Source organism: Odocoileus virginianus, chromosome 17 (assembly GCF_023699985.2).
Source record: "Odocoileus virginianus isolate 20LAN1187 ecotype Illinois chromosome 17, Ovbor_1.2, whole genome shotgun sequence".
NCBI classification, from domain to species: domain Eukaryota; kingdom Metazoa; phylum Chordata; class Mammalia; order Artiodactyla; family Cervidae; genus Odocoileus; species Odocoileus virginianus.
Window position 1 is genome coordinate 57,744,667 of NC_069690.1, and position 144,179 is coordinate 57,888,845.

The window sequence follows — 144,179 nt, forward strand, 5'->3', positions numbered from 1 at the left end:
TTGTAGAAAAAATATCTAAAGATATGGAATGTCCTAAATGACAAAGGCTACAAACAAATAGCATATTTACCCATATTTTATAAAGAATATTTTAAAAGGAAAGGTGGGTATTTTTTATCTTCTCTGTCTTCCAGCTTTTCTTCAGCACAGTTTGGGTGCTGTGACACATATTACATATACACATACATGTACATATACATATCACATACAACATGTGATACAGTTACAATGATACCAACATTGTTTCCAGAAGAACCTTCTTCTTCAGCTTGATACCAAGCAGAAAGAGCTACAGCCTCTCCAGGCCATACGGAGAAGCATGAGCTCATCTCCTGGGACATGGCCAGCCTTGGAGTCTTCTCATTTTCCCCACTATCAGTAGAGCCTATGACAGTTCATGAAGATGGAACACTTCAAGGGGCCAGGAAAACATAACAGAAAGGGAAAGGGCTTGGATTGATGATCTAAATTGGAAAGGCAGCGCCACTATTTATGGCCTGTGTGATCTCGGACACCGCGCTGAACTTATCAGAGCTGTGGCTCGTCATCAGTAAAGCGGTGCTGCTGATACTTACCTCCCAGGATTCCGTGAAGAATAAGATGAAATCATTAAGTGTGACGCACACAGGTGCTTTGGGGTCAGGAGGCTGGGAACTCGAGCCTGGGCTGTTCCTTCTCCGACTGTGTGACTGAGGCCAGAACACTCTGACCTTATATGTGTCAGCTTCCTCCATCACAGGATACTGGAGTGAATAGTGCCTGAAATTTAATGCTATAAAGCACTCTAATTATAGTTTTCTCTGAGTATAAGCTCAGCAGTGGGCTTTCTGTGTCGCAGGAATGTGAAAGTGTTAGTCACATCTGACTCTTAGTGACGCCGTGGACCACAGGCTCCTCTGTCCACGGGATTCTCCAGGCAAGCACACTGGAGGGGGTGCCATTCCCTTCTCCAGGGGATCTTCCCGACCCAGGGATCAAACCCAGGTCTCCTGCACTGCAGGCAGATTCTTTACCACTGAGCCACGGGGGAAGCCCTCTGAATCCTATGGTGGCTCTATATTTAGAATTTTAGGGACCTCTACACTGTCCTCAACCAGTCCATCCAAAGGAGATCAGTCCTGGGTGTTCATTGGAAGGACTGATGCTGAAGCTGAAACTCCAGTACTTTGGCCACCTCATGCAAAGAGTTGACTCATTGGAAAAGACCCTGGTGCTGGGAGGGATTGGGGGCAGGAGGAGAAGGGGACGACAGAGGATGAGACAGCTGCATGGCATCACCAACTCGATGGGCATGAGTTTGAGTAAACTCCAGGAGTTGGTGATGGACAGGGAGGCCTGGCGTGCTGCAATTCATGGGGTCACAAAGAGTCGGACACGACTGAGCGACTGAACTGCACTGAACTGACACTGTTCTCTGTAGCAGCTGCATTGATTTACAATTACCACCAGCAGTGCCGGAGGGTTTCCTTTTCTCCACGCCTTCTCTAGAGTTTATTATTTGTAGATTTTTTGATGACATCCATTCTGACTGGTGTGAGGGATGCCTAACTGTATTTTTGATTGGCACTTCTCTAATAGTGATGTTGAGCACCTTTTCATGTGCCTCTTGGGCATCTGTACGTCTTTTTTGGAGAAGTGTCTATTTAGGGGCACCACCATGTGCAAACACACACTGGCGGGAAGCTGCCGTGTGACAGGGAGCTCGGCCCGGTGCTCTGGGATGACCCGGCGGGGGGGGGGTGGGGGGGGGACGGGGGGGGGTGCGGAGTTGGGGGGGGCTCAAGAGAGAGGGGATACTTGCGGACGGACGGCGAGGTCACGCCGCCGTGACGTGTGGACGGACGGCGAGGTCACGCCGCCGCGTGGCGGAAACTAGCGCAACACCGCAAAGCAATGACACCCCAATAAAATCAATTAATTAGAGAAGTTTCACAGCGCTGTGGAGTCTAGCACAGGGCCTGGCCTCCCAAACACTGTGAGTAAATGATAGCTAACAGCACAGGCACTCAGTAAATCATGAAGCTTTGTTATTTCTCATGATTCTATTACATAAGCACATGCTGGTAGTCTTTGGTTATCATCATGATGACAAAAATCAGGTTACTCTTCTCTTTATCACTCCAATTGGGAAAAGTCAAATGAACAAACCTTTGTACTGGCCAGATTCACAGCTTGAGAAAAAATACATCTTTCAAACTCTGTCTCTGACACTTCTCTCTCTGTCACTGAGAATGTGCTTGTTTGGAATTAACATGCCCAAACTGATGATCCATGGAAATGAGCTTTAAAAAAAAATGTTTCTGGAGATATTTCAGAAATAGGTTCTTTTTTTAAAAAAGTCTCAAAACTTCTTATCTAGAACACCTACTATGCAAGATTCTTTGACTGAATATTGGGTTGCAATTTTCAAAAAGGAGAGATAAAACATGTGATTGAAATCCTTCAGAAGCAGTAAGTCTACTGAAGGAGAAAAAAAATCCATACAAATGCAAACTACTTAGGAACATAAAATAGAAGACCAAAACCCAGAGGTTTTTAATATGAACACAGTGTACGCTTTAGGAAAGCGGGAATAAGAAAACTGACAATTCTATGTACACTGAACTGATGAACACTTTCAACATCCGTGGTTAAAAAAAAAAATACAATCTACCTGAAGACCTGGCAAAAGCCCCCTTGCCTGGCAAGGGACCTCAGTCTCTGAAACATCGGCCCTTGAGATTCTGTCAATGGGATTCTGCCAGCTGCATCTGTCTGTGGGGTCTTCCTCTGCCCTTGCTGCTGTTCAGTAGCTAGGTCACGTCCCACCCCTGCGACCCCATGAACTGCAGCTGTCAGACTTCCCTGCTCTTCAGCATATCCCTGAGTTTGCGCAAACTCATGTCCACTGAGTCAGCGATGCTATCCAACCATCTCGGCCTCTGTCTTCCCCTTCCCTCGTCCTCAATCTTTCCTACTTTCTTTTTCTACAAAACCTCCACTTCCGTGGATTCTGTAACTGTTAACGCGTCTCTCACTGCTGTGCTGCTAGAGACCTCTTTTTCTCATGGCGCTCATTGTGAAGCTGCCAGGGTTAACACCATGACAGGCAGCCCGGACCTAAGTTTAGATTTCCCCCGAAATGGTAAGATTCCCTACCCCATCAGGCCACCTGGAGCCAGCCAATCAACATGCGCCCAGTAAGAAAAAGGGAACCTGTCAGGGGAAAGCTGAAAAAAGCCCGAGAACACCCAAGTTTGAAAAAAGCCCGCAAAAGTTTGGACCAATAAAATTGATTTGCAAACATGTAACCAATCCACTTAAGCCAGCTACCAGCTGCTTATGCTCACCCTATAAATTTGTGTAACAGCTTGGGCTCGGGGCTCTCTGACCCCACACCACTGCGTTGGATGCGGCAGGAGCCCTGACTCGAGTCAGCAATAAACTTCCCTTTTTGCGAGTTGCATTGTCTTGGAGGCTTTCTCTTTTTCCGCTTGGGGATTCAGACATCGGGCATAATACTCATAATTCTCTGCTTATTCCCTAAGTGCTGCTATTCCTCAAGGCTTCATCCTTGACAGCGATCTGTAGTCAAACAAACGAGATCATTCTGTCATTTTTGAGACTGCACCCCGGTACTGCAAGAAACCTATATGCAGGTGAAGAAGCAACAGTTAGAACTGGACATGGAGCAATGGACTGGTTCCAAATTGGAAAAGGAGTACGTCAAGGCTGTACATTGTCACCGTGCTTATTTAACTTATATGCAGAGTACATCATGCAAAATGCCAGAATGGATAAAGCATAAGCTGGAATCAAGATTGCTGGGAGAATTATCAACAACCTCAGATATGCAGATGACACCACCATTATGGCAGAAAGCAAAGAGGAGCTAAAGAGACTTTAGATGAAAGTGAAAGAGGAGAAAGAAAAAGCTGACTTAAAACTCAACATTCAGAAAACAAAGATCATGGCATCTGGTCCCATTACTTCATGGCAAATAGATGGAGAAACAACAGAAACAGTGACAGACTTTATTTTCTTGGGCTGCAAAATCAATGCAGATGGTGACCGCAGCCTTGAAATTAAAAGACGCTTACTCCTTGGAAGAAAAGCTATGACAGACCTAGACAGCATATTAAAAAGCAGAGATGTTTCTTTGCCAACAAAGGTCCGTCTAGTCAAAGCTATGTTTTTTTTTCCAGTAGTCCTGTATGGATGTGAGAGTTGGACTATAAAGAAAGCTGAGCACCGAAGCATTAATGCTTTTGAACTGTGGTGTTGGAGGAGACTCTTGAGAGTCCCTTGGACTGTAAGGAGATCCAATCAGTCAATCCTAAAGGAAATCAGTGCTGAATATTCAGTGGAAGGACTGATGCTGAAGTTCCAATACTTTGGCCACTTGATGTAAAGAACTGACTTATCAGAAAAGACCCTGATGCTGGTAAAGACTGAAGGCAGGGAGAAAAGCAGATGACAGAGGAAGAGATGGTTGGATGGCATCGCTGACTCAATGGACATGAGTTTGAGCAATCTCCGGGAGCTGGTGATGGAAGCCTGGAGTGCTGCAGTCCATGGGGTCACAGCTGGACACAACTGAGCGACTGAACTGAACTGATGGCAGAAATTAAGACAACATTGCAAATCAATTACACCTCAAAAACATTAAAGAAAAAGCTCTCCTCTAAACCATGAACATTTTCAAAGACTCTAGTTTCTGCAGGACACTTCATACAGAACAGCCCCTTTGAGGTGACGGTAAATCCCATCCACACTTCTTCCAGCATTTACCATTCTCTGCATTCTCCACATAACCCAGATATGCAGACTGCAAACTTGCAGTCCAACTTGCTGGCTATCCCTCGAAGGAACAGGGGCATTTACAAAATCGGGACAAACCTTGCAGAAGCGCTCCAGAGTGGCCACACACCTCATCCTCCCAGGAGGTCTGGGTCAATGGCTGGCTTCCTGTAGCCTAAAGTTATAAGTCATGGTGAGCTTCCACATGTAATTCTTTTCCTGAATGACATGTAATATTACACTCAAGAATAAGACCCAGTTCATACCCACAAGGCAGAAGAGTGTGATGTCTGTCTCACTTGACTCCAGAAGACAGCAGAAACAGGATGCACTAGAGAGTCGGAGGGTGCAGAGGACCAATCCGGAAAGCCCCCTATAATAGTGGTAGGAGCTCCCTTACTGCGACCCTAACAAGGCAAAGAGCAGGAAACCATCCAAACCCAGGCTGCAGGTCTCTCTGTTTATCTCTCATGACTCTCCCAATTGTGTATGGTTTCCCAGCAAAGGAAGATTCTAACAAGCAGAAGCCTAGGACTCTGCAAAGATGAGCCTCATTTCTCCAGCAGGTCAGCTGACAATCCCAAGGGACAGGAAGTCCACAAGAGAACAAGCGCAGACAGCGGGTGGGGTGGTTCGCTGTAGAAGGAGGCAGAGGGCCCTTTGCACCTAGCATCAGCTGTAGAGCCGAGGCTGCCTTCCTATCAAAGATGCTAACCTGCTCCTTTCCAAAGCCTGATGAACACGTTCTCTGGATTGCTGACTTCTGTTGAAGATTTTGCATCCACGGCCTTCCTGACCCTCAACTAGACCACCTGGTCTAGTTGTAACCCAGACCTGCACCGATGACATCCATGGCCTGCCTCCTGCTGGTAAACCTGAACTGAAGAATCATGTCCGATTCTTTGTGACCCCATGGATTGTAGCCCACCAGGATCCTCTGTCCATGGGATTTTCCAGCAAGAATACTGGAGTGGACAGCCATGCCCTCCTCCAGAGGAGCTTCCCAACCCAGGGATGGAACCCGGGTCTCCTGCATCGCATGCGGATTCTTTGCCATCTGAGCCACCCAGGAAGCCCTGAAACCTAACTCCTGCTGGTTTCCACCTCACCCCCAGGCCTCCGTCCGTGTCCAGCAGGCAGCAGGCTCCTGCCTCCTAAACCGAAGTGCTTGCTGTTCTGGAGCCGCCACTCAGCCTGCAAGGTGAACGCTCAAAGCCAACCTTTCCTCTGCCACTGAATCCAGATAAAGCAAAAGGCATTAATTAGATCGTACTCCAAACACCAGCTTTACTCTGGGATAGATTTAGGGCTCCTGGAAATGAGAAGCTAACAATAACAGCAGCTCAGGCCAGGGAAGGGCGGGCCCCAGGGATGGACTCCCGCCCACGGGCGCTGCCTGGACCCACCTCCACCTCTGCTCCCAAGCTGTCCAGCCCCGTCCTGACCCTCAGCACCTCTGGCCAGGATCCGATGGCCCTGAGTTTTCTGCGAACAGCGATGAGGAGAAGGGAACACTCTGTCCGAGCAATCCGTGGCAGGCACAGGTTTTTGCCCTTGGCAACTTCCTTAGATGGGTGAAAGATTTAAAGACTCCAACCGAGTGCACTGCTCTGACTCGCCCCCTTCTCTACAGCCTGGCCTCTGGTTTCCGTCCCCCGCGCTCCAACAACACCGCCCTTTCCAAGGTCATCAGCAATCTCGTTCTGAACAAATCTCAAGACAGGTTCTCTGCTCTCCTCCTCCTTCACCACACACTCTTTCTTTTTTTTTTTCATTTATTTTTATTAGTTGGAGGCTAATTGCTTTACAACATTGTAGTGGGTTTTGTCATACATTGACATGAATCAGCCATAGAGTTACATGTATTCCCCATCCCGATCCCCCCTCCCACCTCCCTCTCCACCCGATCCCTCTGGGTCTTCCCAGTGCACCAGGTCCGAGCACTTGTCTCATGCATCCAACTTGGGCTGGTGATCTGTTTCACCCTTGATAGTATACATGTTTCGATGCTGTTCTCTCTAAACATCCCACCCTCACCTTCTCCCACAAGTCCAAAAGTCTGTTCTATACATCTGAGTCTCTTTTTCTGTTTTGCATATAGGGTTATCGTTACCATCTTTCTAAATTTCATATATATGTGTTAGTATGCTGTAATGTTCTTTATCTTTCTGGCTTACTTCACTCTGTATAATGGGCTCCAGTTTCATCCATCTCATTAGAACTGATTCAAATGAATTCTTTTTAATGGCTGAGTAATATTCCATGGTGTATATGTACCATAGTTTTCTTATCCATTCATCTGCTGATGGACATCTAGGTTGTTTCCATGTCCTGGCTATTATAAACAGTGCTGCAATGAACATTGGGGTGCACGTGTCTCTTTCAGATCTGGTTTCCTTGGTGTGTATGCCCAGGAGTGGGATTGCTGGGTCGTATGGCAGTTCTATTTCCAGTTTTTTAAGAAATCTCCACACTATTCTCCATAGTGGCTGTACTAGTTTGCATTCCCACCAACAGTGTAAGAGGGTTCCCTTTTCTCCACACCCTCTCCAGCATTTATTGCTTGTAGACTTTTGGATAGCAGCCATCCTGACTGGCGTGTAATGGTACCTCACTGTGGTTTTGATTTGCATTTCTCTGATACTGAGTGATGTTGAGCATCTTTTCATGTGTTTGTTAGCCATCTGTATGTCTTCTTTGGACAAATGTCTGTTTAGTTCTTTGACCCATTTTTTGATTGGGTCATTAAATTTTCTGGAATTGAGTTGCAGGAGTTGCTTGTATATTTTTGAGATTAATCCTTTGTCTGTTGCTTCGTTTGCTATTATTTTCTCCCATTCTGAGGGCTGTCTTTTCACCCTGCTTATAGTTTCCTTTGTTGTGCAAAAGCTTTTAAGTTTCATTAGGCTCCATTTGTTTATTTTTGCTTTTATTTCCAATATTCTGGGAGGTGGGTCATAGAGGATCCTGCTGTGATTTATGTTGGAGAGTGTTTTGCCTATGTTTTCCTCTAGGAGTTTTATAGTTTCTGGTCTTATATTTAGATCTTTAATCCATTTTGAGTTTATTTTTGTGTATGGTGTTAGAAAGTGTTCTAGTTTCATTCTTTTACAAGTGGTTGACCAGTTTTCCCAGCACCACTTGTTAAAGAGGTTGTCTTTTTTCCATTGTATATCCTTGCCTCCTTTGTCGAAGATAAGGTGACCATAGGTTCGTGGATTTATCTCTGGGCTTTCTATTCTGTTCCATTGATCTATATTTCTGTCTTTGTGCCAGTACCATACTGTCTTGATGACTGTGGCATTATAGTAGAGACTGAAGTCAGGCAGGTTGATTCCTCCAGTTCCATTCTTCTTTCTCAAGATTGCTTTGGCTATTTGAGATTTTTTTGTATTTCCATACAAATTGTGAAATTATTTGTTCTAGTTCTGTGAAAAATACCATTGGTAGCTTGATAGGGATTGCATTGAATCTATAGATTGCTTTGGGTAGTATAGCCATTTTGACAATATTGATTCTTCCAATCCATGAACGCAATATGTTTCTCCATCTGTTTGTGTTCTCTTTGATTTCTTTCATCAGTGTTCTATAGTTTTCTATGTATAGGTCTTTTGTTTCTTTACGTAGATATACTCCTAAGTATTTTATTCTTTTTGTTGCAATGGTGAATGGTATTGTTTCCTTAATTTCTCTGTTTTCTCATTGTTAGTGTATAGGAATGCAAGGGATTTATGACCACACCCTCTTTCTTAAAAGGCCCTCCTGTCTTCCCTCAAACTGCAGGCTCTTTTCTCCTGACTTGCCGCCTCTCTGCCAACTCTTTCCAATTCGTGTTCTTCTCTGACACTTCCGAGCTGTGGTTGTCCTGCTAACTGTTACCTTTCTCCCCCTCCTCCTCCTCCGTCTCTCCCATCCTTTTCTTCCCCTCCTCCTCCTCCTTCTTCCTCCTCTCTCTTCTTCTCCTTGTTCCTCCTCTGCCTCCTCTTTTTCTACATGCTCACACCCTCAGTGATCGCTTCTGCGGCAGGACCACTCAGAACTCCGCAGAGGAACGTTCATCCTCAGCTGTGACAAGCTCCGGGCACCGCCACAGTCCTCTCCTTTGCCACTGGGCTACAATCCTGACCTGCCCCTGCTCAGGACGGGGCAAATCCTGACAGGGAGAAAATACCTTTTGTTTGGAGCTCAGTGAATCTACATCTCTAACGCTGTCTCTTTGAACCTCAAAATCAATGTTTGGCTTGAAAATAAATTCAGAGCCCTGTTGATGTAAATTCACTTCCTATCCTTTAGTTCCTTCAGGCTAAAATTGACGCTGACCCTGAAGTGTTCCCTTCAAAGCTCCTTCCAAACTGTTTGCCTCAGTCTTAGTCCGGTTGCTTTCTACTTCTTAACTTTAAACTTGGCACCGCCCTCTTGACTTGACAACATTCACAGAATAGTGGATTGCCATTTCTTACTCCAAGAAACCTTCCCGACCCAGGAATCGAACCCGAGTCTCTTGCATCTCCTGCATTGGCAGGGGCATTCTCTACCACGACTGCCACCTGGGAAGTCTCCCTATTACATCATCCAGGGGCAGAAAGATGCCTGCAAGAGAGCCCTTGTTCTCATTGAAGGCATGAGGCAGGCTCAGCTTATGCAGAATTACAGACTATGGTCAGGATTTAGAAAGAGGTTTACAGATGCTACGATGAGGGGGTGACAGGAGAAACTGACCATGTCCCAAGATTCAGGGGAAAGGGTACGTATAAGCTGAGATTTGAAAGATGAGAAGCAGTCCACTGTCACAGAGTCTAGTGGGAAGGACATTCCAGGAAGCAAACGTGGAGTGTGCAGCGGTCCTGTGCCGAGAGGAATCCTGACTCATTTGAGGGTCAGAGGAAAAGGCCAGGACGACTGGACTGCAGAGAGCAGGCTCAGGCTTAGTGATGAGCTGGAGTCGAATCAAGTAGGACATTGTGAACCAAGCTGAGAACATCCATCTTCATCTCCCCTTACAGAGACATTACAAAGGCATCCCAGGTGGCTCAGCAGTAAAGAATCTGCCTGCAATGCAGGAGACACAGGTCCAACCCCTGGGTCAAGAAATCCCCTGGAGAGGGGAATGGCAACCCACTCCAATATTCTTGCCTGGAGAATCTCATGGACAGAGGAGCCTGGCGGGCTGCAGCCTATGGGGTCGCAAAGAGCCTGACACGACTGAGCGACTAAGCCACCACCACCACCAGGATATTTACTCAACCACTTTAATCTTTTTTAGGAATCTTACGGGTGCAGTTGGTTTACAATGTTGTGGCAGTTTCAGGCGTACGGCGGCGATGCAGTTACACATACACACGGATCGCTTCTGTTGCGAGTTCTTTTCCCACTTATTTTACTACAGAACAGTGAGTGGACCTCCCTGTGCTGTCCATTAGGTCAGTTTTGATTATCTTATTTTAAGTTTTACTTTTATTGGAGTACAGCTGTTGTACAATGTTGCACACTGTTTGGCTGTAAAGTGAATCGGTTTGATACACACATGGATCCACTCTCTTTTAGATTCTTCTCCCATTACAGAGTGCTGAGTCATTCCCGGGGCCCTGTGGTGGGTCCTTATTAGCTGCCCGCTTTATATACAGTAGCGTGGACATGTCCATCTCAGTCTCCCAGTTTATCCCTCCCCCGTTACCCCCTAGGGGGTAATGCTTCCTGCATCTTCATTGACTTTAATCTCGACATGACCAGAATCGCCATGAATGCAGAAGAAACGGGGCTGGGTGGGGAGAGACACACAGGAACCAGCCAGGAGGCACAGTGACTCCTTAAAGGAGTGTGGTCAGCGGGAGGAATTGTGACCCGTCTGTCAAGCAAGACTTCGCACCTCTCCCCTGACATGGAAAGATGAAGCCACCTCTAGAAACTGGAATCAAGATTTCCAACTGCATCTCTCCCGCATATTCCCCTGATGATTTTTCCCAAGAACTCCTTCTGTAAGACTCCCATGGAGGGACTTCCCTGGAGGTTCTGTGGTTCAGATTTCACCCTCAAAGCTAGGAGCACAGATGTGATCCCTAATCAAGGAGCTAAGACCCCATGTGTCTCGTGGCCAAAAAAATCAAAACATCAAACAGAAGCAATATGGTAACTAATTCAATAAAGGCTTTTAAAATGATCCACATCAAAAAAAAAAAAAAAAAAAAAAAAACCTCTAAGAAAAAAAATATTCTTATAGAAATACTAAAACATAATTACACAAAAATCCTAAAAAGAAGAGGTTATATGCATACAGGCCATTGCTGCTGCTTGGTTTGACCTTGCAAAGGTCATCCCCACTGGGGAGCGGAACAGATTCAGGAAACCCACGTGAAAAAAGCAGGCTCTTGGGTCCATGTTCTCATATAATGCAAAGGCAACCATAATAAAAAGGGCTGCCACACCTGACAAAGCAATGCGGGAAACAGCCAGACTGGCAAGAAAGCCCCTGGGAGGAAGGGTGGTACAGTCCGCTCACCCCAGGCCGTGCAGACAGGCTTAAGGCTGCCCTCCACCCCAGCTCGGAGGGACGGGTCGTTTCAGGTTCCAGCAAGCCCAGTCTGGTCACAGGCAGCAAATAGCAGTCAGAAGGAGTGAGTGACTCTGCCACCTGTGTGTGTGTTGGCCCTACAGCTGGGTCGACCAGATGCCAGCTGGCAGTCAAGCTGAAACTCCCTTCTTAAAGAGAAACCAGCACCCCCCTTACATAGACCAGAATCCTTCCTTCTGGTTTAAACCACCCCCCACCCTCCAGAAAACCATCCTGGGCTTTGCAAACCTATTTAAAAACACAGCCCCCCCCCCACCCTGCTGACTTCCCTGCCCTCCCCGGCAGGCATCTGCAAAGCCCTCCTGGGCACAAACCCTCCTGGGCTGGTTGTGGGGCAACCAGTCAACTGGCTGCCCACCGGTTATTCACACTAAAGTAGGAAACAAATTTCTTGCTGCAGTTATCCTTCAATGTCGACTGTTTACCCCAGGAACAAACTAACTGCTGCTGTAAAACACCCTTTCCCACACTGTCCAGCACACATCTGTAAACTCCAAGAGGGACGGGGGTGAGCCAGCTGCCAGTTGGCTTCTGGAAGAGAATGGCGATTGGCCAACTGGAAGCCAGTTTATTATTCATGGTGGAAGAGAAGTTGAACTTCTTATTGCAAACACCCTGCATGCTTCAGTGTTTGCCTTTGAAGTACACACAACTTGGACCTTAATTTGTAATAAGTTTGTGTTTACTGCTGGCTGTGAACTGGTTGTAGAGGCATAGGAAAGGGGAGAGAATATCATACATCAAATATTTACTAAATACCTACGAACCGCCAGGTGGCATGTTGAATGCTGACAACTGGACATGAGAGTTTTATTATTCTTACAGGACTTCTCAGAAGTGGGGCAGAATCCATGCTCTCCATTGTTGCCAACTATTAGACCTGTAAGTGCCGTTTTGTTCCAAATGCTCACTGAGCTTCTCTTCCATACACTTCCATCATCAAGGCTGGGGGTCTCACCAAGGTTTTATATGGTGCTCAACAAGAGCACCTTCTGAACTAGCTCACCTGTGAACAAACCATCTGCTGTTGTCATCCTTTGGTCATGAAGTGGGGTCTGACTATTTGCAACCCCATGAACTACAGCCCACCAGGCTCCTCTGTCCATGGGATATCCCAGGCAAGAATACTGGAGTGGGTTGCCAGTTCCTTCTCCAGGGGATCTTCCCAACCCAAGAACTGAACCCACATCTCCTGTACTGGCATGCAGATTGTGCACCAATGAGCCCCGGGGAAGCCCCACGAACAAACCATGGTTTCTGCCTAAAAGCCCTCTCTTCTGTTTCTATGATTACAAAAAGCATAACAAATCTCTGAAGACCCAGACCAAGGCTGTCTACTGTATCCTTACCAGCATCCTCTAAGGGTACAGGAGAAAACCTACAGACAAAGGACCACAGTGAGCCCAGGCTTGTGAAGGTGGAAACCAGGAAGCCCGCAGGGCCCAACACTTTTCACTCTGTCTTTCCAATCCTGAAAGCTACCTTTATCCACTGCTGCTCTCTGCCTCTTTCCTGGCTCTTCTCTGAGGTGACCAGATTCTTCTGATCACTGGGTCCAATGCAAACAGTAGCCTCATGGCTGTGTCACCTTCAAGCTCCGCTGGTCATCACCAGAGATCACGCTCTCTGTGTTGCTTACTCAGCAAAGACTCTAAAACACTCTTGATCTACAGCGGCCTGATCCTCTTTGGGTCAGCTGTCTTAGCCGTGGTTGGAAGCCTGGGTTCCGAGACCCAAACACACACACTGCAATCCGTCATGCTATACACGCCCCTCCAGGCTCACAGGTTAACTTCCTGCCCAGTTACCCACTGGCATAGCCCACTGCAAACAAAGAGGCTTTCAATCAAGGTTTACTGAGTAAGCCTTTTAGAAATATAAACCGGATTGTGGAACTCGCTTGCTTAAACACGTCAGTGGCTTCCTGTTGTCTCTAAAATAAAACCCAAACTTCCTTTCATGACCTCAAAGGCCCAGAGCGGGTGGGACCCTCTGAGGCTCATGTCAGTCTGATGCCTCTCACCTCCTGCTTTCCCAGGGCTCAGCCACACAAGTGTTTTCTTTTATTTCCTCTAACACATCAAAGCCAGGCTCAGGACCCTGACAGGCCTCCTTCCCTCTGTCTGGAATGTTCTCTTGTTCTTCTTGAAACTGGCCTCTGCCCATTCCTGCTTCGGAATCTGGCTGAAATGTTACCTCATCGGCGAAGCCTTTCCTGACAGACCTCCCTGTCCCACAGTCCTCACTCACTCTGCCCTGTGGGGGGGTGTGTGCCCTGTGCATCGCCATTTGGGATTGTTACTGAGCCGGTTTATTTACTTCTCTCCTGTCTTCATCCCAGGAGGACTGTAAGCGCCACAAAGTCACAGACACGTCTCTTCCCTTCTCATCCACAGAGGCGGAGTGCTTGGCACACAATAAATATTTATTGGTGGATGAATATATTGGAGGATGATGATTTGAATTCTGACTTGACCACGGATAGTGACCTTGGACAGGATGTGTCTCCTTTTTAAAAATAATTGCTTTATTTTACTTTTTAAATGTATTTATTATTGAAGAATAGTTGATTTACCACATTGTGTTAATTTCTGCTGTACCCCTAAATGTCAGTTTCCACGTCTACAAAATCAGGAGACTCCAGAGTTGATATAAAGATTATTCTAATTCTGAAAACTACTAACCTGAAAACTACTCAATCCTTCCTCTCTGAGATGATTTCCCTAATTAACTAACCTATCTCATTCTGACATCAAATGCCTATGCTGACATATTATTTTACAGTTATGCTCTTAGTTATCATGAGGTCTCTAGACACAGGATGCTGCAGTTCTTGAAGAAGGAGAGAAATCTGGGTGACCAGAAATTTTTGAGACTCCTGAAATATCTTTTAAGAGGATAGAAGTTCCTAAATGTGTTTATAAAAAGCATGATATTAATAAAATAGCAATGCTTCTATTGAGCACATTCATGTTTTAAACACAGAAATGTACAATGCAATGTAGCTATGCTATGTGCAGAAAACTGTCCATAATTCCTTCAACAAAAGCATTCGTTAGGGTCTTACCGAGTGTCAGTTATGGGCATTAAAGGCCATTGCATGCATGCTCAGTCATATCCAACTCTTTGTGGCCTTATGAACTGCATGCCAGGCCCCTCTGTCCATTAAACATCAGTGTTCACCTGCTCTTTCAATTAATATGACAAACTCTGAGTGACTGACTGCTGTTTGAGGGATCCCAGTGAACCATGCCTCCCAGTATTTACATCTTGTGAGAGACCACCCACACTGAGGCTGAGCTGGGCCACGGGACCAGCTTTGACCAGCAGGACATTTAGGAAGAGTAATGCAATGGAGAAGATGCTTGAGAGTCCCTTGGACAGCAAGAAGGTCAAACCAGTCTATCCTAAAGGAGATCAGTCCTGAATATTCATTGGAAGGACTGACACTGAAGCTGAAGCTCCAATGCTTTGGCCACCTGATGTGAAGAACCAACTCACTGGAAAAGACCCTGATGTTGACAAAGACTGAGGGCAAAAGAAGAAGCAGGCAGCAGAGGATGAGATGGTGGGATGGCATCACTGATGCAATGGACATGAATTTGAGCAAACTCTGGGAAGTAGTGGAGGAAAGAGGAGCCTGGTGAGCCACAGCCCATGAGGTTGCAAAGAGTCAGACACGACCTAGTGACTGAACAACACCAAGACATTCAGGCGCAGAAGGAGACAAAAGAAAACGCGCTGTGTGCTGGCATCTCCATATGACCCTTGGGAGCTGCCTACTTTCCTGACGGTTTTCCAGTTGTGATTTTAGGAGGTTATGGTCTTTTCATAAACAGATCTTTCTTTAGAGTAATCTGAGAAATCTTCTATTCCCTGTAGCCTTGACAGTCACACTGAAACAAATTTCAAACAGGAAATGATTTCCACTATGGAAAGTTTACCTAAGGATGATTATGACTTTTCTAGCTCCTTTTAACAAGGGTTAAATTTCCAATAAGCAGGTTCCCATGATTATTAGGTGGAGGCAATAAAGGGGGAAAAGCATGAGAAAATGTTTTCCAGGACAGTTTTCTACCCAGAACGACCTGATACTGGACCAAATAATTTGAATTAGCTCTATTACTAGACTGTCAAAATGCTGGATTTCGAGTGTAAGGGGCCAGGGTCATCTTCAGATACTTGTTTCCAGGGACTTTCCATTTGATCCAGTTTTCCTGGTGTGTGAGTGTGTGTTGTACACATGATAACTCACCACTAAAAGTGCGCATCACTTGTGAGCAGCCATGTCACACCGTACCAATCTAGAAGGGAAATGATTAAGCTAGTCAAGGGGGGAGGGGAGAGATCAGTGCTGCAAGAGAGATTAATCTGACAAATAAACTTTTATATTGAACCTGACTTTGATTAGACTATTTGAACCCTTAGAATAGTTTACTTTGGTCTCTCTGTCAGATTTATGAAGTTCTCCCCCTTTAAAAAAAATGTGTATATTGCTGAAAGATTGTAAAATTTAATAGCAAACAGATTACACACTTAGGAATAGACTAAGCACAATTAGCGTGCACATTCCTCCCACTCCTATAAATAACTCGGTTTCCTTTCCGTGTCTGCAAATTTCATTAGAGTGGTGGAAAAAAAGCTGGGGAGAGGAAGGAGGAAAAAAGAAAAGCCCTCTCTCTCACCGCAAACTACAGATCCGCTCACTCAATCAGGGGCTTTGTGCTACCCAGGAGCACGCTTGAGGGGCACTCCCTCCCCCATCACGGACCACTAGCTTTGGAAAGAAAATTTTCGACATATGGATTTGAAATTCACCTGCTAAAAAAATCACATAAATCTCAGCTATTCAGCAAGCAACCTGCTTCCTCGGCTTCTCCACAGGGAACTGCAGTGATCTGAGAACAAAGGTTTTGTCCCACATCCCCTCAATTTTAAGCTGTATATACTTTGGACAAGCAACCTAATTTAGCAGTTATGGTTATTTTATACCTGTGAAAAGAAAAAAAAAAAACTCCAGCTTCTCAATTATTAGAAGTCAAAAGCAAATATTAGCAAGAGGACGGTACTTGGGAAGGGTCAAAGTCTGGAAACGTGAGACATGAGCCATCCCCTGCCCCCAGTCCTCTCCAAGAAAATGTCTACACCAAAACATACTTGGAACATGTTGGGAGCTCAGTTCTTGGATGGGGTCTACTTATATAAAGTGAAGGGAAGAATTTGTATCATGTGAAGGAAAAAACACTCTTTTATCATTATCTGGCTATTTCAAACACTTGTTTAAAGTTATTGATCTAAATTTGTGTGAGAACTTGGATTTAATCTTAAAATTCTAATTTGGCTACTAGGGGCACCAAAAACACCACGCCACTCCCTAATAAAATCTGTAGAGCTTGATTTCATGCATTGGCCTTAAAAAAAAAAAAAAAACAGTAAATGTGACACAAAACACTAAGAAGAATTGAGACGAAAAGCAAAGATTTTCTGATGCTTGCATGCAGGGATGCATTAGAGATGTTAGTAGCTCAGTCGCATCTGACTCTTTTCGACCCCATGAACTGTAGCCCATCAGGCTTCTCTGTCCATGGAATTTTCCAGGCAATTCATTAGCGATGTTTGATGACAAAGAACAGAAACCAATTTTAACAAGGTCAACTAAAGAAAGAAGTCACCGCTAACATGTATCTTGTAAGGAGTAAATATCCAGGGTATATAAAGAATTCCTATGAAACAACAATAGTAAAAGAAACAACTTGATTTAAAAATGGGCAAAGGACTCGAATAGACATTTTTCCAAAGAAGATACACAAGCAATGAAACGTTTTCAACATCACTGATCACTGCTGCTGTTGTTGTTTACTGTCTAAGTCATGGACTCTTTTGCAACACCATGGACTGTAACCCTCCAGGCTTCTCTGTCCATGGGGTTTCCCAGGCAAGAATATTGGAGTCGGTTGTGATTTCCTTCTCCAGGGGATCTTCCCAACCCAGCGATGAAACCCACATCTCCTGCATTGGCAGGTAGATTCTTTACCACTGAGCCACCAGGGAAACTCAATATGGTACCTAGAGTAATCAGTCCTAAAGGAAGTAAACCCTGGACATTCGTTGAAAGGACTGATGGTGAAGCTGAAGCTCCAATGCTTTGGCCACCTGATGTGAAGATCCTACTCATTGGAAAAGACCCTGATGCTGGGAAAGATTGACGGCAGGAGAAGGGGATGACAGAGGATGAGATGGTTGGATGGCATCACTGATTCAATGGACATGAGTTTGAGCAAGCTCTGGAGGATTGTGAAGGACAGGGAAGCCTGGCTGCAGTCCATGGGGTCACAAAGAGTTGGACATGACTTAGCAACACAACAACAAAATAAAACAAGAATAATCAAATCCACAGAGACAGAAGTCGAAGGGTGGTTCCAAGAGCTGGTGGAAGGAGAGGATGGAGAGCTGATGTTTAAGGCAGGGATCCTCAACCCTGGGCCACGGACCTGTCCCAGCCCATGGCCTGCGAGAAGCCAGGCTGCACGGCAGAAGGTGAGCGGGGGGCCAAGTGAGCCAAGCTTCATCTGTATTTACAGCCGCTCTTCACTGCCCCCAGATGGGACCATTTAGTTGCAGGAAAATGACCTCAGGGCTCCCACTGAGTCTGACATGTTGTGAGAGACCATAAGTCAAAGAACCCACTTAGCCCATGCCCAGACTCTTAACCCACTGAACATGTGAGATAATCAATGTGCATTATCTTCAGCCATCGAGTTGATGATAATTTGCTATACGGCAATATACAACTGGTGCCGGCCCTACTCTAGTCTACAGAGGAGCCTCCTCCGCCAGGACTGTAGCTTCTATGTTTACCTGAAATGCAATCTGCACCTGGCCACAGCACGGACTACAGATTCCCAACTGCTCCTCACAGGCAACCTCGCTGGTCTCTGGATCTCAGGTCCTTACTTCTAAGACCAACCAACTAGCCAGCTAGGATGAAAGCCACTCATTCAAGCAGATAGGCACCTGCTGCTAACAGGCTGCAACCACCTGTCATCAGGACTGTACTGGAGGACAGTTCAGTTCAGTTCAGTTGCTCCGTCGTGTCCAGCTCTTTGCAATCCCATGGACCACAGCACGCCAGGCCTCCCTGTCCATCACCAACTCCCGGAGCTTACCCAAACTCACGTCTATTGAGTCAGTGATGCCATCCAACCATCACATCCTCTGTCGTCCCCTCCTCCTCCTGCACTCAATCTTTCCCAGCATCAGGGTCTTTTCCAGTGAATCAGCTCTTCACATCAGGTGGCCAAAGTATTGGAGTTTCAGCTTCAGCATCAGTCCTTCCACTGAATATTCAGGACTGATTTCCTTTAGGATGGACTGGTTGGATCTCCTTGCAGGCCAAAGGACTCTCAAGAATCTTCTCCAACACCACAGTTCTAAAGCATCAATTCTTCGGCACTCAGCTTTCTTTATAGTCCAACTCTCACATCCATACATGACTACTGGAAAAGCCATGGCCTTGACTAGATGGATATTCGTTGGTAAAGTAATGTCTCTGCTTTTTAATATGCTATCTAGGTTGGTCATAACTTTCCTTCCAAGGAGTAAATGTATTTTAAGCTGCAATCACCATCTGCATTGACTTTGGAGCCCCCCAAAATAAAGTCAGCCACTGTTTCCACTGTTTCCCCATCTATCTGACATGAAGTGATGGGACCGGATGCCATGATCTTAGTTTTCTGAATGTTGAGCTTTAAGTCACCTTTTTCACTATCCTCTTTTACTTTCATCAAGAGGCTCTTTAGTTCTTCTTTGCTTTCTGCCATAACGGTGATGTCATCTGCATATCTGAGGTTATTGATACTTCTTCTGGCAATCTTGATTCTAGCTTGTGCTTCCTCCAGCCCAGCATTTCTCATGATGTACTCTGTATATAAGTTAAATAAGCAGGGTAACAATATATAGCCTTGACGTACTCCTTTCCCTATTTGGAACCAGTCTGTTGTCCCATGTCCAGTTTTAATTGCTGCTTCCTGATCTGCATACAGATTTCTCAAGAGGCAGGTCAGGTGGTCTGGTATTCCCATCTCTTTCGGAATTTTTCACAGTTTGTGGTGATCCACACAGTCAAAGGCTTTGGCATAGTCAATAAAGCAGAAATAGATGTTTTTCTGGAACTCTCTTGCTTTTTTGATGATCCAGCAGATGTTGGCAATTTGATCTTTGGTTCCTCTGCCTTTTCTAAAACCAGTTTGAACACCTGGAAGTTCATGGTTCATGTATTGTTGAAGCCTGGCTTGGAGAATTTTGAGCATTATTTTACTAGCATGTGAGATAAGTGCAATTGTGCAGCAGTTTGAGCATTCTTTGGTATTGCCTTTCTTTGGGATTGGAATGAAAACTGACCTTTTCTAGTCCTGTGACCACTGCTGAGTTTTCCAAATTTGCTGGCATCTTAAGTATAGTACTTTCACAGCATCATCTTTCAGGATTTGAAATAGCTCAACTGGAATTCCATCACCTCCACTAGCTTTGTTCATAGTGATGCTTCCTAAGGCCCACTTGTCTTCACATTCCAGGATGTCTGGCTCTAGGTGAGGGATCATATCGTCATTATCTGCATCATGAAGATCTTTTTTGTACAGTTCTTCTATGTATTCTTGCCACCTCTTCTTAATATCTTCTGCTTCTGTTAGGTCCTTACAATTTCTGTCCTTTATTGAGCCCAACTTTGCATGAAATGTTCCTTTGGTGTCTCTAATTTTCTTGAAGAGATCTCAAGTCTTTCCTATTCTATTGTTTTCATCTATTTCTTTGCATTGATCACTGAGGAAGGCTTTCTTTCTGAGGAAGGCTTTCTTATAGCTCCTTGCTATTCTTTGGAACTCAGAATTCAAATGGGAATATCTTTCCTGTTTTCCTTTGCTTTTCACTTTTCTTTTCACAGCCATTTGTAAGGCCTCCTCAGACAGCCATTTTGCTTTTTTGCATTTCTTTTTCTTGGGGATGGTCTTGATCCCTGTCTCCTGTACAGTGTCATGAACCTCTGTCCATAGTTCATCAGGCACTCTGTCTATCAGATCCAGTCCCTTAAATCTATTGCTCATTTCCACTGTATAATCATAAGGGATTTGATTTAGATCATAACTGAATGGTCTAGTGGTTTTCCATACTTTCTTCAGTTTAAGTCTGAATTTGGCAACAAGGAGTTCATGATCTGAGCCACAGTCAGCTCCCGGTCTTGTTTTTGCTGACTGTATAGAGCTTCTCCATCTTTGGCTGCAAAGAATACAATGAATCTGATTTTGATGTTACTGCCTGTTTGTGTCCATGTGTAGAGTCTTCTCTTGTGTTGTTGGAAGAGGGTGTTTGCTATGACCAGTGTGTTCTCTTGGCAGATCTCCAGTAGCCTTTGCCCTGCTTCATTCTGTACTCCAAGGCCAAATGTGCCTGTTACTCCAGGTGTCTCTTGACTTCCTACTTTTGCATTCCAGTCCTCTGTAATGAAAAGGACATCTTTTTTGGGTGTTAGTTCTACAAGGTCTTGTAAGTCTTCATAGAACTGTTCAACTTCAGCTTCTTCAGTGTTACTGGTTTGGGGTTGGGGCATAGGCTTGGATTACCGTGATATTGAATGGTTTACCTTGGAAACGAACAGAGATCATTCTGTCGCTGTTGAGATTGCATCCAAGTACTGCATTTCGGACTCTCTTGTTGACTATGATGGCTACTCCATTTCTTCTAAGGGATTCCTGCCCACAGTAGTAGATATAATGGTCATCTGAGTTAAATTCACCCATTCCAGTCCATCTTAGTTCTTTGATTCCTAGAATATCGACATTCACTCTTGCCCTCTCCTGTTTGACCACTTCCAATTTGCCTTGATTCATGGACCTAACATTCCAGGTTCCTATGCAATATTGCTCTTTACAGCATCGGACCTTGCTTCTATCACCAGTCACATCCACAACTGGGTGTTGTTTTTGCTTTGGCTGCATCCCTTCATTCTTTCTGGAGCTATTTCTCCTCTGATCTCCAGTAGCATATTGGGCACCTACTGACCTGGGGAGTTCCTCTTTCAGTATCCTGTCAATCTGCCTTTTCGTACTGTTCATGGGGTTCTCAAGGCAAGTTCTGAAGTGGTTTGCCATCCCCTTCTCCAGTCGTAGTGGACGGTAGAGTCTCTCTTTAAGAGAGAGTAGCCCAGGAGGCCGTGCCCGGTGTCTCGAGCACACCATGCTTGTCGTCTCCCTGCTTTTGCTTCCTGTTGAAATGAAGTTGAGAGGGAGTGGGGATATGTATACCTCTAGCTGATTCAGGCTTCGCAGGCAGCACTGGTGGGAGAGAGCCCATCTGCCCATGCAGAAACATAAGAGACACACGTTTGAGTCCTGCGTCAAGAAGATCCCCTGGAGGAGGGCATGGCAACCCACTCCAGTGTTCCTGCCTGGAGAGTCCCAGGGACAGAGGAGCCTGGCGGGTGCATGGGCTTGCAGAGAGTCCCAGACGACCAAAGGCACTTCGCCTGCAGGCCGTGCTGACTCGCTGCGCTGTGCGGGGGAGCTAACCTCGCGCTGTAAGGCGGCCACGCTCCAGGTCAGAAGAAGAGAGGAGTTCGAGAACAGGATTATTGTCAAGGTTGCCAGGAGACTTCAGGATCCTTCTCCATGAATGAAAGAAACAGTGTAAGTAATAATAACAGTAGTCACATTATCTAAGCTTTGCAATGAACTAAGTAAATAAAACTAAGTAAACTGTATAAGCAATATCCACAATGCCTAATCTTACAATTAAAATCTCACTTTTTTTATAGTTAAATATTACAGTGGACTTCACAGGTGCCTGAAACTAAATTAGTGCCCAAGGTAAGTTTTCTTGTTTAAAAAACTTACCAAATGGCGAAATATTCACAGTATGGTCAGTTCAGCTTCAATTACAATACTTGTTTATAGGGCTTCCCTGGTGGCTGAGATGGTAAAGAAGTCACCTGCAATGCAGGAGACCCAGGTTTGATCCCTGGGTCAGGAAGATCGCCTGGAGAAGAGAATGGCTACCCATTTGGTATTCTTGTCTGGAGAATCCCATGGCGAGAGGAGCCTGGCTACAGGCTGTGGGTTCACAAAGAATCAGATACAACTGAGCGACTAAGCTCACACAAACACACGCACACAAAAATCATGCCATAACCCCCATATTACCACTTTTTTCTTTTGAAAGTATCTTGGCTAGCTGCCTAAAATGCTTTTTCAAAAGAAGTTTTTATAAAATAAAGGGAGAAAACTTGTTCTTTCTTCTAAAGGCCTCTTTATTGAGGTGTTTTGGAAATATAACCAGTGGGGAAGCAGAACTGAAATGCTTGGGACTTTGGGTGTGCCTAAACACCTTTTCCCCCCCATTCTATTGTACTTTTTATTGAAGGATAGTTGACTTACAGTGCTGTGCCAATCTCTGCTGTCAGGAACATGACTCAATTATTCACCTATACACATTCCCTTTTAAGTATTATTTTCCATTATGTTTTTTTTAAGCTGCTCCTAAATAAAACGAGGTAGCAGCCTTCCGCACACAGATGTGTTTTGCTTAAACCAGGAGGTAATGTGTTAAATTCTTTGGTGTTTCCAAACACAGAGCAGACTTCTACCTCTTCTCCAAAAATGTTGCATAATTAATAAAATTCATATCATCAAACCAACTCTTTGCTCCTTTTTGCTTGCAAAAGTCATAGTTTATTTTCCTATTCTTCCTTTGAAGAAAGACACTGGTGATAGATGGTAGATGACAGTCCAGGAATTCCACCGAAACAGCAGCACACGCCCTGTGAACAGCTGGGGCTGGCGGAGGGCCTGTCTTCTGTGCACATCAAGGGCGAGGCGGCCAGCGGAAAGAAGTGGTCACACCCGAGCGTGCCACGGGCCCAGAGGGCATCTGAGCTGGCGTGTCTCACATACAAACCAGCTGCGTGAGGTCAGTCCGGTCTGCACAAACAGGACAACAGGTGGGACACCTTTGACGAGCTGCAGCTGAAAACTCCTCTGCAAACCCCCCGTGTGTGATGTCACCTCTTCAGATACGGTGCAGCAGGCAGGCCCTGGATGGAAGGCATGGGGGGGGAAGGAGGGCAGCCGGTGCAAGGGACGTAGGCCAGAGCCACAGAGGGAGGCACAGAACCGTCACCACTGTCCCCACCTCCTGCGCTCCGGCGGCTGGGCTTGCCTGACCGCCCTGGCCACACCAGCATCCTCACTTGGCCTGCATGTGGCACCACAAGGGCAGTCTCTCACAAGAAAGACAACTGGGTTTGCTTTTTCCTCCCCAGGATGAGTTGTCCCTCACAGTCTGAGAAGAGGGAGAACCTCAAGTTTCAACGTTGCCACCTAGGATTCCGTTATTGGTCATTTATACAGAGCATGACGGCAGGATCCATCCATGCCCATGATCTCGAGCGTCTCATAGACATGCAGCTACATCGCTACATCCATACAACTATCTAGACAGATAACAGATAGGTATCAATAGATAGATGACAGGTAGATGGACGATGGAAAGATAGATAGATGGTAGATAGATGACAGAAAGATTGATAAGACAGATGATAGAAAGACAGACAGATGTTAGAAAGATAGACATCAATACATAGATGATAGACAGATAGGTAGACAGATGACAGAAAGATGATTAATAGATGATAGAAAGATAGATAGACAGATAGATGAAGGACAAACATAATACTCAGCTATGTCCCTGGGTTTTTTTCCCTCTGAAGGACCGATATAACACAGAGCCCTCGGCTCTACCTGCTAGAGAAAAGATGAAATGTCACCTATGACTTCCACAAACTTTCGCAATGCTTCACTCAGCAGCACCCATGCATCCTACCAGACACAGCAGCAGACACTCCAGGAATCCTTGAGCACCTTCGACCAGGGAGTTTGAGGATTTTTTAATTTTCATTGGAGCATAGTTGCTTTCCAATGTTGTGCAGGTTTCTCCCCCAGCAAAGTGAATCAGCCGCATGTATACACACATCCCCTCCCTTTTGGACGCAGTCCCGTTCGGTCACCACAGTGCATTGGGCAGAGGCGCCCGTGCCGTGCAGCATGTTATCAGCACATTCTCTCAGCGTGCCTCTTCTATGTTAATACACACTATCAATAGTTTATATGTGCAATCCCAATCTCCCAGTTCCTCCCACCCCCGCCTTCCTCCCTTGATATCCATACATTCATTCTCTAGGTCTGCGTCTCTATTTCTGCTTTGCAAATGGGATTATCTACACCATTTTTCTAGTTTGCACATATATGCATTTGATGGGTTCCACTAAGACAGGAACCAACCCATGTGATTTTTTGATGACCATATCCCCATCACCTGCAACAGTGTTCTGGAACTCAGGAGGTAGTAAAAAAATACTTCCTGAATGAATGAACAAACATCATAGCAAGATATGATGGGACATCAGGTAGAAAATCGCTCTGTTTCCACACATGATGGGGTCTCAAAACCCAGGACTCAGTTTTCCCAATTCAGTTCACACTCAGTGAGCAAAAATTAGTCAATTAGTAAAACAAAAGCTTAAAATTTGTGAATAAAAATAGGCAAATATCACTGTTCCCTAGTATCATTAGTGCTAACTAGGGCCAGATCCAAGAGAGCTTCATAAAGATCTTATAGAAGATTAACGGGGCATCTCAGAGGAAAGAGATCAGCTAGGAAATAATAAATAAATCAGAAAGTGACAAGTGTCAGTCGCTCAGTCGTGTCCGACTCTTTGAGACCCCATGGACTGTAGCCCACCAGGCTCCTCCGTCCATGGGATTCTCCAGGCAAGAATGCTGGAGTGGGTTGCCATTTCCTTCTCCAGGGGACCTTCCCGACCCAGGGAAGGAACTGTGGTCTCCTGCACTGCAGGTGGATTCTTCATCACCTGAGCCATAGGGAAGCCCCCATCAAAGAGGAAATCTCCAACATATAGTGAAAATTCAGCAAGTCAATTGTAGGGGAGAGAAAGGGTACTATAACTTGCTTTAATGAATCCAGGGGAGAAAAGGTGTTTCAGTATGCTATACGGCTATAATCATACTCATTTTCTTTCTTTCAACATTCTGTATTTCAAATTTGTTACCTGGGTGAGAAAAAAAAACCTGTGTCTTAATAAAAAGGAAGGGAGTGGGGAGGGAGAGGGAGACCTGGGTGGGGAGACGGAACAGGAGAGGGAGGAAAAAGACCTCATAAAATGAAACAAGACAGGCGAGTTCTTCAAAGCTCTAAAACCGCTGACTGAAAATGGATAAAAGTCCTATCAAGGAGCTGTTTTGTTTCCATGACACTAAACACTACTGGTTTTACTTCTTCAGAAAATATCTTGAACCGATTAGCTGTTGTGGCATCCTGGAGACGGGCCGCCATATGAACATGGAAAACAGCACACAGGCAGCGGGGGAACCCCGGGCTGTGGGGGAGACGTCACTGCCTCCAGGAGACCAGGACCCAGAGTTCACGGTGAGCCTCGTCCGGAGACACTGGCAGCCTTCAAAACCCTCTCCGGAGGATCCCTCTGTCCTGCTCAGCGGACTGTATCTGAGACTCAGGAGTGTGGACCCCTGGGTTCTGTTATCCCTCCTTCCAACAAAGAGACCTGCAAACCAAAACAGGTATTTTCAGCGCTGCAACACTCCTGTCTTCTGCAACAACTGGGATAACCATTTCAGTTCCTCTTTTCTCACAGCATAAGAAAGCCTAGGGTAGGAATGTGCATTTTCTAAATTAGTGAAAAGTGGTATTATTGATACTGCCCAACATGATGTCCCTTCAAGAGAAGGCCGAGTGTGGGGGTGCAAAGGCTGGAGGCAGGCCCAGTCAGGGACTGTGGGATGGACATGTGCACACAGCTACACTTAAAGTGGAGAGCCCACGAGGACCCGCCGTGGAGCACAGGGACTCCGCTCGGGTTCCGCGGCAGCCGGGACGTGGGGGGCGTCTGGGGGAGACGGACGCGTGTGCGCACGGCTGAGTCCCTTCACTGTCCACCTGAGAGACCACAGCATGGCTCATCGGCTCTACTGCAACACAAAATTAAAAAAGCTTTTGAGAAAGAGAGAGAAAGAGAAGACAGAGTGGCCTGGTGTGAAAACAAGAATCAGAAGAGTCTTGAGTTTTGGTGAGAACACCGCCTAGTCAGTGTCAGGACTTAAATCAGCTTAAATCCAAGGACAACAGTCACCTAAGGGTCTCTGAACTGAATAATCTGACTACAGTACACAGGCTCTCTGCCAATTCAAGTGTTAATTTCATGGCAAATGCCCACCCTTGAAATCACCAACTACTCTCCATAACAGATCTGGTTTAAAGAGTTGACAGCACATAAGAATGAGTGAAATAGAACTGTTACAAATTATGACGTAACCATATACAATGACTTGAACTTTTTAATGTGCTAGTTTAAATCTTCATCAGGGATAATGTAGAAACTGAAAGTTGCTCAGTCGTATCTGACTGTTTGGTACCCCATGGACTATACAGTCCATGGAATTCTCCAGGCCAAAATACTGGTGTGGGTAGCCTCTCCCTGCTCCAGGGGATCTTCCCAACCCAGGGATCGAACCCAGGTCTCCCACACTGCAGGCAGATTCTTTACCAGCTGAGCCATACTGGAGTGGGTAGCCTATCCCTTCTCCAGCGGATCTTCCCAACCCAGGAACTGAACCAGGGTCTCTGGCATTGCAAGCGGATTCTTTACCAACTGAGCTACCAGGGATAACACAAGCGCCTTAATAATTATGTGTTAAAATTCACCTCACAGAGAGATGCAGTGGGGTCAAGGACAGTAGCTTCTGGGTGTGCATTACATTTAAATGTAGACTATTGTAGGCAAATGTTAACAAAGCCATCACCCAGCATGACTAATTAGTTTCTGGGGCATATGCTCTGCACTTACCCTTGTTTGGACTTAGTAACGTCTTCAAAATAGTAGATACTGACTGTACCTGTATCTAATGAGATTTTAAAGTCTCTCTCTCAAAAAAAAAAAAGTCCCTCTGAGTGGAGTAAACCAGACACAGACAAACATCATATGGTGTCACTGGTGGTGCTAATGGTAAAGAACTGCCAGTGAAGGAGATATAAGAGAGGCGGGTTCTATCCCTAGGCCGGGGAGCTCCCCTGGAGGAGGGCATGGCAACTCACTCCAGTATTTTTGCCTGGAGAATCCCATGGACAGAGGAGCCTAATGGGCTACAATCCATGGGGTCACAGAGAGTCAGACAGGACTTTAGCAACTTAGCACACGTGCACACATTGCTTATATGTGGAAAAAAGATGGAAATGAACTTATTTACAAAACAGAGAGTCACAGATGTGGAAAACAAACTCGTGGTTACCACATGGGACGGGGGGAAGGATCAGGAGGCCGGGACTGATACACACATACCAACGATGTGAAATAGTGACCAGCAAAGGCCCGCCGTGCGGCACAGGGCGCTACTCAGGGCTGTAACGGCCTGCATGGGAGAAGCGGGGCGGGCAAACTCACTCACTGCGCTGCGCACTCGAAACCAACACATCACTGCAAACCAACCATCCGCCAAAAACCTGAAAAAGCAATCTCCCAATGTATCAGAAGGGCTAATGCCCTATGGCAGAAAGCGAAGAACAAAAGAGCCTCTTGATGAGAGTCAAAGAGGAGAGTGAAAAAGTTGGCTTAAAATTCAGCATTCAGAAAACAAAGATCATGGTATCCGATCCCATCACTTTATGGCAAACAGATAGGGAAACATTGGAAACAGTGACAGATTTTACTTTTTTGGGCTCCAAAACCACTGCAGATGGTGACTGCAGCCATGAAATTAAAAGATGCTTACTCCTTGGAAGGAAAGTTATGATCAACCTAGACAACATATTCAAAAGCAGAGACATGACTTTACCAACAAAGATCCATCTAGTCAAGGCTATGGTTTTTCCAGTAGTCATGTATGGATGTAACAGTTGGACTATAAAGAAAGCTGAGTGCCAAAGAATTGATGCTTTAGAACTGTGGTGTTGGAGAAGGCTCTTGAGAGTCCCTTGGACTGCAAGGATATCCAACCAGTCCATCCTAAAGGTAATCAGTCCTGAATATTCACTGGAAGGACTGATGCTAAAGCCAAACCTCCAATACTTTGGCCATTTGATGCAAAGAACTAACTCATCGGAAAAGACCCTGATGTTGGGAAACATTGAAGGCAGGATGGGGGCGGGGCGGGGGGGGGGGCAGGTGACAGATGATGAGATGGTTGGATGGCATCACCGACTCGATGGACATGAGTTTGAATAAACTCTGGGAGTTGGTGATGGACAGGGAGGCCTGGTGTGCTGCAGTCCATGGGGTCTCAAAGAGTCGGACACGACTGAGCAACTGAACTGAATGTAGCTCTACTACATTCTGAACTACATTCTGCAACTGAACTGGTCTCTACTACACATGAGGTTGTCAAAAAGTCTTTCACCTGAGGACTACAGTAATGAAGTTTCTACAGCAACTGAGAAGGACACGCTCCCCCCACCTACCCTCTTCCAGCCGTCCTGGACTCCAGGGTCACAGCCCTGCTTCACAGCACCCCATCCCATCCCCCAAATGTGCTTGCACTTTAAGCCCCTCCATCATCCCACAAAAACGGACGGCCACGACTTCCCAGATGCAGCAGCAAGCAGCAGCCCTGCTCTCCACAGGATCCTATAAAATGCTGATGGAGCAGGAAACAGCTATAAAACGTCCCCCGAAATCCTCAAGGGATGTCCTGTAACATTTTCCATGGAAATGCCATAAAATATTCCATGCAATTAGCTTCGCTTAAAGAAACATTTGTCAACGTGCTTCACCTTCGTATAGGTGACATTTTCTTTTTTCTCAAAATACGTGTCATTTACAAAAGTAGTCTGTTGTTTAACAAAATCCTTAGATGTGGGAGTCTGTGGGAGTCTGACGTATAGAAAGCTATTCAGAGCAAAATTACATTCCACAAAGGTGAAGTCAAATTTATCAGTGAGGAGCAGAGTTGGGTATAGAGTAGAGAATGCGGAGGAAAATTATGAAGATATTTTTGTTTGGGTAAATCAAACTCCTACCCTTTCAGGGGTCCATTTTCCAGCCTCAGAAAATATGAAATTTCCTTCGAAAGACTCACTGTAAACCACGTGACCCCGGAGAATTCACAGGAATTGAAATGAACTCCCAAGGTCCCCATCTGACGCCAAGAAACTAGGCTGCAAATCAACCGCTATTTTCCAAAGCATGGAGGAATGTTACCACGAAGTCACCACATGCTGACGATGAAAAACAGGTGTGTGGGTGAGGCTTCCTGACTGCAGCAACGCCACGCTCAGTCCCCAGGGGGCTCATCTACAGCCCTCCAGACGGTGGTCACTCCCGACTGGTGTGCAGGGATTTTCCTTGGGGATCCCAGGCCTTTCACATGGCTGCTCAAGTGCAGGATTATCCCATCACACTTTCCCTCCCTGGAGCCAAGACACCTTCACCTTCCTGCCCCTTCTTCCAGACATCTCTGCCTCCTGCTGACTCTCAGGACCTTGCCCGCCTCTGCCCAGCGGTCACCTGCGGCAGGAAATGACCTCGTCTGGGTCGGGTTGCCAGGTTTCCGTTTGGACACCTCCCTTTCACCGGTTTCTCAGAATCCTCCTTGCTGCTCTTCGGCTGGACTGAACCGTGGAAGGAGATGATTCGTTCCGTTTTAATGCATCCTTCGTTTACTTATTGCCCTGCTGGATCTTCACTGCTGCAGGGGCGACTGCCCAGCTGCAGGGAGAGGGTGCTTCTGTCTGCTTGTGGTGTGCGGGCCTGTCCTGTTGCCGAGCATGGCCTCTAGCAGTTGTGCCCAGGGGCTCAGCTGCCCCACGACGCGGGATCCTCCCATGCCACGGGCCACAACGGTGTCCCCTCACTGGCAGGCGGATTAAGTCCATTCACCCCGTTTTGAAAGGCTTTTTTTTTAAAGCTTTGGAGAGACTAGGGCAACAGGGATGGTGGGGGGAGTTAGACTATGGGCAGGAGGCTTAGTCGTGAGGAGTCACTGATGAAACAGATGCAGAAAAGGCTAAAAGTACAGACAAGCAGCCGAGGTCAGCTGTAAGAAGACATGAGCGGGAGTCAGGCATCAAAAGCTTGCTTGCTGGGACTTCCCCGGTGGTCCAATGGTTAAGGTTCCTCCTTCCACTGCAGGGGGTGCAGGTTCGATCCTGGATGGGGAGCTAACATCCCACATCCCTTGTGCCCAAAAAGCCAAAACAAAAAACAGAAGCAATATCGCAACACATTCAAGAATGGCTTTAAAAAATGGTCCACATCATTAAATAAAGTAAAAAAAAAAAAATCCTACTTTACCAAGCAAATGCAGATTTGAGAATGTGAGCAACTAGGAAATACCCATCAGAAACAAGCAAAGGCAGTGTCAAGGACACAGCAAAAAAGAAGGTAAAATGCATTATTAAAAGAATGAGCCCGAACCTCATGATGAGTATAGATGATGTTTTCTAGACAGATTATACAAACAGTGAGTTAATTGCATCCAACATGAAAAGCCAGAGGCCTCATTGTGTCACTCCACCCATTTTAGCCTTCAGAGTATCGTTTTATGACATGATCTAAATCAGGGATCAGGAATGATAAACATCTATTTATTTATCAAGGACTAAGATGTGGAAGAGGAGAAACTAAACACCCCCAAACTGCTCCCAGAATGCTCAGCACCCTGAATCCATCAGGATGAAGCTCCCAGAATGCTTAGTGGCCCAAGATCCGTCAGGATGGTGCTCACAGGGGAGCCGTGTGACAATGCTGGGACCTCCCGCCAGCGTCCGTGGTCCAGGTCTTCCTCGTGAGGCTGGCACAGTCCATCGAGTCAGTCATCTTATGTGTAAGGCCAGAACTGTGGTTTATTAATTCACCCTGAGAAACGAGAATTACCTACTTGTGAATGAATAGTGTGAACCATCCCTGTTGGATGTTCAACAGAGTGAGCCAAGACTGGCGTGTGCAGGTTATGACTAAGGACAGTTAACAGGCAGTGTGAGTGTTCCATGCGCTCAGCCTAAGAAAACAACAGAGCCATCCCGACAACCGGGATGCGCTTGCCAGTGAGTCAAGAGTGTTTAGGACTTCCCAGGTGGCGCCAGTGGTAAAGAATCTGCCTGCCAAGGTAGGAGACGCAAAAGATGTGGGTTCAGTCCCTGGGTCAGGAAGATTCCCTGGAGGAGGGCATGGCAACCCACTCCCAGCATTCTTGCCAGGAAAATTCCAGGAGCAGAAGAGCCTGGCAGGCTACAGTCCAAGGGGTCGAAAGAGTCAGGCATGACCGAGCACGCAAGAATGTTTAAGTCCACCTAATAAAGTTCTGGGCCCCACCCCCACCCCGTCTGCTGGCTCGGACAGCTTCTGACAAAACCTGCCAACATCTGCCTTTGTGAATTCTCTGTTTGCATTGCTTACGTGTCTGTCTGACGTCTGTTTTCCTAACACATTTCATCAGGCTGCATGCAGTTCCATCTTTACACATCTCTGTTGTGATCTATGCAATGACAGACTGATTTACAAGTTTGACAAGGGGCTTCCCTGGTGGTTCAGTAGTAAAGAATCTGCCTACCAGTGCAGCAGACACGGGTTCCATCCCTGATCAGGAAGATCCCACGTGCTGCGGAGCAACTAAGCCCGTGCATCACAGCTAGGAGCCTGCGCTCCAGAACCCGGGAGACACACTCCTGAAGCACGTGCGCCTGGAGCCCACGCTCGCAACAAGAGAAGACACTGCAGGGAGGGGCCCTCCCACCGCAACCAGAGAAACGCCCCTTCAGCAAGAGAGACCCAGCACAGCCAAGAGTAATAAACACCGAAACAAAATTATTTAAGAAAAAACTTTGACTCCTAGAGATCAACCTCACGACTCTATTTTCCAGGGCTTAGGGGGAGAGGCTGGCAGAGGTGCGTCACCATTGTTCTCCAGCACCCGAACAGAAGTGCCTTGCTTTCCTTCTCATTTAAAAATTTAATGGGATTTTCTCTAAAGGCCTATTACTGCACTTTCTCATTTATATGTTCCTATCAACAGACCCTGAATCATTTCAGTCCTCCCAGGATGCTGGATTTGGAAAGCTCTTTTTATCAAGGTCGTTAACAAATTCCCAGTAACAAAGGAACTTTATCTGGGTTACATTCACTATTCACAGGGGCAAAACGGTGAGCTTCTCTGGAGAAACCCTGGCAAATGATAATCAGAAGTATCACGGAAACAAATGAGAAAAGAAGATAAGTTGTGCAAAGCACTTTCGTATTTTAGAAAGCCTAAGTTAAAAGCGTGAGACAGATTGAAGGCAAGCTCAAAATTATACAATGGAAAAATACTGTGCTGAAGATTAAAGGCCCGCCTGCCAGAGAGATAATGCCAAACTTGATGAGAAAATACATAACGTTTCCTTTCCTTTGAAACCTTAGTTGATATTTTCCGCTTCGGCTGGAAAGAGAGAAGCTCTGAGATGCCACTCAGCACGTGGAGGGGGGCCTCCCTTCCAGACGCAGAAGCACAGAGGAAGTGCTTCAGTGTTTTTCCTATGAAGGACAAGTGGCTGGGAAGTTCCAGATCGGCTCATAGGCCACGAAGAGGCTGCTTTGGGTCTTTTGTTGTTTGCCTGCGAGCATTTTCCTCTCTACGGGGAACTGGGGAACTCATAAAGGGGGCTGCAGGCAGAGAGAGAAGTGGATAAAGAAAACAGATTTGCCCATTCCCTTTATCACTTTTTTTTTTTAATTGGAGGTACAGTTGCTTTACAATGCTGTGTTAATTTCTTCTGTTCAGCAAAATGAATCAGCTGTATGTTTACATGTGTCCCCTCTGTTTTGGATTTCCCTCCATGGAGGCCAGCCATAAGCACTGACCAGTTGATCAATGCTGGATACAGCACTGTCCACTGACAACACAGCCTGAGCTGTTAGCAGGGCCTCGTTAACCATCTTTGTCACTGTTCAGCACTCAGTCGTGTCCAACTCTTCGCCATCCCAGGGACTGCAGCACGCCAGGCTACTCTGTCCTTCACTGTCTCCCACAGTTTGCTCAAACCCATGTCCCCTGAGTCAATGATGCCATCCAACCTTCTCATCCTCTGTCATCCCCTTCTCCTCCTGCCTTCATCCTAGCACAAGGTCTTTTCCAATGAGCTGGCTCTTCGCATCAGGTGGCCAAAGTATTGGCGTTTCAGCTTCAGCATCAGTCCTTCCAATGAACACCCAGGACTGATCTTTAGGATGGACTGGTTGGATCTCCTTGCAGTCCAAGGGACTCTCAAGAGTCTTCTCCAACACCACAGTTCAAAAGCATCAATTCTTCGGCGCTCAGTCTTCTTCATGGGCCATCTCTCACATCCATACATGACCACTGGGAAAACCATAGCTTTGACTGTAGGGACCTTTGTTGGCAGTGATGTGATTAAACTGCTTTTTAATACACTGTCTAGGTTTGTCTCACCTTTTCTTCCAAGGAGCAGAGTAAGCAGGTCCCGCAAATTATACAGCAAGTGCTGTTCACGACTGTGTTCCCTGCCTGAGACCTAAAAGCACAACTGCATCCCTGCCCTGAGCTGACCAACCCCGGTCTAATGGGGCGAAACAAACACTGTTGGGCGGGACAGGGGCGGAGTTAAAAAGCTGGGCGGGACCAGCTGCAGTGCCAGCCCGCACACGCTGGCCACACTCACTAGATATTCAAGGGCATGCAGTCATTAGCGTGGTCCCTGCTCTGAGCAGGCACCAGGCTTCCAGCCGTGTCACATGCTGACATGCAGGAGAACCCAATACCATGATTTGCATTTAATTGAAAAGTTGTGTCCGAACCTCAGCCCTCACTTCCAAAAGTCCAGGGCAGAACTCATGAATCCCAGGAAAGCACGGCCAGAAGCAGAGTGAGACTGGGTTCCCCTCAGTTTAGAAACCAGTCCACCCACCTGACCTCCCAGCTGAAGCCCTTCACCAGAAACGGCCATAAAGCCTGGTTAATCAGCCAGGTTCCTCTGCATAATCGTTGCATGTTGACAAGAGCTAAGAGCTCATGAATACTATCACTTCCTGGCTCTAAGTAGAGACTTCCTCCTTGTTTCTGCAGGGGACAGACTCCTCCCCCTTCTGTTTTCCTGTTTTACCACCCTCACGTCCACGGATACTCATAATTTGAGGTGAGCTGTTCCTTGTTCTCATTTTTCTTACTTTTTACATCTATAACGCATGTTAATGGAACTACATTGTTGTTCATTATTCAGTCGCTAAGTTGTGTCTGACTCTTTGTGACCCCATGGACTGCAGCACGCCAGGCTTCCCTGTCCTTCACTATCTCCCAGAGTTTGCTCAAACTCATGTACATTGAGTCAATGATGCCATCCAACCATTTCATCCTCTGTCGCCCTGTTCTCCTCCTGCCCTCAGTCTTGCCCAGGATCAGAGTCTTTTCCAATGAGTTGGCTCTTCACATCAGGTGGCCAAAGTACTGGAGCTTCAGCTTCAGCATCAGTCCTTCCAGTGAATATTCAGGGTTCTATTAGTGGAACTAGAATAGCTGCTTGTTTATGGAGGATTCCAGGAAACGATAGGTTTTATTTAAGCATATTTCCCTTTGAAGAATTTAGAGCACATGGATGTTACAGGGCAAGTGTTTCAGACTGGACCAATGAGATCACACAAGTGTAACTAGGATGCCTAGTGTAGACCCAAGTTAAAATTCTAGCCCCACATTCAGGGAAGGTCAGATACCTGCCAATATCAAGTCAGATACTTGATGGAATGAAGGAATTATTATTTTGATTTAGGCACAAGTAGTACTGTGATCATATTTTTAATAAGTATTTATCTTTTAGAAATATCAGGTTGGCCAAAAGGTTTGCATGCATGTGTGCACTGTTGCTTTAGTCTTGTCCGACTCTTTCTGACTCTATGGACTACAGTCCACCAGGTTCTTCTGTCCATAGGCAAGATTACTGGAGCGGGTAGTGATGCTCTTCTACAAGGGATCTGCCCGACCCAGGGACTGAACCCGAATTTCCTGCGTCTCCTGCACTGCGGGCAGATTCTTTACTGCTGAGCCACAGGGGAAGTCCAAAATGTTTGTTCTGTAACATTTTGCAGAAACCTCGAATGAAATTTTTGGCCAACCCAATGAATTACCCAATTGTAGAGGGGGTTGGAGAGACATAAATGAACCAGATTGGGTATGAATTGATCATTTTTGAAGTTAAGTGATGGGTTCAGGACAACAGATTTTAGTACGGTCTCAACTCTTCATGTAAATGACATTTTCCACAAAGAAGCTTTTAAAAATGTGTCTTTCTGTATTCTGTATTTACTGGGGAAATCCACTCTGAATATTCACTGGAAGAACTGATGCTGAAGGTGAAGCTCCAATACTTTGGCCACCAGATTCGAGGAGCTGATTCACTGGAGGATACATTGAAGCCGGGAAAGATTGAAGTCACAAGGAGAAAGGGGTGGCAGAGGATGGGATGGTTGGATGGCATCACTGACTCAGGAGACATAAGTTTGAGCAAACTCGGGGAGACAGAGGAGGACAGAGGAGCCTGGCATGCTGCTGTCCATGATGCTGCTGAGTTGGAGATGACTTAGCGACCAAACAACAACAACAGTCATTTCTTAGCTGTGAACATTGGGCCAATTGCTCTCTCAGCCTGTTAATGCCTGTGGAGCTGTAAGAAATGATGGGGCCAGTGCAGAGAGAGTGACCAGTCACAGGAGAGAGGATGTGGAGGGCTCCCTGACAACGGCCCAAGGACTCTCTCCATCCCAGGGCATTCTTCAGCGGAACCTGCTGCCCGCCCACGGCTGACCGGATTCCTTCTTTTGTCTACATGTCAGCCAGAGTCTAGACTGAGCTCAGACTTCTGCTTACTTTATGAAACCAGATCTGACTTTAAGAATCCAGCTTGCTGTGGAGTCCTAACCTCCTATGCAACCTTCCTTCCAACTGCCACCCCTTTCAAAAGAACACAAATATATATTTGGATTTTCCATAAACAAGAGTGCATGCCAAACAGGTCTGTGCAGATTGCAGAATGTTTCTTTGATTCAGATGCTGAAAATACATCACTGAATGACTGTACTTAAGAAACAGCATCAATGAGAGCTCTTATACCAAACCAGTCGTAGCTACTGCCTGCCTACGAAGAACTAATGAAACACAGTCACGGAGGGAACCAATGAACATCTCAATAGTAGTGACCTTATGAACCCGTTTTAATTACTATGCATTTTTTTACCCAACAAGAAGCTGAATTACTCTGCATATCACTGGTATAAACAAAAAACAACGATGATCTAACCGCATTCTCCTAGAGGGCCTTCTGCTATGCTGAATTTCCTTAGAGGGGTAAGCCAGTGTAAATAAATACCCTGTTCTTCCAAGCAAGTTGACAGACAGGATTGACTGCAAGTGGAAGACTTTCTTAAGTTAGAGAGAGAGAAAAGGTATTTCCTGGTTTCTGTTGTTTTGTTCAGTCACTAACTCGCATCTGACTCTGTATAACCCCACGGATTGCAGCATGTCAGGTTTTCCTGTCCTTCACTATCTCCCAGAGTTTGCTCCAATTCATATCCATTGAGTTGGTGATGTTGTCTAATCATCTCATCCTCTGTCGCCCTGTTCTCCTCCTGCCCTCAGTCTTGCCCAGGATCAGAGTCTTTTCCAATGAGTTGGCTCTTCACATCAGGTGGCCAAAGTACTGGAGCTTCAGCTTCAGCATCAGTCCTTCCAGTGAATATTCAGGGTTCTATTAGTGGAACTAGAATAGCTGCTTGTTTATGGAGGATTCCAGGAAATGATAGGTTGTATTTAAGCATATTTCCCTTTGAAGAATTTAGAGCACATGGATGTTACGGGGCAAGTGTTTCAGACTGGACCAACGAGATCACACAATATTCATGGTCAACTTTCTTTAAGACTTGCTGGTTACAGACCCTTAAACATCACTGTCTCCTCCACTTGCTACAATTCTTGTGGACCTTAACTGCAGCCCCCAGATAATAACTTCTGGGGAGAAAACACATGTCTCTCAAGAATTCTTAGCATCACAAAGAGGCATCTTTGTGAAAATAGTCTTTTACAAATTAGGAATGCTTTGTTTTGTGCAAGAAGTATTAGATTCATGAATTGTAGTGCTGTGTGCAGTCATCAATAGTTAAAACCACAGAGACTGTCCATCAACAAGGGAGAGAGAAATGGAGCACAAATCCTCCAAAAGTGACCTGCAGGAGTTTCTTGAGGTATCACTAAGAAGACGAAAACTGCAAAAGAACATGTCACTGAGCCCCACCCTGAGATCAGTTCAGTTCAGCTCTGTTCAGTCTATCAGTTGCGTTCGATTCTTTGAGACCCCATGGACTGCAGCACTCCAGGCCTCCCTGTCCATTACCAAATCCCAGATTCTGCTCAAACTCATGTCCATCAAGTCAGCGATGCCATCCAACCATCTCATCCTTCTCCTCCTGCCTTCAATCTTTCCCAGCATCAGGGTCTTTTCCAGTGAATCAATTCTTTGCATCAGGCAGCCAAAGTATTGGAGTTTCAGCTTCAGCATCAGTTCTTCCAATGAATATTCAGGACTGATTTCCTTTAGGATTGACTGGATTGATCTCCTTGTAGCCCAAGGGACTCTCAAGAGTCTTCTCCAACATCACAGTTCATAAGCATCAATTCTTCAGTGCTCAGCTTTCTTTATAGTCCAACTCTCACATCCATATATCACTACTGGAAAAACCAAAGCTTTGACTTGATGGATCTTTGTTGGCAAAGTAATGTCTCTGCTTGTTAATATGCTGTCTAGGTTTGTCATAGCTTTGATTCCAAGAAGCGTGTTTTAATTCCATGACTGCAATCACCATCTGCATTGATTTTGGAGCCCCCAAAAATAAAAGTCTGTCATTGTTTCCATTGTTTCCCCATCTATTTGCCATGAAGTGATGGGACCAGATGCCGTGATCTTTGTTTTCTGAATGCTGAATTTTAAGCCAACTTTTCCGCTTTCTTCTTTCACTTTCATCAAGAGGCTCTTTAGTTCTTCTTTGCTTTCTGCCATAAGGGTAGTGTCATCTGCATATGTGAGGTTATTGATATTTCTCCCAGCAATCTTGATTCCAGCTTGTTCTTCATCCAGCCCAGCACTTCACATGATGTACTCTGCATATAAGTTAAATAAGCAGGGTGATAATATACAGCCTTGATGTACTCCTTTTCCTATTTGGAACCAGTCTGCTGTTCCATGTCCAGTCCTAACTGTTGCTTCTTGATCTGCATACAGATTTCTCAGGAGGCAGAACAGATGGTCTGTTATTGCCACCTCTCAAAGAATTTTTCAGTTTGTGGTGATCCACACAGTCAAAGACTTTGGTATAATCAATAATACAAAAGTAGATGTTTTTCTGGAACACTCTTGCTTTTTTGATGATCCAACGGGTGTTGGCAACTTGATCTCCGGTTCCTCTGCCTTTTCTAAATCCAGCATGTACATCTGGAAATTCACAGTTCACATACTGTTGACTTGGAGAATTTTGAGCATTACTTTATTACCATGTGAGATGAGTGCAACTGTGCAGTAGTTTGAGCAGTCTTTGGCATTGCCTTTCTTTGGGATTGGAATGAAAACTGACCTTTTCCAATACTGTGACTACTGCTGAGTTTTCCAAATTTGCTGGCATATTGAGTGCAGCACTTTCACAGCATCATCTTTCAGGATTTGAAATAGCTCAACTGGAATTCCATCACCTCCACTAGCTGCATTCATAGTGATGCTTCCTAAGGTCCACTTGACTTCACATTCCAGGATGTCTGGCTCTAGGTGAGGGATCACACCATCATGGTTATCTGGGTCATGAAGATCTTTTTTATATAGTTCTTCTGTGTATTCTTGCCACCTCTTCTTAATATCTTCTGCTTCTGTTAGGTCCATACCATTTCTGTCCTTTACTGTGCCCATCTTTGCATCAAATGTTCCCTTGGTATCGCTAATATTCTTGAAGAGCTATCTAGTCTCTTCCATCCTATTGTTTTCCTCTATTTCTTTGCACTGATCACTGAGGAAGGCTTTCTTATCTCTCCTTGCTATTCTTTGGAATTCTGCATTCAGATGCTTATATCTTTCCTTTTCTCCTTTGCCTTTAGCTTCTCTTCTTTTCTCAGCTATTTGTAAGGCCTCCTCAGACAACCATTTTGCCTTTTTGCATTTCTTTTTCTTGGGGATAGTCTTGATCACTGACTCCTGTACAATGTTATGAACCTCCATCCAAAGTTCTTCAGGCACTCTGTCTATCAGATCTAATCTCTTGAATCTATTTGTCACTTTCACTGTATAGTCTTAAGGGATTTGATTTAGGTCATACCTGAATGGTCTAGTGGTTTTCCCTACTTTCTTCAATTTAAGACTGAGTTTTGCAATAAAGAGTTCATGATCTGAACCACAGTCAGCTCCTGGTCTTATTTTTGCTGACTGTATAGAGCATGTCCATCTTTGACTGCAAGGAATATAATCAATCTGGTTTCAGTGTTGACCATCTGGTGATACACAAGATGGCAGAGTAGAAGGATGCTCATTCACCTTCTCCTAAGAGAACTCCAAAATTACAACTCACTGATGAACAAACATCGACAAGAGAATGTTGCATAAAGATACCCCATGTCCAAGGGCAAAGGAGAAATTCCAACAAGACAGTAGGAGGGTCGAAATCTCATTAATAATCAAACTCCATACCCACCAAAGATACTCAGAGGGCTCAAACAAAACCTTGTGCACACCAGGAGACCCCGCAGAGACTGAGCCAGACCTGACTCTGAGTGTCTGAGTGTCTCCTGCAGAGGTACGGGTCAGCAGTGGCCTGCTGCAGGGGCAGGGGCTCTGGGTGCAGCAGACCTGGGTATGGCACAAGCACTCCTGGATGAGGTCTCCATTAATCCCACACAGAGCTGCCAGACGTACACAGGACTGGCGAAACAGACTCTTGGAGGGCACAAACAAGACCTTGTGTACACCAAGACTCAGGAGAAAGTAGCAGTGACCCCACGAGAGACTGACCCAGACTTGCCTGTGAGTTGTCCAGGAATCTCTGGCAGAGGCGTGGATCGGTGGTGGCCTGCTGCAGGGTCAGGGGCACTGAGCAGTGCATGCAGGGGACCTTTTGAAGGAGGCTGCCATTATCTTCATCCCCTCCACCATAGCTTGGTCTCAGGTTAAACAACAGAGAGGGAACATAGCCTCACACATCAACATAAAACTGGATTAAAGATTTACTGAGCATAGCCCTGCCCATCAGAACAAGACCCTACAGTCAGTCTCTCCCATCAGGAAACTTCGATAAGCCTCTTAGCCTTATCAGTCAGAGGGCAGAAAGAATGAAAAACACAATCACAGAAAACCAACCAAACAGATCACATGGACCACAGCCTTGTCTAACTCAATGAAACTATGAGCCATGCCGTGCGGGGCCACCCAAGACAGACACGTCATGGTGGAGAGGTCTGACAAAACGTGGTCCACTGGAGAAGGGAATGGCAAACCACTTAAGTATTCTTGCCTTGAGAACCCCCTGAACAGTATAAAAAGGCAAAAAGATAGGACACTGAAAGATGAACTCCCCAGGTCAGTAGGTGCCCAATATGCTACTGGAGATCAGTAGAGAAATAATTCAAGAAAGAATGAAGAGACGGAGCCAAAGAAAAAATAACATTCATCTGTGGATGTGACTGGTGATGGAAGTAAAGTCCAATGCTGTAAAGAGCAACATTGCATAGGAGCCTGGAATGTTAGGTCTATAAATCAAGGTAAATTAGAAGTGGTCAAACAGCAGATGTCAAGAGTGAACATCGACATTCTAGGAATCAGTGAACTAAGATGGACTGGAATGGGTGAATTTAACTCAGATGACCATTATATCTACCACTGTGGGCAGCAATCCCTTAGAAGTGGAGCAGCCATCATGGTCAATGGAAGAGTCCAAAGCACAGTCCTTGGTGCAAATCTCAGAAACAACAGAATGACCTCTGTTTGTTTCCAAGGCAAATCGCTTAATAGCACAGTAAACCAAGTCTATGCCCCGACCAGTAAAGCTGAGGAAGCTGAAGCTGAACAGTTCTATGAAGACCAACAAGACCTTCGAGAACTAACACCCAAAAAAGATGTCCTTTTCATTACAGGGGACTGGAATGCAAAAGTAGGAAGTCAAGAGACACCTGAAGTAACAGGCAAATTTGGCCTTGGAGTACAGAATGAAGCAGGGCAAAGACTAACAGAGTTTTGCAAAGAGCATGCACTGGTCATAGCAAACACCTTCTTTCAACAACACAAGAGAAGACTCTGAGATCACCAAAGTGCAAAAAATATATTGAAGAACACACACTAGGGAGTTATCACACCTTCATGGCTGGATGTGTAGTCAGAGTTGGAATGAGAGGTACCAGGGTTAGGAAGGGTGGGGATGTGTCCATGATAAAAACACAAGCTGCCATACGGGGTATAACCTCACGTAAGGAATGCTGTGTGTGCGTGTATGTGTCTATGTGTGTGCACATTTGCACACACCAGTGCATGCCTATGCATGCATCAAGAGATTCATGAAGCAATAACACCTACCAGTTCATTGTGTTTGTTGTAGGTACCAGGGTCCCACAGGACTCTGATTTTTCCTTATTAAGTTTTTATGTATTGTTAGATTTCTTCACATGAAGCATATCATCAAGTGTTGATATTATGAAGGAAAGATAAAATCTAATTGCCTGTTGAAACAAAAAAGCTTTCCATGCATGCTCAGTTCAATGGACAGTTATTAAGCCTTTAACCATTTTCTGCTGCTGCCCTCACTGCTCGGGTTGAAGTCCCTTCCTCCATGTTCAAGGCCGGCGATGCAGTGTCTTCTCAGACCCACTGAATGTCACGTCACTTTCTCTGAGTCCCTTCTGCCTCTCTCTCCTACTCTGAAGGATTCTTACGACTGCGTTGGACCCAACCAGATAAACTAACATAGTCTTCCTATTTTAAGATCAACTGATTAGCAATCCTAACTCAATCTGCAATCTTAATTCCCCTTTGTCATGTGACTTAACATATTCACAACTCAGGGATGAGGAAGGAGACATCTTTGCAGGACGGTGACATTATTCTGCCCACCACAAGCATCTTCTCTCCATGTGCTAGCCCTGTTCTGGGTATGGAAATCATGAAGGAAACTAACGGAACAGGCACTTCCAAGAAAAATTACATCATCAACCAACATTTATAAAGGATTTCCTGTGTTCCAGGTATTGTTCCAAACACCATATGTATGCATTCATTCAACAAACATGAAGCATGGACATCCATTTGCTGACAAAGTTTCGTCTAGTCAAAGCTATGGTTTTTCCAGTAGTCATGTATGGATGTGAGAGCTGGACCATAAAGAAAGCTGAGAGCCAAAGAATTGATGCTTTCAAACTGTGGTGCTAGAGGAGACTCCTGAGAGTCCCATGAATAGCAAGGAGATCAAAGCAATCAATCCTAAAGGAAATCAACCCTGAATATTCACTGGAAGGACTGATGCTAAAGCTGAAGCTCCAAAACCTTGGCCATCTGATGCAAAGAGCTGACTCATTAGAAAAGACCCTAATGCTGGGAAAGACTGAAGGCAGGAGGAGAAGGGGATGACAGAGGATGAGATGGTTGGACATGACTGAGCAACTGAACAACAATAAGATCTTCAGTTGGCACCGGGGATGCCACAGCCAATAAAGTGTATGCAAATCCTTGCCCTGATGGAGAAGATGGTAAAGAGAAGAAAATGAATGCATCTGTCAAAAGAATCCTATGACATGGGTACATAATTCTCATTTACAGAAAAGGAAACTGAGGCAGAGAATGGTAAACCATTTCCATAATATTCTGGCAAGTGATAAAGCTAAACTCCAAATGTAGGTATTCTCTTTCTAGAGTCCAAACCCTCACCATTATACTATGACACCTTCTTTGATTTTGTCACCTCAAGACAATCCCAACTAGAGTGAGTCCAATCGGACAATGTAACTGGGACGCTCTGATGCACAGTGACACACCTGGACAAACTACTAGATGGACAAACTGCAAGAGGTATTTTGAAGGCAAAACTCGGTCTATCGAAAACCACCCTGGCTGGCTACTTCACTCACCATGCCCGGCCAGACTCCTCAATGTGACCTTCCTTCTGCCTCTGCTCTTGCTTCCAGCCTATCATAATTATCATAAAGGGTAAACCTTTAGCGTGGGAAGGAGTCTGAGATAATTCTAAATCCCCTTTAAACTGAGAATGAGCCAGAGCCTGTGGTTGCCATCTCTGTTCCCGAATCTAAACTGATATCTGTAAAGCCACCTATCACATTTCTAATTCTTTCTCTCCCTAACCTTTCTGCCACTCTAATCCCTTAACCCAAAACTCACAGCTTCCACAACAGCTCTGGGTCTAGAAATTTCAATCCTACAAAACATAGGTTTTGCAGTACCAAGATTGCAAGGGCAATTAACTCTGGCAAAAATAAGGATCGCACCAAATTTCCTGAGAAACTCGTAAAAGTCAAGTGATCCAAAAATAATGTGATGTCTATCAAAGGGGTTCGTATTGTAATTCTCTTGAGAGATCATTATAATTTACTGCTTTAGTTCCCAAGAAATGCAAAGCTCAAGCTGATTGGCTAATTCTGTGCCCTGCTGAGGCAACAAAGCCTGACCTGCTGCCGTACTTTCGAGGCTCTCCTGAGCCCCGCTGGCTCATGGGAAACTCTTTTCACACCTTGGTAGTCTCTTCCACTGACTTATGAATCACAGACTGAATCCTGAAATCTCTAACTTTACTCCCTCTTTCAAGAGACCTCAAGCTTTCCCTTCAACAACACCCCCCTCTTTGGCAGCCCCCATGTTGTGAAAGAAGGCTTCCCAGGTGGTACTAGGGATAAAGAATCTGCCTGCTAGTTAAAGAGACATAAGAGACACAAGTTTGATCCCTGGGTCAGGAAGATCCCCTGGAGGAGGGCATGGCAACTCACTCCAGTATTCTTGCCTGGAGAATCCCACAGACAGCAGAGCCTGGTGGGCTACAGTCCGTGGGGTCGCAGAGTTGGACACAACTAAAGCGACTTAGCAAGCACACACGTTGTGAAAAAGTAGGTGTTGGTATAAAGATGTGGTTCTTCTTGTGCATCTTATTAAAGTCACAGAGAATCATCCACACAACAGTAAAAGCTAATACCTGCCTGTCGCGCACTCTACTGTCAGAAAGAGGAAAAGCAGCTGTGGGTCCAAGGCCGGCAGAGACGTCTAGACACACACTGCACTTTAGCGTCATGCCTGCAGGTCCCTGACGGCCTCCTTCAGCCGCTTCCCAGGACTCCCGCGTCAGCCCTGCACGGTTCGGACACGTCGCTACTGCTCTTCATTCGCTTTCAACCATCCTAGTGCGTAAATGACAGGAACAACCACATTCCAAATTGTCACCAAACAGTCTCAACACGAACCAAGCAATTGGAAACGACCCTCCTATTTCAGTGTGGTTTTATTTGATTATTTGGGTGGCACCGGAAGAAGTCATGTTTTTTTAATCCCTTGTAGCTATTGTACCAGTCGCACTATATTTCTTTATCAAACAATTTGAACCAAATGTTAGGAAACTGCATAGAGTATTTGGGGCCTAAGCAACCTGGGCCACAACTGAGCCTTCAAACGAAAAGTGAAAACTGTCTTATTCCCTCTCTTCCTCGTTTCCCACTCTGTCAAATCATCCATTTGTTGGCATCAGAGGCTATCAGGAATATTTTTCAGTCTTCAAACACAGACCCTTCTTGAAAAGAAGCGATGCCGGTTTCCTGGATACCAGATCTGACATCTGCAAATAGACATTGGTTTTCCACACTATATTTTAAAGAAATTATTATATCATTACCCATGATTTATTTCACTCAAAGGGACCTCCCAGGCATTGTTAAATGAAGCTTGCCTGAGCCAACTTTTAAAAGTCATAACGCCCTTCTAGTATTGACTCAGGGACATTTTATCTGTTCTTTCTCTGAAGAAAGATCACACTGCTTTCCTTTCAAGCTTAAAAGCTCAATACAAATCACTAAGCAGCGTTGAGGCTAACATGCTCAGCAAAGGCCATCCTTTCCAAGGCCAGACTCAGCAAAGGTGCGTCAGCGCCTGCCACGGCAAACAAAGGACCCAGCGTGGAAACATCTGCCACTGTTCATAGTCTGAAATGGATGATTCCAAAGACTTCATCACCTGCAGGGACTGGAGGTGCTATTTTTAGATAATTATCACTTCCATACAGTTGAATGTCTTGATTCCACTGGGGAAGTGCCTAATACACAGAGCACCAATGATGTACCATGATCTTGAGATGGTTATAGCACTGCACGCATGCATGCTAAGTCGCTTCAGTTGTGTCCGACTCTTTGCAACCCCATGCACTGTAGCCCGCCAGGCTCCTCTGTCCATAGGATTCTCCAGGCAAGAATACTGGAGTGGCTTGCCATGCCCTGCTCCAGGGGATCTTCCTGACCCAGGGGTTGAACCCGCGTCTCTTATGTCTCTGCATTGCCAGGTGGGTTCCTTACCACTAGCGCCACCTGGGAAGCCCATTTACAGCACTGCTATCACTCAAAAAAAGTTGAAGCATGTTTTTTCAAAGATGCTTAAGGAGACAGTATGTAACTGTTTAGTGGGGAAGAAAAGAAACTGGGATAGAAGATTACTAGGTATTGATGTCCTGCTTACAAACAAGAACTTTTTTTTTTTTCGGTTTTACAATACACAGATCTGCTGCTCTGGGCATAATTTATGATACTTTAGACAAGTTAATAGCCTGCTTTTTCTGGCGGCTTTGCTTTGACTCACCTCTCAATTGACTCATCGATTTCTGGGCTCCACTGCAGGCAACAACAAGCCAAGAAAATACCAAGGCTGGTAGCATCAGATAAATTAGTGGCTGACTATCGCTGCCACCAGGACTCTGAGCAAAACTGCAAAGTACAGGAGGTTTGAGTGTTTCAATTCAGTCTGTTTCTTCAACCGGTTCTCAGCAGAAGGAAGACACTTGGGACAGGTCCATCCTTCCCACGGCCCTGTCCCCTGCACTTGTAGGACGCTTAGCAGACACAGCTCAAGGCAACAAACGAAGGAAGCGTGCCCCCTCCAGACTGGGACTGACACAAATACACTGATATTGTGTATAAAAGAGGTGACGAGCAACAGCCTACTCTACAACCCCAGAATTCCACTCAGAGCTCTGTGATGACCTTAGTGGGAAGGAAATCCAAACAAGAGGCGGCCTCTTCAGTCGTGTCTGAATCTCTGCGACCCCATGCACTGTAGCCCGCCAGGCTCCTCTGTCCTCGGGACTCTCCAGGCAAAAACACTGGAGTGGGTGGCCATGCCCTCCTCCAGGGGATCTTCCTGACCCAGGGATGGAACCCGTGTCTTTTATGTCCCCTGCACGGCAGGCAGATTCTTCACCGCTGAGCCACTGGGGAAGCCTTATATAGCTGGCTCATTTTGTTGTACGACAGCAACTAACACAATACTGCAAAGCAATGATACTCGAATAAAAATTAATTAAAATAAATGAAGTACTCCCCTTCCTCCACACGTGTGCACACACATACACACCTCACACATATGTACTCAGCAACATCACACACACAGATCCAAAGTGCTCTTAACACTTTCTGCTGCCTTGCAGCTCCACAGAACTCACTCAACGGACTACATTCTCCCAGATTTTCCCTCCCTTATCCACGTCCCTCCTCTCACACCCAAATATCTAAACCCTGGTGAAAAACCTCAGGCAAATAGTCCCACATGACCTATGTTGAATTAAGGACTGATGTGTGTTCTGCTCTTTACTATTTGTATAGAGAAAAGTGATTTAGTGATCCAATTACAATAACTAACAGTAAACACTCAAGGACTAATAAATATCTTTTCAGGCATAATTGCACACGAAAGAGCGCTTCCCAGGTGGTAGAGAATCGCCTGCCAATGCAAGAGATGAGAGGCAAGAGAGGCGGTTTCGATCCCTGGGTGGGGAAGATGCCCTGGAGGAGGGCTTGGCAACCCACTCGAGTATTCTTGCCTGGAGAATTCCATAGACAGAGGAGCCTGGTGGGCTATAGTCCGGGGGGTTGCAAAAAGTTGGACATGACCGAAGGGACTTAGCTCATACACACGCACGTACGTGAAAGAAAAATGTCTGCACCCATAACCTCTCCCGACCCCCAACCTCAAAACAAGATACAGAGTCATGAACTCAGGTCTCCATTTATCAGAGATTGATGGCTCCCCTCACTGGAAAACTGGGGAAACGCTCTTTCAGATTATGAAAAATAAACAACCATACAGCCTCCATCCTCCTGGGTCACTGAGAAAACAAGAGCCAGATTTGTTCTCATTCTCAAAGAGAAAGACAAAAAAGCCAAAACTAGGGGGGGAAGGAATAAGTGGCCCTGAATCTTCAGGTTACACCTAAAGCTCCTGGGTCTGTCTCACCTGCCTTGTGAACAGCTGACCACAAACCCAGGACACGTCTTTCCTGCAAATGTCCTGAGGTTCAGCTTTATTTGGCCGCCAAAGAAAAGTGTCATTTTATTCCAGTTTTATTAAATGCAGTCCCTCCTCCCATAAAAATTATAATAAAATTCAAAGTCCAAGGATATGGCAAGTAATATCGCCCTGGGGAACAAGTCCATAAAATCTGGAGGGATAAAACGGCTTGGATCTCGTTTATACAAAGCAATTTATACTCTCTCCTTGTGAAACTGCAGAGGCTGTCTTCAGAATTACTTCACAAATATTCAGATGAAACATCAGAGCTCTTAAGGTGACTTAAATGTCTTTGTCTTTTTTTTTCCCCCCTTGGAGGATCTCAGTCCTATTGTGAAATGGAATGACTGAGTTGCAAGTTAAGAAACCCAGTATGATTTCTGAGTTCTTTTCCATCTTTCCCTTTGAATGGTACTTGGATGATTCTAAGAGTCAGCGAGAGCAGAGAGGTTATGGTGAATGAAACCACAGCTGAGGGAGACCCACCAATCCTGTTTCTCTCTAGGTGTCATCCCAGCATGGTGAAATTCACCAAGCCCCCTGGGTGAGCAGCCACAGAGAGACTAACGCCCTCCCATGCAGGAACACAGGCGGGTGATGTCGTTATTCCTGGAAAACTCGTGCCCAAAAGAAGTATCACTGCCTGCAATAGAGCAGTCCAACATAAAAACCCATCCATACGATTTAACTGAAGCTCTATGATTCACTCCTTTGAGAAAAAAAAAAAAGTCCATCTTAAAGCTTCCCCGATAGCTCAGTTAATAAAGAATCTGCCTGCAATGCAGGAGACCCCAGTCTGACTCCTGGGTTGGGAAGATCCACTGGAGAAGGGAAAGGCTACCCACTTAAGTATTCTGGCCTAGAGAATTCCATGGATATCCCTGGGGTTGCAAAAAGTCGGACACAACTGAGCAACTTTCACTTTCACTTTTCTTTCACTACAATTCACTCCTTTGAGGGGGAAAAAAAATCCATCTTAAAGCTTACTGCTATTCCTGAAGACACGCTTATAAAAATGCTTCATTCAATCATACGTACGGGCTCAGTCCTCCCACTCTGTGCACCCTCATGCGCCAGAGCCCGCCAGGCTCCCGAGTCCAGGGGAGGCTCCAGGCAAGGATGCTGCAGTGGGGTGCCATGCCCTCCTCCAGGGGATCTTCCCAGCGTAGGGATCGAACCTTGGTCTCCTGCATTGCAGCCAGATTTTCTACCACTGAGCCGCCAGGAAAGCCTTCATTTAATCCTGTGTCTGTGTGTGTTAGTCGCTCAGTCGCGTCTGGCTCTTTGCGACCCCATGGACTGTAGCCCACCAGGCTCCTTTGTCCATGGGATTCTCCAGCTAAGAATACTGGAGTGGGTTGCCATTTAATCATAGATCCCTTCAAACTCAGTGATTTTGGTTTATAATTAGGAGATTTCTATAATTCATCATTTGTAAATGGAAATTACAGGTCACCAGTTAATTAAAATGTTCGCTTATGGGGGCGTCAGCATAGACAGTGAATAACATGTAACAAATTAGAACCGTTTCCTCATTATTGTTTTATGTGAGTATGTACACACATGTGTGGAAACTTTTTTTTTTTAAATCACACTGTAAAAGGCCACGAAGACACAGAATCAACTTGCTTTATTCCCTAAGCCGTCGAGTCCTATGAGTTAAAATGTTTTAAAATATATCTTGTATTTATTTAGAAACACCAGAACAGTAAAATAATTATATAATGAGAGCCCATGTACTCACCACCCAGCTTTAAGAAACAAAGCAATACCACACAGCCGAAACTCCTAGAAACCTCTTTCCAAATATATTTGCTGTTGATCCCCAAACATTAACCACTACCCTCAGAGTGATATTTACTATTCTGATGCATTTCCTTGTACTTCTGGTGTCCATGTTATACATGCGTCTCTCCACTATACGTAAGTGGCATATTTTTACCTTCTCGTGGCATATTATGTTATCTTTGTCTTTTGATGTCCTGTGTGATACTTGTGAGGTGCATCCTGGTTCTGTCTTCCCACAGCATAGTACATAATGTGAAAGGAACAGAAGTGTGGTTGACCTGCCGTCCTTGCTTGTTACCGGGCCTGACTCCCTGCTTCTCTGCATCATCCTTGCGTGACTGTCACAGTTCTCTCACCTGCCTGCCTCTAGCCTCTTCCAGACTAAAATAATTTACATTAAACCTCCAGGAGCGCAATAAAACATGAAGACACTAAAGTGTGAAAAATATTCCGTGAACCCCTGTCCCTCCCCACATCATGGTGGTGCTCCTGTGTCTACCTTCCGAGGCGGCAGGGTCACGCCCAGACGCTGCAGCCCCCGTGGAGGTCTCCTGCAGGCTCACTGGGCAGTTCCCACTCATCCTGATGGTCTCCTGCCTGGTCCATCTGCAGCACTTTCTACCCGAAGGCTCTGGCAACGCGTGCAAGCTCAGCCCACAGTGCATGAGGCCAGAACTGCCAGGAGTTATTGCTCTGGGCAACCAGGAGGGACAGAAGCTGATGGAGAAACATCCTCCATGGAGGGGAGGATGCTGAGATGTGTTCTGTGGATACAAAGCCAGAGACTCCACGTGGAAGCTTTAGCAGGATGGAGCCCAGTGGTCCACGGCATGGCCCCATTTGCTAACAGCTGTTATTGGTTTTCTCTCCCTCCTCTCTCATCTCACCGGCCTCGGCCTGTGTCCACTGGGTTTGGCTCCCATGTGAGCTACTGGTACTGGAAGCCTTGCCTCAATGTCTGCCTTTTAGGCAAGTGGGTAGAGCCCTCGGGAGACACTGGAGTTGGATCGCTCACCAGTCAGACGGCAAGAGGCATCCCATGACTGAAGACGAGTCGGGGAGTGGCAACGCTGGGCAGCGGCCAGGATTACTGAAACGCTCACCTGCGGTGGATCCAGTCCAGGTAGAAGAGGAAGCACTGGTTTTCGCATTTCTTCTCATCCTGGAAACATATAAGAGCAGTGACAATTATAAAGATTATAGAGTTGAATAGCTTTTGCTAAATACCCTGGAAGCCTAGCAGAAAGAGACCTACATGCTGAGACAGCCAGCCTTCACCTCCTGGCACATCACGGGAGCCAGGAAGCCTTCAGGCAGCTTTGCAGAAGCCTACGTGTCCATGTCCTGCAGCCAGCAGGCAAACGGTGCTGAAAATCAGGCACCAGCTTTGACCTTCAGGGTGGTGGAGGTACAAAGGAGCCTGAATTTACAGTTCAAAACCTCTCCAATGAAAAACTCATCACCCTAAAAAGGCAGCAATGGTACTCATCAGAACAGAGATTTTGGAGGGCTGACACTTCTAGAAAATTTGAACTGCGCAAGCCACGTGCATCGTCCAGCTATGGAAAAGCAGTCTCTTGTCATTGCTAGTGAACAAGAGTATCCTGTGGCCTGAAGACCGTTACCGGAGAAAGATGCCTCGATGACGGGCCACTCAAGACTGTCTTTTCTGTCCTCTTATTGTTTCCAGTCCCCAGAACAAGGGGCATTTCTCAGCATAGCCCAGTTGGGACAGCCCACTTGCTGCTATGGGAAGAAAGGGATTAGGATCAAAAACAGTTGAAGGGTATGGCTTCTTTGTACCTGTGGTAACTGGGAGGAAAGGCCTGGAAACTGATGCTGAGGATACAGGACTGGAACATAAGCCTGCATACGAGAGGATGTGGCACTGAAGGGGAACTCTCCCGTGTCTTGGGATTTAACATCCTGGCAGACACACCTGGAGCCCATCCTAATCCAGTGCTGGAATGGCCTCTGAAGGTCAGAGACGATGGCCTATAGAATAAATCAGGTGAATATGCAGCCTGCCTTGGCACAGCGTTAAGAAAGAGATCAAAAGGCCCAGGTTTTCAACAGCTTTCAGCTGATAACCTAAGTGTGATGGGAAGTGAAATGTTAGTCACTAAGTCATGTCCGACTCTCTGTGACCCCATGGACTGTAGCCCACCAGGCTCCTCTGTCCATGGAATTCTCCAGGAAGGAATACTGGAGTGAGTTACCATTTCCTACTCAAAGGGCCATATTCAAAATGTGGTACAGACTTTAATCGAACAGTCCATTCATTATAGAGTCTTATGTATTTATGTATAGCTATACATGGCTTTAGAACCAAAGCTTTTCCTTTTTTTAGATATTGGAAATTAAAGTTGATATATTCATAAAGTTTTTCTTAATCTGTTAAAATATAAACCTATTCCATGTTAACATAAATATTTTATCAATAATAACTGTATTCCCCCTCCCAAAAAAATGTAGTGGAAAGTGTGGACCGCTTTTACATTTTGCACATCTCTTTCAAGTCTGGCCTAATTAAACACTAAGATATCAGGCTCTCCTACCCACACCTGCTTTTACTCTTGTGGTCCACGGTCCTGGCTGCATGCTCGGTTCCTCATTGTGTCTGACTGTGACCCCATGGACTCTAGACCACCAGCCTCCTCTGTCCGTGGGGTTTCCCAGGCAAGAACACTGGAGTGAGTTGCCATTTCCTTCTCCAGGGGGTCTTCCCGACCCGGGGATGGACCTGCATCTTCTGTGCTGGAGGCGGGTTCCTTACAGTGAGCCACCTGGGAAGTCCCTGCTTTGGTTGACGTGGTTTAAAAAACGGAATTCACAGGTGACACAGTTGCAAAAGGGAGGAGTGTTTTGATGACCATTTCATACAATTGTGGAAATTTATCTCCCATGTTACAGCAAAACTTGACAGATGGTAGTTTATTAAAGTTAGTGGCATTGCGATATCTGAAACCAAGCCGGCTGTCCCCTTGGCGATTTCAGGCTTCCCAGGTGGCATTAATGGTAAAGAATCCGCCTGCCAATGCAGGAGACACAGGAGACGGAGGTTCGACCCCTGGGTGGGGAAGATCCCCTGGAGAAGGGAATGGCTACCCTCTCCAGTATCCTTGCCTGAAGAGTCCCATGGACAGAGGAGCCTGGTGGGCTATGGTCCACGAGGTCACACAGAGTCAGACACAACTGAGCACGCACAGCGAAGCATGTTAACCAGAGTTATCGTAGTGATCATTTCACAACATACACAGAGGCAGAACCACTGTTCTTACACTTGAAACTAATGCGTGTCAATTATGCCTCAATTAGACAAAAGAGGCTATTTCTTTTAAAAAGCGGCAGCCCTCCTGGCCAAGGAGCCGATCCTGACTAGCACAAGCCAGCTGCAGGGTTACCACTTTCCAGTGACGTTTAGAGGCGGACTGTGGCCCGTCTCTGATCAGGAAGGGACCAGAAGAGGTCTTCCCCAGAGTGTGCGCAGGGCACATGGCAGGGGGCCTCCCGTCACCTCCGCAGGCGATGCACGGCGCTCCCCTGTCCAGCCGCAAGGGGAGGAAGCTTCAGACAGCAGCCCGCCGCCGCTGGCCAGGACCAGCGTGGAGAGACCGACAGACTCTGCGCTCTAAAATTAGTCATTCTTTCCAGTGGCCATAAACAACTCCAACGTGTTAGTGGCTTAAGGCAACACACATTTGTTTCCCTCTGTCCTGGGAGGGCTGTGGGACTTCTGGGCTCCGGTCCCCCCACCACCACCAAATGCCTGGTCCCATACCCAGACCAGGGCTAAGACTGGGGTAAGCAGCAGCTGCTGAGACCTGCTGCTCAGCCGGCGGAGAGCAGCCCCAAGCGAAGGAGGCGCGAGCCAGCCTCTGAAAGGTTCTGTGTGAAAGCATCCTGTCTGCAGTCTCACCCCCAGGAGAGCTTGTTTGGGGCTGGAGCCCACAGTCCCGGGAGACTGCAGGGGAGCGGGGAGGAGGGGAAAGCGAAGCCTGCTCTTCCCAGAGGGGTGGGGCTCTTGCTGAGTTACTAAGTCGTCTCCAAGTCTTTGTGACCCCACAGACTGCAGCACTCCAGGCTCCTCTGTCCATGGGTTTCTCCAGGCAAGAAGACTGGAGTGGGTTGCCATTTCCTCCTCCAGGGGATCTTCCTGACCCAGGGATCAAACGCGGGTCTCCAGTGCTGGCAGGCAGGTTCTTTCCCACTGAGCCTCAGGGAAGGCCACACCCTCTCTTGTTGTTCAGTCCCCTCATATCCAACTCTGCGACCCCATGAATCGCAGCACGCCAGGCCTCCCTGTCCGTCACCAACTCCCGGAGCTTGCTCAAACTCATGTCCATTGAGTCGATGATGCCATCCAACCATCTCATCCTCTGTCGTCCCCTTCTCCTCCTGGCTTCAATCTGTCCCAGCATCGGTATCTTTTCAAATGAGTCAGCTCTTCGCATCAGGTGGCCAAAGTACTGGAGCTTCAGCTTCAGCATCAGTCCTTCCAACGAATATTCAGGGTTGATTTCCTTTAGGACTGACTGGTTTGATCTCTTCTCGCTGGGCTGGGGTAAGTCATGTGAATGTGGGCAGGGATACTGAACCCTGTTCCAGGGAAAGAAAGGATACATGGGAACAAAACCCAAACCAGCCAAAGTCCTTACTGACATTATTACTGATAAAGGGCTCCTATTTCTGGATCTCCACCTCTGCGAGTCTGCCCGAGAGTGCGTTTTCCATGACTTACACAGTTGAGGGAAGGGCACGCAGAGTCGGACACGCCTGGGCACACAGGCACCACGGTGCTCGCGCCGAGTCGCTCAGGCGCGTCCGACTCTGCGGCCCCGTGGACCGCAGCCCGCCAGGCTTCCTCTGTCCCTGGGATTTCCCGGGCATGAAGACTGGAGTGGCTTGCCATTTCCTTCACTGGGGGATCTTCCCCACCCAGGGATCAAACCCAAGTCTCTTAGGTCTCCTGCATTGGCAGGGACTCTTTGGGACCCCATGGACTATACAGTCCACGGCATCCTCCAGGCCAGAGTACTGGAGTGGGTAGCCTTTCCCTTCTCCAGGGGATCTTCCCAACCCAGGGATCCAACCCAGGTCTCTCACATTACCAGCTAAGCCACAAGGAAAACCCTCTTTACTACTAGAGCCTCCTAAATATATGCTGGTGATGCTCAGTCACTAAGTCGTGTCCAGTTCTTTGTGACCTCAGGGACTGCAGCACGCCAGGCCCCCCTGACCCCACCGTCGAGTCAGTGATGCTACCTGACCATCTGCCTCATCCTCTGCCCGCCTCTCCTCCTTTTGCCTTCAGTCTTCCCCATCAAGGTCTTTTCCAATGAGGCGGCACTTCACATCGTACATACAACTTACATCAGATGGTAGATTTTAGAGTCTATTTGGCGAATAAAATACAACTTGATCAGAGGCCATTTGGGCAATCTGCAGAAGCCACTGCGACAACCTAGGATGACCTTATAAGAACTTTTACTGAACTCGGTGAAAGAAAAAAAAAATTAATGAAAACCTTCAAACTGTCCAAGAGAACAGAGCCGAGGGAGTGGCAACAATCATCTTTTGTTTTGTTTTGTTTTGTTTTTTTCTTTCCTTTCCTTTTTTAAGAACACTGGAGCTGTGACCGCAGAGGTGATTGGAGAATCACAGCCTTCCCCCAGCGATATCCAAACAGAAAGTTTTCCAATACATCTCCTAAAATCGCAGAGCATGTAATTCCACGTTAGCTCCAGGAAGGCAGCGTCTCTGCTTAGGGTATGGAAATTTGGAAGTTCATTGCTATAATCTGTGGTTATGATTTCAACCTCCCTGAGTGATGCCGGGAATAAAACCACAGGCTCCTAGTGCTAGGAGCCTTTATTGTAATCCAATAAAACCTTAACAACCAGTCTTCTTTTTTATGATAAATTAAGGGCCTCATTTGCTTTGAAGCAGCCCCTCTGTCCCGACGTTTACCCCACTGTGGAAACAATGCTAGAGAAGCCCTGAACTCAGATCGGGGAGGGGAATTCCGATGGGGGGAACAACAGCCCAGATTCCCCACCCTGGTTTCACGGATTCAGAATCTACAAAACAAATTAAAACTTTCCCTTCCCAAAGAACTCATCTTCAGGATGAGCCTTTCCTTGGGACTTCTGACAATATTTTACCAACAGACCATGACTTCCAAACCCTGCACCCCAAACACAGAATGTCACCTTAAAATCATAAATGTCATATCTGGGATGGAGGCCATGGGTCCTCTTCCCCACTTTTAATTTTTTTTTGTTTTGGCTAATTTGAAACTTTATTTGGAAGCTCAAATTCTGTCCCAATTGCCAGTAATTTATACTTCCCTGCGGTGTCATCTTTGTGAACCCATTTGTCATGGAATGATTTCCCAGCTCAAAACAAACTTCAGACAGAGGTCAAATTTATTTCACAGCCATAATTCCTTGCTAAGATCCAATGCACTGAGATGGTGACGAACCACCCCAAAACCTACATGTGTCTCTGTGAAGGATTTCAGAGGCCAGTCCAGAAGTTTTTAAAAATAAGCATCTGCTTAACCCTCCTACACTGGCGGTGGGAATGTAAATTGGTAAAGCCACTATGGAGAACAGTATGGAAGTTCCTCAAAAAACTAAAAATAGAGTTATCATATGACCCTTGCAATCTACTCCTGGGCATATATCCAAAGAAAAACATAACTCAAAAAGAAAAAAGTTCATTGCAGCACTGTTTACAATAGCCAAGACATGAAAGCAACCTAAATGTCCATCGACAGAAGAACGGATAAAGGCATGGTACGTATATACAATGGAACATTACTTGGACATAAAAAAGATTGAAATAATGCCATTGGCAGCAACATGGATGGACCCAGACAGTCATACTGAGAGAAGTCAGACAGGCAAGAAACAAAACCTATGACATCCTTTAGATGTGGAATTTACACAGAAATTACACAAATGAACTTACAAACAGAAAGAGAGAATGAACTTACGGTTGCTGGGGGTGTGGGAGGGAAAGATGGGGAGAAAGGATAGTTAGAGCAACATGTAATCACCGCTCTATTTGAAATGGATAACCAACAAGTTCTACCGCAGAGGAGAGGGAACTCTGCTCAAGGTTACCCAGGGGCCTGGATGGGAGGGGAGTTGAAGGGAGAATGGATACAAGTATACGGGTGGCTGAGTCCCTTTGCTATTCATGTGAAACTACCACATTGTTGGCTAACTGGTCATACCCCAGTGCAAAATAAAAAGTTTAAAAAAATAAAATGTGTTTGCTTATCATAAAATCTTGGTTATTTCCAGCTAAATATCAATTTAATTATTTCCATTTTGATTCAATTTACCTCAGGATTCTTTTTTAGTATCTTAAGATCCATGTTATACATAATTATGCTTTGTTATCTTCCAAGATTTATATTATTAACATATTTGATGCATATTTTAATTTAGTTGGGATGGAAAATGTATATTAAAAAAATTATGAAACTGAATAGCATACTGTTAAACTCATTTCACAAAGTTAAAATGAGCTAGTGTCTAGAAAACTGAAGTATATTTTAAAGGATCTTTTTGTTAGTTATTTCACTGTTACCAAACATATTTTGTAGTTTAGTAAACTATTTGTAATTATGTTCCTGTCCAACTTTTCGAGACCCCATGGACTGCAGCATGCCAGGCCTCCCTGTTCCTCACCATCTCCTGAAGTTTGCCCAAGTTCATGTCCATTGAATCGATGCTGCCATCCAACCATCTCATCCTCTGTCGTCCCCTTCTCCTCCTGCCTTCAATCTTTCCCAGCATCAGGGTCTTTTCCAATGAGTCAGTTCTTCGTATCAGGTGACCAAAGTATTGGAGTTTCAGCTTCAGCATCAGTCCTTCCAATGAACACCCAGGATTGATCTCCTTTAGGATGGACTGGTTGGATCTCCTTGCAGTCCAAGGGACTCTCAAGAGTCTTCTCCAACACCACAGTTCAAAAGCATCAATTCTTCAGCGCTCTGACTTCTTTATGGTCCAACTCTCACACCCACACACAACCCCTGGGAAAACCACAGCTCACACTTGCAGCTCACACTTTTTTTTTTGGTTTTAAGTTGCTCAGTGAGTCCACCTCTCTGTGCCCCCATGGACGACACAGCCCATGGAACTACAGGCCAGATACTGGAGTGGGTAACCGTTCCCTTCTCCAGGGCATCTTCCCAACCCAGGGACTGAACCCAGGTCTCTCGCATTGCAAGCAGATTCTTTACCAACTGAGTCACCAGGGAAGCCCATAGCTTGCATTTGTACAGTGTTTATGTCAATTATATCTCAATAAAATTGGAAGAAAAAGAGCTATCAAAATAAAGAAATAAAAAATTAAATAAGCATTCATTCCCAGATCATTCATTTTAATATTTAATATAGATGATGGAGCCAAAATGCTTTGAAAGCAGGAAGAGAGACCACAGGATAGCCTAGCTAGTATAGAACTCATCTCAGCTCCACCTTCTATGCTCAAATATCAGGAAAGACCAGTGATAAATCCAACCCTTGGGACCTCAGATTAGTCCCTCCTGCACTTTTGAGTATACAGAAACTCAATATATGCATTCTAAAACTCAGAACTCTTATACACACACAGTTTTTCCACATCCAGCTCATTTTCAGTTTTATCATGCTTTGCAATAAATGGGAAAAGGAGAATTGAGGGGGAAAATTTATCCAAGCTGCAAAATTTTAGATATAATATGTTTAAAAATTAGTGGTTTGAATGAGGTTTATACTGGTCTATGCTTTTTTCCTTCTCACCATCCCTCCAGGCCCCCAAATCCCAAAGATAATAATGACACTGTGAATTCCAAGGGGGTATCGTTGGAAGGTAACTGACGACCTCAGCCAATGATCCCTGCCCCTCTCCAAAAGAAACAATGGGTTTTGGAATTCTAGATGCTCTCTTTACACATTTCAGCAGTCATATGATTTCCCTGAGAGCAATAAATTGACCATTATTGCTGATTCTTTGGCAAATTGAAGGTGTTAATACATTACCCCAGAGGACAGTATTTTCACTTTTAAGATGTACTCACAGTTCACAGCTCTTCATTCTCTCCCTGGGGTTCTCATTTAATTAGCGGTTGAGAGAAGAAGGTCATTTCATTTAAATAGGAATTCCATTTGGGAATAGCATACATTTTCTTGGTTTTAGGAGCTCATCAATATTTGCTCAATTAAGACACCATTTGACTTGCTATTTATTCTAGTTGGAGTTATACTTCTAACTGTTTCTACTCCCAGTCTCTTTGAAAAAAAATAATTTGTTAATGTTGATAGGTTTCCCTGGAGGCTCAGATGGTAAGGAATCTGCCTGCAATTCAGGAGTGGTAGGTTCAATCCCTGAGTCGGGAAGATCCCCTGGAGAAGGAGACGGCAATGCCCTCCCGTGTTCTTGCCTGGAGAAGCCCGTGGACAGAGGAGCCTGGCAGGCTGCAGAGAGTCGGACACGACTGAGCGGCTCAACAGCAACGTTGCTGACACCAATAACGAACCACGGCGCCGACGGCCACCCTGCCACCACGCAGCCCTTTCCACTTCTGGTTCTTGCCCCCACTCCTCTTTAAGAAAGGTACCGTACCAACGCCATACAGTTAAAGAGTTTCACAGTCAAATGCTTCTATGCAACTTTCTTTGAAAATTGGCACTTTTCTTCCATACACTCTATTCCCATCTCCCTGAAACAGTTACTTTCTACTCTCTTAGATGTTTCTTTGGACATGTCCTCTCCAATACCTAAGCAGCAAATGCTACCACTTCTTAATTGTTCCATTTTAGAATATTACCTGTGGACTTCCTGCTGTAAATCCTAAGCTGTAACTCATTTACCACATCTCTTTTACATCTAGTCTCCATACAGTCTTGCCTTCCAGTCAGACTCCGAACTCATTTATATCAAAATTTGTTAATTAGTACTTAATCATGATATCATTATTTCTAGCCAAATATTATTCCGAACTAAGCCATGACATATAGTTCAGGAATAGTCACTTTCTTGGGACAAGTTTGATTATCATGCAGTTGATATTTGGTTGTTTTTTTTTTGAAAAATTTTTTTCTTGATGTAGACCATTCTGTTAAGTATTGATTTTGTTACAATATTACCTCTGTTTTATGTTTTGGCCATGACGCCTGTGGTGACGTAGTTACTAAACAACAACATAATAAATATATGACAAATATATATGCCTGCTTCTTTTTTTAAAACAACAGTAGAACTGTGTATAGATGAGTTTAGCCTTCCTTGAATCTACATTGTTCTGGATATTTCCTTTTGAAACTATGTAAATGCTTCAGATAATTATAAAACCTAGGTATTATTTTTAAAATGCAGTGCCAAAAACAAAAGTAAATGGTTTTAAATATGTATCTAGGTGGTAGCATCATCACACATAGAGAAATCTAACCATTCTATGCAATTTTAAAGCACAATAATTTGTCTGCATGCTTCTGGAGGGTGTCCTCTAAATATGCTCAAGACAAAGAAAATGACCCAAACAAGTTGTACCGTCTCTTCTGTAATCACAGTTGGCAGTAGTGTGATATTGTTATTCCTAGAATGTTGGCAGGGCATGAAACATAAAACCACGGAGTGTTAACAGGATACGTTTACTCTAAAATTCCTCACTGTAAAGCAACTACATTACAATGAAATTTTTTAAAAGAAAAATAAAAAGTAAATGAAATTCCTAGTGCTGTTGAAAACTGGGATTCTAGGGTAAGAGAAAGAAGATTGAGATCTGATATGAAAATAGGTTTAGTACAAACCTTAAACATCCTTGAATTGGAACTGGAAGCATCAATAAAAACCCATGGTTTTTTTTATTTTTAAAACATATCTACATATTGCCTAGTATTGTCCCACTGAGAAAGCAGTCTCAGTACCAATGATGACCCCTGCAGACTAGACAGTGGTGTCCAAGTATTTTTTCCTTCTTAAAAGAACCAAGGCTTCTCGAAAAAATGACTGATTACAGGTATGAAACTGGAAATGCAGGAGAGGCTGAAACCCCTGGATGACAAGGACCGTAGCAAAGACTACGGGCCTCTTACAAAAGGGCTCAGGAACCAACCTGGAGAAGCTTGGCCCACTGTTCCCATCAAAGTGGGGTACTCTGAGCAATGATAGGAAAAATTACCATAATGCACTGAAAGATTCTAAGGGTGTAGGTCTCGTGTGTGTGCGCATGTGTATATGTATGCATGTATGTAATCTATGAATCACAGTGGCCCTCCCCAAATAAATAATCACACTGACTGATCACAGATGCTTACAAACTCATTATTTAAAGAGTAGTAAATATAGAGGGGGAATGAAGCATTTGCCCTGACTTTCCTACATAAAGTGTACCACTTGGGAGAAAAGTTGTAATTGAGAAGACATTTTTTCAAACAGAAGTTTCTAGCTAATGAAAAAAGTTGCTAGAATTAGACTATAACAATTTTGGAAACACTAATTAATGAGTCTGGGCTTCCCTACTGGCTCAGGGATAAAGAATTTGCCTGCCAATCCAGGTGACACAGGAGATGTGGGTTTGATCCTTGGGTCAGGAAGATCCCCTGGAGAAGGGAATGGCAGCCCACTCCAGTATTCTTGCCTGGAGTAGTCCACGGACAGAGGAGCCTGGTGGGCTACAGTCCATGGGGTTGCAAAGAGTCAGACTCAACTTAGTGACTGAACAACTTAGTTAATGAATCTAGGTTACTACCAACAGTATTTGTAAATATAATAAAAAGAGAGAAAACAAGCCTCCCTGCAAAAGACAACAAAGCATCCACAAGTCTTCCTTGCCCTCCCCACAATTTACTCTCAGGTTGACCTCATCAAGCCTCCACACAGAGCTATCAACTTATAGGAAACTTAGAAGGCAGGGCCACCCTGGGGTGCAACCAGCCAAACCCAGACTCTGGACAAATGATCCAGTCTATTCAATAAATAAATTGCAAGTAAAGAAAGAGAGAGAGAGAGTGAGGAAGAATGGGGCACCTATGAATCACAAGTTATTTGTCATATGTGGAAATCAGTCAGATCCCAATTCAAATAAATAATTTTTTAAAAAATTAAAAATACAAACACACCCATGTTTAACTTTTATGAGATGACTGGAAAGTTGAATGCTGGATATCTGATGACACGAGCAGACCTCATTTCACTGTGCTTTGCAGATACTGCGTGGTTCTACAAATTGAAGATTTATGACAACCCTGCCTTGAGCAAGTCTATCGGCTCCATTGTTCCAGCAGCATTTGGTCACGCCCTGGCTGTGTGTCACATTTTGGTAGTATTCCCAATATGTCCGAATTTTTTATAGGTATTTTATTCACTTTGGTGACATCTTTGATGTCACCACTTCAAATGTTTTGGGACAGCGTGAATTCCACCCATGAAAAACAGAGGACTTCACAGATAAATGCTGTGTGTGTTCCGACTGCCCCATCAGCTGGTCAGACCCGCCTCTCCCCCTCTGCCCAGGCCTCCCTGTTCCCTAATATTGAAATTAGACCAATGAGCAGCCCTACCAGGGCTTCTAAGTATTTAAGAGAAAGAAAGAGTCTCGAGTCTCTCACTTTAAATCAAAAGCTAGTGATGACTGAGCTTAGTGAGAAAAGTATGTCTGAAGCTGAGACGGGCTTTAAGCCAGGCCTCTTGCTCCACGCAGTCAGCCAAGTTGTGAATGCAAAAGAAAAGTCCTTGAAGGAAAACAAAAGTGCTGTTCAAGTGAGCGCACAAATGATAAGAAAGCAAAAGAGCCTTTTTGCCGACACGCAGAAAGCCTTAGTGTCTGGTTAGAAGATCAAACCCGGCCCAAGATTCCCTTAAAGCTAAACCTCAGCCAGAACAAAGCCTTAACTCTCTTCACCTCCTTTAAGGCTGAGAGACAGGAGGAAGCTGCAGAAGAAACGCCTGGCGCTTAGCGAGGCTGGTTCTTGGGGCTGGAGGAAAACAGCCACTTCTGTAACATCCACGTGCCAGGAGAAGCAGCAGATACTCTGTAGAAGGTGCAGCAAGTTATCCAGAAGATCTAGCTAAGATAACTGATTGTCTACTTTTACAAAAAGAGGATCCGATTACACTTTCTGGTTTTTATTTGCTTATTTACTAATTTGTGTTAGCCCCTCAGTCGTGTCTGACTCTGAGACTCCATGGACTGTAGCCCACCAGGCTCCTCTACCCATGGGGTTCTCCAGGCAAGGATACTGGAGTGGGTTGCCATTTCCTTCTCCAGGGGATCTTCCCCACCCAGGGATCAAACCCATGTCTCTTACATCTCCTGCATTGGCAGGCGGATTCTTTACCACTGTGCCACCCGGGAAGCCCACTGAAGGTAGCTACACTAAACAAAGAAACTTCAATGTAGGAGAAACAGCCTTATTTTGGAAGATGCCATCTAGGGTTTTCAATAGAGTGAAGTCAATGCCTGGCTTTAAAGCTTCAAAGGACAGGCTGACTACTTCCATTAGGGGCCAAAGCAGTTGGTGACTTGAACTTGAAGCCAGTGCTCACTTGCCATTCCAGAAATCCCAGGGCCCTTGAGAATTATGCCCAGTCCCCTCTGTGCTCTGCAGGTGGGGCCACGAAGCCGGGATGACAGCACATCCATCAACAGCACAGTTCACGAGTATTTCAAGCCCACTGTTGGGACCTACTACTCAGGAGAAAAAAGAAAAGACTCTCCTTAAAATATTAATGCTCATGGACCATGCACCCAGTCATCCAAGGGTTCTGATGGGGCTGGACAAGGCGATCCTGAGGTTTTCATGCCTGCTCACACAATATCCATTCTGCAGCCCCTGGTTTAAGGAGTAATTTTGACTTTCAAGTCTTACTTTTTTAAGAAATACACTTCACAAGGTCTAGCTGCCATTGACGGTGATTCCTCTGCTGGATCTGGGCAAAGTGAACTGAAAACCTTCTGGCAAGGATGCAGCATTCTAGACACCACTAAGGACACTGTAATTCATGGGGAGAGGTCACAATATCAGCATTAACAGGAGTTTGGAAGAAGTTGACTCCAGCTCTCTCAGGCGACTCTGAGGGTCAAGGCTTCAGGGAAGGAGACACCTGTAGACGTGGGGGAGACAGCAGGGGACCCGGGATTAAAAGTGACGCCAAAGATGTGACTGCGACACTTCAATGTCGTGATAAAACTTTAACAGATGAGGAGGTGCTTCTTATAGACGAGCAAAGAAAGTGTTTTCCTGAGCTGGGATCTACTCCTGGTGAAGAGGCTGTGAAGGTTGTCGAACTGACAATGACGAATGAAGAACACTCCATAATTTAGTTGATACAGCAGCAGCAGGGTTTGAGAGGACTGACTCCAGTTTTGAAAGAAGGGCTCCTGAGGGTAAAATGCGATCAAACGACATTGCCCACTGCAGAGAAACCACGAGCGGAAGGAGAAGTCAGTCAGGGCAGCAGATGTCAGGCTGGCTTCAGCAGCCCCCGTCCTGATGGGCCAGCAGCCATCCAGGTCGCGCTAAAACTCTCCACCAGCAAAACAACCACGGCTCACTGAACGCTCAGATGATGGCTGGCTTTCTTCAGCAATTAAGTATTTTGAATCAAGGTACATTTTTTAAGCAGAATATTGTTGTACACTTATTAGACCACAGTAAAAGTTTGGGGGTTTTGAGCTTTTATGTCTTAAGCCATAGGTGTTTAAACTGAAGCCTATTATACAGAGTGAAGGAAGTCAGAAAGAAAAACACCAATACAGCATACTAACACATATATATGGAAATTAGAAAGATGGTAAGGATAACCCTGTACGCGAGACAGCAAGAGAGACACAGGTGCATAAATCAGCCTTTTGGACTCTGGGAGAGGGCGAGGGCGGGACGATATGGGAGAATGGCATTGAAACATGTAAATTATCATATGTGAAGCGAATCGCCAGTCCAGGTTCCATGCATGATACAGGATGCTCGGGGCTGGTGCACTGGGATGATCCAGAGGGATGAGATGGGGAGGGAGGTGGGAGGGGGGTTCAGGATGGGAACACGTGTACACCCGTGGCAGATTCAAGTCAATGTATGCCAAAACCAGTACAATGTTGTAAAGTAAAATAAATTAATTAATTAATTTTTAAAAAATTAATCAGTAAATCAGAGCCAGATAGCCAAACATAGCTCACCACCTCTCCTGGAACCACCAATGACCTAAGAATGGGTTTTACACTATTAAGTTGAAAAATATTATAAGGGTAATAATATTAGGAAGATGAGAAAATTGTGTGAAATTGAAATATCAGTGTTTATAAATAAATTTTGATTGAAAACAGTCATGCTTGTGTATTTAGCTCCTTTCTATGACTGTTTTTTTGGGGGGAGGTGCTTCCCAGGTGAGGCTCAGTGGTAGAGAATCCAGCTGCCAATGTAGGAGACACAGGTTCAATCCCTGGACTGGGAAGATCCCCTGGAGGAGGAGACGGCAACCCACTCCAGTGTTCTTGCCTGGGAAGCACCACGGACAGAGGGGCCTGGCGGGCTGCAGTCCGCGGGGCCGCAGGAGGCAGACAGGGCCGAGTGCGGCTCAGCGACATGGCTGCTTCTACGCTCGAGGCGGAGTTGAGTGAGTGAGACAGGGACTGTGTGGTGCACAAACCCTAAATGTTCATCATCTATCCCTTTGCAGAAAAAAAATCTACTGACCCTGCTTTCAGGCGAAACCAACAGCAGATCATATTCCAGAAAAATCACAATCAAGTTCATGTTTTAGGATGGGTCAGATCATGCAAAGACAAGTCTCTGAATGAACAGTGTCGCCAAGCTGGTCTTTAGAAAGTTACACAAAAGGCTTCCCTGGCGGCCCAGTGGTTAGAACTTCGCCCTCCAATTCAGGAGGTGCAGGTTCAAAGCTAAGATCCCAGATCCCACGTGCCTCCCAGCCCAAAAGCCAAAACATAAAACAGAAGCAATATTGTAACAAAGTGAATAAAGACTTTTTAAATGGTCCACGTGAAAAGCAATTTTTTTAAAAGAAAATTATAGCAATTTACAAGACCACAGGTTATCATCACAGAATATATTCTTCTCATTTTCACTTGCTACTTTCAGAGGTTTAAAAATAATGCTGTTGTAAAGTTATTTTCATTTAAAATTGTCAGAGTGAACTTTTTTTTTTTCATATTTCAATAGTGATTTCTACATTCAATTGCCAAATGTCTGTATTCTTTACCTATTTTTCCATTGAGCTTTTAGTCAGACGTGTAAGATGTCTTAATATTACATTTAGTCATTACCTACAGGATGGGCATGTTTTAAATAAGGTCTGAGGAAGTAGGGTTATCCTGGGAGGGAAAATGTGTTCCAGTGAATTCTGAGACTCTGCTTGTGGGATCCTAAGGCAATGAGATCACACCATGCACGATGCTGATATAAAACGACAATCTGTAAAGTCAGAATAAACTAATCAACACCCACACTCACCTCTTTGACTCATTTTCCTTTCATTTTGTGTATGAATTTTCCTTTGTTCTTGTTCTACTGCATGTTCATTTTCCTGTTTGATTGTTTTTCCTTTGAAGCCAAAATTTGTTTCAAAAAATTCCAAGGCACTGGAGTCAGCACCTTCTGATCATATCTTATCTGCCACTAACCATGTGTCGGGGCCAATTTAGATGCCTTCAACAAGCCCGATGCCTTACTCATCAGTAACACTTTTTCCTGCTGTGGCGTTGATAAGCCATCAGCACCACCATTTTTATCACAGACCGCTTGAGGTCACTTGCATGCAGATTTCCCTACATTCAGTAGCTGAAAAGGGGGCTATTTGATTCAGACTGGACCATGGCCAAAGAAACACTCTCCTAGAATTAAGCGCAAACCTGTGGAGTCATGCGGTCACAGTTAAAAACCTGCTCCCCATCACTCCAAACCTGCCACGTCTATTTTCGGTGGGTGGAGTGGAGCCTTTTCTTTGAACTATCCTCAAGCGAAAGTTATAAACAAAGTTATTAAAGCTTTTCTATCTACTAAAGTTGTGGCACCGTGACAACCCATTTCAGTCCACCTCTAATCTTCAGCCCCTTTATCCCAAATACTGAAATTTCATTAGAGATGACCAATTCCAAAATCCTAGATTCTTCGATTAGTGCGCACTTTAAACTATTAAATAGGACACTTGAACATAGACTCTTTGCTCATTCAATTTTCTCAGCTTCTGTACTCCCTTTTATGGGGCATAATTTAAATTTATAATTTCTATGGAAAAGCTAATATTCTACTGAGATAAAGACTCATCTAATTTTTGCAGCCAAGGACATCACAGCAAGCACCCACATTCTGTAAAAGAGAAGTAAAGCTTTCACAACAGTCTCTAGAAGAAGCACAGTGCAAAACCAGCCACGTGAAACAAATTCCACCTGCTCCAGAAAGATTATGAACCGCTGGAGTTTGGTAGCAGGGATCAAGAAGAAATAAGGTCAAGCCCAATGTACTACAGTGGAAAATTACAAAGGAATTCTGAAAATTCCCTGCTTGTATCAGAAGAGGACTTCTATGGCCCTCTTTGTCTAGGGTGGAAACTGAGTGCCCAGGTTCTCTACCTGAATACAGCACTCTGACCTGCTCCCATCCCCACAGCCTGCCCTGACCTACCTGTTTCTAGGCTTCTAACCCAGCCAGATTTCTTCAAAGGATGAAAGTCAGTCAGGAAAATGAGAAACCCTAAGTCTCTGTTCTCTCATGCCGTTGTTGCTTAGTCACTCAGCCATGTCCAGCTCTCTGCGACCCCATGGACTGTAGACCACCAGGCTCCTCTGTCCACGGGATTTCCCAGGCAGGAATACTGCAGTGGGTTCCACTTCCTTCTCGAGGGGATCCTCCCGACCCAGGGATCAAACCCATGTCTCCTGCATTGGCAGGAGGATTCTGTATCCCTGAACCACCAGGGAAGCCCATTCTCTGACGGCCTCAAACTAAACCCTGGCTTCCTCCTCTGCCCTAGAACACTGTCACCACCGGCAAGCCCAGACTTCACCTGGTTTCCCGCCTGCCTCTTCAGTGCCCACTCGCCACTGTCCAAATAGCCCCCAGGTCAGGCAGCGGCGGCCCGGACCCAGCGTCACGTCTTCAACCCTCTCCCGCGGCGCTGGCTGCCGGATCCCTGCTGAGAGGCCTACAGGCAGGCGCCCAATCCACGCGCTTGTTCAGAGCTCTGAGAGATCACATGGCCTCACGTCGCCTTCTACCTGTATGTTCTGTCCCCACCTGCTGTTCTGTGAGGCAAGGGACACTTTCAGGAACCTTCTGTCCAGTCCTCACGCTTGTTTTTGGGGCCCTCCCAGGAGCCACAGCGTGACATTTGTCCCTAGGGCTGACACCATCAAGAGGATGTTATAGGTTGCTCTGAATTTGGTCCTGCTCACAAGAAGACAGACTAGCGTGAAAGAATTTCAATCTAAAACAGAACCAGAGAGTGACCTGGAGACTCAGGAAGACCAAACTTAAAGACTAAGGGACTCAGATGGCAGGATGTTGATCAAAGGTGGTCTTGTATTACCCTTGGGAGTTTTCGCCAGAGGCACAGATGGAAAGAGCCCCAGCTGGAACGGGTCTCACCAAGAAGGTTGCACTGAGCTTCGCTTGTGTGACGGGACTGACCGTCTGCTCAGAAAGCTTTCAAGCCTGGCCTCTGTCTCTTGCTGATTTTAACTGACTGACAGAACTGCCCCCGAACCGCTCCCACTTTACATCCTCTGCCTGTAAATACAACCTACCCCAAGCCTTCATCAAGCTCACCGTAGTTTGCTACCATCTGCTCGCCCCAAAATGCAGTTCTGCTGTTCCCAAACACACTCAGCCTCGTGAGCTTTTGCCCCATGATCTCTCTCACATGTGGAATCTGAAAGCCTGAGCTCACACGGAGAGTAGACGTGTGTATGTGCATACTTGAATCACTCTGGTGCACACCTGGGCCTAACTGCCCACTGGACATCAACTGCACTCCAACACAAAAGGAAAGTCAACAAATCCACTGTCTGGAAAAAACAAGTTCACTCCATAGAAAGAGAGGGAAAATGCTCTCCAGAGACCCAATTCATTTCTTTGCCTTTGTGAAGATGCCAAAATTAACTCTGCTGTAATTTTGTGGTTCCTACTTCGTCATCTGGGAATAAAGTGTAAAAATGCAAAAAAAAATAAAGACATTTAACATCTATGAGTTATACCTAAGTGAAGCATCCACTGAGGTTAATAAGTGGTTTTCTGAGCAAACATGGAAAGCAATGGCATCTGATGTCAGCTGATTTAATCTGCAATTCCATGTCACATTCACGCAGATAATGACAAATAGGCCCCCTTGTCAGTTCACCAAAAACAGGGCTTCTTGTCGCACATGACATCTGTTCCAATCTCATGAAACTGTTTACAATGACACTTTCATAAAACCATTCCCCATGAGAGGAAGGAAACACGAAAATGATTTTTTTTAAATATTCCTTGGGAGTTTTCTGTAACATTACAATAGCTCTTCAACAAAAGCCAGAAATTCCACAAACTCAACTCTTACCTCAATATTCCCCACTACTAGTATCTATGATAAAAATAAACTAGCAAAATTTAAAAAAAAGAATCAAATATTGCCATTTTTAGTAATATGGATGGACCCAGAGAATACCAAACTAAGTGACGTCAAAGACAAATATATGATATCACTTACACGTGGGATCTAAAAAATAACACAAATGAATCTATATAGTGTAAATCAGAAACAGACTCACAAACGTAGAAAACAAACGTGGTGACTGGAGGGGAGAGGAGGGAGTGATAAATTAACAGACACAAGCGACTGTACGCGAAACAGACAAGCAGTAAGGGTTTACTGCATACCACGGGGAACTGTATTCAACCACCTTGTAATAATGGATAATGGAAAATAATCTCAAATATATATATGCATAACTGAATCACTTTGCTGTACATCTGAAACACACAGTATCATAAACCGACTATTCTTCAGTCTCATCCAGGCTTCTCTGGGGAACAGGTCTGAAGAGCTGAGTGTTTAACAGGACCATGCGTGATTCTTAGCAACAGGAAATTCTGAGAAACTTGGCAGGTTGTCCTGACACACTAGAGGCTATCAGATTCCCCAGGACACACATTTTGTTAAAAAGAGCAAGTTTCTGGATCTCAGCCTGAGATCCAGCTGCAGCGAGCTGGTGTTGGAACACATGACCTGCGTTTTAAACAAACTGCCCAGGTGATGGTAACGTTCCAACACCCACCTCTTGAAGGGCAGCAAGCGGGGACCCCCAACCCTGCAGATCATCTTGGCCCCTCCCTGGATCCTGAGACCACAGCTGTTTCCAGGCCAGAGTTGACTGGATCAGATGTCCGCTGGTTATGGTTCAGACCTTTACAGCCCAATTTAACACAAGATGTGTTCTTGCCTCAATGACGTTGCCGACTCGTTCCCTGTAATTTTCCTATCAACAACTGAACTCCCGAGCAGTCCTCTCGTCCGTCAGCAGTTACGGTTCCCGTCCTCAGGGCCCAAATTACCCTTGAAAGGTAATGGAAAAACGCCTGTGTGCTGGCCAGCACCGGCCCCTGGAGCAGACCCCGCCGGCTACCGGCCGCCTGTCCTGAGGGTCTGTCGCTGTGCGGGGCTTGTCTTTGTTTAACGGCTCAGCGGTTTCCATAATTATTTTTAGCCCTGAGACTGTTCTGGAGAAAAATCTTACCAATACAAATAAAATTAAACTGCTGTGACTGAGATGGTGGGGGAGAAGAGAGGGCAGGCAGGCTTTCCAGTCCCCAACACACACACAGACACACACAAAGATACATGCACACAGACACATATACATACACACACACAAAGACACACATAGACACACACAAAGATACACACACAGACATATACATACACACACACAGACACACATAGACACACACACACACAAAGATACACACACACAGACACATACATACACACACAGACACACACAGACACACACACACACAAAGATACACACACACAGACATACAAACAGAAAGACAGACACACAGACACATATACATACACACATAGATACACAGATGCACACACAGAAAGATACAGGCACACACACAAATGCACACACAGACACATATACATACACACACACAAACACACACACAAACCCAACACACACACAGACATACCCTCAACCCTAAGGCAGTACAAAAGCTTAGGGCTCCATAGAAGTCCATCTGAAAATCTTTACTCTGGGTCATGAATTCAGTTTTTGCCGAGAGCACTGGACTGCCTTCCTAGACTTAAGTGTCTGACTTTAAATTTACCTTCAAAAGTACACTGACACTTGAAAATCATGGAGTTAGGGGTGTCAACCCTCCCCACCCAATTTAAAGTCCAAGCATAATCAGTCAACAATCAGCCATCTCTATGTACCCATTTCATCAATCCACAGTCAGCTGTCTGTATATATCTAGTTCAACAATCCACAGTCAGCCGTCTGTATATATCCAATTCAAAAATCCACAGTCAGCCAGCTGTCTGTATGTACCAAGTTCATCAATCCAGTCAGCCGTCTATATGTACCCAGTTCATCCAATCCACAGTCAGTCAGCCATCTGTATATACCCAGTTCATCCAATCCTCCGTCAGGCGTCTGTATGTACCCAGTTCACCAATCCATAGCCAGTCATCTGTATGTACCCAGTTCATCAATCCACAGTCAGCCATCTGTATGTACCCAGTTCATCCAATATACAGTCAGCCATCTGTACGTACCCAGTTCATCCAATCCATGGTCAGCCGTCTGTATATACCCAGTTCATCCATGTCCAGGACTCCACATCTGCAGATTCAACCATGATCTTGTAGCACCGTGGTATTCACTACCAAAAAAACTGCAAGTCTGAGTGGACCCACGAACAGTTCCAAGTGTGTTGTTCAAGGTCAATTGTGCTGCATTGCCTCTTATGAAAAATGACTAGTGAGGTGCACGTGTCTCTTTCAGATCTGGTTTCCTCAGTGTGTATGCCCAGGAGTGGGATTGCTGGGTCATATGACAGTTCTATTTCCAGTTTTTTAAGGAATCTCCACACTGTTCTCCATAGCAGCTGTACTAGTTTGCATTCCCACCAACAGTGTAAGAGGGTTCCCTTTTCTCCACACCCTCTCCAGCATTTATTGCTTGTAGACTTTTGGATAGCAGCCATTCTGACTGGCGTGTAATGGTACCTCATTGTGGTTTTGATTTGCATTTCTCTGATAATAAGTGATGTTGGGCATCTTTTCATATGTTTGTTAGCCATCTGTATGTCTTCTTTGGAGAAATGTCTGTTTAGTTCTTTGGCCCATTTTTTGATTGGGTCAATTCATTTATTTTTCTGGAATTGAGTTGCAGGAGTTGCTTGTATATTTTTGAGATTAATCCTTTGTTGCTTCGTTTGCTATTATTTTCTCCCATTCTGAGGGCTGTCTTTTCACCTTGCTTATAGTTTCCTTTGTTGTGCAAAAACTTTTAAGTTTAATTATGTCCCATTTGTTCATTTTTGCTTTTATTTCCAATATTCTTGGAGGTGGGTCATAGAGGATCCTGCTGTGATTTATGTCGGAGAGTGTTTTGTCTATGTTTTCCTCTAGGAGTTTTATAATTTCTGGTCTTACATTTAGATTTAATCCATTTTGAGTTTATTTTTGTGTATGGTGTTAGAAAGTGTTCTAGTTTCATTCTTTTATAAGTGGTTGACCAGTTTTCCCAGCACCACTTGTTAAAGAGGTTGTCTTTTTTCCATTGTATGTCCTTGCCTCCTTTGTCGAAAATAAGGTGTCCATAGGTTCGTGGATTTATCTCTGGGTTTTCTATTCTGTTCCATTGATCTATATTTCTGTCTTTGTGCCAATACCATACTGTCTTGATGACTGTGGCTTTGTAGTAGAGACTGAAGTCAGGCAGGTAGATTCCTCCAGTTCCATTCTTCTTTCTCAAGATTGCTTTGGCTATTTGAGATTTTTTGTATTTCCATACAAATTGTGAAATTATTTGTTCTAGTTCTGTGAAAAATACCATTGGTAGCTTGATAGGGATTGCACTGAATCTATAGATTGCTTTGGGTAGTAGGGCCATTTTGACAATATTGATTCTTCCAATCCATGAACACAATATGTTTCTCCATCTGTTTGTGTCCTCTTTGATTTCTTTCATCAGTGTTTTATAGTTTTCTATGTATAGGTCTTTTGTTTCTTTAGGTAGATATACTCCTAAGTATTTTATTCTTTTTGTTGCAATGGTGAATGGTATTGTTTCCTTAATTTCTCTGTTTTCTCCTTGTTAGTGTATAGGAATGCAAGGGATTTCTGTGTGTTAATTTCATATCCTGCAACTTTACTATATTCGTTGATTAGCTCTAGTAATTTTCTGGTAGAGTCTTTAGGGTTTTCTATGTAGAGGATCATGTCATCTGCAAACAGCAAGAGTTTCACTTCTTTTCCTATCTGGATTCCTTTTACTTCTTTTTCTGCTCTGATTGCTGTGGCCAACACTTCCAAACTCTGTTGAATAGTAGTGGTGAGAGTGGGCACCCTTTTCTCATTCCTGAAACTGACTGACAAGCTCACAATTCCAGTCCAAACTTAATCCTATATCCTTAGTTAAAGTTCCTTTCCAAATGTGTTGTAGTCAGCCCCAGTCAATTACTTATCAAGCTTGAGTCACTGCAGGCTCAGACACAGTCTCCAAAAAAAAAAAAAAAAAGAACAAATAGAAGTCACTATGTGCAACTTAAAAATGGTGCTATTGTGACTGACGTTGCTTTTAAACTTAGACTTTTTCAATGCTATTATGCGGGCAAATAATCGATGTTTGCATAAACATCACACCAGGCGGAGGAAAGAGAAAGGGGCCTTGAGAGATGCTCTCAGCAAATACTTTATAATGAAACCAACGTTTGTGGAATCGTTAGATGAGCGTTGATTACAAGCCACCAACATGCTACTAGTTTGCAGACATGCTCTCAATTCTTCCTACTGTGTGGGAGCAGGCAGGCGTACGGGTCTCATTCTGCGATGAGGGCTGTGAATCTCCCAGAGGGAAGCCACCTGCCTGCAGGGACCCCGATAAGATGACTGGCAGGGTGAGAGCCGATTCCCAGCTGCAGAGATGGGATGCACTCTGAGCCCGTCCTCGCTCAACGGCCAAGCTCCGTGGGTTTCTTTGCTCTTCTCTGCATCTGCCATTTCATACTGGGCTTCTCTTTCCTTGCACAACTTGCTGAGCCAGGCAAAGACATCTTTTTTTTTTTTTTTTTTTAAATCAGTTGTGTCTTCCTTGGATGAAGCAAGATTGGGGCCAAAACAAACTCCCTTTCATTTTAGAATCAGAATCCGTTCACAGAAAAATGAAACTGATACACAGACTAGCCCACACACCACAATGCTCATTTGTAAGTGAACTTAATCACTCAGGCACCCCAGACACCTTTGGGTGTCTTCAAGGTACACTCCATTCATTGGATGGAGAATATTTGGTTTGGACTTCAGAAGGCAAGAAAACCAAGCTGATATTACAGAAGTTGGCCATTTCAGGTCAAACAAAATAGCCCAAAAACTTTCTCCAAGTCAGAGAAGGGCAACCACCACTGCCTGCGTTTACCCCTAAACCAGCTCCCTAAGGAAAGATGAGAAAACACCAATACGTTCCTCTACTGTAACAGACTCCAATGAATGCACACGCACCCTGGAAACTGACAAGGTTTTGAATACAAAACATCTCTTTCACAAGCGATAATATAATAGATGACGCTTCCTGGAGATTATGACCTTAAATGACATAAGGGACATTATTAGAGGCATTGCAGCTGTTTAGTGAAAGTGTAGCGTTTTTTTCCTACTTCTTCTTGTTGATCCTTTTTTACCCTTCCCTGCCAAAAAAAAAAAAAAAATTTACTACATTTTTTTTTCATTATTTCCCTTGTGTCAAGTGGAACTTTTTCATCCAAATCTCACTGCTCAGGCCCATATGTCTCTTCTTTCTTCTTTTCTGTATTTTTTTTTCTAAAGATACCACATAACAAAAATGTTTCTCTTGTATTAATTTTGTTACTCAGGCAAAGTAAACCATCACTCCTCGGTATGTCATATAAAAGCCAGAAGAGTAGTGACTCACTCATGCAGAGACTTTATTTAAAACATTTGCTCTGTGGTCGGAGCAGATTAAACACAGACCACGTTGCGCGTGGAGCTGTGCGGGGCCCCGAGTGAGCGATGTCACCACACGGTGGGCCAGCCACAGGCAGCTCGGGGCCAGGATCTGCCCTCGGCCCCCTCTGCCTCCCTGACGCAGGGACACCTGCCTCCAGCAGACTTGGGTGAACTGATCTTGTGGATATGAAGGTCACTAAATGCTTTCGTTTGGTGACCAAAAACAAGATGGCGAGTGAAAGGGGATGGGAGTTGCCCTAAGGAGTGCAGGGGGCATGCAGAAAAGAAAAAGGCAGAAAACTGGGAAGGATGAAAAGGGGAAAAATCAAAAAAGAAATGAAAGGAAAGAAAGAAACCAAGACAGAGAACCATGACAAGTTTCCATTGTTCGTCATCTGCGCCAGATAGAGCTTGGAATTTTAAATGATTGCAAATTGAGCGGCTCATGGGTAATCGATTTGGTCTCCACTGGTAGGGGTCAGAAACCCAGGACATGCAAATAATATTTATACAGTTGAAACAAGGAACAGATGAAGTCCAGAGAAGAGAAGGAATCTATGCTTGTTTGATGATTTTTATAGAAAAGTACAAATGCCAACATCTGATGCAGACACAGTCAGAAAAATGTACATGGTGGAAGCTTACGTGTGGATGAATATCCATAGCTTTTGGTGCAGGAGGCTGTGTGATATTTATCTCAGGTCTAGCAACTAAAGTCATAAAAAACCCACTCATTAACCTATCTGTATTAACACAGCCATTTTCAAATTTATACTTGTCCTAAAGGCATTTCTCTTCTCTCCTTCCATCCTTCTTCCCTTTTAAATTTCTTTTAAAAAAAAAATGAAGCAAATCACTGATTTCTTCACAGCTAAATTTTGAGCTGTCGAAGATGGAAATTATTAATGAAACCATAGCACATGAGAGTTAGAAGACGACCCAGTGCTCATCTAGTTGGTCCTCTGACTCAGGGCAGGAATCTTTTCTATAATATCTGTTAATATACAGTCACCGGAGAGAACATGCTTGTATATATTTACATATTTTCATTAACAAGCAACCCGCTGTTCTGTGGCTTACTCTTCCATTATTCATGCATCTATGTATTACATACATATATTTAAGCACTCCCACAGGTGCTGGTAGTAATCTAATGGACAGGAAAATCATAAGATAGTAATACATGGAATTCAAATCATTGAAATGGAATAATGTGAAGGCAAATGCATAGCTCCTAAAGACCAGGAGATCAAGGAGGGCTTCTTAAAGGAGGTGAGAGAGAAAAGCGTTCAGAGAGAAAAGTGTTCTAAACAGAGGGAAGAGCTGAGATGAAGGACCTAATGGGAATCTTCTCAGTCTAGCAAAAGAAGAGATTAAATAAACAGCATAACAGGAAACAAGTGGGCTGGACCAAAGATGCTGGAAGGTGAAACTGGAACCGTGGGCAGAGGCCGATCAATGCTGGGCTTGGCAGGGTGGGGTAAGGATTGTGGATTCTCTTCTAAGCACAATGAGATGCTCCTATTAAAGCAACTGTACTCCAATAAAAATGTTTTTCTTTTTTTTCTCAGTTTTATTTATTTTTTTTTACTTTACAATATTGTATTGGTTTTGTCATACATTGACATGAATCCACCATGGGTGTACACGTGTTCCCCATCCTGAAACCCCCTCCCACCTCCTTCCCCATCCCATCCCTCTGGGTCATTCCAGTGCACCAGCCCCGAGCACCCTGTCTCATGCATCGAACCTGAACCATTCATTTCACATATGATAATTTGCAGGTTTCAATGCCATTCTACCAAACCATCCCACCAAACCATCCCACCCTCGCCCTCTCCCACAAAGTCCAAAAGACTGTTCTGTACGTCTGTGTCTCTTTTGCTGCCTCGCATATAGGGTTATCACTACCATCTTTCTAAATTCCATATAAATGTATTAATATACTGTATTGGTGTTTTTCTTTCTGGCTTATTTCACTTTGTATAATAGGCTCCAGTTTCATCCATCTCATTAGAACTGATTCAAATGTATTCTTTTTAACTGCTGAGCAATATTCCATCGTGTATATGTACCATAGTTTTCTTATCCATTCATCTGCTGATGGGCATCTAGGTTGCTTCCATGTCCTGGCTATTATAAACAGTGCTGCGATGAACACTGGGGTGCATGTGTCTCTTTCAGATCTGGTTTCCTTGGTGTGTGTGCCCAGGAGTGGGATTGCTGGATCATATGGTAGTTCTATTTCCAGTTTTTTAAGGAATCTCCACGCTGTTCTCCATAGCAGCTGTACTAGTTTGCATTCCCACCAACAGTGTAAGAGGGTTCCCTTTTCTCCACACCCTCTCCAGCATTTATTGCTTGTAGACTTTTGGATAGCAGCCATTCTGACTGGCGTGAAATGGTACCTCACTGTGGTTTTGATTTGCATTTCTCTGATACTGAGTGATGTTGAGCATCTTTTCATGAGTTTTTTAGCCATCTGTATGTCTTCTTTGGAGAAACGTCTGTTTAGTTCTTTGGCCCACTTTTTGACTGGGTCATTTATTTTTCTGAAATTGAGCTGCAGGAGTTGCTTGTATATTTTTAGATTAATTCTTTGTCTGTTGCTTCATTTGCTATTATTTTCTCCCATTCTGAAGGTTGTCTTTTCACCTTGCTTATAGTTTCCTTTGTTGTGCAGAAGCTTTCAATTTTAATTAGGCCCCATTTGTTTATTTTTGCTTTTATCTCCAGTATTCTGGGAGGTGGGTCATAGAGGATCCTGCTGTGGTTTACGTCGGAGAGTGTTTTGCCTATGTTTTCCTCTAGGAGTTTTATAGTTTCTGGTCTTACATTTAGATCTTTAATCCATTTTGAGTTTATTTTTGCGTATAGTGTTAGAAAGTGTTCTAGTTTCATTTTTTTACAAGTCGTTGACCAGTTTTCCCAGCACCACTTGTTAAAGAGGTTGTCTTTTCTCCATTGTATATCCTTGCCTCCTTTGTCAAAGATAAGGTGTCCATAGGTATGTGGATTTATCTCTGGGTTTTCTATTTTGTTCCATTGATCTATATTTCTGTCTTTGTGCCAATACCATACTGTCTTGATGACTGTGGCTTTGTAGTAGAGACTGAAGTCAGGCAGGTAGATTCCTCCAGTTCCATTCTTCTTTCTCAAGATTGCTTTGGCTATTCGAGGTTTTTTGTATTTCCATACAGATTGTGAAATTGTTTGTTCTAGTTCTCTGAAAAATACCGTTGGTAGCTTGATAGGGATTGCATTGAATCTACAGATTGCTTTGGGTAGTATACTCATTTTCACTATATTGATTCTCCCGATCCGTGAACACGGTATTTTTTAAAAGAAATGCCAATTAAGGATGGGAAAATTAGAACATCAATGAGAATTGTAATGCAAAGGATTAAAACACTACAGATACATTAAAATCTGTAAATTTACAATGATACTAAAGGAAAATAGGACCCCGTTAGCCACATTTGGAGGGTGATAGAAAACCAAATGAATATTTTAAAAATGGTAAATAAAAGACAATCAAACTTTTGTCTTGCTTTTCCTTGTGATCTATAAAAAAAAGAAATTTCCACTTGTAGAAGTTTTTCACCAAAATTAACATAAAGTAAAATTAAAGAAGAAAAATTTTAATTAAACAGTTTTAAACAGGGGACTTCATTGCTCATGTGAAGAGAACAGAATCCAAAGCAATAGGAATAGAAGCAAGGAAAACAATTGCAAAGTTAAATCAGAAATACACACACACATTTATATTCTGATGGCTTGGGTTGTGAAAGTGATCTTGGGGATGGAAGCTGATGGATTTGCAGTATATTGGGAGATCAGGGTTAAAAACACTCAGTACTTGGTGTGGCTTGGGGTGGGCGGGGGGGGGGGGGGTGGTAAGAGAAAGAAAAATTGCCCAGAACTCGAAGACATTTGATTTGAACAGCTGAACAGGTGGTAAAGCTGCTGTTACAGGAAACCTAAAGTTGACCAGATTTGGCTTTCCCAGGTGATGCTGGTGGTCAATAACTCACCTGCCAATCAGGAGATGTAAGAGACAGGGGTTTGATCCCCAGGTTGAGAAGATCCCCTAGAGGAGGGCATGGCAACCCCCTCCAGTATTCTTGCTTGGAGATCCCATGGATAGAGGAGCCCAGGGTCATATGATGACTGAAGCACCTTAGCACACACCCAGGCAGGCAATGCATGTAACCCAAGAATTCTGCTTTGACCCTGCTATGTTTAAAATGCCTGCGGTATAGACTAGCCATACAAGTGTGCAGTTCTAGGCAGAGGCCAAATGTTTGAGGCATCTGCATTTTGTAAACAACTGAATTATTAGTGGGGCTTCCCTGGTGGCTCAGTGGTAAAGAATCCACCTGCCAATGTAGGAGACCTGGGTTTGATCCCTGGGTCAGTAAGATCGCCTGGAGAAGGAAATGACAACCCACTCCAGTATTCTTGCCTGGAGAAACCCATGGACAGAGGAACCTGGCAGGCTACAGTCCACGGGGTCACAAAGAGTCAGACACAACTTAATAGCTAAACAACAACTCCTAAGAATAAAATGAAAATTTCTCCCCTACAACTCCCTGTTGGTTCTCATTTCATCTTGGGATGGGGAGGAGCTAATTCCTTGCTTAAACAACCCCAAAACATTTCAAAGAATGAAAACCACCATTTACTGCACATCCAGTATATGCTGAACACTCTGCCTACAGTTTCTTATTTGGACATATAGGATCTCTAAGGGCAAGTGTTCACGTTGCAACTTCACAGGAAACAGGGGTGTAGAGAGTATCTCATGCAAGGTTCCAGAGCTACAATGTAAAGGAGCTAAGTTTGCTTTAGGTCTGTCTGTCTTCCACATTCATGATTACAGTTGGCCTCCCAGACACCAACGAACAAACACTAGTGCCCTAAATGTTCCTCACACAGCAGGGCTTCCAGAACATTTTGCCATTCTGAAAGTCCCCTGGTAGTGTCCTGCATCAGCAAGACCTCTCATTAAGTTTCAGTCCTTCCAATGAACACATCTGATCTGACCAAGGAGGAGTACACCCAGCCTCTGGTCAGACGCCCTCTGACAACGATGCTGGACACGGGGTTGGAGTAACCACATCACACTGCTGGCTCGTGTACGGCTTGTGGTCAACGGCTGTCTAGCCAGGGCTCCCACATCCTATACTTGTGCTCTAATTTTTTTTTTTTTGCCTAAATTAAAAATGTCAAGATATTTGAAACCCGAGTCGTCTACCTAGCATATTAGTTACTCCTTCCACTTCTGTTGTACACACAAGTCTAAGAAATCACCCTTTCGTCTATGTCCCATTAGTGGATCGAGATGATATCTGAATGATAGAATCAACATTTTCACATCATAAAAATCACAGCTGGGATGTATTGTTTCAGATATTTTAAGTCTCAGTTTGCTCATCTGTAACATGGAAATCGTCATAGCAACAAGCGGTAAATGACAAATTGTCTATGAAATGCTGAGCCATGAGGTCATATTTATCCACTGCTCGAAATTTTGGAAGAGCATCTTATTTTAAAATGTTGTACACAGGCTCTGGTCGTAAGCCACTTTCTGGTCTAATGGTGGGACACTGCATTGGAAAAGTATACAGAAGCCAAAATTAATAAACCCGAAGCAGTTTTTCCATAGAAAACAAGAGCAAAGGATTTTCATATGTAGTGGAGAGTAGCAATTGCCTGCTGGAGGTCACACCCATTTTATCCCACCAAGAAAAGAGCTATTTCCGGAGCCCAGAGGGAGAACATCCTGGAGAGATGGTAACCGAAGGGAGGCCCTAAACCCGCCCCCCACCCAGCCTGTCCGGGGACCATACTCAGCCTGTGCTTCCGTCTCAGCCAGGACCGCCCAGGGGACACCTCGAGATGAGGCTTCACATGCAAGCTGTTCGGAAGGACATGAGACAGCCAGAAAATGGGGAAACGAGACTGGGAAGAAAGAGAAAGAAAGAGCTACTATTTGATGAACCTATTTGCACAGCAAGAATATAGACACAGACCTACAGAACAGACTTGTGGACACAGTTGAGGGAAGGAGAGGGTGGGAAGGACTGAGAGAGCAGCACAGACATATACGCACTCTCACAAGAGCCTTCTCCAACATAGCTCAAGAGCACCAGTTCTTCCAAAGAATATTCAGGACTGATCTCCTTTAGGATGGACTGGTTGGATATCCTTGCAGCCCAAGGGACTCTCAAGAGTCTTCTCCAGCACCAGCTCAAAAGCACCAGTTCTTCCACACTCAGCCTTCTTTATGGTCCAACTCTCACATCCATACGTGACTACTGGAAAATCCACAGCTTTGACTAGATGGACCTTTGTTGGCAAAGTAATGTCTCTGCTTTTTAATACGCTGTCTAGGTTGGTCATAGAGTTTCTTCCAAGGACTCTTGAGAGTCCCTTGGACTGCAAGGAGATAAAAACAGTCAATCCTAAAGGAAATCAGTCCTGAATATTCATTGGAAGGACTGATGCTGAAGCTGAAACTCCAATACTTTAGTCACATGATGCAAAGAATTGACTCATTAGAAAAGACCCTGATGCTGGGAAAGATTGAAGGCAAGAGAAGAAGGGGCCGACAGAGGATGACACAGTTGGATGATGTCACCGACTCAATGGACATGAGTTTGAGCAAGCTCCAGGAGATAGTGGAGCGCAGGGAAGCCAGGCGTGCTGCAGTCCATGGGGTTGCAAAGAATTGGAGATGACTGAGTGACTGAAAAACAAAATATGCATTACCATGTGTGGAATAGAGAGTTAGTTGGAAGCTTCTCTACAACACAGGGAGCTAGGCTTGGTGCTCTGTGATGACCTAGAGGGCTGGGATGGGGGGTTAGAGGGGGACGGAAAGGAAGGAGATGTATGCATCCACGTGCCTGGTTCATGTTGTTATGCAGCAGAAACTAACACAACATTGCAAAGCAAATATTCTCCAGTAAAAAAAAATAAATTTAACAAAAAAGAATTATCATGAAGCTAGTTACCTTTGAGAGTAAACACCCTGATCCCCGCTGGGGAGCTCTAGGGTCCAGGGCAGAATGCATGTCTCCAAGTCATTGCATCCCGGGTGATTCCTTACCTGCTAACCCCCAGCAGTCACTGGATGAGCCTGCCTGGGGTGGGGCTACTCCCTGAGCACATCCACGGTGCCCTGAGCACCCAGGATGCTGTCGCTGGTTGGAAGGGAACCAGGACCCCTCACACAGTATAAGCCGGGAGACGGCAGAGGAACACAGCCCAGCAAGGTTTCCCTAGTCCGCCCTCCACTCTCTAACAACCTAAAGATCAGAAGTCTCCTCTCCCTGTCGGGATGCCCGGGCCACAGAAGCCTGAACAGGAAAAAGGCCAACCCTGGACAACTCCACAGAAACAGCAATAACAACCAAGACGTCTCCTAAGCTAAGGACTTGAGCAGGCATCTCTCCAAAGATCTACAACAGCCAATACGCACATGAAAAGATGCTCAACATCTTTCTTTGCCAGCTGAGCCACCAGGGAAGCCCAAGAACACTGCAGTGGGCAGCCTCTCCCTTCTCCAGTGGATCTTCCCGACCCAGGAATCGAACCGGGGTCTCCTGCATTGCAGGCGGATTCTTTACCAACTGAGCCACCTGGGAAGCCCTCAACACCTTTAGTCACTGGGGAATCGCAGATGGAAGGTGAGACACTACTTCACGTCCCCACCGATGGCTATGATCAAAAGTGGGGGAGGAGCGGGACTTCCCTGGTTGTCCAGTGGTTAAAACCCCATGCTTCCAATGCAGGTGGTGTGGGTTCAACCCCTGATGGGGCAGGTAAGATCCTGCATGCCTCGCAGCCAAAACACTGAAACATAAAATGGAAACAGTAGTGTAATAAATTCAATAAAGACCTTTAAAAAGTGGTCCACAGGGGGGAAAAAAGCTTAAAAAAAGAGGGAGGAGGATGGATGGAAATAGTAAGTGCATGTGAGGATGTGGGACAAGTGGAGCCCGCATGCACTCCTAGTAGAGTGAGAAAGTGCAAGGACCATGGTAAACAGAACGCTTCTGGGTTAGCTCAAGAAGGTAAACAGAATTTGCATGTGATCCAGCAACTTCACTTGTGAGGTCAGACCCAAAAGAATTGAAATGAGAGACTCTAACGGATACCTGTACATCAACCCAGGTGTCAACGAATGAACGGACTTTTTAAATGTGGTGTATGCATACAATGGAATATTACTCAGCTGCAAAAAGGAATGAAATTTTAATCCATGCTACAACATGGGCGAATCTGCAAAACATTATGCTAAGTGAAATAGACCAGATACAAAAAGACACATATTTTATGTCTACATTTCTAACAAGTATTTGGAATAGGCAACTTCACAGAGACCAAACGTAGGTGTTACCAGAGGCTGGGGCAGGATAAATGGAGAGTTACTGCTCTGTGGGTACAGAGTTTCTATTCAGGATGAGAACAAATCCTGAAAACTGATCGTAGTGAATGGTTAGCCAAAAACGTCACTGTACTTAATGCCTCTAAATTGCACACTTAAAATGAACAAAATAATGAGTTTTGTTATACATATTTTACCACAATAAAAACATCAAAACAAGCTTATGTTTTAAAAAAAATTATAAAAATGAAGAAAAAAATTTAAGAAAGGATCTTTGGAACCAATTAATACAGCACATTTAAGCCAGGACTGCTGTCTGAATGCCCGAAGCTTAAATATATAAAAATAGGAGTTTGGAAAGTATAATATTTCAAATGTGCAAAAGTGCACATTTTAATAGGCCAACAACTGTTAAACCTGTTGCCAGATTTCTCTTTCATTGTTGCTATGAACTTCATAATGTGACTATTTTCCTTCATAGTCCTATTACTATTACATCACTAGATCCTTTCTGGTCAAAATTAACATGGAATAAAGTTCAGAGAAGCTTTTGACTTTCGTTTTTTGCTCAACTACTTTTAACGTGAATCTTTCCCCCAAATGTCAAAAGCCCATATTTACCAGCTTCTCAATTTTCTAGCTTGCCTCCTCCCTTTATAAAATTGGTAAGCACATCCTGTTTTTTCTTTAGTAGAATAAATTTTACTAAATTTATTTAGTGAGTATAGTATGAGGCTTTATCCATGACAGTGTTCCAACAGTAACATCATCTTCACCCCTTTCTTTCCAGAATCATAGTCCATGCATGCTTAGTCACTTCCACCATGTCCAGCTCTTTGTGACCCCATGGACTGTAACCGGCCAGGCTCCTCTGTCCCTGGGATTCTCCAGGCAAGAATACTGGAGCAGGTTGCCATGCCCTACTCCAGGGATTGAACCTACATCTACTGCATCAGCAGGCAGATTTTTTTTACCACTTGAGCTACCTGGGAAGCCCAGGATCACAGTCCACCCCTTGCTGATGCCCCTGACACGAGACCCGGTCCTCCCGACATGACAGGCAGACATTTCTATTCTTAAAAAAATAAGCAAACCTGTATTTGAAAATCATTATATATTTGAAAAATAGCCATTATAGAATAGATAGTCACTTCGCCAAATGCTTTCATCCTTAAAAAGGGAAGTTATTTAAGAAATTAAGTGAATGTATAGATGCTAATTTGAAAAGACACATCTAGTGACAAGGATGAGAAAGGGTCCTGGTTCGGCTTGCATGTCTTTTCATAAATACAGGACATTGTTTTTGCTCTAAAGAATATACACATTTATACTAAAAATTCAAACAGTGTATAAAGGCATATGGTGAAAAGCAATTTCCCACCTTTATCTCTCAGAGTCCTGTTTTTATTCCCCAGAGCTAATCACAAATTGCATTCCCTAGGTATGCTTTTCAGACATTTTATATGCAAATATAAAGGTATGCATAAATCACAGGTATCATGCATAAACGCTGATATAAAAAGATTTGATATAAAAAGATTTGGAGAGGGAAAAAACAACAAACTATATGAGTATGTATACTACAGTATCACGTGTGATGGTGATGCATTTTTGCATATAATTATTTTTATAATTATATATATATAATGTCTGAAAGGATTAGTAGGAAAGCTGATTTGTGATTCTCTCTGGGGAGATAGAAATGGGAGTCTGAGAAACAGAGGTGGAAAGCTACTTGTACTACACACTTCTACATATTGTTAGAACATTTAGCATAAATATGTATTGTTTTTATTACAAAGAATGTATTTATAAAAAGACAACATACAAATGAAACTGAGGTCCCTTTTTCCTGTCACGAGGTATATCTTTGCAAAGTCACTTAACCTTTCTGAACTTCGTTTTTTTCATCCTTAAAGTGAAATTACTAATTTTTATCAGCGGTTCTTCAACTATAAATCTCTTGGGTGTTCTTTAAATACAGATTGCACCCAAAGGTGTATTGAACTGGACTCCCTAGACTTGAGGTCCCAGAAGGAAAATCAGCAAAAGTTCTGTAAGTGATAGTGTTGGCCAGTGATGGCTACATTCTAAATTATTCTCTTTAACTGTATTTGTTTCTCTCTTGTATTCAGTCATTCAATAACATTTTTTGATACTGAAATATAACTATGTTTATGGAGCACTGAAGGTTGAGTGCTGAATAACTGATGCTTTCAAACTGTGGTGCTGGAGAAGACTCTTGAGAGTCCCTTGGACAGCAAGGAGATCAAACCAGCCATTGGAAGGACAGATGCTGAAGCTGAAGCTCCAATACTCTGGCCACCTGATGTAAAGATCCAACTCACTGGAAAATTCCCCAATGCTGGGGAACATTAAGGTCAGGAGGAGAAGGGGACAGCAGACGTTGAGATGGTTGGATGGCATCACCAACTCAATGGACATGAACCTGGGCAAACTCTGGGAGACAGTGAAGGACAGGGAAGCCTGGCGTGCTGCAGTGCATGGGGTCACAGCGAGTCGGTCATGACTGAGCAGCTGAACAACAATAAATCTGTCTGAATGTTCACGTCCCTGCAGAATTCACGTGTTGGAATCCTAATACCCTAAGTGATGGGATTAGGTGGTGGAGCCTGTGGGGGGTTATGAGGTCATAAGAGTGGAGCCCCCATCCATGGAATCACACTTACAAGAGACCCCACCAAGCTCCTACGCCCGCCGTCGTGTGAGAAGATGGACCACACCAGGCTGGCACCTGATCGCAGACTTCCAGACTCCAGAACTCTGAGCAATCATCTCTGTTGTTTATAAGCTACCCAGCCTAATTTTTGCTATAGCCCTGAAAGCACTAGTACACAGCTTTAGGAGTGAAACACTGATCTGAAGGAATTTTCAGTCTAGCAGGGAAAACAAAGCAGAAATAACCAGGATGAACCAGCGCCCGCAGCACATGCCTCAAGACACACTAACGTCAATTTCCGTCACCCCACGGTGTCTTCTCCCTGCCAGCAAAGAAGCTTGACCTGCTTCAAACTTTCTTACTAGCAGATAATCTCCTACCTGGTTCTTGATTTTGTCCAGCCTGGAATCCTTGATGAGATGATGCTAGAGGTTCTTCATCAGGTGGGAACAGACAGGAAGCTGTCTGATTAAGCAGAGAGAAGGGGAACTCACTCAAACTGAGCAAAGGTTCACTTCTCAGTCAGCAGCTCGGCTGGGCGTGGTGACTGCTGGTCAGGAAGCAGGACCTCAGGGGGACTGGGCACAAGTCCTTCAGGCATGTTAGACTCCAGGATGACAGGCTGTCACCCTGACAGAGATGCCCCACGGGGTACACAAGTAGCCAAGGACAAGCTCTGAAGGGACCAGAAAGCCCAGGACAGGAGAGATCAACTGGATGAGGGGGAAACTGTCCCCTTCACTTCCCTGTATCAACAGGATGCTCTTCGTGACCTTGGAACATTTACTCAATGCCAGTGACTGTGGGTAGCTGAGAAGAGCGGGACAAGGAGAACAATGAAGACAAGGAAGCACCCCAATAACTACTGAAATCTACCTTTCCTCAGGCAAGGGCCAAAAAGAGGTTCAGAGTCATAGCTAAGCGATTTAAGAAAAATACATGGATAAGAAATATTGTGGGCGTCCTAAGTGGCACTAGCGGTAAAGAATCCACCTGCCAATGCAGGATGTGCAGGTTTGATCCCTGGGCCAGGAAGAGCCCCTGGAGGAGGAAACGGAAACCCACTCCAGTACTCTTGCCTGGAGACTCCCATGGAGGGAGGAGCCTGGCGCGCTACAGTCCATGGGGTCACAGAGTCAGACACGGCTAAGCGTCTGAGCACATGAGCTCTTATACACATTTGGACTTTTTAGGTTAGACTCATGCAAAGTAATCAGGCGTTCAAGATCTTGGAGAAAGGAAAAGGTACAGATAGACAAACAACTCTGAAAAGAGAGAGTTTTAAAATAACATAAAACACTTCTGCTTATAACCGCAAACCCTGGGTCAAGTCCATTTCACCTGCCTTCACTCACCAAGGCAGTTTAAAGTTTCACACGCCCGCCAAGCGGGAGCACGAAGCCTAAACAGTGAGATGTGGGCCTGAGTGCTTTCCCAGGAACGCGGCGTCGGCTGCATGGAGTCCGGTCTGAGCCGGTTCACCCCGGACAGGACCGCTGACGCGCCGACGGGGGCACGCGCTGGTCGGCGCGCTCGGGCGGGTGCGGTGCTGCTGGATGATGCCCGCGCGGAACCATGTTGAGCACACTTTTTTCCAGTCACCGCTTCCCTGGAGGCTCAGATGGTAAAGAAACCGCCTGCAGTTCAGGAGACGCGGTTTCGATCCCTGGGTCAGGAAGATCCCCTGGAGAAGCGAATGGCACCCACTCCAGTATTCTTGCCTGAAAACTTCCACGCACAGAGGAGCCTGGCAGGCTACAGTCCATGGGGTCGCAAAGAGTCAGACAGGACTGAGGCTGACACGTTCCCCCTCGGCCGCGCCTCAGGCCACCTTTCCTCTTTATTCCTTCTCTCATCAGTAACCACCCCCCAAGCCCCAGCGGGTACCAGTCCTTGCTTCGGGCAAGATGGATTTACGATCTGTCCTTCCGTCTCGCCGCTTGGGTGCAATAAACCCGGGCTTCTTGGAGTTTGGGCTTGCTGTGTGTATGGGGCAAAAATGAACCTACTTCAGTAACAGTCTTTGCTCGGTGATGACCCTACAGAGCACGTGTCCTGCTTTCCTATGCGTGCTTCTGGGAAAAGGCTATTGTTGATCATCTATTTGAAATAAAATAGTCACTTCTTTAAATTAGCATTTAATCAAAACCCTTAATTTTACCTAAAATAATCTTATAATTTCAGTATTAATATTGTAAATGATTTAGTCAAATTACCTTAAGTTTACCACGTAGCTCGAGTTAACCACAGAAGTCCCGTTTGCAAACCTCACAGTACACGTGTCCCCTCCTCAAAGCCCCTTGAGTAGACAGCCTTTCAGAACTCCAGTTGTGCAAACCAAGGTCGATCTTTAATGGGTGAAACAAGCTGATTCTCAGTAATCAGCACTCTCCTCATTTCATGAGCTGTATAAAAATGGTGAAAAATATAAACCCTGTCTGTAATCAATTTAGAAATACCTTAGGAAAATGTGATTACTGGAAATAATGAAGGAGATGGTCAGGATGGATAAAAAAGGACAGGGTACCAAGGAGGGAATGGGGGTGGGAGGATGAATCGGGAGATTGAGTTTGACCTGTATCCACCTGATACAATGTGTGAAACAGATGAATAGTGAGAACCGACTGTATAGCACAGGGAACTGGGCTCACTGTTGGTGACCTGGATGGGAAGGAAATCCAAAAACCCCGGATACTTGTGTATTCACTGTGCTGTGTGACAGAAACTAACGCAACATTGTAAAACAAGTACACTCCAGCAAAAAAGAAAATAAGGGAAGAAATTAGCTAATAGAGCCAGGACATGTATTCTGAAAACAGTTTGTTAAAGGTTAAGACGGGTAAGGCGAATGGCTCTCCTGAATACCTGGGGCCTGAGAAGGACTTCTCTAAGAAGGCATTTCCAGTTGGTGTCCACAATGGCTCACATGCTAGTGCAAGGCGATCCTAGCTAAACACACTCCCTCCTTTCTTGGAAGTGGCTTCAGCCAGTGCTGGGTGCCTCACTCTGAACTTGCCGCTGAAGGTCAGGAGTCCTGGATTGAAGTCCATCCAGAGTGTCCACCTGGCTGCCCCGCTCAGTCACCCGGTCAAACACAATCCTTGAGGTTGCTGCGAAGGTACTTTTCAGGTGGAATTGACATTTAAATCCGTCACCTTGGAATAAAGTATTTCTCCTCCTTCATGTGGAGAGACTTGTCCAATGAGATGAAGGACTTAAGGGAAAAGACTGAAGTTCTGAAAGTGGAAGGAATTCTGCCTCCAGGCTGGCAGCCCTGGCTCTCCAGCCTGCTGACCTACAGATCTCGAACTTGCTGGCCCCCACAAATGTGTGAGCCAATTCCTTCAGATAAATCTCTCCAGGTATCGTTATTGTTACTGTTTAGTCACTGAGTTGTGTCCGATTCTTTTGCGACCTCACGCACTGTAGCTCTCCAAGCTCTCCTGTCCATAGGATTTCCCAGGTAAGAATACTGGAGTGGGCTGTCATTTCCTCCTCCAAGGAATCTTCCTGACTCAGGGATCGAACCCGCATCTCCTGCATTGGCAGGCGGATTCTTTACTGGTGAACCACCAGGGAAGCCTCTACGCATTTATCTATAGATTCATCAATCCTACTATTGGCTCTGTTTCCCTGGAGAACTGTGACTAGTATAAACCTCTTTGAGGTTAAACAAACACAACAAAATTTAGGGGCATTTTCTTCCTTATCAATGACAGCCATCCTAAGGGAACCTGAATTCTCTTTGTGTTAAACTGTTTCCTTGCCAGTGGTGGCTCTGTCTAAATGATTTAATTTCAGTATCTGAACCCTGACCAATTGATCCTGGACACAGAGGTGGTTTCCCAAAACTAAAATGTGGAGCTAATTGTTCTAGACACTGTGCGCTCATGGTACAAAATGGAAAGGACTTTTGCAAGTAAACATTTTCAAATTTGGGATAAAGGTAGCAGAAATAGCCTAATATTTTCCAAAAACCCCTTTTCTGGCTGAGTTTTGGGAAGTAACTATAGCATAAAATACTGTAGTGGAAAAAGATTTTTTATCTTTCTTTCATTAGTCTCATTCATCTATTTCATTTTGAGAGAGAGATCTGTGCTCAGCCAAATATCTTGAGATCCATTAAATCTCCAAAGATTATATTAGCAGGATTGCAGCTTGACTGCTGTATTTCAATTACCCGGGTCCCCAAATGTCCGTGGCTAACACGAAAGGGATCCTGTTACCAGTCAAAGTTCCTATCTCAAGGAAATGAAAATGATTACTGGCTTGCATGCCTGTGGGTACTGCCCTAAAGTAAAGCCAAGAATTTCAATTCCAAGTGGTCAAGTTATGCTGTATGCTTCAAAGTTATGGTTTCTACATGGGATTAAAAAAAGGGAGGCAGTCCATCCAAGATTACAATTGCTAATCCCCAAATAAACAGTTCAAATAGATGCTATGGTAACAGTTCAGAAGACTAAATGCATAAGAGGATATCTTGGGGTTTATCTGGGGTATGGAAGAAGTGTACGACTTACCTCGATGGACGAGTGCAAACAACAGAACACAGACATGTGGCCACAAGTGGATCAGGGATGTCAGGGACAGAAATCTACTATTTGACTTGAATAAGGAAGCACAGGAGAAAACAATGGGGGAAAGGTGAAAAGGTAAGAATGCAGAGCATTTCAAATGCCCGAGTTAGTGCCATAGGCTTTATTTTGTGGGCTGGGTTATTTGCACGTCTCGCCATAATCATGAGAAGAACATACACCAGGTAGCAGCTGATCGCAAAAGAAGGAGCTATTAATACATGAGATCAATCTGAATTCAGTACAAGTGTGAAGTCAAGTGTAGGCTACCCTAGGTGAGCCCAGCAAAACCACCACCAACCCAGAGACCTGTGAGTGACAAACACATGTTTGTCAGTGCAAATCACTGAGTTTGGGGCTGTTTGTTACATAGCATTAACTTGAGCAGCAACTGTCTAACAAAAGTGTGATTTTGGAAAAATCAGTCTGCCCACGAGGATTAGGAATACATACTGGAACAAGAAGGTAATTTAGAGCATTATTCAGCTCCTCTAGAGGTATGTTTGCCCCTCTGACACTACAGTGTTTAGGATGCAATCGCCCCATGTGCTGGGCTCCCAGAGTCGGGAGATACAGGATGAACCCCCTGTCTAATCTACAGTTTGCAGGCAGTCCGGGCAAGAAATAAATCTTTGCTGTTAGAGACCCACAATGTTCAAGCCTTGCTTGATCCCTCAGCATCGCTGAGATCATCCTGACACGAGAAGGGTGTTCCAGGATGCATTCAGCAGCTCTCCAGCGTCAGGGGCTTTTGTGCTTCCTGTGTTCCTGTTCTTTCTTCCTCTGCGAACAGTGATGCCTACCTTAAAGTTTCAAGGTGACTGTGGCCATTCAGGCTCAAGATTAAGGGACAGGCCCAAGTCTGGATTTAAGAGAGGTTAGGGAAATGAGAATGTTTGCACTTTCCGAATCTATAGCGAACAGCCGGCTCTGCCTGCCATGAGGAAGGTGGAAGGGATAGCTTTTGAGCAGGCAGCCAGTTGGCCCTCTGAATGTCAGAAGAGACACTGCCTGCATTTCTGATCCCACCCTGTCATTTACTGAGCACTTCATTCTACTGGTTCCTTCCCAAAGCTCACAGACATTATCCCCCCAACCCCAGCCCCCATGTTACAGATGAGACGCTGGATGGACTCAGAACATCTAACTCAGAATCCCAAAGAAAAAGCTGCGGATCTAGGATGACTCAGATAGGCGGCTGTGCAACAGAGGCTTGAACCTGGGGGGCCAGCCTGTTTGTCCCTGAAGCCCTTGATCGGCATGCCCTGCAGTAAGACTCCCGCCTGCCTCCGTCTGCAGGGCTTGCAGACAGTCAGCGACGCCGCTGCCCAGTTCCTCTGGACGACAGAACAGGCTCAGGACACAGACCCAACAACAAAGGCCGTCCCTGGGGCTCTGAACTCTCCAAAAAGACCAAGAAAAAAGGCAGATGATGATTTTTTTTTTAATGCCAAAGCCGGCTCCAGTGAAGCAAGCAAGCGCCTGCTGTCCCATGACTTGTGAGTGGGGCTTGGTTCTCTTGGGCTCTGGGGAAGCGTGCCAGGTCTGTTTGTAATTCCGCAGCTCGTAGCATGCCTGTCAGAGGCTGGCCGTTCATTTCCACTGACGACTCTCTGGCCTTCTGAAGGCTTCGCAGGTCCCAGAGCCAAGAGTCCGGGCCCCAGTTTCCCAGAGGCTGGCGGCCCTCCTCACCGCATCGTCAGTTTCCCGGCACATGCCTTCGCTGTCCCTGGAGAAAGGACTTCTTGCTGCGGCTCAGGAAGAAGCAGAAGCCGAAGCCGGTTGGGCAGTGAGGTCTCCGCTGTCTGTTACTCACCCCCAGAGCAAGGCGCCCCCTTAATCACCGGCGCCCCGACCCTGGCTGCCAGGACGGGGGTCTCCACTGATCTCGCTGGGGGAGGCAGCAGAAAGGCCGCGGTGGGACTGGGCGCTGCGTGCGGGACCGGCCCGCTCTCCGCGTCCCCGCGTGGCCGCATTCCGCCTGGGAGGCCTTCCTCGCAGACAGGAGCAACCCCTTTTCCCAGAAAGGCGGCCGAGCTTCCCGTCTGCGGCATCTTGGGGGAAGTGACTTCTCGGTGTTGGGGAATCATCTTGGCTTTATCCCCTTTGGAAGGTGGTTCCCAGAGAAAGAGACCAGGCTTTTTTTTTTTCTTCCTTTCTGGGAATGCTGATGCTGTTATTGTCAAGTCAATGGACTGCTCACTCATCCTGCTCTCTCGATGAGATGGGTTTCTTTTAACATTTATTTATTTGACTGTCTCGGGTCTTAGCTGTGGCCTTCGGGCTCTAGAGCAGGGGCTTGTGGGATCTTAGTTCCCTGAAGGGGGTCCACCCTGAATTCCCTGCATTAGAAGATGAATTCCTAGCCCCTGGACCACCAGGGAGGTCTCACAGTGAGTTTTTTAGGGAAGAAAGAGATCTCAGGTGGGCCCCCAGTTGGCACTAGTGGTGAAGAACCCGCCTGCCATGCAAGAGACAAGAGATGCGGGTTTGATCCCTCGGTGGGAAAGATCCCCTGGAGGAGGGCAAGGCAACCCACTCCAGTATTCCTGCCTGGAGAATCCCATGGACTGAGGAGCCTGGTGGGCTACAGTCCATGGGGTCGCAAAGAGTCAGAAATGCTGAAGTGATTAAACCACCACCACCACTACCAAAGTATTGACAACACTGGACTCTCCTGACTGTCCACTGACATCTCGAGCCATTTCTTCTCTTTCTCTTCCTGGAGATCTTCCCTCTGCATCTGTATCCTTAAATGGGGTTCTTTAGGGTTTGGCCCAAATACCTCCTTTTATGCAGCTCTTTCCCTTATTGTGAAGGCATTACATCGATTTCCATGGCTTTGAGGCTTCCCTCATAGTTCAGTTGGTAAAGAATCTGACTGCAATGCAGGAGACCCCTGTCGATTCCTAGGTTGGGAAGATCCGCTGGAAAAGGGATAGACTACCCACTCCAGTATTCTTGGGCTTCCCCTGTGGCTCAGCTGGTACAATGAATCCACCTGCAATGCGGGGACCTGGGTTCCATCCCTGGGTTAGGATGATCCCCTGGAGAAGGGAAGGGCTACCCACTCCAGTATTCTTGGGCTTCCCTTGTGGCTCAGCTGGTACAATGAATCCACCTGCAACGCGGGGACCTGGGTTCCATCCCTGGGTTAGGATGATCCCCTGGAGAAGGGAAGGGCTACCCACTCCAGTATTCTTGGGCTTCCCTTGTGGCTCAGCTGGTACAATGAATCCACCTGCAATGCGGGGACCTGGGTTCCATCCCTGGGTTAGGATGATCCCCTGGAGAAGGGAAGGGCTACCCACTCCAGTATCCTGGCCTGGAGACTGCCAAGGAGGTGTAGTCCCTGGGGTCCCAAAGAGTCACGCATGACTGAGTGACTTTCACTCTCACTTTCCACGGCTTTGAATACCAAGCCTTTATCAAGATCATGCCGTGGGACCTCCCTGGAGGCCCAGTGGCTAAGATCCTGCACGTCTAACGCAGGAGGCCTGGGTTCAACCTCTGGTCAGGGAACTAGATCCCACCTGCCACAGCTAAGATCAGAGATCTCAATTGCTACAACTAAGACCCAGTTCAGCTAAATTAATTTATGTCTCTGATCTTTTTAAAGTGTTCTCCAGGCAAGAATACTGGAATGGGTTGCCATCCCCTTCTGCAGGGATCTTCCCAGCCCAGGGTTCAAACCCTGGGCTCCTGCCTTGCAGGCTGATGCTTTGCCGTCCAAGCCACCCAGGAAGCCCTGACTGAGTCTGAGCAAGGGCGCCTCTGCTCCGCACTCTGTGGCGACCTGGATGAGAAGGGAATCTAAAGAAGAGAGCGTATACGCACATGTAGAGCTAATTCACTCTGCTCTACTGCAGAAAGTAACACAACATTGCAAAGCAACCGCACTTCAGTAAAAATTCATTGAGAAAATAAAATGCTCTCCCCATGTTCTGTCACTGTGACTGTCATAAAAGACAAACTTAAGCACATCATGCTCACATTAAAATTGCTTTTTCTTATGTTAGTCTTAGGACAAATTATTGATGAAATGAATAACTAAATTATTAATTGTAGATTAACTAAATAAGTCAATAATGAAAGCGCAGCAGTCAGTGATTCTTCTTTAATTTCAACATAAACCACCCACCCCCCACTATTTGGGGAACTTCCCTGATGGTTCAGGAGTTAAGATTCTGTGCTCCCAGTGCAGGAGGGCTGGGTTCAATCCCTGGTCAGGGAACGAGTGATCCTGCAGGCTGCCACTAAGATCCAATGCAGCCAAGTAAAGAAACGAATGAATGAGTGAAAAATGCAGCTTTAAGAAAACACTCTTCGGGGGGCCTGCAGAGTCCAGACCCTCTTATTGGAACCACCTCTCTTCCTCTGCTGAACAAGTCGCTTCTCTTTTCTCTCTGGTAACCCTCATCAGAGCTGCCCAGATAAGACAGAGAGACAGAGACGCTTGGCATCTTAACAGTTCCCAGGAGGCTGGCAGTGCTTCCCACAGTTGGGTTTCAGGAAATTCTCTCTGTTCCCTATCATAAATTTCCTTTTGGTTAACATGGGTTTATTTTTCTTGTAACCAAATAGGCCCTAAACAGAAATAAAATTAGCCTTCTGCCTTTCCTTCTCAATATAACCCCAAACTTGTATCCAAATTATAATTTGCAAAGTCATCATATTTGAAAGCTCTGGTATATGTCCCAAGTCCAGGGGTTCATTTGCTGAGTTCTTCACAAGCAAGCTATCCTTTGCCAAGAGAAATAAAAGTTCCCAGTTAAATGGTATATTTTTAACTTTTTATTTGGAAATGACTTCAAATTTACAGATAAATTGTGGAAATAAAAATAATATGAAAAATACTCCTATACCCTTTACTCAGATTCACCTATTTTTAACAGTTTAACCCACTTGTTCTATCATTGGTACTTTTTATCTAAACATACAGCCCTCTGGCAGTATCTTTTTCTTCTGAACTATTTGACGGTAAATTAAATATAAATAAAATAGAAATTAAATACAAATTAAATATATCCAGGCAAGAATAATGGAGTGGATTGCCATTCCCTTCTCCAGGGAATCTTCCCAACCCAGGGATCGAACCTGGATCCTCTATATCACAGGCAGATTCTTTATGGTCTGAGTCACAAGTTGTATGCATGCTAAGTTGCTTCAGTTATGTCCAACTCTTTGTGACTTTATGGACTGTAGCCCACCAGGATCCTCCATCCATGGAGTTCTCCAGGCAAGAATCCTGGAGTGGGTTGCTCCAATAACTCACTGGGATCCTCCAGGGGATCTTTCCAGCCCAGGGATCAAACCCACATCTCTTGCACTGCCACCAGGGAAGCCCCTAAATACATAGTATCCTAAGGATGAGAATATTCTGGTATATAGCCAAAGTACCATTGTACACTCTGACAAATTAATATCAGCAAACATTTTATCTGATTCACCATTTGTATTCCAATTTTGTCAATTGACAAAACAGAGTCCTATAAAGTGTTGCCCCACCCCAACTCCAGAGCTCAACGGCAACGATGCAGCCTACCAACGCAGGAGACGCAGGTTAGAGCCCTGGGTCAGGAAGGTCCCCTGGAGAAGGAAATGGCAACCCACTCCAGTGTTCTCACCTGGGGAACGCCTTGGACAGAGGAGCCTGGTGGGCTACAGTTCATGGGGTTGCAAAGAGTCAGACATGACTGAGCGACTAAATAACAACAATCCCCTCTGCAGAACAGGATCCTGTCTAGAATCGGGTATGGCATTGATTTGTCACGTCTCTGACTTCTTTTCCTGCAAAACATTTCCAGTCTTTATCTTTCGTGATATTGACACTGGAGGAAAATACAGCCCGTCTTTTGTTTAATAGAGAGTTATTTGTCGCCCTGACAATAGAGATGTCATCTGCAGAAGACACTTTAAATCCACACCAATACCCTGTTCCTCATCCAGTCGCCTTCCTGTATTTAGAATCTATCGATGATTCTTGCCTGACGTGCAAGGATGTTTTCAGGGATGGCCTGGACCGCATCCTGCCGCTGTGGTTGGGGATGATCATTTTCCAAGTACTCCCCTGCATCTACCAATAGACCCTAGGCATCAACTATTAGCAAGAGTCCTCCTTGCTCTATTTATTTGTCTATTTTTTATATGAACTCATAAGTTCCTATTTTTTCAATTGCTAGCAAGGTGTCATTGTTTAATTCCTTCATTATTATTTAATAATTATATAAGTCAATTAGTTTAACATTTAAATTGTCCTAGATTTGGCTACTAGTAGCCTTTTGACAGGCATACATATAAAGTGGGGTTTTTTTGGCCACACCACAAGCATGTGGGATCTTAATTACCTGAGCAGGGATTGAACCCATGCCCCCTCCTGTAGAAGCAGGAGTCTTGATCCCTAGACCACCAGGGAAGTCCTGGCATATATATACACATATATTTGTATTGAGTTTCCCCACCTTATGTTCCAAGTTCATCTTGTACTTCTCCTGCTCCAGACCCAGAATCAGCCATTTCTCTTAATTATATTATAAAAGTGAGATATTGTGCATTCAACTTTCTGAAAATGATGCACATGTATGCCTGCCTTGCCCTTTGCTATCAGAAAATTTTAGGCATACATGAGAGCAAAACAAAGAAACTCCAGTGGAAAATTCTCCTAATGGCTTATTTCCCCCTCAGTTCCTTGGACAGGAAGATAGACCTCAATGTGGGTTGAATTCTCCCTATTGAGAATCGATGGATTATTATCCTAATTTTCCAAGCACCGATGCTTGGCATGCTTCTGCAGGTTTTATTGTGAGTTACGAGGCTGGTGATCAGCTAATCCAATACATTGCTCAGATCTTCCAGTTCACTAAGACCAAATATGACTGCTCTTTAAAAAATGCAAACTTGTTGGACTCCATATCTTCATCTACAAGTATAATGATTTTGACTAATTTTACACAAAAATATTGCCATGTGTGGGCTCCATAAATCTGTCTTATTTTGTTACTTGCTACTCTCTCCAGCTGCTATGAGTTTAGCAGAAAATTGCCAAATCGAAAAATAAGCTGTTGTGTGGTAATATCCTCTTTGTGGGCATTTTTAATTTTTGTTATTATATAACTTGTGCTTAGAAATATATTGTCTTAAGATATATTAAATACATCTGAGCCTATGCTCAAGAAACAATCATTGCTACTTTTAAGAACAGAATGGAGAATTCAGGACACAAGGTGTTAGAACTTGAACTTTTTTTAGGAGATTTTATGTGACAAGTGTTAGCATCTCATCTAACTACATTTGCTAGATTACCACTCATCTTTAGGAACAAAATGTTAATGAAAACTCAAAATGCTGAAATGACAGTAACTGAACTTTTCCCCCGGCCTGTATATTCATGAGGAATGAAATTCTACAATTCTTTGAATGATGGGCAGTTATGTTGTTCTGAAAGGTTTTTGTGGTAGAGTTGATATACTCAACAGGATTATCATAATGTAACCAACTTTCTTAAACTGCCATATTTAACTAAGAAGCACTGTAATAGAAAGTCCATGGTTAAAAGTTTAAACTGGTGAAAGTTGCTTCATAGGCACCTCCAACAGATGTAGTTGGGCAACAACTACAGTCACTCAGTCATGTCCAACTCTCTGTAACCCCGTGGATTGCAGCATGCCAGGCTCCTCTGTTAGCCGCAGTCTCCCGGAGTTTGCTTAAGCTCATGTCCATTGTATCAGTGAAGCTATCTAATCATCTCTTCCTCTCCCACCCCCTTCTCCTTTTGCCCTCAATCTTTCCCAGCGTTGGGGCCTTTTCCAGTGAGTCAGTTCTTTGCATCAGGTGACCAAAGTATTGGAGCTTCAGCATCAGTCCTTCCAGTGAATATTCAGGTTAATTTCTTTAGGATTGACAGGTTTGATCTTGCAGTCCAAAGGACTCTCAAGCATCTTCTCCAACACCACAATTCAAAAGCGTCAATTCTTCGGCCCTCAGACTCTTTTAGGATTCAAATCTCATCTGCACGTCTGCTGAAAACACCACGGCTCTGACTGTGTGGACGTTATAGTCATGTCTCTACTTTCTAATACACTCTCTAGTTTGTCATAGCTCTCGTTCCAAGAAGCAAGTTTCTTTCAATTTCATGGCTGCAGTCACTGTCCCCAGCATTTTTGGAGCCCAAGAAAATAAAATCTGCCATTTCTTCCACTTTTTCCCTTTCTTTGTGCCATGAACTGATGGGACCAGATGCCATGCATGATCTTAGCTTTTTGAATGACAAGTTTCAAGCCAGCTCTTTCACTCTCCTCTTTCACCTTCATCAAGAGGTTCTTTAGTTCCTCTTCATGTTCTGCCGTTACAGTGGTATCATCTGCATATCTGAGGTTGTCATATCTCTTGGCAATCTTGATTCCAGATTGTCATTCATCCAGCCCAGCATTTCTCATGATGTACTCTGTGGCGTCCAATGGCTTTTGATGTGTTCACAGAGTTGTGCGTCGGTCACCATCACCTATTGGGTTAGCCAAAACGTTCATTTGGATTTTCCAAACACCTTGTGAAAAACCTGAAAAAAAAAAACAGCCCCACCCACACAAATCTCATTTTCTCTCTGTGAATTTGCCTCTTCTGGACATTTCATGTCAATGGAATTGCACGTTATGCAGTGTTTCGTGACAGGTCACTTTCACTTGTCACATCACTTTTCCATTAGTAAGACTGTATCCATCTTTATCAAATACCTGCCACACACCATCAGTGTATTCAGGATCTTATCTAAGTCCTTACTCTTCTCTGACCATGAAGAACTTTGGGGGAGAAAAACTATCCAGCCATAGAATGTGTGTTTCAAAGCTTAACTGAGGCTCCAGAAACATGAGCGATACCTTTATCACTGAATCATCTGATATGATTTGGGAACACCGAAACAGTCACTGAAAAACAATCAGAGTTCAAATCTGTGATCAAAAATTCAGATGAGGGTGATACACTGAAAGGTTCTGCCTTAACCAACACTTCAGCTGAGAGAGGGTCGGGAGAGGTTGCAGAAATCCTGCTGCAGAAGGTGTATCAGGAAGATGAAGCTGAGTCTGAACACGTCATCTGATTTCCTTACACACCCAAGTGACTCATAACCTGTTCCTCTTTCATCACGTGCTCAGTTCCACACCAACGACTTCACTTCTGATTTCTCCTCTGGAAGAGGGCATCTTATTTCAGCAAATCGCTTTGTAGTTGGCTGCATCCAAAACAGCCACCTGTGGTTCCTGGTGTTCCTTGTACAAATTCCATCCCCTCCTTGTGGGGGGACCGGTCTTAGTGTCTTGATTCTAAATAGCAAAAGTGATGGGATATTACTTCGGAAATTAAGTTATAAAAAGTCATGACTTCCATGTTGCTGGCGTCGGCTGGCTCTTTGTCATCTGCCCATCTTGACAGCCCCAGCTCACGTGGGGTAAGTGTGACAGGAGGACTAAGGGATGAGGAACTGGGACTCTGCGCCTGCAGCCTACCAGGAGCTGAATTCTTCCGACAGCATTGTGATGAGCTTGGAAGCAGACCCGCCCCTGGCCAGCCTCCAGACACCCGTATCCCAGACTGACAGCTTCACTGAAGCCTTATGAGAATCTGTAAGCTGGAGGACCAGCTAAGCCATCTCTATGTTCCACACAAACTGAGATAATCAACGTTCTTTTTTTAAGTAACTGCATTTGGGGGTGATTTGTCACACAGCAAAGGATAGTTAAGCAACAGGCGTACTCAGTCATGTCCAACTCTTCTCAACCCCATGGACTGTAGCCCGCCAGGCTCCCCTGTCCATGGGATTCTCCAGGTAAGAATACTGGAGTGGGCTGCCATTTCCTTCTCCAGGGAATCTTCCCAACCCAGGGATCGAGCCCTCACCTCTTTGTCTCCTGCATTGGCAGGGGGATTCTTTACCACTAGCACCACCTGGGAAGCATAGCATAACTTGGTACCCTGCTGTTTTGTATTTTGTGCTGTAGTTTCTTAAACTGAAGGCAATGTGGAAGAAATACTTCCTCCATCCTGGGTTTTCACATCCATTCCTGCAGCTCTCTTTCCGTTCTCTCATCCTCATTTAATTACTGGGCCAAGCTAGCTCCCAATCACCACCCTACGGCCTCATATTCATGACATTATCTGGGAGTGTATCGTCTTACCACTGAATTGTAACCTTTTATTCACAAACTCCTTTAACTTCTTGGTGTTAACCCAAACCAGGCTTTTTCAGAAGCCACATCAAAGCCCTCTTCAATGGAGGAAGCTTCTTTTTACCTACCCCATCCCACCCCAGCATCCTGCTCTGTCTCTGCCATTTACTGGTGATGGGAAACTGCGAGTTAATGCCACCCCTGCAAGCCTCCATCTCTTCATTTCTTAAGTAGGATAACACCTGCTTCATAAGATGGTTGGAAAATGGTTGAAACGATATGGGCCAAAGTGCCTGACAGGGCTCATCCCTCACCATGGGCTCAAATGATACTGGCTTTCATTTCCGGATACCCAGTCCTCATTCTTCTATCCAGTAGGCGCTTACTGAATATTTCTATGGTCCCTTTTCAGAAGCGTCCTGGCAACGCAAAGATGAATGAGTCTCCCAGGCACTCACAATCTGCCAGAGGAGATAGCATTTATCACTCGCTGATTGTAATTGTTATTTGGTCCGTGATAAATGCACACGGTCTGGGAACACAGAAACCAGTGCTTCATTATCCTGATACGTCATCTTCATTAATTACATCTACCTCTTTCTTTCCTTTGTGCTGGAGTCTACAGAATCCTAACTCACCCTCTAGCCTCGCCCTCCACCTTCGGGCCAGTTTCTCTTTCCACTCCCGTCTCTGTCCATCACGCCCTAATTCAATAGGGCTACCATATTCATACTACCTTGAGCACCTTTGTCTCACAACTCCTAAGCAGTTTTCAGAGTTAAGGACAAGCCCACCTTGGTTCTCCCATTGATACGACTTATCTTCACTCCTTTCCCTTAGACCTCATCTTCACACAAAAACACCTCTTCTTCTTCACGTGCTATTTCCTGCCTCCAAGGCTCTTCCTTCTGCACTGCTTGGCCAACTCCCACTCCCGCTGCTCAGCCTTGCCCTCCACCCTACAACTAGCTAACGGCCAATCCATCAGTTTTCCTGCAGACTCTTGATGCGACAGGTGCGTGGGGCCCCTCGCTGTCCCCTGACACAGCACACAGCATTGCTCTCCCAACATTGTGCTCCATTGTTTGTTCTCCTCCCTGCTGGCATCAAGCTAATAGCGTAATTTTTATACTTTATAATAATTTTTTTAAATCAGAGTGTAATTGCTTTATAAAGCTGTGTTGGTTTCTGCGATACGACACACGATTCAGCTACATGTGTACATATAAGCCCTCCATCTGGAGCCTCCCTCCCACCCTCCACGTCCCAGCCCCAGCTCATCACAGAGCACTGAGCTGGGCTCCCGGTGCGATGCAGCAGCTTCCTGCTAGCTCTCTATTTACACTCACCTGCCACTGCAGGAGATGCAAGTTCAACCCCTGGATCGGGAGAGCCCCTGGAGGAGGAAATGGCGACCCACTCCAATATTCTTGCCTGGAAAATGCCATGGACAGAGGAGCCTGGTGGGCTGCAGTCCATCGGGTCTCAAAGAGCCAGACGTGCCTGGCTGACTGAGCAGGCAGGAGCACACACAGTGTCTGGGCGTCAGTGCTGCTCTCTCGGTTCATCCCACCCCCCTCCCTCCCCCGTATGATATTAATCCCCGTGCAAGGTCCATTACCAAGGCCAGTGACACTGCTTGCTCTAAATGTGTGTGATCCTTTCTTCCTTTAGTCCCAAGAAGGATATTCCTCCTTAAATACTTAAACTGCACTCTTGCGTCTATGTGGTCATGTTATAGTAGCCTGTCTGGGGTCCGGGGTGTGTCTCCTAACACTTGAAAATTCAAATGGTATCGGTGGAACTTCCCTGGTGGTCCAGCGGTGAAGACCCCATGCTCCCAATGCAGGGGGCCCAGGTTCGATCCCTAATAGGGGAACTAGATCCCACATGCCACAATTAAAGATGTTGCCTGCCATACGTCTTCAATCCTGCGTGCCACAGCTAAAGCCCAGCACAGCCTAAATAAATAAATTTTTTTTTTAAAACAAATGATGTGTATGTCAACATAAGAATGCCCATTACCGATCTTCATCTACAGGGAAGATCACTGAACAAGGGCCCCACTTGCCGAGCTCAGGAATCCAGCATCCTGTGTCAGCCGAGGCCTTTCCGTCCACAGGCCGCCGGCCCTGACCAGTGGCTGAATGGGAGGGACACTCAGGCAAAGCCCTTCCTTTGAGACAGGAGGTCCTCCAATGGCCAGCTGTCGCTTGAGCGTTCCCCAATTCCCCTGAACTTCCCTTGGACTGCAGGGCATTCTAGGATTTCTGCTGTCCAATCAGGGTCAGGCTGGCTTGATGGGCAGGCTAAAGTTTCTTCCAGCTCCTCCCAGCCCCTCCCTATTATCCCTTACATTGTACACCCCCATGAGGATCTTCCCAACCTTGGGACTGAACCCACACCTTTTGCGTCTCTTGCATTGGCAGACAGATTCTTTACCACTGAGCCACCAGAAATATTAACCTGAGCCAAAGCTACTCCTGTTAGAACAAAGATCCCAGCATCTCTGAGACCAATAAAGTTTATGTCCCCTCTGCCAGCCTGCAAGCCTGTTTCCACTTGGGAATTAATTAGGATCAGCATTTTACCAGTCAATATGTCCAAAAAAAAAAAAAGATGAAGGAAAGAAAAAGAAAAAATCAACAGTATGCTCGTTTTTTTCTTGTGCAGTAAGCCCATCACCATTACAGACGTATGTACACTATAGCTAGTATCTTTGAGGACAGTTGGAAATATTAACAAAAAGCATATTCTTGATGACTTTTTCCACTTCATGTAGCTACATTACAGTCAATAAATGGAACTTATTAAATGTACCTCTTAAATGTGATGTGATATTTATCTATAAAACATTTTCCATAAGCATTCACAGAGCAGAACACTTCTGAAGATTAATATCTCCTGTGCCTGAAAGAAACGACCCTGTAGAAGATGGTGCTGCCAGCCGATGTGACTAGAAATTGATAAAACTCGACTTTTGTTCAACCTGCCTCCTTGACATTTTGTTCTTCTTCTACTCTTAAAGGCTGGGTGGACATTCCTGTGTTCTCAGCTACAATTCCAGCCTTTCCACCAGAGCAGTTTTATTTCCTGACTACAGCTTAAGAAAGCCAGTGCCACTGGAGAAATAATTGCAAATGCACAGGTTATGTGGCTGGTGGAAAATAGGCATTACTGGAAAAGGTACTGAAACCAAGTTCTCTTCCAACTGCTAATTCAGGACTGCTGGCTTTTCTGTGGCGCTCCAGGCCCGTGTTGATGGCACAACCAAAAAGACTAAACAGAATATCAGAATTGCAAATGACCAGGAGTTCGTTTAGAAAGCAGACGCATACAATCGTGGTCTCCTTTTCCTTTTACAAGTCAGAAGCCTCCGGTCTCCTTCAAGAGCGAGTAATGGTGTGGAGTGAGAGCAATGCAGAGAAACGTCTAGATTTCTCTTCTGTTTCAAATCGGGCGCCCTGCCTCTCAGCCCAGACCCTTAGCCGGGTTTCACAGCTGTGTCCCTTGCACGCCGGGCATGTTCCGACATGTACAAGCGTGCCTTGAGCAGCCCGTGGCAGCCAGCGCCACCTAGCTTCTGGCTTCAACATTTCCTCAGCTCAACAGATTTCCAGACCTTTCAATGAGTCTTCCAGAAGGGCTGGATATAAGTTTCCCAGATTTTGAATGATGGAAGTCAAGACGGAAGCTGGAGCAGCCAAATTGCTCTAAATAATTATCAGGTGGAAAAACACGTCTCTAAGTCTGTGGAACGTTAAGTGGGATTTGCACAGCTTCTTGAGGCACTGACTGGTCAGAGCCTGTCTTTCATTTCACAAAACCCTGTGTGCCAAGCAGTTAGAGAATACGCACAGAGATCTGGCTTCTGAATTCCAGAGGCTGGGTCCTGAATTAGGGAATATCTCAACGGAGAGAGTCTTTGCTGGGCTTGCATCCAGGGAACACTTCCTTGGATCTAATGAACAACGGATGAAGGGTCAGAAGGGTTAGGAAAACCAGGGGGAGTGGCACAAGGTAATCTACCCTACCTTGAAGTGCAGGCAGCCTTTCTGATGTCAACTCTGCGTGGAGGCTACAGCCCTCACTTTTCTCAGCGTGGAGGCTACGGTCCTCACTTCTAGAGACGGTAACAAGGCTTTCATCCAGATGAAAATGATCTCCAGCCTTTGGGAGAGCAGACCATCTTAACACGAGAAACAGAGGACACGGAATTCAGGAGCGGGCTGGGTCTGCACTGTCAAGACCAGTTGCTTGGCATCCTGAGCTGATATGCCTGAGAGCCCGTGGATGCTTTGAATGTGTCCATGAAATCAACACAGAGAGACGTGGAGCAAGAGGGCAGACAGGCCACCTGAACATTCTGGGAGGCACTTCTTTCTGTTTTCTTTTGGAGGACAGGAGAGTGTGATGACCAACCATGAGCTCAGTGAGGGAATCCTCCGGCCGGTACTGATGATGGTGACGCTGATAGTGATGACGGTGATGATAATGAAAATTATGAAGATGATCACTGATGATAGTGTTGAAGAAGTTGGAAAGTGTTCGGTACTCTCTGTAAGACATGAGTAAAACAGGCTCCCTGCTGCCCCTATGTGGTGGCGGTAGTTGAGTCGCTAAGGGCTGTTCAGCTATTTCGACCCGCCAGGCTCCTCCGTCCATGAGATTTCCCAGACAAGAATACTGATGTGGGTTGCTATTTCCTTCTCCAGCTGCCTCTATAGATGTAGAAGTTTTAAAGGAAACACCTAGAATTACTACAGTTCCCAATGTTGGGCTTCCCTTGTGGCTTCAGCTGGTAAAGAATCCGCCTGCAATGCGGGCAACCTGGGTTCGATCCCTGGGTTGGGAAGATCCCCTGGAGAAGGGAAAGGCTATCCACTCCAGTATTCTGGCCTGGAGAATTCCATGGACTTTATAGTCCATGGGGTTGCAGAGAGTCGGAGACGACTGAGCAACTTTCACTTTCCCAGTGATAGTAGTTGAAGAAAACTGAAAGAGTTCCTATAAGCTTTAAAATTCTCTTGCTTCCAAAGAGAAGTCAGCTTAAACCCACCTGAAGTTTTGCATGTTACCTTGGCAGGTAAAATCCTATCATATTATGGGCTGGGGGAGTACCTCTCACTCTTCAAGCTTGGATTAAGAATAGAAACTATTCTAAATTCTATTTTGGATTAAGAATAGAAACTCGAGACACAAAGAAAAGAAAACTGGACTCAAGCAATAAGTTCCAGTTCCAGGCAATCCTTCCTTCCTGACAAAAGAAGCAAGGCTAAAAGTCCAACATAAACCCCATTGAATTTCCATTCATGTTTCTCTGAATTTGGTCTGTAGTCTTTGGAACCCACAAAATAACCCATGCAAAGATCCCAGATGTTGGTGTATTTTTTGGTTCTCCTCGCATGAGGAAGGGCAGTGCGTTTCACACCAGCATTTGCTGACAGTAAAATCTAATGAAGAACACGTATGTGTAATAACGTAGACCACCTTCCAACCACCGTTTAATATAACCCCATTATATTTTCTTAAGATTTCAGTTTGGCACAGCTAGCCATGAGAGCAATTCTGCTCTGATAAGAGTCCTGCCTAGGAGAACCTGCTAATGTTGTTTCCCTGAAGTCACATTTCAAATTAAACACTGTAGAAATTTTAAACTTTGAAGTTTATGAATGATGACCTGAGAAGGATTTGTATTTTAATTTGTCCTTAAATATAATGAATTAGCCAAGAGAGATTTTGGTTTCTTGTCTAAAGTTGAATGATGACCATTCTCCCAAAATTTGTTTTCGCCCAGAACCGGTGAAGGTGACCACATTTGGGAAAAGGGGTCTTAGCAGATGCCATTAAGCTCAGAACTTGAGGTGAGGTCATCCTGGACTAGGGTGGGCCCCAAAGCCAGTCATGCTGTCTCTCTCAGAAGAGAGAAGATGCAGAGAATAAGACCACGTGGACACAGAAACGGAAGTTATGTGGCCAGACACCAAGAGACGCCGGAGCCCCCAGACGCTGGACAAGGCAGGGAAGATTCTCTTCTAGAGACTTCAGAGAGCATGTGACCCTGCCAACACCTGGATTTCAGGTTTCTTGCCTCCAGAACTACGACAGAAGGGGTTTCTGTTGTCTTTAGCCCCTGGGTTTGTGGTCATTTGTTAGAGCAGCCTTCGGAAACTAATACACAATATACTATCACAATAAAAGAATTGAGTAAGAGGAATAAAGGAAACCCTTGCCCTGGCCTTGTGCAGCCTCACCAGCATGCAAACTGCAGTGAGAAAGTTTAGAGCCTTCAGAGGATTTAGTGTTTAGACATGTCTGACACAAAGAAACCATGGAAAATACTCTTCACTCATTCCCTGGGCACACCCTGTTCTGTTACGCCTCTGTGTCTTTGGAAATGCCTACAACATCCTTTTCTACCTCAGAAACCCTACTAGCCCTCCAGATATATGAGAAATGTTGTGACCTCTTTCATAAGCGCCCTTCACCACGCCCCAGCCGGAGACGCTCACAGTCACTCCTGCAGCTTTGTTTACCCCGCTCTGTTACAGCACAGATGATAAAACAAGCTCTGACATTCGAGTTCCCACAGCTCTCATGCCTACCTGACTGTGAGGGAGGCCACCTATTTATTTCCAGCCCCTCTACCCGTGGTCTCCAACGCTCTAGTCTGGATGTCCTTACAGTTTGGGGGCTGGGTTCCAAGTTCTAGGAAACAGGAGCTGCTAAGCTCGACCCTTTGAAGTTCTGGAATATTACTTCTATTTCATTCTATTGGTCAAAGCAAGTCCAAACCCCATTCCCATTCCAGTAGGGAAGCAGAACCCACCTCTTGATCTAAGGCACACAGGCACACCCAGAGGTGGGAGGAGGTGTTGGTGACCATATCTGGAGACTCCAGCTGAGGTCTAGTCCTGTTCTGTGTCTTACTAGGATTATGGCCCTGGATGTACAGCCTCGAGGACTTAACATCCTCTTCTACGACACTGAAACAACAGTGGTCCACTCGATCAGATTGCTAAACAGAGTGAAAGGGGCGTTACGGTTAACGCCGCGTGGCTTTTTGCATGTAGCAACCCTGTAACAAATGATAACTACTTTTCCTCTTCTGATAAAGCAAGGTATAATAAGTCGCTGTGTGGATAAAAGGAAAAAATGCAGAGAGAGAGAGATCTTCCTGGAAAAAAGAAAAAGGGAAAAGGATAATAAAGACACCCTTTACCAACTTCAGTCAAGTTTCCAAGGGCTAATCTTATTACCATGAGGCAACAATAGTTGAAATAACCAAAACTCTGCCGAGAAGTATTTCGGGGTGCTGAGAAGCAAAGCACACTCCAAGTACATTCTAGGAAACCTCATAGTTAAGCTTCAGGATATAACTGTAGCTTTGTAGGATTTATGAAAATCTGTAGCTTTTAAAAATAATCTTTACTTCTGAGTATTAAAGCAATATATGCCATGGAGAACATTTTAGGGACTTTAGTAAAGCAGTAGGAAGACAATAACCACTCATAATGCAACCACAAAAGGAAACTGCTAGAAATAACTGAATATACTTTTTTGCAGTTATTTTGTTATTGGAATATGCAGACAGGACTGGTTTTAAAAGTGTAAGACTTGTGTAGACACAGGGTTCCACACTCAGAGGAACCACATTTTGGTTTTCATCCTATATTATCACCATCTTGAAATTATTCATTTTTTTTAATTTGGAAGATAGTTGCTTTACAGCATTGTGTTGGCATCTACCTTACAACACCGTGAATCAGCCACAAGAACACATATGTCCCCTCCCTCCTCAACCTTCCGCCCACTCCCCCCGATCCCAGCCCTCTGGGTCATCACAGAGCATCGAGCTGGGCCCCGTGATCTCTGCAGCAGCTTCCCACTGGCCGTCTGTTTCATACACGGTAGTGTGCATGTGTCAACACTGCTCTCTCAAAGGTCACCCCTTTTCCTTCTGGAGTTTTAGCCACTTTTTATTATATTTTCATATATTATTGCAAGTATGTTCTCACATTTTTAAACATGTTTTGTAAACATTATTTTAATGATGACATATATTTCTTCCATGGGCCTGTCATATTTTAATTAATTATTTCATTCCTTTTATTAAGCTTGCAGGAATTTCACATTTCTGCTTATATAAATTACTTTGCAGCATGTATCTTGGCGCATAAATTTTTCTCTTCATCTTTTATTTATTCCTATAAGACATAGCTCTGGAAATGGAGTTATTAGATCAAAGAGTTTAGATATTTCTAGGTTTTGAAATATACTTTCAGATTTATGTTTTCCTTAGCAGAATTATTCAGATGAATAGTCCAAACAGTGATCAGCAGGAGTGAGTTAGGTCTGTCTTATAAAAGACCATGAACAAAGAGAATTCATTTATAGAGGGAAGATGCACAGTGCTTGACAGCATGGGGTTTTAAATTCAGTTTCATATTATCCCTACCGAGCTACACGGTCTACTAGCTTCATGGTATCATACAACCTCTGTATGTTTCAGTTATAAAAATTGAGGATAGTAATATTCACCCTGCAGAGGTACTGTGAAGATGAACTTGCACCACTCAGCGAGCGTGAATTCAATGCCACTTCTGGTATAAGAGTTCTGTTAGGCCCGCGGGGTACACCAGTGAGCAGGGCAGACAAGTCCCTGGAGTTCACAGTCAGACAGAGAAGTCAGCCACGAAGCAGGAAGTATAACAAAAGTGTCATGAGAACCAAGAAAAGGAGAAATGAAGTCTCTGTTTCAAAGTATATGACTGTGTCCAGAGAAGGCTTCTCTCTGGATTGGAGTAGCTCTGAGACCTGAAAAATGACAGGGGAAGGTGATCTTGGGGAAAGCTGCATGAGTGGGAAGGAATGCTGAAGATAAAGGAAAAATCCACAGAGAAAAAGCCCAGAAAGATTTTCAGGTTCAAAGAAGCAGAAACACAGATAGCCAGGGTGACCAGAGGTCCCAGGTCACCTAGACAGTCCCTGTTCCTACCGACTGCTTTGATGTCCTGATTAACAGGGTCCCTTCATCTCAACAAAGTCCTGGCTTAGAAGACAGTACCATCATGCTATAGGAAGAAAGCCAAGAACAAGCAGGACAGTAGTAAGGCATCAGGTAAGCCTCTGGAGGAGCTTCGTATCCTGTTAGAGGTTTCATGTCCATCTTAAGGATCTGAGTCGTTAAGGGATCCCCATCAGGACGGTTACAGAATCTGATCTGCCTTTTCCCGTAGATACAGCTGCATCGGCAGGGAGGTTTTGTTGAGTGAAGTTTAGCATTCACAAAGAACTTGGAGAACGAGGTGGTGTCTAAAACTGACAGAGCTGCTACCCAGATTTGTCAAGAATTTTTAGAAATCAGCAATGGAAAAAGTAGGGACTTCAATAGATGGAAGCTCTGCACAGACGCTTCCTGGAACAGAAAATGCAGACAGGTAAGAGGTGTGTGGAGAGGCGCCTGCCCCCAACGTTAGCCCTCAGAAGGACGCAGATGAAACAAGGGGTGACCACCTCACACCCTTCACTCAAAGACAGGAAGGCCAAGGGTACCAGTCGCTGGGGAAGTCTTCATTCACACGTTCAAGACATACTTGCTGAGAGCCTTTCATGCGCCAAGCACTGCAATCAGCAGTGAGAACACAGTAATGAAAGAATAGGGACTTCCCTGGCGATCCAGCACTTAAGAATGCGCCTTGCAATGCAGGGGACGTGGGTTGGGTCCGGGTTAGGGAGCTAGGATCCCGCATGCAATGGAGCAACTAAGGCCAGGCCCTTTGGAGCCCGCTTGCCACGAGCCCGGAAGCCCACACACCCTGCAGCCCGCACACCACAGCTGCTGGGTCCACACGCCGCACCCAGCGAGTCTCGAAGCCACGACGAAGATCCCGCGTGATACAGCAAAGACCAAGGCAGCCGAATACATGCATTAGAAAGAGCTGCTGCAGGAGTCAGGCAGGTAGCTGATCAGTCAGAGAGGGGAACTGGAGTTTCTAAGGTGGAGCCACACTGAGAACACGGGGCACAGCCGTTGGCAGTGGGTAAGGACGGTCGTGATGAGGCCGTCATCCCAATCAACGACCAGCCTGGACTGGTTGGCCACACGCAGCTGGCACTGAACTTGCTCACCGTAACAGCAGGTCTATCCCCAGTATTAACACTGTGCAGAGTATATGCTATTATTACTACCATAAATCATCACGGCAGAGTCTGAAGATTTAGAAGAAATATATACAACTATGTTGAAGGGTCTCAGGATCTTAGGGAGCAAAACTGTCTTACAAAAGTGTCACTATCAGAGTGCCACCTTCAAATGATGGCTGATGTTCAAATGTGTGGTGTTTGAAAGGATAGAGAGAGAGTAGGGATATCAGACAAACCACTGATTAAATATGTCCTTAAGAGACAGACTCACAAATATAGAAAACGGGCTAGTGGGGGCCAAGGGGGGAGGGGTTGAGGGCGGCGTGGAGTGGGGGTTGGGGTTAACAGATGTAAGCTTTCACACGGAGAATGGACAGCGAGAAGGTCCTACTGTGTGATTCACTGCAGGAAATTACATTCACCGTCCCGTAATAAACCATCATGGAAAAGACTATTAGAAAAAACAATGTATACACGGATAACTGAGTCACTGTGCTATACGGCAGTAATTAGTACATCATTGTAGATCAGCGAGACTTCAGTTTGAACGGTTTTAACATTTTCCACCTCTACTGACTCGTGAGGCTTCTCTACGCTTAACTATCTGTTTGTTCAAGTGCTTTTTGATCAGAAATTTCAGAAAAGAAAATATGGGGGCAGGCCAGGGGGAAAAAACGATTGGGAGGCCAGCCTCATTTAGAGAGTGGAAAGAAAGGAAAGGAGGAAAATGAAGACCGTCCTCGAGAGAAAAGATAGCCCGCACAGGTGAAGTATGGATCCGTGGAGAAGTCTGGACAGCTAACATCTGCTAAAAATGATCAGCTTTCATTCTTTCCCATTCTAACCACTCTACTTTATTTCATACAAAGCAATCTAGTCTGATAAATTTTAAGACAGCTAACAAGGTCTTTATTCAAAGTGACTTCCTGTCATAACATAAGACACATAACACACAATATAATATAACACATATCACAGCATAACACCATCTGAGATATGTTTGACCAAATACCAGAAATTTTCCTGAATGCTTAAACTTAAAAAAAAAATTATTTATTTATTCATTTGGCTCCGCTGGGTCTTAGCTGCGGCACATGGGATCTTTGATCGCCATTGGGACATGTTCTTTTAGTTGCAGCATTTGAGATCTTTCCTGGCATCAGGGTCTTTTCCAGTGAGTCGGCTCTCTGCCTCAAACCTGGGCCCCTTAGGTTGGAAGGATGGAGTCTTAGCCACTGGGCCACCAGGGAAGTCCCTTAAGTGCTTAACCTTTGAATAGAGAAATTCAGAACGCCCTGTTTTCTCCTGGAACTGTATCTTATGTGACCATTTATGAGACGCATAAATAGCTGCTCACGCTTCATCTGAGCCTCAGGGTGGCTTGCTCGTTCCAGCGGCGGCGGTTCCCACAGCCTGGCCTTGGAGGAGGCTGGAGGCTTGGAACCCGCACCCTTGAATCGCATTCTCTGAATCCATCTCAGCAGAGGGTGTAATACAGACCGAAGGAAGTGCATTCCAGGGGGAAAGTCTAGCCTCGGATGTCACACAGGCTGGAGCTGGGGGAGCAGGGGGTGGACGTGCCCACCAAAACAAGGAAGATGGGAAGCTGGGTCTGCTCACATGACTCACCCTTCACCTCGGGAAGCCGTGAGTTCTTGCAAGGAAGCCCTGCCCAAGGTAATGAAAGTTTGGGAATCTATTTACACAGCAGTCATCGAGGCCGAGTGTTTTTCTTCTTGTTTTCTCGTCTACTGGCTAAACAGGAAGTTTTCCGCAGGATGCTCTGACTTCCTCTGTTCAGAGTAATAACTTTAGCACTTTGCCTTCCTCTTCTCCCACGATACACTTAATGTTTCCGCTTTCAGGCCCCGGACTCGGTCACAGATTTCCTGCAGGAAGCTGAGGCACCTTAACACTTTTGCAGGGATCGGTCGCACACCACCCACATCAAAAAGTTACAAGGACACTTTCGTAGAAAGACTCCGCTTACTCAGAGGCCCTAGGGAAGGTCAGAGTTGGTGAGTTCATGAAATTCTGCAAAATCTGACCAGCCGTCTACATCCCTCCCCACGACATCCCCTGGAAGCCAGTTACTTAAAATAAATTCCTGATCACAGGGAGAAGGGCAAGTGACTCATGGAGGTTAACTAAGAAAGGAAGTTCTTCCTCCAGGCCTTATCTTGGCACCTGCACATCATTAGAAGGGCTAAGTGTTATTGTCATCTAAAGAGGATGGTGAAAATAAAATTCAGCCGCCAGGAGCCAGGCGTATGGTACTACCATCCAGAGCGATTATCTGAACAGCTGCCAGTCCTGTCTTAAAACCAGCCTCCTATCCTCTGGTCATGTTTAAATTTCTGCCTTTTTGGTTCAATGCAGCATGGTGATGGAGCACAAGCTCCTGGAGTCCAAGACCCTGGCTTTGATCCCAGCTCCAACATTTGTATTTGAATAATGTCAAGGAAACGTGTCCACGTCTTTGCTCTTGTTGTTCAGTTGCTCAGTAGTGTCCAACTCTTTTATCCTCCCCCACCCCAGAATCCTGGAGAGGGGTTGCCATTCCCTTCCCCAGACGATCTTCCCAACCCAGGGATCGAACCTGCATCTCCTGCATTATCAGGCGGATTCTTTACCGCTGAGCCACCAGGGAAGCCTGTCCATTTCTTTAGTCTTCTCTTTTTATTCACCTTTGAAGTGGGAATAATCATTGCATTTGGTGAATCATAAAATTATTCATTTTTGTAGGTTAAAGCTGCTGTAAGGGATTTTTTTGTTTGTTTGTTTGCAAGGATGAAGGAGTTAATACATGTGTAGTACCTGGCACACTGCTAACACCTATTAAAATTCAACAAAGCAATAACATTTTTATTATTGTCACTTTGCATCATGTGTTGTTTTAATCTATCATTATTAAGTATTTATAGTATCTGTTGATTAGTCGCTAAGTCATATCCGACTCTTTTGCAACCCCATGGACTGCAGCCTACTGGGCTCCTCCGTCCATGGGATTTCCCTGGCAAAAATACTGGAGTGGGTGGCCATTTCATTCTCCAGGGGATCTTCCCGACCCAGGGATCATACCTGTGTTTCCTGCGTTGGCAGGTGGGTTCTTTACCACTGAGCCACCAAGGAAGCCCCCGTATTTATAACATAGAGACCACTTAATACCAGGCTAGAATATAAGATTCCAGTGCTTGTTCACTGATGCATCCAGCCATGAAACAATGCCTGGTAGGTAGTACATCATCAATAATTTCTCTATTAAATAAATAGACAAATTAATTACACAATGATAACTATGACAAGAGAGGGATGACCATCAGCCTAAAAAACCTTGAGCTCTTCTCTCCAATTTATTTTCAGTGTAATGAGCTATTTGCTGAAACAGCAATATTTCTAAATAGCCTAGGCAGGTGGGTGAATCTTCAAGATGGCAGGATAGATTTACTTACTTCTGAAAGCCTTAATCCCTAGACAGTTCACATCTTCCCAGAAACACTGGAGCAATGCAAGAGCAGCAAGAGCTGAAGCTTGGGGGAGGCTCTGCCTTGAGAACAGAAGCCAGGAGGAAAGTCCATCATCATGGTTTTTATAAAGTTAATGATAGTCACCCCCATTTAACCTTGACTGTTCATTGGAAGGACTGAAGCTGAAGCTCCAATGCTTTGGCCACCTGATGTGAAGAGCTGACTCACTGGAAAAGACCCTGATGCTGGGAAAGATTAAAGGCAAAAGGAGAAGGGGGCAGCAGAGGATGAGATGGTTGGATGGCATCCCCGACTCAATGGACATGATTCTGAGCAAACTCCAGGAGATGGTGAAGGACTGGGAGGCCTGGGGCGCTGCAGGCGTGTGGGGTCACAGAGAGCCGGACACGACGTAGCGACTGAACAGCGGCAACAACCCGTTTCAGAGGAAAGAATGATGCGTTTTATTTTGACTTTTGCCTTCTCAATATTTTCCTCCTCATTTCTTTACTTCCTTGGCCTGATTCTTAAAAAACAACACAAAGGGCATAGGCTGAATGCCATCGGAACTGCTCTGCTATAGGAAAGTGACTGTCCACGTAAAATGTCATTGGTGTTTCAAATCTAGAGCTGATGTGTGATTGCTAATTTTAATAGAAATCAGCACGGTGATCGCAAATGTTCATCTACCAAGTGTAGGGCCTCTTTACAGAAGGGTATGGATATAATACGGGGCTTTCCTGATGACTCAGATGATAAAGAATCTGCCTGCAGTGCAGGAGACCTGGGTTCAATGCCTGGGTCGGGAAGATCCCCTGGAGGAGGAAATGGCAACCCACTCCAGTACTCTTGCCTGGAGAATCCCGCGGACAGAGGAGCCTGGCGGGCTGCAGTCCATGGGGTTGCACAAGGTCGGGCAGGCCTGAGTGACTAAGCACGCATGCATGGGTATGATACAGTGCCTTCCAGAGAACAAGAATAGTACAGCCCAGCCAGTGCTGACCCGCTGCCTGGGCTCCCTTCCCTGGGTCCTTCACACTCACCAACTGTGCAACACTGGGAAAGCAGCCTCACCTCCCTAGGCAGAAGGTCCCCAGGTGTGTTAAGAGAGATGGTACACGTGAAACGCTGCACAACACCGGACGTGGTGAACACTTAATCAATGCCACAGTTTGCCGTTCCGACACTATTTAACAAAGATAACATCTGCCTCAGGAGAAATGCGTTTGCAAAGAGGAGATCCTTCAAACCCTTTCTTCTTTTGTGTTGTCCCAGTTTCCATCATTTCCTTTAACATCGTGTCAGTTTCTTGAAGCCCTGGCTTTTTTTATTGAGCTTGAAAACAAGCTCAAAGCTGCAGACCCAGCACAGCCGCTCATAATCCTGGGCTTAAAAATAGACGTGCAACAATGAAACTCTTTTATGACGGTGACCAGAAACCGTAGTGCTTCATCTCTTGACATCTTCCTGTTTCAATAAAGATTCTCACGAGAGTCTTGAAAGGATGGAGGCAGACCAACTCCGGTGTGAGCGCAGCACGCGCCGCGGTTGCGAGGATGTTGTTTAGGTTTTAGATCCTGTTTTCTTCCTGGATGAAGGGCCGCGGCCTCCAGGTGCTTCTCCCACTGTTATCGGCTCCTCCGCAGGGAGCAGCCTTCTAGAAGCCACTTCCTGCCGCCTCCGTGGGACTGGCTGCGAAGGGATCGGAGGCAGGCTGTCAGGGGTTATCTCCCACCTGCCTTGCAGGTCCCGAGGTCCGTCACTATCTGGGGCGGCCGTTTACATGGGGAGACAGCGCTCCAGCTCAAGGACAGCTCAGAAAGCAAAAACTAAAAGCAAAAGCCCAAAGGTGGAAGCGCGCGGGCGGCTGAGACACAGCGTGGGATCCCAACAGTCTGAAGCCGTGCACACCAGGGCACGGCCTCGGCCTCCTGGGAAAAGCGATGAAGGACGCTGCGATGCTTTTGTGTCTGTGTTTTAATAACTGTACTGATGTATTCATTGTCGGCCGTGCTGGGGCTTCCACTGCTGCGCCGACGGCCTGTTCAGCTGCGCAAGCCAGGCTCCCCTTCACTGCGGTGCACAGGATCTGCATTGTGGTGGCGTCTCTGGTTGCAGAGCGTGGGCTCTTGGGCGCATGGGCCTCAGTAGTTGTGCCAGAAGGGCTCTGAAAGTGTGAATCCTGGGCTCTAGAGCGTAGGCTCCGTGGCTGTGGTGTACGGGCTTAGTCGCTTGGCAGTATGTGGGATTTTCCCAGTTCGGGGCTAGAACCCGCATCTCCTGCATTGGCGGGTGGAATCTTTATCCCTGAGCCACGGGGGAAGCCCTCTGCAATGAGGTTTAGATTGCTGTGAGTGTAACCGACGGCCACTGTGCTGCCCCCAGGAGCAGCTTGGATGCAGCTTCTAGATGGAGTGGGTAGCTTTGTGCTTTCTCCTAAGCAAAGATGTGTTGCGCCTCCTTGGATAATTAACCTCCAAAGCAGAGATACGATGGACCATTTTCCTTCCAGTGGCAATTCTTGAGCTCAGCAGAAAGCAAGGATGCTTAACTCTGCACCTAAACTTACTGCTCCTGCTCTGCTGAGCCTTCCTGTCAAAGGGAAGATCCATCTCTGCCCAACTCCTCCCCCAGACTCAGGAGGGTAGCGTGCAGACAGAGGCTCCCAGAGGTGCAGACACAGGCCAGCAGGAAGTCCCACTGAAGCCCAGTCATGCGCTTCAACGTCTGCCAGCAAGGCCCCATCTACTTCTATAAGCCTCTCATTTAAGGAAATGAATTACATGCTTGTATCCTCTGAGTTATCCCAAGTGATTGACGGTAAAAGCAAAGACTTGACTTAGGAATAAGGAAAGTACTGCCCAGGACACTTCCTCAAAGCCAGCATCAGTACTTCCCCCTCACTGCTCGCGGCCTCAGTCCAGGCACGGACCGTCTGAAGCGAGGATCCTATGGTTCCCGAGCGCCCCCTGCTCCCCTCTTTACCCAGTCACTGGCTTCGAAGGGAAAGCACAGATGGGAACCTTCCCGGCAAAATGCAGAGCGTGAGCAGTCATCGTCCCCCTGGGGGCAGCTCAGGAAACAAGAGGGGGCAGAGGATGGATGGTGTTGGGCGAGGGGGCATGACTTCTCAGAATAATCCTTGCAACTAGAGTCTGCAGATTTCAGAAAATAGAGACTTGAAAATACACAGAACTGCTTTTACTTTGAATCAGTTTTTCTAGATTCGTGTAAAACGCTTTCCTGAACCCCTAGGGATAATCAGTCTCCAGTGCTAAACCAAAAGGGAATCCAGAACTCTTCCCACTGACTTAGAACTGCAGTGTGTCTAGGAAAAGTCATGCTTCCTATATAGAGATTTTAGAGCCTTAAAAGTTAAGTGAGACACAGCCTTTAACAAAGAATGAAATAATGCCATTTGCAGCAATATGATGGACTTAAAGCTCATCACACTGAGTGAAGTAAGTCAGACAGAGAAAGACAAATATCATATGATACCACTTATATGTGGAAAAATGGTATAAATGAGCTGGTTTACAAAACAGAGTCACAAAAAACAAGCTTATGGTTACCAGGGGTAAGTGGTGGGGGCAAGGGATAAATTGGGAGATTGGGATTAACATGTACACACCTCTATATATAAGATGAAAAGTGAAAGTGCAAGTGAAGTCGCTCAGTCCTGTCCGACTCTTTGCGACCCCGTGGACTGTAGCCCACCAGGCTCCTCCATCCATGGGATTCTCCAAGCAAGAATACTGGAGTGGGTTGCCAGTTCCTCCTCCAGGGGATCTCCAGGGATCGAAGCCAGGTCTCCGGCATTGTGGGCCGAGGCTTTAACCTCTGAGCCACCAGGGAAGCCCATATATAAGACAGATAACTAATAAGGACCTGCTGTATAGTACAGGCAACTCTACTCCACACTGTTATGACTTCTAAGGGAAAAGAATCTTTAAAAGAACAGATATATGTATATGTATAACTGAGTCACTTCGCTATACACCTGAAACTAACACAACATTGTAAACCAACTACACACCAGTAAAAATTTTAAAAATGAAATTAAACAATAAAGAGATGCCCAGATACAATGTCATGTTAAAAACCACACGATTATAGAAACAGTGTAATAGTAAAAGTTTTCTAATGTCAACAAAGAGACACAACCTGAGCTCCCTGATAAAGAGACAGATATAGAGAACAAACTAGTGGTTACCAGTGGCGAAGTTCCGTAATTAATGGATTAGCAGTTCGCTAGTTTGAGGAATGACATAGAGGACAATTGCATTTTAAGAAGTTGGGGAAAGAAATGAACTGCGGGGCAGCCGCCCTGGGATAATGCTACATGTATAGACGCACGACGGGCAGGAGGGTGACAGACAGTGAGGATCAAGGCAGAAAAATAACACCTGGGATCGACTGTCGCGGCAAAACTTCCTCCAGGGCTCGGTTCCAAACACCAACCTGAACTGAACTGATGCTCTCTTACCAGCCATGATTTTAAATGACTCCAGCACGTAAGTGCTCCTTCTCCCCTCCAGTATGTGCAAAATGCATCACGCAGAGGGGAAATTGCTTCTCCCTTTTCTCCTTCTCAGCTCTCACACGGTTGGGGTCGTCTGGGCTTTTCAAAATCCACAGGAATACTTTGCATAACACAAAGAGCTGCCAAACACTGCAACCCAAGCTTTTCCAAACACACGTCTAAATCACTGGGATAAGAATTAAAAGAGTGTGGAAATAACGTCTTTATATCTAGGCGAGTTTCCAAGGCAATGTTGAGAACCACGATAAAAATCCGGATAATCATTCTGGTATTAAACAAATTTGGAAAATGTCTAATCGGGTGACCGACGATGATGGTAAGGAAACAAGGAAAACCCAGCATGTGGGTGCGTGGACACGGCGGATGTCGATTTCCTGCTCAGAAGAGCGATGCAGAACTCTCCCCAGGGTATCTCCCTCTAGACTTCCTCCATGCCCCACCTCCCAGGGCACTTCCAGCTAGCAGGAGAGAACGGGACAGGCAAGCAGGAGTCCTGTGGCCAGGCGTGAAAATACCACGGGGCACTTCTGCTCACACCCCGTTTGCTAGAGTCAGTCAATGGCTCCAACTGAAGCGCAAGGGCTGCTGGGACTTTCCTGGTGGTCCAGCGGTGAAGCATCTACCTCCCAGTGCAGGAGATGCGGGTTCGACCCCTGGGTGGGGAACTGAGATCTCACGTGCAGTAGAGCCACTAAGCCCGAGCACCACAGCTTCTGAGCCCGAGAGCTGCAACGAGAGAGGAGCCCAAGCGAAGACCCTGCGTGCCAGGCAAGACCTCACACGGCCAAAATCAGCTTTTAATGCAAGAGAGGGCGACGCATGGAAACGACGGAGCACTGCCTTTGCCACTCATTATTTCTGTGACCTGAGCTAAATTACTCCCTGAACTCTCCGGGTACTAAACATTTCTGCAGCCAAATGTCTCATGGCTTTTGTTTAGTTAAAAACCTGTGACCCTCTGTCAAGTCTGCTATTTCACAGCTAGTGGAATTTCACGGACAATGAGATGGAAGAGGTAATAGATAAAGGAAAGCATCAAGCTTCCTCCACGAGAGAGTGAATTCTTTTCCCAGATTTTTAGCGAACTGACATCCCTGGTCTATGCTGAGGCACATCTGAAGATGTCAGCATGAACTCTGGTATTAAATCTCTGGGCTTTGAGGAGGTTCGTGTAAAATGTCTCTGTGACGAAAATGACAGCTAGGGTTGACTCTTGTCCTTTCGATGTGACTCGTGGATTTTTGTTTCTATTGTAACTGAGTTTGGGAAATTACTCAGTGACAAGTAAACAGAATACCGCCATCACCATAATAATATTGCAAGAGAAAAACATCTCAGGGAGAAAGAAGTTAATACATTTCTGACATTCCAAGGTGTGAAAGGAAAAATCTGACGTCTGGAAGCCGGAAAAAAAACAACTTCTTGGCCCATACTGTTCACACACGCCAAGGTCACCTAGAAAGTTATTAGGACTCAAAATAAATTAAATTAGAAGTCAATTTTTAGATGATTTCTTGAGTCCAAAAGCATGTAAAAACTTGAGCATCGTCCCTGTCTAGTTTGAAAGTCCTCAGTAAGCCTTTATGATGCTAAGGTAGTTGTTTAATTTAGGTAAGCACTAGAATTACAGAGTGATTTTCAAACAAGCATATCACCCACTATATATAACAGAAACCATTAAAGGGAAATCCTGAGAGTGTTTACTCAAAGATGCAAAACTGATGAAAAGTCATTACTCAAAAAAATAAAATCCAGAGTAGATGAAATCCTTACTGGGACCAGTGTCACACAGAAGCAAGAGAAGTAAAACAAGCTTGAAATTCAAATTCATAAGCCTTGAAATTTGAATATTTCTGTGGTTTAAAAATTGCATCTCTAGGGATGACAATAGTTTTAACTCTTAGGTCTCCAAAAATAAGTAAAATCCCTCTTTTCTCATGATTCAGAGTCCCAGGAAGTGTTTGCTACATAAGCAGAGAACACATTCCTGAAATGTCACCATTAGGCATTTTTTTCAATTACGCAGGTAATACCTTTCTCTCTTTCTCTCATACACACACACACACACACATTGCAATACCATCTTATGTCATTGATGAGTTACTAATCAGAATATGGCTTTATTATATATGTACTATGGCAAATGAGAAAGGTTCCAATATGTGACAATGAAAACGAAGAGATACTGGGGGCGGGGGAAACAGAAAAAAGTTAACACCGACAGCATGAAATGGTGGGAATTCACGCATAGCTTTTGTCTCCTGCTTTCACCGTTTGTCATTTCTGTGACCCACATCGATGACATGACTGCCTCCAGCCGCTGGCTGACCCTATAACATGGGAATGATGGTTTGGACTCTAAAGGTACACGGAAGGACTACATACTGTAATCTGGGTAAGCTGACACAAAGATCTCTTGACCAAAGATTTCTCTCACTTTTCTTTTCTCAAAGACAGATCATCAATATCATTGTGAAAATCTTCTAACCACCCACACATGTGTACAACCATAGATTGAGTAATAACTGAAATACTGGGTTAGACAAAAACTTCGTTTGGGATTTTCCAATCAGATCTTATAGGAAAACCCAAATGAACTTTTCGGCCAACCAGATACATAGCTTAAGTGAGGAATCATTGATGGGTAAAGAGGTAGAGAAAGGCTGAGAAAAACAAGACCACAGGAAGGTCGTATCAACGTTTTGTAGGATAAACTGACCTATATCTGGCCAAGAGGATATTAAAATACTGCAGCAAACCATGCCTTCCCCCAGCCCCAACTTCAAGTCATGAAAAGAGGAACCAGTTGGAAAATCTGTGGCTTCCAGTTATCCTCAGGAAATCCACAAACGTGGTGATCTAATGGACGCGTGACTCGGGTAAGCTGTTTACTGCTTCTCAGTCTTGCTCTCCTCACGTGCGGAGTGACGGTGATTACGGCGGAAATGAGAGGGGATACACAGAGGCCTCAGCACAGGGGAACACCCCGCGATTCCATCCTTGTATCACTTGACACACATCCAGTTCATGAGCAGGTCCAACGTACCGAAGCCACCCATCTCCTCCCGTTCTACTTCTGCCTTGTCTTACAGCCTGCTGTTCACATAATGCATTAGTCAGGGCTCTCCAGAGAATAGGACCTACAGGGTGTGTGTGAGACAGACAGAGGCAGAGAGAGAGAGAGACAGAGACAGAGGGAGACAGACGCAGAGAGGGGGAGACAAAGCGCGCGTTTGTGTTATTTTAAGAAATTATCTTGCATGATCGGGAGCGTGGCAAGCCTAAAATCTGCAGTATGCAGTCTGAAGGCAGATTCTCCTCTACTTGGAAGGACGTCCATCCTTCTTTTTCCTCTTTTGGCCTTCAGCTGATTAGATGAGCCTGCCCACATCGTGGAAGGGGATCTGCTTTACTCAGCCTATTGAGTTTCACTATGAAGAAAGTGAAAAGAAAATGAAGTTGCGCAGTCATGTCTGACTCTTTGCGGCCCCACGGACTGTAGCCCACAGGCTCCTCCATCCACGGGATTCTCCAGGCAAGAACACTGGAGTGGGTTGCCATTTCCTCCTCCAGGGGATCTTCCCAACCCAGGGATCGAACGCTGATCTCCCGCAGGGCAGGCAGACTCTTTATCTGAGTCTGAGCCGCCAGGGAAGCCCTAGAATTTCACTGTAACTCTATCTAAAAAATACCTTCACAGCAAAATCTAGGCTAGTGTGTGACCAAATATCGGGAACCATGGCCTGGCCAATCTGACACCCAAAATTAACCATCACACAAAGCATCGACTGCCAGCCTTACTCCTGCCGTAGGCCCTTTGCACTAGCTGTTGCCCCTGCTTAGAAAACCCTGACCCATCTCCCCACGTGTTTCCTCACCCAGATCCCAGCACAAATGTCACCTCTTCAGAGACGCTGGCTGCCCGACCTGTGTATGGCAGCTCCCCGGGCACTTTGCTTACCCGAGTCACGATCCCCTAGCTCTCCTCATTTTGTTTTATTCACACCCTTTCACTCTCTGAAACCATCTCAGCCCTGCAATTTCCTGCGTGTTGTCTCTTTCCCTCCCAGCTTTGGGCTCCACGCGTGCAGGCACCTTGTCGGCTTAGCACTCCAACCTCGGCATCTAGAATCCTGTCTGATAGGCGTTCAGTCGTTCAGCCGTGTCTGACTCTTTGCGGTCCTATGGACTACAGCCCACCAGGCTCCTCTGCCCACGGAATTTTCCAGGCAAGAATACTGGATTGTATTGCCATTTCCTTCTCCAGAGGATCTTCCCCATCTGGGCATCAAACCCACATCTCTTGCATCTCCTGCATTAGCAGGTGGATACTTTACCACCAGCACCACCTGGGAAGGCCCAGGCACTCAATAAACAACTTTTGAATGAATGAACCTTTTTGATGCCAGGCACTCATGTGAAATCTTATTATTATGTTTATTAAGAATTAATTTGTGGACTATATGATGATGATTTGTGCTCTAGTCTTTTAAAACCATTTCTATACCAGTCTCTGGATTACCTTTTAATCATAGATGCTAAATTTATCCTCAGTCCTACTGTAGTTACGGCTTCAAATAAGTGTGTGAAATTTAAATTCTATTATATGAAGAGCAGAAGATGGATGATTAAGGAATTAGAAACAAGAATTATCTTGCAAAGCTTAATATTTTATACATTAGGTTGTCTAATTATGGATTTAAAGAATAGATCCTTAAAACAGACTCTGCCTACACATGCAAAATGGTTACAAGTGACTCCGTGAGATCCTGTGGGCTCAGTCATGTCTGACTCTTCGTGGCCCCATGGAGTATATCCCACCAGGCTCCTCTGTCCGTGGAATTTTCCAGGCAAGAATCCTGGAGTGGGCTATCAATTCCTCCTCCATGGGATCTTCCCGACATAGGAATCAAACCCGCACCTCTTGCATTTCCTGCATTGGCAGGTGAATTCTTTATCCCCAGTGCCCCCTGGGGAAGTCCAAGTGACTCACTAATCCTGTATAATTCAGACTGAAATAACCATGTCAATTTAGATATTCTGGTAAGTAAGGCAAAGGTGGGCTCCTAGTTCTTGGATGACTTTGCTTCTTTGTTTCACTCCCCCCATCATTTTGTAGAGGCAGACACAACTGAAGAATGCATCAAAATTTACACATGGCAAGGGAAAATGACCTCCTTGGAGATGAGGAGATGAAAGTTATAACTTCATTACTTACTGGGGAGAATGAAAACATGAAGGTAGATATTGGAGGTGAAATGAAACAACCTCTTAGTGGGCCATTGTTTCATATTTTGTTTTATCTACATAACATACAATTAAAGCCTTGAACATGGCAAAGAATATGACTGTGGTAGAGAAACCATCTTTTTTTTTTTTTTTAAGGAATGACTGGGCCTAGTTCTCACTAGCAGGAAGGCAACCCCAGAAGTGATAAGCTGGTAGAAAATTTTCAAGAGTTTCCTTCCGCAGGGAGTTGCAATAAAACCCTTTTCCTCAAGAATCTCCTTAGCATCTCAACTTCCTCCTTTCTTTCTGTTTCGCCTGCAATCTTTACATGAGCACAGATGCATTCAATCATTTTAATCTGCAAGGAGAGTTGTGTTTTGCCCCATGAGTAATTATTCATTCAAAGGTACACATGTTGATGAAGACACAGGAACAAAATTACTTATTTCTTTTTCAGAAGAAGAGGCGAAAGCAGAGAACTGATGGCAGTCCCTTGATGTTGGATGACATCCTTAGGGCCACCTCTCTGCAGGGTATTTATGAATTGGAATTAAGACTAGTGAAAAGATCTCTGGCCTGGTCATTCTCTGCTTTAGTGGAGCTAAACTGACTCAGTGTCCGGTTCATTTTGGAGATAAAAGTGAGAAAGGAAACTGATACCCTTTCCCACCAGACTGCCAGGCCCAGGGCTGAGCCCCTAAGCCCCAACCCCACTTTATTTCATCGAACAATGCTGTCAAGTAGATATTATTAACCTCGTATACAAATTTGGGCAACTGGTGTAACCTTTCTGAGTCTCAGCCAGCACAAGACAGAGGAGAGGATTAAATTCATCCGGTCTGGCTCCACAACCTGCCTAGGAGCAACTTTACATTCACCAACAGGAAAAGCCATCAAACAGAAAACACAAAAAGCATAAATCATGAAAGAAAAGACTGAGAGGTGTGGCTGCTAAAAAAAAGGAAAAAGCCAAGAAATAAAAGCATATGCTACAAAAAAGACATTATAATGTTGAAAGACAAATGACAAAGGGAAAATTGTACATATAAGACAGAAAACTAATATCTGATAGAAAAATGATCCTTATAAATCAGTTAGTAAACGATAACTTCATAGGGAAAAAATGGAAAAACATAAAAATAGTTGTTGTTTTTGAAGCCAAAATAAAGGAGGAGAAGGGGGTGACAGAGGAGAAGACAGTTGGTTGGCATCACCGACTCAATGTACATGAGTTTGAGCAAACTCTGGGAGATAGTGAAGGACAGGAAAGCCTGGCTCACTACAGTCCATGGGGTCGCAAAGAGTCAGACATGACTGAGCAACGGAGCAACAACCAAAGCCAAAATATAAATAGTTAATAAATATGCATAAGAACAATCAAGATAGCCAATAACAAAGGTGGTCAGAGTGAAAAAGATTAAGAAGATGAACCCTCTACTGGTAAGAATTTGAGGAAATGGAAATTTTCACAAAATTTTGAAGAAATTGTAAATGGCTACAGTCTTCTGGGAGATGGACTGTCAACATATATCAAAACTTTAAATGTGTGTGCCTTTACAGCAGAAATTCACATAACTTAATTGGAAGAATTGTAGAAAAATTCACTAAAGTGAATGTACAAGGAAATTATTTGCAGTAATACTGATGAGTCAAGAGTTCATGAAAAAGCATTGTTTGAATTTTAACAGCCCTACAATGGATTCCAATATTGAAAAAGATTCTAGATATTCATTCGTTCTTCATTTTTGTCTTTGTCTCTTTCTATTCTATCTGATTTATATATATATATATATATATGTGGGCTTCCCAGGTGGTGACCGTGGTAAAGAATTTGCCTGCCAGCGCAGGAGAGGCAGGAGACCCGTGTTCAATCCCTTGGTCTGGAAGATCCCCTGGAGGAGGGCATGGCCACCCACCCCGGTATTCTTGCCCGGAGAATCCCATGGACGGAGGAGCCTGCCGGGCTCCGTGAGATCACACAGAGTCAGACTTGACTGAAGCAACTTAGCACACACACATATGTTCACTTCAAAATCAGGGGCTCCATTCAATGATTTTCAAGCTCTTTAATACATCTCACTCTTTACAATTTACAACGCACTTTCCCATATTTTATTCCAGAGTGAAAGCTAGGTCTCCAGTCCAAGGAAGCCACAGTTTAACAGAGTTTTATGCCAAAAGCAACTGTTTTTCTCTTTGCCTGTGAATTTCTTTTAAGTACTTAAAAAAAAAAGGAAAGGAAGGAGACGCGCTCCTCAGATCACTCAGATGTTTGAGTCCAGACAGCGCAATCAGAGGGGGAGGAAAATGTGGCCCCTTCATTCCACGCCCTGAGAATCTTCTCAGCCCTGTGCAAGGACCCCTGCCTAACCCAGACAGACACTCTGCGCAGCCGCCAGCGAGGAGATGCAACGTGCAGCTGCCTGCAGGACCAGGGACTGACATTCTCGGCATCTTCCCCGGGCTGGGTTGGGCTGGGCAGGCCTTTCATGTGAGCGGAAGGAAAGGGCTGACAACTTTCTCGTCTTTATGGAAGGCAAACTTTATTTCCAGCTCCTGGGTCAAAAGGCGCCGGAAAGAAAACAAAACCACTGAGAGATAAAGACTAAAAATAAAGTCCCCGGGGGGTGGGGGGTGGTCAGTGAATCAACACCATTTGGGACCCTGAAGGCAGCGACAAGGCAAGGATGTGCGTAGGGCTAGATCTGCGTCATCCTTAACAGGTGGTCGTGACCAGCATCAAGATGCCTGCACTGGAGAGGAAGGCGGTCTGCAAACAGGTGTGCCGGGGGGGAAGGCGGGGGGAGGAGAGGAAGGGGCCGTTCAAACAGCCTGGGCTGGGAGCCCAGACACTTTCCCAGCAGCTCACCTCGGGGAGAGGCCCAGGGCTGGGCCTGGGCTGAGAAGGAGCTAAATTTGATCCAGGGTACTGTGGTTTGGGTGATGCACTTGAAGTTTAAAATAGAAAGAGAGATGTTTATGCAGTTGGGCTTTCTTTCTCTTTACATTTAATTGTCACCTTAGAAGAAACAAATCTATGATCCACAGACTAATACTCTGTCCCCCCACCCAAAAATAAGAAGCCCTCATTGGGTGTTTCCTATTTTACAGGAAGCAAAGTGCAAAGGGGCTTCCCAGGTGACGCTAGCGGAAAGGAGCAGGCCTGCCAATGTAGGTTAGACAGAAGAGACTCGGGTTCGATCCCTGGGTCAGGAAGATCCCCTGGAGGAGGGCCTGACAACCCACTCCAGTGTTCTTGCCTGAAGAAACCCATGGACAAAGGAGCATGGAAGATTACTGCCCATGGGGTCGCAAAGAGTCAGACACGACTGAAGCAACTTAGCCTGCACGCACGCAATGGGAGAATGAGTGAAAAAAATCACCCTAAACACATTCCTTATGGACTTTTGAGAGTGGCGATGATTTTTATCAATATTTTTATAGCACTTTAATTGGGCTTTTAGAATTTTTAAATTCTAATTCCTTTAGAAAGTACTTTAAGGACATTTTAGTGTGGATATACAACAATCCTGAGAGGTAAAGAAGCTGGTTCTTATTAACCATATTTCACAGATTAGGAAACTGAAGTCAGATCAGTTAAAGGATTGTATGGGATTGCAAAGAGTCTGACACGACTGAGAACATACACATTTATCACACACACACACACACACACACACACACACACACACGTTGTCCTAATTAAAATAGCCAGACTTTGTTTGGCCAAGCAAAACGTTTGGCTTGATCATTAGTTTAAAATGGGTTGTGTCATTTTATCTTATTACAAAGCTACATAGGTTTTTTTTAAATGCAAGTGTTAAAAATATATTTCTTCACAGGAAGAAATGAAAAATGATCTGTAATCTTCCTTCGAGGATAGCCATCATCACAGGCTTTAAATTTCCTCCCGTGCTTTTGAGGCCACATATATAATACATGTACAGATTCGTAAGTTACTTTTACAGAAAGAGGATCGTATTACAGATTCTATTTTTTATTTGCTTATTTATTTATGTGTGCTTGTGGCTCAGTCGTGCCGCACTCTTTGTGGCCCCGTGGACTGTAGCTCGCAAGTCTCCTCCGTCCATGCGATTCTCCAGGCGAGAAAGAGCACTGGAGTCGGTAGCCAATACCTCCTCCAGGGGATCCTCCTGACCCAGGCACCGAACCCAGGTCTCCTGCGTTACAGGCAGATTCTTTACCATCTGAGCCATAGGGAAGGCCTATTTCTTTCTTTAAATGTTTTTATTGTGGTAAAAAGTCACATCCTGTTTTTAAAGATTTTTTTATGTGGACCATTTTTAAAGTCCTGATTGAATTTTACGATACTGCTTCTGTTTTCTGCTCTGGTTTTTCAGTAGGGAGGCATGTGGGATCTTACCTCCCTGACCAGGGAGGTCCCGTGCTACATAACTGAGACTTTTTGTCCAATAGAGCAAATACTTCGTACCATCAGAGAGACGGGGGTTAGTGCAAGGGGCACGGGGCTAAAGCCGAGCTGCCCGCGTGGACACTGCGGTCCAGTCCTCTGCACAAGGCTGACTGCTTCTGTGGATTTGTGACGGTCTGGTCTGAGCGGCATCCGGTGGAGGATGAGAACCGTGGGGACGCGACCGCTAAGCATCTAGAGGTCCGGCTCCCTTTGTGGCCTTTTGATGACACTGTTCTGTGTGCTTCTTAATAGATCATAAGCTCTTTCAGCGGAAGTGGCCACCCATTCATCTTCATATCTGAGAGACCGCTTAACATAATCCATTGCTCATACAGGACACCTAACAAGCATCCATTGTAATGAACTGGGATGAACTGAAGCTTGCGTCCTAACTTTCAAGTTATTGAAATATACAATAATAATGTCTGAAAGTGAAAGTCACTCAGTCATGTCTCACTCTTTGTGACCCCATGGACTAGTCTATGGAATTCTCCAGGCCAGAGTACTGGAGTGGGTAGCCTTTCCCTTCTCTAGGGGATCTTCCCAACCCAGGGATTGAACCCAGGTCTCCTTCATTGCAGGAAGATTCTTTACCGGCTGAGCTACCAGGGAAGCCCTAACCACTTGTAATTCCAAAGATGATGAAGAAGAAAAGCACCAGGTTCAGATTGCTAAGCGTTCATCATGTGCTCAGGATGGTGTCTACATTTTCTATCTTACAACAGACCTGGGAGACTGATTTGTCAGGTTCACATTTTACATACAGTAAACTGAGGGTGAATAAGCTCTTCAATCATGTATGGATGTGAGAGCTGGATCATAAAGAATCTTGCTGCTGCTGCTGCTAAGTCGCTTCAGTTGTGTCCGACTCTGTGACCCTATGGACAGCAGCCCACCAGGCTCCTCTGTCCACGGGATTCTCTAGGCAAGAATACTGGAGTGAGTTGCCATTTCCTTCTTCAAAAGAACCCTGAGCACCGGACAATTGATGCTTCTGAATTATAGAGCTGGAGAAGACTCTTGAGAGTCCCTTGGACTGCAAGGAGATCAAACCAGTCCATCCTAAAGGAAATCAACCGTGAATATTCATTGGAAGGACTGATGATGAAGCTGAAGCTCTAATACTTTGGCCACTTGATGCGAAGAGCCGACTCATTGGAAAAGACCCTGATGTTGGGAAAGACTGAAGGCAGGAGGAGAAGGGGACAACAAAGGATGACATGCTTGCATAACATCACTGACTCAAGGACATGAAGTTGAGCAAACTCTGGGAGATAGTGAAGGACAGAGGAGTGTGGCATGCTGCAGTCCATGGGGTCATGACTGAACAACAACAAACTTCTTTAAGTCTACAAAGATGGAGGGTCAAGGGATAGTCAGGGGAGAATTGGGGCTCTTATTCCAGAGTATGAGCCTAACCACCAACCAATAACCACAGTGGACATCAGTGATGTGTTTTCACAGCTACCCTGGACCAGTTTCCCCAAAGACATCATCATTTTTACCAAGACATTCATGTCTTCTTGATTGATTTCCCTTTGGGACCAGCTGGATGAAGCCTGAACAGGTATTATCTGTGGCTCAGCATCAGGATGTGAGCTGAAAAATACAACAGGATCTAGGGGTCAAAACAAAAATTGAGCTCACCAGTGTGAGGCCAAGAGAGGGACAGAGTCAGGAGCTGACAGGAGTTGAATCCGAAAGATGGCAGAGCTGGGAATCCAACTTGGAACTGACAGGAGCCAACACACGGACAGACAGGAACGCTGGAGAGGCCAGCGGGAGACTCGGAAACAGCAGCAGCAGCAAGGATCCGGCAAGGATCCAGGATGCAGACAGGGAGGATGGGCAGGGAGCCAAGTGCCAGCGGCCCCAAGGCCAGAGCCCAGCACGAGCAATCCCCGCCGTCCACCCCCACCCCCCCCCCCAATGTGCTAGGTGTTTCTGAGAAGCCAGGATGCGGTGTTGAATGTTATCTGACTTGGGACTTTCAGGGAGAGGTAAGAGGAAGGTCTGGCCTGAAGGGGAGGGAGTGGGGAGCGAGGTGGCTCAACAACTTCTGATAATTTTCTGTCACTTTCCCCAAAGCACAAGGCAGCACTGAACATGCAAATACTCCACAAACCTGATCACTGCTGGGGACGTGTTCATGTGTCTGTTTCTCTCCAGTGTGTAGGTGTGGGCTAAGTTGCTTCAGTCGTGCAGGCAAGGTTCTGCAGGCCAGAAGACTGGAGTGGGTTGCTGTGCCCCCTTCCAGGGTTTTCTCTTATCAGTTCAGTTCAGTCACTTAGTCTGACTCTTTGAGACCCCATGGACCGCAGCACACCAGGCTTCCCTGTCCATCACCAACTCCCGGAGCTTGCTCAAACTCGTGTCCATCGTGTTGGTGATGCCATCCAACCATCTCATCCTCTGTCATCCCCTTCTCCTCCCACCTTCACTCTTTCCCAGCATCAGGGTCTTTTCCAGTGAGTCAGTTCTTTGCATCAGGTGGCCAGAGTACTGGAGTTTCAGCTTCAGCATCAATCCTTCCAATGAATATTCAAGACTGATTTCCTTTAGTATGGACTGGTTGGATCTCCTTACTGTCCAAAGGACTCAAGAGCCTTCTCCAACATCACGGTTCAAAAGCATCAATTATTTGGCGCTCAGCTTTCTTTATGGTCCAACTCTCACATCCATACATGACTAATGAAAAATCCATAGCTTTGACTAGATGGACCTTTGTTGGCAAAGTAATGTCTCTGCTTTTTAATATGCTGTCAAGGTTGCTCATAACTTTTCCTCCAAGGAGCAAGCGTCCTTTAATTTCATAGCTGCAGTCACCATGTGCAGTGATCCATCAAGCCTGTTCAGGTGCCCCTTTCTCAAACTAGCCCAGCAAATAAAAATTACTTCAAGGGGGCCAATTCCTTGGTAGAGGGCTGGGCTGAGCCCCATGGTAGGAAGAGCATTCTGCTTCCTACACCTGGGTAACCAGAAATGCCACACTTCTCTGCCAGCAAATGGGCAGATATCCCCTGCCTGATTTAGGAGCAATACAAGAATTGGCCAAGATGTTAGGACTTCAAGCAGCAGTCAGGAAGTCATTGTGAGCATAATCAAAACTGGATATTCCCAGAAAGCATCACCCCAGTCCATCCCAGCATCCCCAAACACACCTTCTTTCCCAGATAAGAAAAGTCATCAGAACACATCATCAAATTTCCCCAAAACTCCAAGTTACAGCTGGGATCAAAATTCAAAGCAATTATTCACTCCAATCAGGACATTTCAGATATCTGAAATTCCCCAATGGGTTAGACCAGACCAGATGCAGTCTGCCTTTAGAGATCTCCAGGAGTCTGCACTTTATCTTTGCCAATTTTCACCTGCACCCTTAGCTCTCAGATTGCCTGACTTAAACTCACTCTGCTTTTTCAAACGGTATCCACTGGCCAAAGTCACCAGGACAAAGCCTAGTTCTCATTGTTTTTGAAACACCTACTATTTATTTTTCAATCCTAAAGGAAGTCAACCCTGAATATTCATTGGAAGACTTGATATTGAAGCTGAAGCTCCAATACTTTGGCCACCTGATGCAAAAAACTGACTCATTGGAAAAGACCCTAATGCTGGTAAAGATTGAATGCAAGAGAAGAAGGGGACAACAGAGGATGAGATGGTTGGATGGCATCACCGAGTCAATGGCCATGACTTTGAGCAACTGGGAGACAGCGGAGGACAGGGAAGCCTGGTGTGCTGCACAAGAGTCGCAAAGAGTCAGACATGACTTAGCAACTAAACAACAATATTTACTTTATGATATAAAAGGTGTAGAGCCTTAAATGAAATATCCCCCTGTATAGATCACTGTGTAATAATATCACCTGTAATCCTGTCTACTTGGTGTTAGGTAAATACTCGCTTTCTGCCAGACAAGAAGATAAACCTTCAAAACCCATGAACAGAATCAATATTTTTAGACTAGGTCATTTTAATTAGTGGACTGTCTATCTTTCACGGATGTTGTGATCAAATCATTATTCTCCATAATGGGATTTGTAATTTTAATGATTTTAGGAGAAAAATCAACCCCTTTGCATGCACGCTAAGTTGTTTAAGCCATGTCCAACTCTTTGTGGCCCTATGGACTATAGCCCACCAGGCTCCTCTGTCCATGGGATGTCCCAGATAAGAATATTGGGCAATTTCCTTCTCCAGGGGATCTTCCCAGACCAGGGGTTGAACCCGCGTCCCTTGCATTGCCAGGCAGATTCTTTACCACTGAGCCACCCGGGAAGCCCATGGTGCCACGTATAGAAAGCCCAAATCACAAAAGAGCGCAGAAACTGGCCAGAAGGATACGTAGATCCAGAGAGAGGGTAGCTGTCAGCAAGGCCTGGGGTTTAGCATAAGCTTTATAAAAGGAGAAAGCGCTGATCCACAAGCACCCGCCGCGTGCTTCCCCTCCCCACGCCCCGCCCCACTTTAGGCTTCTGTCCAAACACAGGAGCCAAAGGGCAGGAGCCATCCTCTGGTGACCACGCCCACCGGGCGCCCGGATGGTCACGCCGCCCAGGTGGACTGATCACGTATGTCCATTTTCTTGGCAGATTTCTCTTGGCTCTTAGCTCTAGCTTTTTAAAGCCATTCTCAACCTGCAGAGTCAAATGGGCTCTTGGTTTTATCTTTTTAACCCATTGCCTCCTAACCTTGGCAAGAATCCTCCATTTCAATCATTTTATGGCTCCTGATACTCTTTTGCTGCTTAAAGACCCTCTGGGACCCCTCTGCTCTCCGAAAGCTTTCTCTGTTTGCGCTTTGCACCAGCATCTCCTCTTGGGAATTCAGAAATCTTGTAGCTTTCCCAAGTACTCAGGGCATGGCAGCTCGTAAACCAGGATTCGAAACAACAACAAAAATCTGCCTTTTTATTTTCTCCAGTTTACTGGGCTTCCCCATCATGGAGTGACATCATTAATTCATAAGGATCCTCCAAGGTACTTTACTAATGCAAAAAACACTAATGAAACACTGTAAGTCTAGCACTTCACTGATGACCACGCGTGGTCACAAAATTAATCATCTCCCTGAACTCTTCATCCAAAAACATCCCACAGTCCCTGATGGTTTTAAGATATGAAGAAGCTTTGCCCTTCCTCACAGCCGATTTGCTGGCTGCTCTCAGAAAGTACACATGGCCAAGACAGGAAGTGTGCGCTTCAAACTGGAAAACTACAAATACGTGAACCAGCTTTTGAAATTCCCCTTTGCCCTGGACTGGAGCCAGGGCACCAAGTCTTACACCCCCAGCCATGCGTGAAAGATGTCTGGGGATTTTTCTAATCCAGGGGCCACAGGAGTTTTTCATGCTGACTTCCAGGGGTCGAGGCAATGAGTGCAAGCGTGTCTTAAGGCGGTCTGACTTTTACCTCTTTCTAATTTATTTAAATGTGTCCTAACAGCTACCCACATCTGCTATTTTATTGCACCTGCCTTTTTATTTATTTTATCCTTATCCTATTAAGAACTGCTTCCCAGGTGGCTCAGTTGTAAAGAATCTTCCTACCAATGCAGGAGACCCAAGTTTGATTCCTGGGTCAGGAAGATCCCCTGGAGAAGGAAATGGCAACCCACTCCAGTATTCTTGCCTGGGAGATCCCATGGGCGGTGGAGCTAGTGGGCTACAGACCATGAGGTCGCTGAAGAATCAGATGTGATTTAGCCACTAAACACCACCACTAAGAAACAGGATAAAAGATTCAAGTTTATCATTGCTTTTTTCAGTAAACACTTAAATCACAAACCTGCAACCAAAGCAAGCTCTGGAAATGGAACATTCTTTAAAGACAGGTCAAAGCAGAAAACCCACCAATTCAGACAACTCACCACAATGAGTTTACTCATGTAAAAACGTATTAGGAGCTTAATATAAGAACACTGGGTCGACTCTAAGGAGCTGTGTCAACATTAGACATCATTTTAAGGCCACAATAAAAGATCCAGCAAGGACTCTGACCTCAGCGTGCTGTGTAGCGCATGATGTAGCATTGGCAGGCACACATGGTTGTTTTTTTTTTAATTATTACTCATCGTTGTTGATAGGAAGAATCCATGGAATAACTGTCGGGGGGCCAAACACTACCATTTGATGTGGCTTTACCAGGAAAGACTTCAGTTTTCTCAGCCTGTTTCCTGTCCTCCCCACCTCGGGCTCGGAAGTGTCACAGGATGACTAAGTAGGTGATGTGTCTCTTGCGCCGTGTGTGTGTGCAAACCAGCATGTGGAGACATCACACTCTTCTTTGAGGAATTTACACCAAAAAGTTGGTAAGGAAGAAGCAAAGCTGAGTGTCAGAGTTGATTTCCAATCAGGATATCCCACCAGGCAGCCGGCCAGCTTCCGCTCCTTTGAATTCAGCCAGAAAGACGTGACCTTCCTTACGAGTGAACACACAGCCTTTGGGCATGACTGTGGGCGTCCGCCTTGCATAGCACTCGGAATCATTCGGTAACCAGTGAGTTCCTGCAGGAGATTTTGGTTCCCCAGTGAAGTCTGAATACTCAGAAGGGCAGCCTTAAGCTGTCTGGTCATTCTCCTTAGATGGTTCACTTTTAGATATTTTAGCCTTAACGATGATTCTCAGGAAGAGTACATTTGAGACCCGACAGACTCATACACTGGTTTTTTTTTTTGGATTTTTTTCTTAATATATCTATTTTATAGAAGTATAGTTGACTTACAATATTTCAGGTGATTCAATTAGGCATATACACAAGATTATTTTCCCTTATAGATTATTACAAGATATTGACTATCATTTCCTGTGCCAAACAGTAAACCTTTGTTGCTTGTTGCATCTCTATTTTTTAATTAGAAATCTATTCATACTAAGTAAAACAAGTGGAATCAAAATGTCATAAATTTTTAGTTAGGGAAAAACTCTTAAGTTTTCTGAAATATATATTATATGTACTATTTATATTTCTGTATACAAATAAGGTTTCGTACTACACTTGAGAAAGGTTTGCGAAGAGCCTAAGAAAGGAAGAGATGGGAAAATTGGAAAGCATAAACTAAGTGAAATGGGAGCACTGAATATGAAATAGAAAAAGTGAAACAAACGAGATGAAAGTCAAAGGCCATCATGTAGTCCAGTTGCTTTAAACATGGCTGCTCATTAGAAACATATCTGGAACTTTGGAGAAAAAAAATGGAAATGCTATTTAAAATATTCTTAACCTTTAACATAGAAATCCTACTTCTGGGAATTTATCCTAAGCAATCATTTGTCATGTCACAAAGATGTGGCTACAAGAACCTTTTGTAAAATAATTACTAAGAAGGAAGGATTGAAAAACACCTTATGGACCCAATAATAATGGCCAGTTAGAAGAGTATATTTATACAATCATGTGCTTTGCAGTTATTGAAGGATGATTATGCTTAGTAAGAGAAAGAAAAGCAAAAATGTTTCCATTTTATAAGCTTGCGTATTTGGTGAAGCTTATATATTATGTAAATTTGTGTGTTGTGTGTGTTAGATGCATAAAGGAAAGACAGACAGACACAAACACATGAAAATGTAAACAGCATATGTTTTTCTGAACACTAGAATCAGATATGATTCTCATTTTCTTCTTGCTTATCTACGTTTCCCTCATGAAAACCTCTTATTTTTTATAATAATGCTTAATGATGCTAAAAAAACTAGCAACCCAGAGAAGCAGAGGACAGTTTTTGGTTTGTTTGGGTTATTAATACCTTTTAATTTTTTCTCTGTTTCTGGTTCTTATTGGGTTTTTTTTGTTTGTTTGCTTGTTGTTTTATAGGTCAGCTATTCAAGATACCTGTAACCTCACCGACAAAGGGGATTTCTCCCAAACAGAATTCCAGATTATACTGTTTTGTTCATGTTTTCCTGCTGACCTGATGAAGCTATCCTCACCTGCCTCTAGGGGAGAAAACCCACCTCAGACTGGAGAGTGAAAACAACGTAGATGCAGTCTGCCACCTGGGCAAGGACTAGGGTACCGGATGGATGGCTGTGAACACAACCGAGGCTCCAGGCTGGCTAGCGGTCACCGCACATCCCTCTGGGTCTGTAATTGCATGTCCTGAGGCCATCGGTACAAGATCCTTACTCTGCAGCTCCCATGGGATGACAGGGGTAATTCTGCTAAAACACACTCATGCACACACACAGACACACATTCACACTCACACATGCACACAATTAAATCACCTTTTCACTTTCTAAACAAGCACCAAACATCACCCAGACAGTGAACAGAGAGTCTTCAGGATGCTGTTGCATACTGGAGACCATTCTTACTTCTCAAAAAAGATTTTCATTCTCACCAAGAGAAGGTGAACTATTCTAGTCTGTCGTTTTCTCCCTTTCCATCACTTTTTCCTTTTAGGTCATTTCCAAAATAGGAAGGTAAGTACATGTCTTAAATCATCCGTGGAAGTGCCTTAAATTATGTCATTTCTTAAAGAAGAAGGAGGAGGGAGAGACGAGGGAGGAGGGGAGGATGGAGAGAGAAGGGAGGAGGGGGAGAGAGGAGGAGGGAGAGAGGAAGAGGAGAGGAGAGAAAATAGGAGAGAAGGGAACAGTAGGGAAAAAAAAGAAAAAAGAAAAGAAAGATCACCAGTGATCATCTTTCTGGTTCCTTTTCTGTGGATGTTCACCTGTAAAGGCAACGTTTCAGGGTGAGTCACGCCAGTGAGCCATCCAGGCAGCTTCAGGGGAGAGTTGTACAGACACATTTCTGATTAAATAAACAAATGTCCCTTTTGATTTATTCACTGGGCAAGAACATGTTCCTCCATCAAAGGCTGACCTAAAAATCTCCTTTATAAAAATTTAAAAGTGTATCATTGCGTGTTTGAAATTGAAGCCCAGTGTGAGATAGGAAGCAGGATTCTACAGTTTATCAAGAATTTAGCAGCAAAGCTCCCTGGGCTTGGAATTATGGACTTCCCTGACGGCTCTGATAGAGAGTCTGCCTGCAATGTGGGAGACCCAGGTTTGGGCCTTGGGTCAGGAAGATCCCTTGGAGAAGGAAATGGCAACCCACTCCAGTATTCTTGCCTGGAGAGTCCCATGGACAGAGGAGCCTGGCAGGCTACAGTCCATGGGATCACAAAGAGTTGGACATGACTGAGTAACTAACACACACTTTGTGAGAAGGATTTAAAGTAAAATTTAGTAATAATAAAAGGTTATTCTGGTTATGTTTCTATTTGTTATGTTTGGGAGTTTGCTTTAAGGAGTTTAGCTATTTCTTGTAATTAGCTGAATTTATAATAACATTCTGAAGCTCCAATACTTTGGCCACCTGATGCAAAGAACCAACTCATTACAAAAGACCCTGATGCTGAGAGGGATTGGGGGCAGGAGGAGAAGGGGGCAACAGAGGATGAGATGGCTGGATGGCATCACCAACATGATGGACATGAGTTTGAGTAAGCTCCGGGAGTTGGTGATGGACAGGGAGGCCTGGTGTGCTGTGATTCATGGGGTCGCAAAGAGTCAGACATGACTGAGTGACTGAACAACAACAAAGTTATTAATATTATTTATTATTCTTTTACTATATTAGAATTTGTAGTGATTTTTGTTTCCATTTCTATAACGGTGTTTGTGCCTTTTCTTTTATTTTGGGTAAGTCTACATATAAATTTACCAATTTAGAAAAAAAGGAATGAGTAGCAGACGCTTTATACAAGGTATAGTTTATATATTTTCCCATATCTGCCTGTCATGTACATATTTTGTAGACTTCTTTCCCACTACTTAAATGATCACAAGTGATATAAAATGTACCAAAGGTAAGATGATGATGTTTCATGGTAGCTTCATTTGCAAACATCTGATACAAAAAAAAACCACTATGGAACCATTCTTCACAGTACAGAAATGGTACTCTTTACAGTCTATGTCTGGCTCTTGCTGGTGGTGGTTTAGTTGCTAAGTCGTGTCTGACTTTTTGCAACCCCATGGGACTGCATCTGTTGATGGGATTCTCCAGGCAAGAATACTGGAGTGGGTTGCCATTCCCTTCTCCAGGAATCCTCCCAACCCAGGAACTGAACCTGCATCTCCTGCATTGCGGGCAGATTCTTTGCCGTCTGGGCCACCAGGGAAGCCCATATCTCTGGCTCTGGAATAAGCTAAAAAGTGGAGGGAAACTAGAGGCTTTTAACAGCCTTTCTGCCTCCCTAACGCACCCAGCACACCTTCTGACCTGGTTACCGAGACCCCCTCTACTGCAGAAAGACAAAGGCGCAGAGCACGGTTTGCTTCTTAAGGTTCATCCTCAAGAAAAGCAGAATCCACTCAGAATTTTCCCCAGACCAGGGCACCTCAGTGTCAAAGGCACAGACGAGTCAGATAAGATCATTTACGTTCAGAATATAAATGACTGCTTCTTGCAAACACACTTTCTGAAGTCCACAGATAAAAATTCAGAAGACGCTGTAAGGGCCTTCTCCAAGCAGCCCTCCCCGGTGATGACTGCCCCGGGGCACGGTGCTCGGGAAGCGGAGTACCGGTTCATCAGCTCGCACGTGTGACGCTGTTGCTTTGAAACCTCGGGAGCATCCGGGGGGTGGGGTGCGGGCATCTGGACTGGGCCCCGGGACCCGGAGGGCAAGGAGAGACACAGGACAGACGCGGCCCCTCCGGACCGGGAGGGGCAGGTGATAGAAGTGGGGCCTTACGTCCCAGGCTTGTCACGGACGCCGAGGGGAGAGGAGATCTTCCCCTTCGCGGCCAGAAACCCGACAAGTGCGTACAGAGGCCTTAACGAGGTTCAGCCCCATTTTCAGTCCAGACGACATCACACAGCGCGTCTCCCAGCTGTGTCCTTAGAAGTGGCTCCCAGGGCGGGGCCGGCGTGAGATGTGTGTTTCCGAGGACGGGGGGAGGGCGGGGAGTCTCTGTTTGCTCAGATCCAGCTCCAGGGTCAACAGGGGTCACGTCTTCACGACCCTCCAGGCGCTGCCCCCGCTCCAGGCTCTTAAGTCTCCCACCCTCCCTTCCTGCTGGCGGAGCCACTGCCCCCGGTCTCCTTAGGGGAGGCGGCCTGTTGGCAGACCTGCGGCTACACCAGGGGCTGATGCCACGAGGACAGAGCAGCCCAGGCAGGAGAAGACAGAGGAGGCAGTCAGTTCAGTCCAGGCGCTCAGTCGTGTCCGACTCTCTGCGACCCCATGGACCGCAGCACGCCAGGCCTCCCTGTCCATCACCAACTCCCGGAGTTTACTCAGACTCATGTCCATCGAGTCGGTGATGCCATCCAGCCATCTCATCCTCTGTCATCCCCTCCTCCTCCTGCCCCCAATCCCTCCCAGCATCAGGGTCTTTTCCAATGAGTCAGCTCTTCGCATCAGGTGGCCAAAGTATTAGAGTTTCAGCTTCAGCATCAGTCCTTCCAGTGAACACCCAGGTCTGAGCTCCTTTAGGATGGACTGGTTGGATCTCCTTGCAGTCCAAGGGACTCTCAAGAATCTTCTCCAACACCACAGTTCAAAAGCATCAATTATTTGGCGCTCAGCTTTCTTCACAGTCCAACTCTCACATCCATACATGACCACTGGAGAAACCATAGCCTTGACTAGATGGACCTTTGTTGGCAAAGTAATGTCTCTGCTTTTTAATATGCTGTCAATGTTGGTCATAACTTTCCTTCCAAGGAACAAGTGTCTTTTAGTTTCATGGCTGCAATCACCATCTGCAGTGATTTTGGAGCCCAAAAAAAGTGAGTCCCAAAATAAGTTAATTTTTCCTACCAAAAGCCTCATGGTGGGAACAATTGATATTCTTAAGTCCCATAGACCAGCTATTTCTGAACTTTTTGGCATCAGGGATGGATATCATGGAAGGCAGTTTTTTCCAGAGACCAGGGGTAGGGTGAGGGGTGGTTTGAGGATGATTCAAGCACATGACATTTATTGTTCACTTTATTTCTAACCTAATGCTGCTGAGGATCAGACAGCAAGTGCCGGTTCTTGGAGTTGGAGGCTGGGGACCCCTGTGCTAGACTGGGGGTCCCATCACGCAGGGCGCTGGCTTCTGTCCACATGTGGCTGAAGGAAGATGGTCCATTAGCAGACTCATCGCGGGTTGTCAGCGACCCTCCCAAGTCAGGCCTGGCCAGGGTCCTCCTGCCCTGGAGCTGCCGGAGCCAATAGAAGAACGAGCTGGGTTCACAGCGAGGGAGAGAGTTTTTCTTTCTTTTTAGGATTGTGCTGACTCACTGTTTTCTGTATTTTTTAAAATCAATATTTTACTGGAGTGTAGTTGCTTTAGGGCTTCCCTGGTGGTTCAGATGGTAAAGAATCTGCCTGCAATGCGGGAAACCTGGGTCAGGAAGATCCCCTGGGGAAGGGAATGGCCGCCCACTCCAGAATTCCTGCCTGGAGAATCCCATGGACAGAGGAGTCTGGCGGGCTGCAGTCTGTGGTTGCAAGTCAGACACGACTAAGTGATGGAGCACACAGGGGCCTCCTAGCCAGGCAGTGGTCACACCCAAGGCCATCGTGTTCCGGAGGACCGCCTTTCTCACTACAGATGCAATCGGCAGGCTTGTCTTCCCTCAAGACAGGCATGATGACCTATCACAGTCGCCTGGGCAGCTGGATTTAGAAACTGTGGCGTGTGCGGTAACATCCTCCAGGCCCTGGGAAGAACCCAGATGGCACCAGTGGCCATCTCCATGGCAACATATGCTCAGCTGCCCTTGAGGCAGGGAGGGGCAGCTTTAGGTGGGGCCTGGCGGTGCAGACCATCCCGTCGGCTGGCCGGGGGAGGCAGAACTGCCAGCTGAGAGGAGGCGAGCGAGGGGTGAGACCTGCCCGAACAGGACTCGCAGCTTCTCCCCTCTTCCTTCGTGCCTGTCCCCTGCCAGCTGCAGTGTGTTTCCACCAGCCCATCTGGCAGCAGGGCACTGGGGTCCCAGCAGAGATTGACAGGGTCCCTCTCGCTCACCATCCCCGTGGGACACCCCGTTGCAGATCCCAGGAGGTAATGTCTTTCCCCGGCAAGGGCCCGCCGTCTGGCACACGGGGAAGACTCCCTAGTGGCTGATCCTTCAAATGTATCCACACCTGGGAAAGTACTTCAGTCCACACAGCCAAGGGGCTCGCGCCTGTCAGACGCGTAGTCTACCCCTTTTGTACCCCATTCTCCCTGTCTCTCCTTGTCATTGCTTGTGGGTGATGGGGCGGATGGACCCTCCAATGTCACATCCTTTTGCCCAGCCTTGCATAGCATGACCTTTGCAATGTGAGCCCTGACCACTGTCTAATGGATGAAAGTTTCTGTGCATGGTAGCAATGTTCGTCACTCAGTCGTGTCTGATTCTTGGCAACCCCATGGACTGTAGCCCTCCCAGGTGCCTCCATCCATGAGGATTCTCCAGGCAAGAATACTGGAGTGGGTTGCCATTCCCTTCTCCAGGGGATCTTCCTGACCCAGGGATCCAACCCGGGTCTCCTGCATTGCAGGCAGATTCTTTATCATCTGAGCCACCAGGAAAGCCCATCTGTACATGGTACTCAGCTTCCTTAATTTCCTTGGTGGGAGAGCCTGGTTTGCACAATTTCAGGGGACAGCTTGGATGAGGCGAGATGCAGTGTCCACATAAACCAAGACATGTTTAGAAGGAGGGGGTCCATGTCATCAATTTGCTGATCCCTCATGGGTTGCAAATTCCCGGTGGATGGCCCCACCCTCTTGGCAATTGCCTTGAGCACTCTTTGAGAACACTCAGGACATGCTGTCACCGTATTAACCAAGTCACTGTACTTCAAAGGCATCAACCGAAATTTCTTGCGCTCCTTCTCTGCAACCACAGAACCATCGCAGGAACGGGGCATTTGGAGGAGGACCTACAGGGCGTCACAGCACCTGCATTCTTAGAGACAGTGGGCTGGCAGGCAGGGAGCTCCTCTGCCTGCAACAGGCCACTTAGAGTGGGAATTTGAGCCGTGCCAGGGGAAGTGGGCGTCACTGGGACCTATTTTCAACTCACCCCTAGACAGGAAGGAGAACGCTTCCTCTGTGAGAGGGCCTAGCAACTGTGTATGTTGTTCTTTGGGGGTATGTCAGGTGTTTGCCAGGCTCCCCTGGTGGCTCAGGGGTAAAGAATCTGCCTGCAGCGCAGGACCCGGGTTTGGTCGCTGGGTCAAGGAGATCCCATGGAGGAGGGTGTGGCAACCCGCTCCAGTATTCTTGCCGGGAAAATGCCATGGGCCGGGGAGCCCAGCGGGCTACAGGCCGTGGGGTCACAAAGAGTCGGACACGAGTAAAGCGACCAAGCGCGCACACACGCACAGCGCTTGCCGCCTTCTAAAGGCGACCCGGGGCGCTTTCTCTGCCTCTGTGGTCTCTGCCTTCGGGCTTCCCTATGCTTTCCAAAGTAATGTATGGAGGCTGCAGACTAGATTTTAGGCGAGGAAGCTTCTATGGCAATCTGTATTTTAAAAAGCATCTTTTCTTCTTTTTTTTCCTTCTTTTTCTGTAGGCAGTGTTTTATTATCTCCTGGGGTGTTTTCATTTCAAGGACTTGATAACATTTACATCTTTAAGAAATAAAGGAAGAATGCAAATTTTCTCTGACACCCCAGTACAGTTCACTTCAGTTCAGTGGTTCAGTCATGTCTGACTCTTTGCAACCCCTTGGACGCCAGGCCTCCCTGTTCATCACCAACTCCCAGAGTTTACCCAAACTCATGTCCATCGACTCGGTGATGCCATCTGACCATCTCCTCCTCTGTCGTCCCCTTCTCCTCCTGCCTTCAATTTTTCCCAGCATCAGGGTCTTTTCAAATGAGTCAGTTCTTTGCCTCAGGTAGCCAAAGTATTGGAGTTTCAGCTTCAACATCAGTCCTTCCCATGAATATTCAGGACTGATTTCCTTTAGGATGGACTGGTTGGATCTCCTTGCGGTCCAAGGGACTCTAAAGAGTCTTCTCCAACACCACAGTTCAAAAGCATCAACTCTTCAGCGCTCAGCTTTCTTTATAGTCCAACTCTCACATCCATACATGACCACTGGAAAAACCATAGCTTTGACTAGACGGACCTTTGTTGGCAAGGTAATGTCTATGCTTTTTAATATGCTGTCTAGGTTGGTCATAATTTTTTTTTCAAGGAGCGTCTTTTAACTTCATGGCTGCAGTCACCATCTGCAGTGAGTTTGGAGCCCAAGAAAATAAAGTCTCTCACTGTTTCCACTGTTTCCCCATCCACTTGCCATGAAGTGATGGGACCAGAAATTTAGGGTAATTATGATGAACACATTTCCTTTGTATTAGGGGGACGACAGCATGGGGTACTTCGTCTGTTTCAGGGCCAATGTCCGCAGCATCCTGCTCCTTCCTCTCCTTGCTTTTCTCAGGGGCTCAGCCCTTTAGCATCTCACTGAGCTCTGTCACAGTACTTGGGCCTCCACCTGTGGCAGCCTGTGTCCCGCGGGCTTTGCAGAAAGGCGCACCAAGCTCTCCCGCGTGTTCCCCTCTCCCCTTCCCTGTCTGTCTGCCCCCGAAGCTGGCAGGTCGTGGACACCACGCCTTCTTCTCTAAATTACTTCCTGCCCGCTTTCCAACTCCAGCGC

The 144,179-nt window shown here is 45.4% G+C and overlaps 1 long non-coding RNA gene across 2 annotated transcripts; it reads right to left on the bottom strand.

The window, feature by feature from the left end:
* Positions 1 to 49,744: 49,744 nt before the first annotated feature.
* On the bottom strand, positions 49,745 to 107,449 carry LOC110145156 (uncharacterized). 2 transcript variants are annotated; one of them, XR_002316110.2, is made up of 4 exons: positions 107,356 to 107,449; positions 86,397 to 86,481; positions 50,848 to 50,906; positions 49,745 to 50,508 (listed from the first exon to the last, which is right to left on the bottom strand). It is a non-coding gene; the product is annotated as an uncharacterized lncRNA (long non-coding RNA). The 2 variants fall into 2 exon arrangements; XR_002316108.2 differs by lacking the exon at positions 49,745 to 50,508 and having other exon boundaries at positions 50,735 to 50,906.
* Between the last annotated feature and the right edge of the window lie 36,730 nt (positions 107,450 to 144,179).